Source organism: Camelus bactrianus, chromosome 1 (assembly GCF_048773025.1).
Source record: "Camelus bactrianus isolate YW-2024 breed Bactrian camel chromosome 1, ASM4877302v1, whole genome shotgun sequence".
Classification (NCBI taxonomy): Eukaryota; Metazoa; Chordata; class Mammalia; order Artiodactyla; family Camelidae; genus Camelus; species Camelus bactrianus.
Window position 1 is genome coordinate 92,874,937 of NC_133539.1, and position 122,298 is coordinate 92,997,234.

At 36.1% G+C, this 122,298-nt stretch overlaps 2 protein-coding genes across 5 annotated transcripts; one reads left to right on the forward strand and one right to left on the reverse strand.

Annotated features, from left to right (window-relative positions):
* Nucleotides 1-9,793: 9,793 nt before the first annotated feature.
* On the reverse strand, nt 9,794-72,148 carry GMPS (guanine monophosphate synthase). Of its 3 annotated transcripts, XM_074369095.1 has the most exons (17): nt 71,612-71,740; nt 59,119-59,198; nt 52,393-52,574; nt 49,174-49,288; nt 42,747-42,844; nt 40,307-40,410; nt 32,482-32,675; nt 32,066-32,231; nt 29,711-29,862; nt 29,046-29,219; nt 27,587-27,692; nt 26,119-26,234; nt 23,736-23,861; nt 20,944-21,059; nt 17,739-17,869; nt 16,616-16,788; nt 9,794-15,401 (listed from the first exon to the last, which is right to left on the reverse strand). In XM_074369095.1, exons 2-17 carry the CDS (start codon nt 59,137-59,139, stop codon nt 15,300-15,302), a joined length of 2,076 nt encoding a protein of 691 aa, XP_074225196.1. In that variant the 5' UTR covers nt 59,140-59,198; nt 71,612-71,740; the 3' UTR covers nt 9,794-15,299. The 3 variants fall into 3 exon arrangements, with proteins under 3 accessions (XP_074225196.1, XP_074225183.1, XP_074225191.1); XM_074369082.1 differs by lacking the exon at nt 59,119-59,198 and having other exon boundaries at nt 71,612-72,148; XM_074369090.1 differs by lacking the exons at nt 59,119-59,198; nt 71,612-71,740 and adding an exon at nt 71,415-71,597.
* Nucleotides 72,149-87,998: 15,850 nt separating this feature from the next.
* Nucleotides 87,999-111,569, forward strand: SLC33A1 (solute carrier family 33 member 1). 2 transcript variants are annotated; one of them, XM_010952020.3, is made up of 6 exons: nt 88,004-89,239; nt 100,726-100,916; nt 105,528-105,712; nt 105,993-106,110; nt 108,317-108,532; nt 109,724-111,569. In XM_010952020.3, exons 1-6 carry the CDS (start codon nt 88,465-88,467, stop codon nt 109,889-109,891), a joined length of 1,653 nt encoding a protein of 550 aa, XP_010950322.2. In that variant the 5' UTR covers nt 88,004-88,464; the 3' UTR covers nt 109,892-111,569. The 2 variants fall into 2 exon arrangements, with proteins under 2 accessions (XP_074225244.1, XP_010950322.2); XM_074369143.1 differs by lacking the exons at nt 100,726-100,916; nt 105,993-106,110 and having other exon boundaries at nt 87,999-89,239.
* The last annotated feature ends 10,729 nt before the right edge of the window (nt 111,570-122,298 follow it).

The window sequence follows — 122,298 nt, forward strand, 5'->3', positions numbered from 1 at the left end:
ATATCCTTACAATTTTTCCATATGAACATTTTTGCAGAAATGGGTTCACTTAGCACATTTTGTATACAAAAACTACTTTCTTACAACAATGATTTTCTGTAATATCAATGATCATGAATGTGCTTTAATTCATTTAACCAATATGCTATTGTCCTCAGGTTACCAGACCCTGAGGACTTGCACCTAGAAGAGAATGGACATCAACTAAAGCCCCTGAGAATGGAAGCCCCATGGTGTGATGGCAGTTGTCTTCTGATGCAGAGGGAGAGTCCATCTGTGGTTAAATGTGGTTAAAAGTCATGTCCGGTGGAGAATTCTTTAGCCAATTCCACTTATGCAACAAACAGTTCCATCCTGTGCCAAGAAGCCATAGTGTTTAAACACTAAACCTTTCTTGAGGTGTTTGCCCATCTCACTGTGTATTTCTTTAAAAGTTGATCTTACTTCAAAGTCATGTTTCGTGTTAGACACAGACACTGAAATAATTATAGACACATATATATGCATGGGCACATACATGCATTTCCTAGCTTGTCCACTGAGAGCACCCAGAAACAGCAGCACAACACGCAGAAGCAACAAGCACACCCAGCACCCAGACCTTCTAATATCATTATTTAATGAAAGAACCCAGGCTCCTTGGAGAAATGGATAATTCTAGGGCTGGGGCAAGGAATATACAAGATGAGCCAGAAATATCTTACAGTGACAGGTAAAAAGGCTTTAAAAAGGGCAGGAGTGGGTGCACATGTCAAAAAGACACAACCCAGGAGCCAACCTAAAAGGGCTTCCAGTGGCTAAAACTGCAACACTCTGCATAACAAAATAAACAGCATGGCCCCAAAGTATAAAATCAATATCCATGAAATATCTAAGACATGAGGTAAATATACTAGTATAAATAAATGACCGAATGGGAGCAAACCAAATCTCCCACACAGAACTCCAAATAATTTATGTAAATACTCCCACCTTCCACTCCCCACCCCCACCCCAATTGCCTCCTAAAAGTAGGGTATGGAAAGAAGGGGAAAAGCAACTTTACAGTGAAAAAGCCTGGCAAACACTACCCTGACCAGGTAATCAAGATTAGTATCACCAGTGATAAGTCACACAGATAGCACGTACCCCTTGTTAGGATGTCATGAGGGTGCTTCACCCATGTGCTCTTCCTCCAAAAAAAAACAAACAAAAACCAAAAACAAAACTATAACTCCATTCTAAGTAGAAGAAAAAAACATCAGAAAAATCCAAATTAAGGAAATACTATTTGGCCATAAAAAGGAATGAAGAACAGATGAACCTTGAAAATACTATGCCAAATCAAAGAAGTCAGTTGTAAAAAGACTTATCGTATAATTCCATTTATACGAAGTGTCCAGAATAGGCAAATCCATAGAGACAGAAAGTAGATTAGTGTTTGCCTAGGGCAGGGGTGTTGGGGTGGGGGAGGGAGCACTGGGAATGACTACTGTTGAGTATGGGGTGTCTTTTTGGAGTAATGAAAATGTACTAAAACTGATTGTGGAAGTTGTTGCACAACTTTGTGAATATACTTAAAACCACTGAATTGTACACTTTAAATGGGTGGATATTATAGTGTAATTTCTATCACAGTAAGGCCATTACTAAAAGAAGAAAGAAAAAACAAACTGAGGCATACTGAACAAAATACCTGACCAGTACATCTCAAAGCCATCAGGTAATCAAGAACAAAATGTCTTAAACACTGTTACAGACAAGAGTGGGCTGAAGCGACATGACAGCTAAAAGTAAGGTAGTATTCTGGATAGGATCCTGGAACAGAAAAAAGATATGAGGGACAAACTCGTGAAATATGAATAAAATGTGTTTAGTTAACAGTAATGCACCAGTGTTAGCTCCTTAGCTGTGATAAATGTAGCTCAAAAAATGCACTCCAGTCTGACTCAAGTTGGTGTTTAATCCTTGAACACCTTGCCTCTCTCTCTTGCAGCCCAACCTGTGGGAGTTGAGCCTTGTTCCTGCTCAGGTACTGCTTCAGTTTGGGGCCACCCCCCCACACTGACGCTGGGATTCGTGGACAGTGGGGGTTGGAGATAGGCCTAAACCATCATAGGTAGCCAGCCTGACCCCAGCCTTGTTGGAAGCTTACCCCTCTCATCCAGGCCTACCACTGAGATTCCAGGGGTCCTCATCAAAAAATCCTCACGAGTTAAAAAAGGAAACATCACTTCCTTAGCTCTATCTAGAAAGAGATTAAAATACAAAGTAGAATCAAAGTATCTGAGAATCATACCATGATTCTCTTCTGTTTGAGTGTCATGAGATGATTCAAGCATGGAGTGAGCATTCAAATGCTGAATTATTAAATTAGCTTTTGAAGGCATTAAATATCCTTTTTCCAAACATAAAAAGTTAAAATTTTACCTTCTAAAAAGACCTCTAAAAATTGAAAAATCAGTCTCTATAATCTGATAAAAGTTAGCTTGAAAGAGATCTTGAGGTAGTGGTTCTCTCTCCGCTAAAAGGACTCTGGTCCTTCTTTCAAGAAGCAAGCAGGATGAGTTTCTTAGTTTTAAACTACACTTGACAGGGAGGCCCCAAATGATATGTCAGTGACCCAAGACATAGACTAATGGGAACAGACACCTGTTCTCAAGTGGGGTGGTAGGTGGTGGGAGGTGGGAGTCTCTCCCTGACCACTAGGTTCTACAGGGCTGAGAATCTCATGCAGAGAGAAGTGTTCCCTAGAATGGAGTTCTATGTGCAGCTCCACCTTTAACCAGCTGTGCAGTCTTCCTATCGCTAGACATGAGAACTTCCTTTGGGATAAAATACAACTCTTTTTCCTTACCAATTCTCTTTTAGAAATCTGAATGAACTCAATAAGCCTCGAATAACCTTGAGGTCAACAGTATTTCCTCCCCCACTAAAGTTCTTTATAGGTTAAAGTTATCAAGAAGTAAAATTTAGTGTTCCTATGGCTTTTCCTCTTCTTTCCTTCCCAGTGACCAAGAAGGTAACAGGCAGTTCAATAGCTAAAGACAGGCAGTAAGAAGACAGGGAGCAGAGGACATAAATAATTAGGCTTGCATAGCTGAGGGATAGATAGATATCAAAAAGCATTTTAAACAACTTATAATTGGACCAGGTCACACTATATGAGCACCAACAGCTTGTACCCACCAATCAATACACACTATTTTTGCTTTTCCTAGAAGCCAAAGGCTCCAAAAGAATGATAAAAATCCAATTGTTTAAAACAAAGAAAAACTGACTTCACATCACTTTTTTTTCAGGCATCTGGTAGCAAATGTGTTTTAAATTGAGACAGTCTGACTTCTGATGTTAAAGGATGAAAGGAAAAGGAACCAATTAAAATAGAAACTCTTTTGTAGGCTGAATCAGAAACTAAGCTGGTAAAGAGTTCTGTGTCTCAATCTGGGTGTGGCAGGAAGGAGACGGGGAGAAGGAGATACGGGGAGTGCTTAACCCTTCTTGTACAAAGAGAACACTTAGATAAATCTTAGCGTTACTTCTGAACTATCAGACCAGGATAGGTGGATTTTATTAGCCGAGAGTTTCACTGCCTAAACTGCAAGACTGAACTAAGATTTTTTTTCCCTTTGTTGCTCAAATTTTCAGCATTTGCAGTATCATTTTGATCATTCAACTTCAGCTACAAATTGCATAATCTGTGTACCACTGCTCTCCGGGTTTGGTTCCTTTGGATTCTAATGCCAAGCTTCTATCCATCATAGGAGTTGTGACTGGGTTCTAGCTGCCTGGCACCCTATACCCTGGTGCCCCAAATGACCATATTTGAGCCTCCCAGGGAACCAAGACTGCTCCTGTCATGAACCTCCAGTGCTGTAAGGACTGGGTCCCAAAGGCAAATGGACCAGAAGATCACATGCAGAAAATTCCTCAAAAACCCCGTCTAGAGTAGCACACCAGGCAGCAACTAGTAGAGCACAGCCTGGATATATGAAAGGGGCAGAAAGATGCCTAAAGTTTTAAGAGATCCATTGGCTGGAGGATAGAGTCTCAGAAGATGAAGATGGAAAAATAATTGTGTGTCAGGTAAAGCAGTCTGGGCATTATTCCACAGACACATGAGGTTACTGATGTGTTTTAAGCAGATGAATATGATGATCAAAACTTTTTTTAAAAAATTTTTTTAACATTTTTTATTGATTTATAATCATTTTACAATGCTGTGGACCAAAACTTTTTATGAGTCCATCATCTGTGTTTTGAAATGGAGATACCAATTTGGAAAGGGAAGAAACCAGGAGCAAAGAAAACCCGTAGGCTGCACTGCAGTGAGGTAGATCTGAGACAACCAAGGGCCTGGACTAGGGTGGAGGCTGCGAATGGAAAGAAGATGACTGAAGAGACATCTTGGAAGGAGGAGCAGTCATTTAAAAACAAACTAGATACAATGTGGAGGGTTGGGTATGATGAGGGAATCAGAGGAATCAAACATGACAAGATCTCCTCCAGGCGTGAAGCCTTGTTCTCTGGAATCTAGTGCAGTGCCAGGCAGGTACAGAACAAGTGCTCAACCAGTAGTTACTGCCATGAATGAACTCATGCTTGCTTCTTGAAGGATAATAAATGTCAAGTCACGTACACCTTCTCTTTACTGAATAAATGCAAAATGTTTAAATTATTATGATAGATAATAAAATCTCTTTTACTCTTCTACCACTAAGCCACAACATAAATGCAGCCTATAGTTGCCTCACATTTGCCAGGCCACCCAGCAGCACCCACTTTTGTGAGTAATGAACTTAGTATCCCCCTGCTGCCACAGAAGCTGAAATACTCTCAACATTAACTGCTTAAACTTCTTTTCCAAAATTCTTTTATCTTCTGAAAAAAGAGTGCTTATAAAATGTCCAGAGAACTAAAGAGCAAAACATTTTCTAAAGGAAACCTGGCCTGCCAACTGGCGTGTCTAACCATAAGCACCACGGAAATTGTTCAGACCACCTGAAGTCAGGCCCACCATCCCACTTCTTTGAATTCTGTAGTTTTCTGCTTCCCAGACAGGGAAGCCCTTAACCACCCAATCTCACTGAACAAATACTCAATAACTGAATGCTATTCTCCAAGGACTCATATTTTAATTTGTAATTCAAACAGAATTTGCCACCAAAAACAGACTGCCTAGAGTTTTTTTAAAAAAGCAACAAAAAAGGGTGAAGCTACATATATAGGGAAAAAATATAAGTGGTTTCCCATTTGGTGGTATCGGTGTGGAAGCAAGGGTGCAGGGTAGGCTACCTAACAGCCTAGCTTCTTCACTTAGGTGTCTGTTATCTGGAATTCTACTATTAGACATTTATTCCTTTAAGTAAGCTTTGTCTTCTTCTTGAAGGTCTTTTTTTTTTTAATCATTTTTATGTTTTATGAACCAAGCTCTGAAAGTTCAAAGATGAGTAAATCACTAACCTGCCTTCAAAAGTTTGTATTTATTTTCTTCAGCCAGACTGTAAACAAGAGAGAAATAAGAAATAAAATATACACAAATAGTGATGGAATTCCTCAACAAGTAGTAGGAACTTGAGAAAGGATATTGCATCCTACAGATGTGAGGAGGGACTGTGAAGTTTCCACAGACGAGACCCCCATGAGTATTGGAAATTGTGGCTAAGTGCAGACATTAAGGGTCCTGGGGCTGCCACTCCAGGCAGAGGAGCAGTGGGGCAAAGGTGAGAAGTGGAACAAAAAGGGGCATGAAGGACCCACAAGTGGACCCACCTGGCTGCGGAAGGCAAAGTCAGGCCTGGCTGGTGGGCAAGAGTTAGGCTGCGGAGGGCCTTACAAGCCACACTAAGCACTTTTCTCAAAGATACAGCATGTCACTTGAACCACGTAAGTAGCATGGAAATAGTTCATGTGATTGACTAGACTGACTAGAGATTATCACAGACCACATTTACAGCAAAGGAAATGGGTCGATGCTACTTTCTTACAGAGTAGCTGGGCCATCAGTTCTCCACTCCTTCTGGCTTCTCCAGTACACACTCCCAAATGAACACAATTCAAACCCTTGACTCAATCACAGCCCTCCACAGTTTTACACCAGCTCTCCAGTTCTACCTCTTAAACAACACAGGCTGGTCAAAGTTTATTCACTTTTGGCTCCTTCTGGCCTCCACCCACGAGAATACTCAACACTTTCTACCTCTCCATAGCCTACCTCCGAGACTCAGCTCCAATCCAAAGGGTAACGTAAGGCACTTGAACATCATATGAGCTTCAGGTGTTCTCCCTCACCTCTCAACATCTTACGGAAATTATTGCTTGAATATTTTATTCTACAGCTACTCATATGCTGACTTACCACATCTATTATTGTCCCAAACTTCTCTCCCCAACCACAAGATTTATAGAGAGGACAAATGTTTCATTATTGCACACACCACTAGAATCAGAAGAGAAACTGGACATACAATTTTAGTACTTTTCAAGTACAAAATTGGAGATTAAAAGACGGACCTGTTCCCTTATGGCAGGGTTAATATCAGGTGGTATAAATTTCATAAAAATGAATATATAGCCCTTGTACAACTGAAAGCTATAACTCTCACCCCACCCTCAAAATCTGAAGACCTGGCATAGTGTAAATGTATCTGAATTGTCCCAGCTAATTGAGCACAATGGAATTATTAATCCATAGCATTTGTTTCATCTGCACTGCCATCTGTTTTAAATAACAGATCATGCTTATACTAGCATTTTACAGATAAAACATTTTCACACATAATGTATTCATTTTTTCATACTTAACCCAAACAGGTTTGAGTTAACAGGTATTTGAGTTAACTGTTGCCCAAGAGATTGGTGCCTTGCCCAAAGTAATATAGCTACATGGAGTTAGAGTCAGAAATAAATCAAGTTTATTAGATTTCAGGCTGATGTTGAATCAGCAGAGTTAGGAACAAGTATTATTTCTAAAATACATTCTCAAAATTATACCTAACAACTAAACTAGGAATCTTACTCTATGTCATCAATACTCTTAAGATTTCATGGTAGATTCTTATTCTCATGCCTCAGGAAATTTTTACATTTTCTACAAAGGTTCTCTTCTGAGATTTAAGGTTAAGAAAGCACACAAAGGTGAAACTATATACAAGAGAACTATGCTCCTTTAGTAAGTTTTAAGTTCAATCTATTCCCAAACTAATGTGAGCTGCGCTGATTCCCCGCTCTGCCTTTTCTTACAAAGAGAAATTAATGTAGTAACAAATGTGTAGATAGCACATTAGCACAGTCTAAATCCAGTAAATTAAAATATTCACTTCTGTAGCATACGATAGTTTTAAGCCTCTGTAGCAACAAGTTATCTGACAAAGCAAGCTCCAAGGTGAACAGCAGTATACATCCAACTTGGATCCAGGCACATTCTATACACGCATACTTTATGTAATATATGGCATGCCTGTTTCTACACTCCTAGGAAGATGCATTACGATTTTAAAGTATCTTTATTTTTGCAAAATACTTCAATTCTTAAATGTCAAAACCAAAGACAATTCTTTCAATATTAAAGACACAAGTATATTTTAGATGTACCCTTCGAAATTAAGGAAAAAAAAAAAAACATTAAAGCACTGAGACCCATGGTTCTCAACCTGTTCACTGAAGCACTCCAAGCCACTGCAAACTCAGACACAAGAACTACTAGCGTACGGTAGTTACGGGACCATGCTACATTCCTTTCGATGATGCCGTATCTTTGCAAAGCCGGGTTTTTAGTGGTTGTTGTGATAAAAAGTACTATTCAAAAGTCAGCATGGAATGGAAAATGAAGACCGCAGTATTCAACCTATTCCAAGGTTTAGTAAGTTGTCCAATACCCAAGAAATACATACACCCCAATAAAGATTAACTCTAGTTACTTATGAAGTTTTTTTTTTTCTTTCAATGTATATATAATATATTTTTTCAAACAGCTACTATGTTGTTAGGACCTAAATACTTTTTATGTTGTTTGAACATTACTATCACTTTAAGAAATTTAACTGTTAGATACTTATTTTGGCCTAGGGTCATTATGAAAAAAAATTACCAGTAGAACTGTGAAAGGAGAAAGTTTGAGAACCTCTAAATTCACATCAGGTACTTTTAAGAGCTGAACTAGAAAAGAAAGAAAGAAGTAAAAATGATCTTTCAAAATGTTTCCTATTCAATGGTAAAGCCTTAACTGTTTCTCTTTAAGCACAAATCTGACAGAAAATAGGCTAGGAACGCAGCATAAATATTGAATTACTTAAGGAAAAAATAATCCAAGATACCTCACCTATTTAAAAATCTCTGGGTACTTATTACCAGCTTTTGGGAAGTCTCAACTATGTGCTGTATGTTTTTTTTCAGTCATTAAAGTATTATTCTAATTCTTGAATCTGAGTATTAGAAATATGGAAAAATGCTAAATGTTCTACTCTACGTTTGTGTATGCTTGAAAAACTTTAAGATTGTTGAAAACACAACGGTCATTTTATATATAATTCTTGGTACTTTTCTTTCCCCACAAAATAAAATCAGCACTATAAATTAGAGTTCAATTCATTACATCCTTACCACCCACATTGTAACAGAAGTTGCTTTCCAAAGAATCAGAAGATAGAATTTTCTTGCATTTTGCTAAATACTAAAATTTAGTCCATTGAGACTTTTCTTATTTAAAGCAAATATCAGTATCCTAATGTAATTAGGGAAAGGCATCTTGACAAAAGGCTCTCATGTTCTCTACTATTTAATGTAGCCACATTAAGTGGAGATTTTAAAATAGTTTTATCTATGGTGTTCATTTTTTTAGAAAGTATGTGTTGGCAGGTTACATATTGTCTAAAATGGTAATATACAACTACATATGGAACAGCATCCTAAAATATTTAAAAAGCATTTAATTAGAATTCAACACTATATTTGGATATCAGTGAGGTTTAAGTGGGATTCCTAACTGCTTTTCCTAGTATCTAATTTAATATAACTCATAACTCACTAAAATAATTCACTAACACTCTACCAAAAAAAAAAAAAAAAAAACCTTAGCTATGGTGTGAAATATAGCTTTTGATAAAAGTAGAATTTTTTAAAAAGGCAAAATGACATATTTATGAGGATAAAAGATAAAACTCAGTAATATTTTTTGTTTTGAGTAATGTTAAAACAGTAAAAATTTACCAAATACAGTTGAATCAAGTACTGTCTTCCCAGACAGCAGAAGGCCAGACTAGGTCATTGATCTGAAAGGACTGAGCTACCAGAGGAATGTAGCTACCTGGAAGTAATTCCTGAATTCCGTTTCTGAACATTGCTATTTCCTCTAATCTTCATTAGTAACTCATTAATACAAACATCTATTTTGATGGGTTTGATCAACTCTGATAACATAGTTCCAAACAATGAAAAGGACCCAATTTTTGAATTAAATTAATAAGCAATTTATGTTTTAAGAAATTGAGAACAGTTTTGATCAAATATTAATGAATATTCAAGAAATCAAATAAGTATATGTGTACATACATATGACTTTAATTTTGGAAACACAAACATCTTTAGCTAGTCATTTAAGTATCTACCCAGTATTTTATATTCACTGTGTCCACTGTTAACACTCTGGGCAAAACACTGACACCCTCCTATATATCTAAGAGAAACAGGTTAATTTTATTACCCAGAACCCCCTGATAGCATATGCAATTTCTTATTTCCCACATCCTGATAGTGTCCACCCTATTTGCTCTTGCTTCTCTAATGAACACTGACATTTAATGACAAATTACAAAAGTCATCATTTCCTCCTTTATGAAGTTTAGTGAAGACAAAAAAAGCATTGAAGTCATTTGACATTAATTTAGCAAAGCTATTTTATGCCAACAATATTGCCACAACATACAATAGACATTTCAGTATACCATGAACAATTAGTGATTTCACAACTAGTTACTCCAATTAACAAAATATTTTATAAAAAATCTGTTCAAAAAGACATTACATTCACTTTTTCATTTAGTATAAGGTTGCAACAATGGTCATAGTAGATTCAAAACCAGAAAATTACTTACCTTGGACATTTGTATTCTCCAAAGGCATATACTCCACTTGAATTATTCAAGGTTCAGGTTTCCTGGAACACTCACTCAGAGGACTTTGGAGCTACTGAACTTAGCATACCCAAGAAATAGCCAAACTCCCCCCACAAAGTCTTGATTTTGCTAATCAATGGGCTTCTAGCAAGGTCAAAAGAAGCCACAGGATTCACCAGTGAACAAACACCCTAAATGAAAAAATTAAGATGGAGCTACTCAAAAGATTTTCATTCAGGAAACTCAGGTTACAGGTTGGTCATCTCTAGCTCTCTAGAGAATTATATCCAAATGGTACAGCTCCAGAAGCATTTCTAAGTAAGTGTAGTAATCGTTTCAGCTCCATAATCTGGCTTAAATCTGATCTGGAGACTTGGCTGCAGCCTAGGGGTCATTCCTCCTCTTTACAAAGGCAAAAAGCAGTAGGAAGAAAGAGATTCTCAAAGAAGCCTGTATAGTTGTTGCAGAGACTTCAAAGCAAGTACTATCTATGTCCACTGCACTATTACCAAACAAGCCCTTGGAGTGTCTCATCTACAACACAACACAGGTATTCCCTGGTTTGAAAGTTCACTTTACGCCACTTCACTTTTGCAAAGATCTACATTAATACCTGTTTTCACAAACCAAAAGAAATCCAGAAAGGATTTAAGCTTTTATGAAAAAGGACAAAATGTAAAAACAGCATTCAGCGTTTTGTTTTGCAGGTCAGTAGAGACAGCGTAAACCTCAAGCAGCAAGAGTGGAACAGCCAAGCTCCTTCCCCAGGGAACCACACTCAGCATCAAGCTGCCATAGCTTTGAACTATGTGTATAAACACCTGTTCTTTATCTAGATTTATTTTGTGCATCGTTAGCAAGATGTGTTCTAAAGTAATTGTTCCTTTGCTTTACATCATTTTGGCTTATGGAAGGGTTTCATAGGAATGCTCTACTTTCAGATATCAGGGAAAACCTGTATAGGTAGCATCATTCCAGAGTCTGGTCTGTAGCTTTAAACTAATTTAGCTACAAGATCTTTAGCAAATCAGTATCTTTGGCCACCTCTTTTCACCTATATGTTTGACTAAGATTTTAAGCTGTAACTAGAGAGGCCAGGTATGTCCCTCAGTAACAACTTATTCCAGCTGGGATATGGTTAACCATCAATGCTTGGGCCCCACCAAGATACTAGTTTAACTGACTTGATTGTAGGGTCTGAGCATTATACAGAATTAACCCAAGTGGTAATAACAGGTATTCCGGGTTGAGAACCGCTAGAAAAGTTAGAATTGGGTGGAATACCTGGGCCTCTTCAATATATAAGACTAGGATTGGGTGCTGGCATTTTGGTAATTTTGGGGAGATTCCAAATCTCTTCACTTGTCACTAAATGAAATATTTGGGAATATAAGAGCCAAGGATGCCACCATTACTGTTGTCAAAGCCCTACATTGGTAAAAAAGATTTCCTGGCTCCCAGTATCACCTGTGTGGCAGCTAAATTACCTAAGGACAAAAGGGGTGCTTTCCAAATGTAGAGACATCCACCTTGCATTCAGTTCCCTGTTAAAATCTAAACTGAGCCAATGAAAGGAACATCCACCATGGTAATGACTAAGATGTCTTCTCACCACATTCCAACGAGAATTCAGGAAATGGGGAGAGGGGGGTAAGAAAGCAGTAGGGGGAGTAGCAGAGGAGAGTTGTGTGGAAAGGTAGGAAGAAACAGAGGTGTAACATTGGGCATAAAATTATCAGAGGATTTCCGAGAGACAGTACTATCTCCAGAAACCACTCACTCACTTATTGTAACTAAGATGATTAATACTTTGGAAGCACATTTATCCCTGATGGTCAGTTACACACTGAGAACTTCTTGTTAAGCCTTGCCTTGAAGGGCTCTGGAGCATTGCCTCTTCAACACAGAGAGCACAAAGCCTGGATTCTGGCTCTGTCGACAGCTGTATATAACTGAGTATGGGAGAATTTTCATTAGTCTCAAAGTCAAAGCATATTCTCTGTCAACTTTTCCAAAAACACATAGTAAAGAGACTGCCACTGGGAACATGTTGACGAGTATCTTCCAAGTGTCATGGTCACAACAGAAGAAAGATTCTCAGGTGGTCAAACCTTGCTGATCCATGCCTCAGTTTCAAAAAAACGGGTAATTAATACCTGATTTTACAATGTATTTTGATGCTTACTGTTGACTGGGTCATATCTGATGCTAAAAGCACTTTAAGAAAGAAAACTATCCCATTTTTCAACTCATCTCCTGCCACGTTTTTTCTTGTTAATAAGAATTTAGGGCTGGATTTGGTGTAAATATAATTCAACTGCCTCATCTTACATGTAAAAAACAAAAAACAAAAGAAAACAAAAATTCTGAAATGACCAGTTTCATACAGCTGTTTAATGGCAAGACAAAGCACTAGAGATGAACAGCCCACCTACCTAACCTGAAAGCCCTCATTCTCTAGAGGTTTGATTCAAGTTACTCAATAAAACAGACTAACAGGAGATAAGCCCAAACACAGCAAGGAAATAAACTTTTATGACGCTTGTTTGGCTACATGCATGCAGCTACCTTAGGATAAAGGAGCGGCAAAAGATGGAAAAACTTGGATAACCCTATCTCCCAGATATATTTAAAGACCTGCTCTCAGAAATTATGCCAGGCTGTTACTTCTAACAGAGCTGACGATCATAGATGGGGCCATTAAGGTGAGACTAGGTATTTGGTTCTTGAAAACTTTTGCGCCTACCAATCTTAGGAATAGATGATGCTTTCACTAACCTGTCTCCCTTCTTCTATAGGTACAAAGAAACAAAATACGTCTCTTAGATGGAGAGGTAAGTAGGTGAGGGGAATGCAGTCAAGAGCTGCCAAGGATAATCAATGATAAATGTTATTGGTCAGGGAGTCACTGTCTTAGACTTGGTCAAAAATAACCATTCCGTAATTTTATATAATTTTAGGTGCCAGAATTTACTTAAACAAAGGATAACTGGGAATACGGAAACCCTACGTTTAATTCTGAAACTCATTAGGTGACCATTACTAAGTTGACCTTGTTTTCTTAACTGTAAAAGGGGACTGCAATCTTAACTTTTCTCAGGTCCTCAGATAAAATACTGTGACGGTACAGAGTAAATGTCATATGGCACAAAGCAAAAAGTGCTTTGTAAAAAAAGAAAAGACACTAAACATTAGGAAATTTGAGTTCTGGAATTTTTTTTTTTACTATATTATATAAAGATATGTTTTGGAGAAACCATTTTTCAGTATTAAGATTATATAAAAGGGGTTTAGTGGACAAGTATGAGGAAAACAATAGGTTTAAAAAGTTTAACCATTATTTCTAACTTTAAAATTTCTCAGAGCTCTGAATATAATGTATACCATAAATGTCCAAGACGGAAGAACAAGTGAGCAGCACTTTCCAAACTTATATGACCACCCTACCTTGTATCTCTGTGGAATACTATTACACAGAACATACTTGATGGGAAAAAAAAATTCTAACTATATATTCTTCCCAGATTCCTATTATTTGCTTGAATACAAAATCGTAAGACACTTTTGCTAGAAGAATTCTTTGCACATAAATGCAAATGTTTCTAAGCCTTTTATAGGTTGTCTGTTTCACCTCTAAAATAAATTGACTCCAAATCTGTTAAGGCCAGGCCACTAACAAACATATCCTCTTTGCAAAAGGATCCTCTCTGCATTATGAGTATCTCATCATCGGGACAGAAAATGAACCCTTCAAGTTTTGTAGAAGTCAAATACTCCTTTGTCTCAGATACAAATATCTGTTACAGTACACAGAAGCTTCTCCGTTGCTGGCCCATCAACACAATTTTCTTATCCTCTAGGCCAACCAGAATGAAAGGAAGACTTCTGCCATGTGTATTTTATTGTTCAGCTAACACTGAATCCCAAACAAAATTGTGTACCTGATCCAATGCCAAAGATCCAGAAAATCAGGTAAGAGGCAGCAACCTGAGATGAAACTGGTATGAGAAATATATGGTAATGTTTTTAAATAGTAACATGAGCTAAAATACTGAGAGAGAAATGGTTGTAGAATTTAAATCCAGTGCTGTCTATTTTTATAGTGCTTACATGAATGTTATAAAAGCGTCTGTTAGAAACTGGCAGCAATGGCAGAGCCCTACACCAGTTCTTGGATCTTCTCTTACAGCTGGTAGAGAAAAGTACAAAGTTTGGCAATACTCTGCATGGACCCAGACTGGTCACAATCTTCAGAGCAGTAGGTAATAAGCTCGTCTACCGATTACATGTAAGAGTTCATCTTACAGCTCTTTACTAGAGCATGCAAACTGCAGGCATGCATTTGTAAGCTGTGCGCATGCATGATGGTTTCTGTGATCTCAGAGATATCCTCTGACCAAACAACATTAAAATGCTCAAATTTATCTATGCTAGACCACAGTCTCTTCTGGAGAGAGAACAGGTAACTTCCTCTGCAAGGCTATGGAAGTTGGCAATATAAGGCTGGGAAGATAAAGCTCCTTTACTAATGAACAGGTTGACAGCAATATGGAGCATGATTTGAAAACATTTTAAACTAAGACTACTCAGTTCCTTCCTCCCATGGCTGTGATGACATAAAATTCAAATTAACTCAACAAATTCCTGGTCTTTTCCATCTTAAGGTAGCTTACCACTTCATAGCCCCAGTGTCATGCAAAAGTGGCTGCAACAGATACACGTTTATCTGATATGTTGATCCCTTCCCAGAACCTTTGGAGGAATAAGGTTACTTAAAAGGAAACTCAGATTCTCCAAAAGGTATACATACTAATTCACACTGGTAGATAATGGGTGTTTCTACCATCACTTGGAAACTGGCAAGAGGACAGAAATCTATTACTAGATCGCAAACTCACCCACATCCACACATTTTCGTTGACAGACATTTCAACAGCAATAGTGAGTTTATACATAAAAAACAAGTGAGGCAAAGGCAAAAGCAGTGTCAATCTGAGTGTAGGCAATGGTGCTTTGATTATACCCGTACAAACTCTTCAGTCCCTTTTAGTTATCCCCAACTCAGCTCTTAAGCCATAGGTTTTTGCTGTGGAGAACTCAGATGTGATGTAGTCGTTTCAGTAACTCTTTCGACAGTACTGCACTTCAATACTGGGAATGGTTTCTAATCAATTTAAACTCACACGGTACTTTAGTAGAACAAGTTTATTACTCCCACTCAGTAGTTCCTGGGGGCTTTGATGTTAAGTCGTACATAATTCGAGAAATGCCAGGAATCTTCTTAATCTCAGTGACCATCTTTAACACCACCTGTTATAAAACAAAGATTATAAATACAGAGCCAGGGTCCACTGCATGTCCAACAGACCTAGAAGGCTTGCGTTTGTAATCTGAAATTAAAATGTGATCTATTTTTACTATAATCCTCTATGTATAGGAGATAATCCCGGATTAATTCATGTAGTGACCCTTTATAGATTTAAGTGACTTAAACTCAACACTACTCAAAGTGTAGTCAGCAAACTGGTGTCAGTCTGCAAATTATGTTTATTACTGGTCCATAACAAGTGCTTAGAAACATTTATAGCAGTTTGACATTGCTGTGGCATCCAAGCATGTGATTTTATGGGCGTAAGCCAATGCTTCACAAATGACCTGTGGCCTACAACTCCAAGGCCAACAAGATGGCACATGATGCACTATAGTAATAACCACTGCTGTGTGGACATAAGAAGGCCTGGTCACTTGACTGTCCAGAGAGACTTGGCAAATGTGAGCCTAAGGGAAAACAGACTCTAAGACACATTCCCCTACCCAGCTATCTAGCTATAATCAGAGCCTTGGAGCAGTGGTCCAACTAATAAAGTCTGACTTTGATTTTTATTTGCTATCATGCAAATAGCTCCTTTGAAATACTCTGGTTGAAGAATAACAGGAGAGGGAGACGGTGATCAAAAGTGCAACTGACAGTAACAAGGGCATTAAGAAATTCAAGGGTGCTTGGCCATAATGCCGTCAAATCTCATCCTTGGGGGAAGGGTACAGCTCAGTGGTAGAGCGCATGCTGTCTGTACGAGGTCCTGGGTTCAATCCCCAGTACCTCTGTTAAATTAAAAAATAAATAAACAAACAAACCTAATTACCTTCCCTGCAAAAAACAAAAACAAAAAAATCTCATCCTTATTTCTGATAAACTCTTCTTCATTCCAAGGATTTTCTTTTTTACTTGGAGAATACTATTTATAAAGTAGAGGTTGGTAAGATTAGATAAAATGATAGATTAGAGTTGGTTACTCTCCACATAGTAATCAGAAATCTGGAGGGTTTTAATAAATGTAAGGCCTTTTCCTACTATAGTGCATTAAGTAATCAATTACGTGGAGATAAAGAAAAAAAAGAACCTGTCTTGTGAACAGAAGACCAACCTCAGAAACATCGACACTGTCACAGCCTATCCCATTCACCATTATTGTAAAATGTATAAGGTATTAAAAATGTACATTAAGAAAAAATACATAAATTACCTCCACAGGGATCTCATTGCCAGGGGTTGCAGGTATACCAGTCATGAAATCACTAGTAATAAAGGTTCTAATAACCACAGATCTCTGGCATGAAGGTTGCTTCTGAAGTGGGTCCCGATCAAAATGTAATGGTGTCAAAATCACCGGCATCTGGCTGATTTTCCCAGCATACCCTAGAGAAATGAAGGTAACATGCAGAACCAATCACTACATCATGGAAAAGCACTCTAACCTAGTTCAATTAAATCCTCCCGGACAATATCTAAAATTGCCTACATACACACACCACTTCTTCAGACTGTCATCATGTACTATTCTCAGTTACTCTCATAGCATTTTAAGTAAACTCAATCACAAATACAAGTAACAGAATCTGATAACAGCAGTGGTATGTGACAGTGATGTGAGATATATATATATATATACAGTCAATTCATTATTCATGGTAGTTATGTTCTGTACCGCAGACACTAAGTTAGGGAATACTGAACCACTACTCCTAGGGGAAACAGAGTTGGGTTCCTGCAGGCCTCTGGTCATAACATTTTCATCAACTGATCAATACACAACCTTGCTTAATGTGTGTTTCTGTTTAAAGACATCTTATTCAATATTTATTGTGGATTCATTAACATTGGACTCACAGCCAACAACACCATAACTCATGGCTGAATGAAGCTTATCTAACACACGTATTTTCTCAGTAAGGCACTGCACAGCCTTCCTGTGCTTATCCCAGACAGCACCTCAGCACTATGCTTGGGGAACATTTTAAAGTGAAATCACCAGCAAAAAGCACAAAAATGCAAAAAACATGACCTTAAATAGACTATAAAAAGGATACATGTTTATAGCAAGAGAGCTGAAACAAGAAGACAGAGGGTCGCCTTGTTCAGCCTCAGCTGGGAACATGCAAGTTGGGCAACTCAAATTTTCTGCCACTTTGTGCATGTCCACAAAAGACCACAAAGATGAATAAATTTTATATAGATAAGGCAGTATCAAAGAACTACCCAGAATTTAATAATAAAACTAAAAGCTGCATCTTCCTACTAGACATCATAATGCCATGCTTCCAAAACCTAGTTAGAACGTGCAGTGATAAACAAAATGGGCAACCTACCAGACTCCCTGAGAATGTTATGGGCCTCAAAATCAGCTTGGCGTAAAGTACTGAGCACCCCTGTTGTCAAGAAAGTGGGAGTAACGTCTGTAGGAGGTTCTTTAACTGGAGGGCCAAATATATAGACAACTCTAGAAGTGGGGGAGGTGAAAATTATACAGAAATTATGTTTTAGTATGAGAACCAAGACACATAAAGTAACATTCTTTCCATTTATTCTTAGGCCTCTCTCTTACCCACTTCAAATCCCCAAATGAGTAGGACAGGATCTAAGATTATAGAAGGTCTATATTCTATGCACCTTCTCAAAGTATATTCTCTGGTATACTCGTATCTCAGAATGTGCAAAGACTTTTGAGTATCACAATCATCTTTTCATATAATGTACTGGATTCAAGAGTATCCCCAGAACTTCATGTCCATCTGGAATCTGTGGATGGAAACAGGGTCTCTGCAAGGTCAAAAAAAGGTCATAATGGCTTGGGGGTAGGGAGGGTGTTAATCCAATGATTGGTGGGTGTCTTTCTAAGAAAAAGGAAATCTGGAAACACAGACACACAGAGAAAAGAGGGCCATGTGAAGACGGAGACAAAGACTGGACTTAAACTGTCACAAGTCAATGACTGCCAGCAAACACCAGAAACCAGGAAGAGGCAAGGAAGGATCCTTGCCTAGAGTTTTCAGAGAGAGCATAGCCCTGCTGACACCACCCTTGATTTCAGATTTCTGGCCTCCAGAAATGCCAGAGAATAAATTTCTGTTGTTTTAAGCTTCCCAGTTTGTTGTAATTTGTTACAGTAGCCCTGGGAAATTAATCCACATAAGGCTGGGGAAACAATGAATAAACAGGTTTTATGACAAAACTTCAGAAACTGCAATATGCTAGTATGCACTGGAAACCTCCAATATGAGGCTACAGTGAATTGCCCAAACTTAGTTGGCTGTCAACTCAACCTTCTTTATCATTTTGGGAAACACTAATCCAAGAAAGATTCTTATTTCCACTTTATTAAAAATGTCACCAAAGTAAGATCCTTCCAAAAGGAATGACTGACTACTGCTTTAAGCAAATGTCTGTTTGAAAGATATGAAGATACACTGCAGGTGTTAATAAAAGTACAATTTGAAAGACAGCTTGAGGAAATTAGACTCAAATAATTACAACTTAAGGGGACTCCTGCCACTAGTTAGGGCAATCCGTTTCACAACCTTCTCCCAGAAAACAAGAGGCAGCAGGGGTAGAACTGAGTGCCACCTAGCTCTTCCCAATCCAACTCTAGCCAGCAGGCAACTGTCCCTTTTCCTTAGCCCTGTCTTTAGCAGAGAAAATAAACCCCCCCTGCAACTACCACAGTTGAGGTTTAGTAATGTTTTTTCTTTTTTCTTAATATGTATTTAGAATAAAACGTAAGAAAACAGCATCAGGTCAAAACCACCACTACCACCAACTACTTCATTGCCTCCTTCCAAACATATTGCAGCAGGAAGGTTTTTGTGTCATGCACAGAAAGCCACAATTTTAAACAATACAGTTCCTAGAGCTCATAAAAAATCCTTAGAGGAAAAAGCTACTAGGCAAAAAAAAAAAAAAAAAAAAAAAAAAAAGCCATGAACTTATTCTTTTTATCTTATTTCTTTCAAACAAGAGTGACCAGATTGTACAGGGATAGGCAGTCTTCCACACTGTATAGAACAATAAAACTGCAACAGTTCTTCTCTGTACAAAGATTCAATCATACGAATTGGGGGGGGGGGGGGGACGGTGCTGGCAAAAATTGAAAACTTTTAAAAAAGTTCTTTAAATTCCAAAAGGACTCTGGCAAAGAAATAGAAAATTCACCAAGACTCTTTAATGGCCTGCTAGGTTCATATCTTAAAATCTAGTTTTTTGTTTATTGGTTATTAGACTGTATTTTTTTTTCTCTTTTGGGGAGGAAGGAAGGGTTAAGAAAGGAGGGAGAGACAAACAGAGAAAAAAGAAAAGATAGGCAGAGAAACCAGCATATAAAAGGACAAAGATAAAGTGTAAGCATGAGTGAGTACGTTTAGCAAAAGAAAAAGAGAGAGATGAAACTATAAGAATGTTGTGAAATGAAAAACATACTAATTATACAGTAAAAGCAGTGGAGCCAAACTTAAGGAAAAGGAACTTTCTGTATGACCTATAAAGTTTATTTAGGTAGTAACATTTTTCAAAAGATGAATGATGAACTATTACTTTAACCATGACAGTTACCTCCATTCAAAATAGGCAATTACAAATCTACCATTATTCATTAATAAGTCACTTTTTTCAGTATATTAAACATGCTTCTGTATCTGAGGGCTTTGGATTCATCTGAGTAAGTTTTTTAAAGGGCGTGTTCCTATCAGTAAAAATGTGATTTTTCTTTAACTCTCTGTCTTAAAGGTCACACCAGCAGACAGGTATAAAATATACACACCCTGTTAGGTGAACATCAATAGGTAGATTTATAATTTCTGTAGCTAATTTGAGTAAACTGAAGTTTCAAATAATACTTTTTGGCTGTTATCTGCCTGATACTCATTAAGAAAATAGAAAAGAGTAAACAACTGTGAAATAAGAACATTTAATTAGCATCCGGTACTAAACAAGTATGATTTTTTTAACTATACATGAAACAATGCAACCATTACACACAGATTATAAATCAGCTGTTGATATACCCAACAGAAGAAATTAATGTGCAAATTAAAGGAAAACTGGATCTGAAAAACTAAATTCAACGTCAGTTATATATTTAATGCAGTTATTTTAATGATATCTGGCATATGTTTTTCTTTTGATTTACTCTAGGATTATTATTAAATTGACCAAGTCTCTAATGGTAATTCTATAACCTGTATAATTTTTTCAGTCCTTCTGGAATAAAACATGTTACCATTAAACAAATAGGTAGTCTAAGCTCCTAATCAGGAAGACATGTTTTAAAGCTGTTTTTAATACTGTATACCAAAATGCAAGACTTTCGTATTTCTCCCTTAAACAACAAAAAATTTTAATAAGCAGATGACTGCACTGTAATGAGAAAACAAAATACAAGGTATTACCAAATACCTGCTGGATTGTGACCTCAGCACATACCTGTATCTACACTTGAGCCACTGGTCTCTCAACAGTGGGGAGACCTTAAAAAAACACATCCTTCCATTACATCTCTCCCCCACCCGCTGCAGAACACACCTGTTAATGTTGTGACACATGCGAGGTATAAGCCTAGCCAGAAAAATAAGGGATTCCCAGTCAGGCTCATCCTTACTGGAGATTCCACACACGTAACTGTAAGAACGACAGTCACCCTAAAAATAAAAATATAATTGATCACTTTTCATGGTTTTATAGAAGCCAAAAGGTGAATTGGAAAATACTTCATGCATGGTAACACCATTAATAGTAATTTAAAAAATCTTTTGAACAAAAACATACTTGAATAAAAGTATATATGGATAGTTTACTAATAATATAAATAAATCCTAAAATTAAATCCCCTAGTAAATCATACCTAAATCAGTTCAGACATAAAGAAAGTGTCAAAGTAATTTCAAGAATTTATTCAACATGCACCAGAGATCCATTGCGATTTCATTCCAAATACCTGCCCAACTGTAGGTGGCGAGCACACTTAATTTGGCAGACAAGATCTGCCCATGTTTATTAGGTGGATAAAGGATTTTCACGTCAGAGATAAAAATAATTTCATAAATATTTACTTATTAATTCCTTTAAAATGAGCAAAGAAAGTTAATTTTAAAGGAAGTGAATAAAACTGGTAATACTGATTCTCATTTCCTTTGTCCTGTTTAATCCAAATAATTTGCTTTAAAACAAAAAAAGCCAAAAAAATTAAACTGAAAAGCAACTGAAGAGTAAGAGTCATTAGATAACTACCTAATACCCAGTATACTGAGAATATGAGAATTCAGGCTATTTTAATGCTAATAGTATCTATCGAAGTTTAAAATGTATATGCTCTTTCATTAAGGAGATATTACTGAAACACATGAATAACTGCTTGAAGAAATAAGATATTTCTTATTTGTTACTTGCTGAAACACCTATAATAGTGAAAAAGTAAAAATTATTTACATGTCCGTTGGTAAAAAATGGTTAAACAAATTATGGTATAACCATACATGAAATGTAAGGCAGCAGTTAAGAATAAGAGTCTACTGGTAATGGCATGAAAAGATAAGAAGTTCATGATGCTCAGTTAAAAGAAAAAAGTGATGAACAATGTGTCCATAATTCCCTTTCATTTTCTTTCCAAAATGTTTCTAGAAAGAACATTTAACTGGTGAGCAGAAACAGAGAGAATCTTTTTAAATGTACTGCATTTTGAATTTTTTTCTTTACAAGTACAGTTTGATATTTAGAAAATAAACTTCACTGCTATCATAATCATGAATTATGATTTTTATCTGGGTTTATAAGGGTCTCAGCTTCAAGGGCCTAAGAGACTAGATAAAGTTAAATAACTAACAACAAAAGAAACTTTTATTTTGAAAGGAAAAGTAGTGGAAATTGAGTAAGTTTTATTTTTTAGAAAAAGAAATCCCTCATCCAACCAATTGTATTACCTCAAACATTTATTTATCTATGACATTATCTACGACACTTATCCAAAAAGGGGAGTGAAGAACTAGGTCAGTTCAACTCCCTGTCTAGCAGTATACAGAGCTGGAAGTTCTCTGTAATAGATCCATTTAGGACTGAGGAAAAAAAGAAAGAAAGAAAAAAAAAAAAATCAACCTATCTGCTCTTCTATTTTTAAATAGTAGAGTAATTTCTGCCTGTAAATCTCGTATCTTGAACTTTAAAATGAATTTGTTTATGATAAATGAGATAATCTATACACCATTGAAAGAAAATTATTTCTACAATTCCGGGAAGGGTTATTTCAACAGTGATTTAAAAACAACATATGTAGCTTACACACAGGGCCTTTAAAAAGGGGAAGAAAGAGGGGGAAAGAGTTCTGTAAACAAAATAGCTGGCCCTATCATTTCCCTAAACCAAAATATTTTAGTTTAATTTTAAAATAATGAATTTTTATTGTCTTATTTATAGACAGAGCTACATGAATTCAGGAGGAGGAATTTAAATGGATAGCTCAGATTCAGATATTTAAGAAAAAGTATATTTATCAAGTTTTAGATGAATCTCTAAAACAGATTTAACTTCTTTCCACACATAATTTTACTATAATAGAACATTATAATATAAACATATTAACCCACTAACTGGCACTCATGCCATTTTGAGTTGAATTATTGACACGATTTCTAGTTTTCAAATTCTAAATCACAGAAAAGAAACCTTCCTCTTCCTTCGTCTCCCAAGCATCTTCCCCCTCAGAAACTCACTTGAGGGTCACATAAATAAAGGAGAACTTAATATAATCTATTTATGAATAGCATTTCAATAGTGAGAACTATATTATCCTCACATGCTTTAACACCTGGAAAGACAACAATAAATACAGAAAATGTTAGCTGTACATTATCACAGCTAAGAGAGCAAGCAAGGACACAATGAAAAGGCAGAGGGCACTGGTTTCAGGAATACACAATCTGAGAACAAGACCTAAACGGTTTAACGTGTTCATCCAGGGACCTTCTTGCAGTTAAAGACTTCTAAAGCCACAGACCATTTCATATCAAGAAAGATAAAATGAGGACATGACCTCTCGGTACCTGTCCTTCAAGGCAGAAGCAAGCAAGCCAATCCTATAGCAAATCATTCTTTGAATCTTTTTAACTACAGATGACATGTTTCAAAACTACAAAATCTCAGTCTGTATGTTTCATTCCTATTACCTTACTCACTTCATAAACATTCTTTAAATTTTGCCTTTTTACATCTAAATTTGGTGTATACACTTTCATATTTCATTTGCCTAAGTCATTCCTATTTTAATATGAGCAGAAACAGCAGCAGAAAGTTATGTCACAGGTCAATGAATTCACACAACTCACCTGCACACCCACAGTTTTAATTGGTAGCAGAAAGGCATTCAGTGAATGCAGGCTTGTAATTTGCATCAGCTTCTCCTGATCCTCTTCGGTCGTGCAGGCTTTGACTCTTTGTAATAATGTATGTGGCTGGGAAAACCAAAGACACACTTCTTGGGGTTTCAGGAAATAAAGTACTCACTCTTTTGGTACCTATTACTATTTTATGTGTCTATAATTACTGGTTTATAGCAATAGATCCTATTTGGCATTTCTCTCTGACTTGTGTGTGCTATACATTGTATCAGGCAAGTCAAACTTTCTCCTTATCTCTAATAAAACTTTCTGCCATAAAGTCAACTTTGTCTGAAATTATTATCTTCATCTATTTCCTTGTTTTCCCTGGTGTAGGTTTTCCTTTTCTTTTTTTTTTTTTACCTTCACTCCTTCTATCCCTAGATAAACAAACTAGTTAGAGTTATTAGTCCTTTTTAATCGTGGGTTAATAATATAGTTGAATGCCATCCTACCATTTTATTCAGTAGCTTCTATTTGCCACACTTTTTGTTTCTTTCTCCTTTTTTATTTTCTTCTGAACTGATGATTTCTGACAGTTCATTTATTTCCCCTTTGCTAGTTTTGAAATTAAACTTTCTATTTTTATTCTTTAACAGTTCCCCTTCAATGTTATCAGGATTAAGTTATTAAGGATACTTAACAAAAGAGAATCAACCTCTCTGTCCACCTGGCGAACAATACAAAGCATCTTCGAATGCTTTAACTCCCATCAGCCCCCACTGTGACTTATACGTTACTTTAGCTATACAATGTTATACTGTTTTTAAAAATAAACATCAAAAATCAGACCATTATTTTATACAGTCCATGTCTGTTTAATTTTATCCACTTACCATTTTATTTGCTTACCACTCCATTTTGTATCTCAGACCTTTCAACCAGGATCCTTTTGATTCTCCTAAAGTCAGTTCTTTAAAACAGTGGTTCTTAACCCTAGCTGTACACAAATTACTTAGTATGCTCAGGTACCATCCCACATCAATTAAGTAAGAAATTCTAGAGAGAAGGGGCCCAAGCATGGATACTTCAAAAGCTCCCCCTGTTGAATCTAATACACAGCCAGGGTTGAGAACCACTGCCTTTATCCTTAAGTAACAGACTGCTCGTAATAAATTCTGTTTATCTGAAAATATCCTTATTTTGCCCTAGTTCTTTGAGACAGTTTATCTGTTCACTATTATTCATAATTATTTTCTCTTGGCACTTTGAAGTCTTTCTGCTTTTACTGTTGCTTTCAGTAATAGTCTTTCCTTTATGTGGAAATCAATCTTTTTTCTGCAGCTGTTTTGTCTTTCACATTCTGCAGTTTCCATAGGTAAGCCTACTGGATGCCAAATTCTTTTCCTTTATCCTGGTTGGGATGTTATTATGTTTCCTGAATCTGAGGCACGGTGCTTTCACCAATGTGGAAGAATTAAAATACTTTTGTCTATTATCTCCTTCTAGACACACATTAAAGTTGACATTCTCATTCTCTCTTAACCTCTTCTAACCATATTTTCTCTTTGATGCTTTGTTCCAATTTCCGGATAATTTAACATCTGTCTTCAAGTTCACTAATTCTCTCATTAGCTTTTTTTAATTCCAGTTATTTCTAGAACTTAATTTTTTTTCCAAAGCACCCTAGCCATTTTTTTATTCTCTTATCATACACTTTATTCTTATATCAATAGCTTCTTTTAATTCTATGTACTTTACACATTGTCAGTCTGCTAATTCCAATACCTGAAGTGCTTGAGGGTCTTCTGCTAGTTGTTCCCACTAGCTCTCATTCATGGTGCCTTACTTTTTATACATATTTTATAGTTTTTTATTGTAAGCTCATACTTGTTGGAACTCTATCTACAGGAATTCTTTGAGACCTAGTTGAAGATATTCCAAAGAGAATTTACACTGCTTCTTGCCTGACACCTGGAAGCACTACCAACCAAAGTTTAACACAGATAATAAATTTAGGCACCAAATATATAAAGAACTGGAGACTTTTCCATCATCCTCAATTTAGAACTAAAATGATTTCCCTTACTTTCTTGCAATACGTATGGAAAGGTGTTTTAAAATACTTTATATCTAGCATTTTTACCGATTGAAGGTATCTGTTAAAATATATGGAATGGCTGGAAAGAGAAGTCTGCATTTAAGAATCTCTGTAGAATACTTTCTTCATAGTCATTTCAAAGATTAAATTACTTAGAAATTTCAAATAATGAAACCCTAATCACTTCACTATAAAAACTGGAGTAAAACAAGAATCCATTCAATTCCTTGTACTGATTATCTGTGTCTGTTTAAAGCTCCTATAATATACATATTCAATGTAAATTACTACCTTTTTAACACTTGCAGAAAAATCAGCTACTATTTTCAAAATATTGTTGGTTTCAGGAAAATCCTTACAAATATAAGGTTCTTCAGCACATATTACTCTGATTGCCAGGCCAGGACCTATAGAGAACAGTTAACAGTGGTATTTAATTTAAAGGTTATGTTAAATATAAAAAACTGACTTAAAGTCACTATTCCCAAAATATATTTTTATATTGTATTTTTTACCAATCTTACTGAAATATAATTGACATATACAGTGTAGGTTTTTTCAAGTGTTTAATTTCAAATGTAGCTATTACTTTCCCATCCAACTCTTCATTTTTTAAGAATGCTTCAATTCTCTTTAAATCAATGATTTCTGTCTCCTATCCCGAAAGTTCATGTATTAAGTGTCACAGAATTCTCCAATAAATATTTTTAATTCACAATATGTATGTCAATCTGTTTAAAATTACTTATATACACAATCCTTTGCCAACATACATGTTAGGGACTGAGAAACTTAAATTACTAGAGTTTAAGTTAATAATGTAAACAAGTGCTAATATCCACATGGGTTATACCTTTGTGACATTGTTCATGGAGATAATACAGTAGCTAGGAGTAACAAGCTCTGAGGTGAGATTTTTGGGACTAGAATCCTATTTCCAAACCCAACCTGCATAACCCTTGGCAAACTATCCTCTGTCCCTAAATTTCCTCATCTGCAAAACAGATTCTATTGTGAGGATCAAATAAGACAATGTGTGTAAAATACTCAGCAGAATGCCTAGAACTTGTTAGTATGCAAGAAATGTTAACTATTATTATGTTTTTTAATTTAATTAGACCATTCTCTCAATTCATCACCTAATGACTATGTAGAGGCCTAGAAACTGAAGTGTAAGACTTGTCCAAGCTCAAGAACCATAACAAAAATATGTTTAAGACTCTCAATTCTAACTTTCAACAAATATTAACTCTAATTATCTATTTTTTTATACAGCAAAGTATTTTAAAAACTGACTATTTTTATTTGTTCATGAATTAGTTACATAAAGCACTGTTCAAAGAAATCGTTCCTCCATGTAGACAAGTCGGCCATGGGATAAGGGATTTCAGAGAACCAAGTTTTAACCCCATCTTCCATGGAATATGTCGTAGTATAGTAGAAGGAACATAAAAATCCCAGCTCTAACACTAAGAGCTGTGTAGCAGTGTTATTAAAATATCTCTATTTCTTGGTTTTCTCATCTGATGGCAACATTACATGCCAATCTATACAAAAATGGTTAGATGAGTATTTAATAAAAAATGAAATATATACAGTAGGCACTAAAAAGAATGTTTATTCCCTACCCATCCTTTCCTTTCTCTCAAGTTACATATGTCCTAAGATGATAAATTACTTCAAAAACTGTCTGAGTTGATTTTTCTTCAACATTAAGGCCTAATAACAAATCAAACAGAACTCAGTTCTGTTTTTTCACCTGGAAACGGATGCCTGGAAACTAACTCTTCTGGAAGTCCAAGTTCTCTGCCTAAAATTCTTACTTCATCTTTATGAAAATCTTTCAGAGGTTCTATTACTTTTCCCTACAAAGAAGAAAAAGGCCAATTAATACAAAGTAGTAACCAAAATGACATGGAAAACAAAAAGTAATTACTGGCTTTTCCTGTTGTCTTTTACCTTAAAAAATCATTTTTCAAAACTCGACCTTTTAAAGTATTTCCTCCTATATGCTTATAAAGAGTTAGATGAATATTTTAGTGATCTTCATATTTCTCTTTGAAACACATTTTAAACATAAACCTCTTAAATAGAAATAAATCAGAGCAAACATACCCACTCAACTCTGATCTAGTTCTCATCTGAAAACAAGGCAATTAGAAAATACCGTGCTAGTGCTTAAAAAACTCACCAAATGATACCATGAATAAGTGAAGACAATCCACAGAAGGCAAATCATATATCTAATAAAGGATGTGTAACCAGATTATACAAAAAACACGAATCAATAATAAAATGATAAATAAGCCAATCTAAAAATAGGCAAAAGATCTGAATAGGTATTTCTCCACAGAAGATATACAAATGACCAATAAGCACATAAAGATGACTGACATTACTAGCTACTAGGGAAATGTAAATCAAAACCACAACGAGATACCACTTCTCATCCACTAGGATGCCCAAAATAAAAAGGGACAGATAATCCTCAACCCTTAGAATGGCTACTCTCAAAACGAAAACAAAAACCAAGCAGAAAATAACAAGTGTTGGGCATGCTGTAGAGAAAGTGGAAGCTCTGTGCATTGTTTGGTGGGACTGTAATATGGTGTAACTGTTATGAAAACATTTAAGGAGGTTGCTCAAAAAATTAAAAATAGAACTACTGTAAGATTCAGAAATCCCACTTCTTGGTATATATCCAAGAAACTGAAAGCAGGGGCTCCAAGAGATATTTGCAAACCCATGTTCATAGCAGCACAATTCATAACAGCCAGAAAGTGGAAACAAACCAAATGTGCATTGACAGATAAATGAACAAAATATGTATATACATACAATAGAATATTATTCAATTAAAAAAGGAAGGAAATCCTGTCACAGGCTACAACATGGAAGAACCTTGAGGATCTATTATACTAAGTGAAATAAGCCAGTCACAAAAAGACAAACACTGATTTCACTTATATGAGGTATCCAAAGTAGTCAAATTCACTGAAACAAAGTAAAGTGGTAGGTTACTGGGGTTAAGGAGAAGGAGAAAAGGGTAGCTGTTGTTCAATAGGTATATAGTTTCAGTTTGGGAAGATGGAAAAGTTGTGGAGATCTGTTTCACAATACAAATATGCTTAACATTACTGAACTGTACACTTAAAAAATGATTAAGGGAGCGGGGAAGGGAGGGAGGATTTATGGCACAAGTTCTCATAAGCTCTTACCTCCTCTCTCAACTTTCTGATAAGCTCTGTGTCGTTGTGATGGGTTTTGATGAGTTCAGCTTTGCCACTTGCAACAAGGGATGCACTTTCAATTAGATCAGGCCGTAAAGTACCTTGGGCAAGGAAAACCTCCTCTGGTTTCAGGTTCATTTCTCCAATTACTTCATTGGCAATCTATAATCAACGGGAGTAAACAGCCTTTTAAGAAGTGAATTTTTTCTAAAAGACAACAGAAGTTTATACTTTCAGCTAAATTTTTCAACAGTCCTTTTGCAATACTGACCAGGAGATGAAATCCACCAGTCCCCAAAATAAACTCCTTTAGAACATATCCTTGACATGATTCAAAAAGTTATGCCAATATTCCCATCAAAAGCCTAAAAAAAAAACTAGCCACTGAAATACCCAAAGAACTAAAATATAATATCAAGTGAAAACACCTATCCTTAAACAATTAAACCAATAGCCTGACAAAATAAGTACACTTGTTTTTTAAAACATAAAACGCTTTCTACTGGTCAGTAGGATAGCAATACACAGTAAAACTCTTAGCTAACAAAGGAATTAACATTAGCCAGAAAATGTGGTTATCTGGTATAATGACAAGAAAAAAATACTAAAATTCACATCAAAAATAGTACACGTTGAGGATGTTAAAAAGGTACCTTAACAAAAGTATCCCCAATGATTTTTCTTTTCTCCTCAGGACTCGTAGTCATATTTAATGTTTTGCTTATTCTTTTTCGTGGAGTTCTGTCTTCATCTGATATTGGTAGAGTTGTTGTTCCATTATAAAAAGAATGAGCAGCATTTATCACTGGGGAAGAGGGGAAAAGCATGTTTTAAACTCATAGAAGATTGTTTTAAATCATAAATAATAGGTCAAACTACAAAAAGAAAACCTAGACAGATCCTCTGATCTCCCTTTAGTTTGCCTACATATTTCAGAACCACCAATAAACCATGAGTCCACACACAGGCACTCATTAAATTTTATTCTTTTGAGAATCCTGTCGCATTTAATGATCTTGGCCCATAATATCACAAATTATGCTAATTGCTTTCCCTCTATTCAGTGTTTCACCAGAGCAACAGCAAAAGCCCCAGCAAGAAGCAAAGCCCCAAAGGAATTAAAGCAGTAGCAGATATACAGGGATCAGAGTTCTCAGAATTTCATACTGACCAAGTCTCTTAAAAACTTGATGTCTATGAACATATATTCAGCGATCCTTGGCTGTCCTTTTATATTTAAGAGTGAAATATTTAAAAACAACTAACTAAAATCTCTATTTGGTAATAAAGCTGAACAACTGCTGGGCTTCGCTGTAAGATGCCAAGGCAGCTGGCTACTTCACTCGGGACCACCAGTGAATTTGCAGGTCTTTCTCTTAAGCTGGTCATTTATCCCAGAGAAGGTATCTCCAGTTTCCTGCCTATCAGCATTTTGGTAGTTGAACAGAGGAAGTTGTGGGAGGAGGGAGATACCAGGAAATTTTTACTTAATTTTACTGTTTTTAATGTAGAATATTACTTCCACCCTCAACTCTGCCTGGAATTAATATGCCCAAGTCCAGAGTTTCTCTTGTTTAGCCTCTCTTGATGAAAAGGGATAGCAGCAGTGTGTTCCTGTTTTAAGGAAAAAGATCTGCTCTCAGATTTTTAACAAATCAGTTTTAAAATGACTCAGTGAGCCAGGCCCAACAGGGAAGCCAATGTTCCAACTCCTGAGCTTCCCCAGAAGTGTTGCTTTTTGTTGGCTTCCTTCCCTTACTCCCCACACCAAGGTTGTGAAGTTTCTCCTATGTCAGTTAACAGGGACAGATGCAGGTTTTTGTGGGGCTGAAACATTTACAATTTGGAGGCTTCCTTCGAGAAAAAGAATTAACAAGAGACGCATTTTTTTAAATCACAAGTTAAGACTAGGATAGCTAACACAAACTATATACAGAAACAATTGCACATTGCATATATAGCACGAAACCCCAACTAAGTGTACCCCCAACTCAACTTTTCCTTAGCCTAATCTTAAAATGCCTACACCCCAAAACCACCCAAAAGAAAGCGAGTTAGATGGAAAGATTCAGTAAACTAAATTAATTACAAATTATTAAAATATCTTACTTGCGAATTTCATAAAATTTATGACCACGTGAAGGACACTACTAGGGTCTTTCCCCAGGTTTTAGAAAAGGCTTCGCTAATGAGGATCCTGAAATTTAAGTTTCATTAGCTTATCAGAGAAACTTTGCATTATCCGTCTACTTTCCACATTCCAACATTTTGTTGAAACCATTAGACTGCTATCACCTCCTCTCTATTCCTTATTATCCTTGTGGCATTACACTTGTTTTAATGCCTATACTGTTATTTTAGTGAAGTTTCAAAAGGGGAAAAGAAACAGATTCATCTTTACTTCATTTTTAACTCTGTCTTCATTTTATATTCGCATCTTTTAGCAACAATTCCAATTAAATCAATAATATGTAGTTTATATCATTAAACTATTGACTTAATTTCACTCTATTGATTATGTCTTGTCTTTAAAAAGTATACAAGATATCCACAAATGTAAATGCAGTTAAGGCTTAAAAAGTTTACTAGTGGCCCTAAAAAAAGTGACTTATAGACGCTTCACTCCTTTTCTCTATATAAGCTCTTTTATCTGTAAAATAATCTGTACATCTGTATCTGTAACAGGAAAGTTTGGATATTCTCATGCACAGATATTATGGGTGGGAAAACATAATTTAAAAAAGAATGAATAGAAAGAACAGAATGGTAGCTAGAAAATGGTAACTTGTTGATCCATATAAAACATTAGGAGTAATCAACAGTTTTAAAATTTACACTGGAACCCCTCTTGAACCAGAATTGTAATGTAAAATTAAGAAACATTTTCAACCATAAGCTTATTGGGAAAACTGTACTTGGTTAAGGTAATGCACTTACTTAAACCATAGGCTAGATTTGATTTAATAAGCCCTGACACGTAAACTAACTTTTCTGGAGTTCATCAATACCTTTCACTTGAATTCCAAGCTTTTTGAGGGCCTCTTCTACAGACTGACTTTCTCGTTTTCTCATAAATCCATTATCAATGTGCACAGCAATGACCTGATCTTGGTTCAAAGCACGATTCAACAAAGCTGTACAAACTGTTGAGTCTACTCCACCACTGAGTAAAACCTAAAAGGTGAAATGAAAAGAAAAACTGAGTAGAATAAGGAAAAAGATGACAAAAGCTATCATCTTAAATCACTACCTAAAAAACACTGTTATCAAAGGTAGGTACGGTAACTGGAAAAGCGCTCTGAAAGAGTGCAACTCACAAAGCACATGATCACGCAGCCAACATTTAAGGGCTATGTTGAGGAAGCCAATTCTGAGTTCCAACATTATTGACAAAAATTTAGACTTACAGGTGTAAATCGCTTACCAAAACTTTTGATGTGCCCACTCTCTCTTTGATCTCTCGAATGCACTCAAGTTCTCTGTTCTGCACAGTGAAGGTCCCACTGCACCCAGCTATATCATAGAGGAAATTCTTCAGTATTACTTTCCCATTTTCTGTAAGGCCAACTTCAGGGTGGAACTGTGCTCCATATAATTTTTTAGACTCATTTGCTATACCTTTATAGAGAAAAATAACAAATTAATTTTTTTTCGCATTGAAAGGACTCAGCCATCGCTTCTCGGCCTTTTGGCTAAGATCAAGTGTGAAAGGACTCAGCCAGTACCCACAGTAATTCCTCACAATTTCTTCCCCTATAAATGTGAAAACTGACACAAATTAGTCAACTTTTAGCTATAAGGGGAAAAAAACACAATACAAAGAAAGTCTACATTGTCATGATCTATCTTTATAAAAGTCTTTCTTTATGTAGTAATTAATGAACAGTATATATATGACAGTAAGAAAAGTTCTACAGAGATTATTTCATAGCACCCTCACTTCTCCACCCAGGTTACTGCAATTGTCTTGTCTATTTAATGCACTGATACTCAATTTTGGTTCTCAGTCCCATATGCTTCTCACATGCAATGTGCAGCTACCAATTTTCTATATTATAAGATCCTGAAACATTAAACCTATCAGAATAATCTAGTGTGTTTCTTCCTCAGATATTATTAACCACAAATATAACTTCAGGGACTTGATTAATGTTTCTGACAAATTATTATCTATAAAGCAGCAGATGTTAGGCTAGATGTTTTTACATACAGCCCCTGTTTATGGCTCTGAGATATCAAGAAACTTGCCTGAATTCCCAGCTAGTTAAGTAGTAAAATCAGGCCTGCCAGACTCCCAAACTTATACTCATCGTACTCTATCAGGGAACCTCACACTTTCTTTACTCAGCTTCTAGGACACCACTCTCTTGGTTCATTTCTTATCCCTTCTGAATCTTCTTTGCTAGCTCTTCATCTTATCCATCTCTACACATGAAAGTCACCAAGTACTCAGCCCTTACATCTCTTCTCAAAACACTTTGAGTGATCCCAAACTCTCATGACCTTAAATTCTGTCCATATGTTGGTATACCCCCCAATTTATTTCTCTAGCCCAGTTTTCTCTTCTACTGTCTTGACTCAAATATACAACTGCCTATTCATACCTTCATTTCAATGTTCAATAAGGCATCTAGAACCTCATAAGCTAGCTCAAACTCTTGCATTCCCTCCCATCAGATAAACAGAAATTCCATCCTTCTGATTGTTTAGGCTGAGAAATTTGGAAGTTAAAACTCAACTGTCTATCTCTCTTTCCCACACCACATGCAATCCAACAGCAGATCCTTTGCCTCTGCCTTCAAAGCATATCAGAATCAATAATCAAACACCTCCCCAAAACTGGCAGGACCAGATGGCTTCACCAGTGAATTCTACCAAACATTTAAAGAAATAATACCAACTCTTATCCAACTCTTCCAAAAAAATAAGAAAGACAAGAACACTTCCAAACTCATTCTATGAGGCAAGCAATACTCGGATATCAAAGCCAGACAAGAAAAGATGACAAGAAAAGAAAATCACAGGCCAATTATCTCTGATAAATATAGTTGTAAAAAGTCCTCAACAAAGTATTAGCAAACCAAATACAATATATTAAAAGGATCACATGACATAATCAAGTGGGATTTATTCCAGGGATGCAGAGATGGTTCAACATCTGCCAATCAAGTGATACACCACATTAACAAAATGAAGGATGAAAGTAATATGGTCATTTCAACAGATGCAGAAAGAGCAACAGATAAAATTCAACACCCATACATGACACAAACTCTCAACAAACTGGAGACAGAAGGAATGTACCTCAACATAACGAAGGCCATATACAACAAGCCCACAATTAACATCACACTCAATGGTGAAAAGCCTTTCCTCTAAGATCAGGAACAAGACAAGGATGCCCACTCTGGTCACTTTCATTCAACATAGTACTGGAAATCCTACCCAGACCAATCAGTTATGGAAAAGAAATAAAAGTGATCCAAACTGGAAATGAAGAAGTAAAACTGTCTATTTGTCTCTATTTGCAGATGATGTGACATTACATCTAGAAAACCCTAAAGACTCCACCAAAACACTATTATTACTAATAAATTATTTTAGCAAAGTTGCAGGATAGAAAAATCAACATATAGAAATCAACTGTGAATGCACCAACAACAAACTATCAGAAGGAGAAATAAGAAAACATTCCCATCAACAAAATTAAAAAGAATAAAACAGGAATAAATTTAACCAAAAAGGAGAAAAATCTGTACACGGAACACTCTAATACCTTGATGAAAGAAACTGGAGGCATAAATAAAAAGATATTTCATGTCCAAGGATTAGAATTAATATTGTTAAAATGTAAATTCTATCCAAAGTAATCTACAGATTCAATTCGATCTCTATCCAAATTCCAATAACTTTTTTCACAATATAAAAAACAATCCCAAAATGTGTATGGAATCGCAAAAGATCCCAAATAGCTAAATCAATCTTGAGAAAGAATAATAAATCTGGAAGCATCACATTTCAAAGTATACTACAAAGGTTGCGTCATCAAAACAGTATGGTATTGGGATAAAAACAGACCTATGGAACAGAATCAAAGGCCCAAAAATAAACCCACAGACATACAGTCAATTTATGACAAAGGAGCCAAGAATACATAATGAGCAAAGGATAGTCCCTTCAATAAATGGTGTTGGGAAAACTGGATAGCCACATGTAACAGAATGAAACTGGATCCCTGTCTTAAACCATACACAAAATTCAATTCAAAATGCATCACAGACTTTAATATGAAACCTGAAATCATAAAATTCCTAGAAAAAAACATAGGGGCAAAGTTCCTTGACAATGACCTTGGTAATGGTTTTTTGGATTTGACACCAAAAGAAAAGGCAACAAAAGCAAAAATAAACAAATCGGACCACCTCAAACTAAAAAGTCTTTGCACAGCAAAAACTATCAACAAAACAAAAAGACAACCTATGAAATGAGAGAAAATACTTGCAAACTATCCAGTAAGAAGTTAATACCTAAAACATACAAAGAATTCACACAATTCAATAGCAAAAAAAAAAAACCAAATAACCCAAATAAAAAGTGGGCAAAGGATCTGAATAGACATTTTTCCAAAGAAGGCCTACAAATGGCCAACAGGTACATAAAAAGGTCCTCAACACCACTAATCATTAAGGAAATGCAAATCAAGCCCACAATGACATATCACCTCACACCTGTTAGGATGTCTATTATAAAAAAGACAACATACCAAATGCTGGCAAAGATACGGAGGAAAGTGAATCCTTGTAGACTGTTGGTAGAAATGTATACTGTAAACTGGCAGAGCCACTATGAAAAACAATATGGAGATTCCACAAAAAATTAAAAATAGAACTACCATATGATCCAACAATCCCACTACTAGATATATATCCAAAGGAAATAAAGCAAAATCTCAAAGAAATATCTGTATGTTCACTGTAGCATTATTCACAATGGCCAAGGTGTAGAAACATACTAAGTGTTCACTGACAGATGAATGGATAAAGAAAATGTGATAGACAGACAGACAAACAGACAGAATACACACACACACTCTCTGGAATAGTACACAGCCTCAAAAAAGGAAATCCTGTCATTTGCAACAACATGGATGAACCTAGAGAGCTATAAACTAAGTAAGCCAGACAGAGAAAGACAAACAATGCATGATATCACTTAGTAGAATCTTTAAAAAAAAAAAAAAAAAGCTGAATTCTAAACAGAAAATGGAAAAGTGGCAGCCAGGGGTTGGGGGATGGAGTGAATACAAAGAGGTTGGTAAAAGGGTACAAACTCTCAGAAGATAAAGTCTGAGGATCTAATGTATAATATGGTGACTATAGCTGATAACACTGTATTAGATGATGGAAACTTGCTAAGCCAGTAGAACTTAAATGTTCTCACCAAAAAAAAAAAAGAAAGAAAGAAAAAGAAAAGGAAATACAATTGACCCTTGAAAAATGAAAAATGTGGGGCTTAGGGGTCCCTAACCTTAGTGCAAACAAAAACCTACATACAACTTTACTGTTGGCCTTCTGTACCCACAATTTCAACCAACCACAGATTACACAGTACTGTGATTTAGTGAAAAAAATCCACATATAAATTGACCCACACAGTTAAAGCCTGTGCTGTGTAAGGATCAGCCATATGTGATGTGATGGATGGGTTAGATTAACTCAGTGGGGGAAAATCCTTTCACAATGTATATGTACATCAAATCATCACACTGTACACTTTAAATATCTTATAATTTTGTCAATTATAATTCAATAAAGCAGGAAAAGTTAAATTTTTTTTAAATGTTAGGAGAAAAAAAACCACCAACCCAGAAGTCTGTGCCCTGAGACATTATCCTTCAAAAGTACTGGAAAAATAAAAGATTTTCTCAAACAAAAATTGAGGCAATTTGTTGCCAGTAGACTGTCTTGCAAGAAATGTTAAAAGAAGTTCTTTAGAGAGAAGAAAAATGATAAAGATCAAAAACTTGGATCTACCTAAAAAAAGGAACATCAAAAAAGGAATGTAGGCAAAATAAAACCTTTTCCTTCCTAATTGATTTAACAGATAAGTTCATTCGAAATAATAGCAACAATGTATAGTTATGTATGCTTATATATACAGATAATCTTATTCATGCTTACTTCTAAGTGACATGAATGACAGCAATGTAAAGGGAATAAGAGGGAAGAATTAGTTTTATTTTGTTATTATAAGGTACACTACCTGTGAAGTGGTGTAACATTATTTGAAAGTGAACCTGGGTTAGTTGTAAATGTATATTGTAAAATCTAGGGCAACTTTTTCTGAGAAAAGTAAAAAAAAAAAAAAAAAGAAGTATAACTTACATGTTATGAAAAAAGAAAATGGAATCATACAAAATGCTCAATTAAAACCATAAAAGGCAGAAAAAGAACAGAAAAACAAAATAGGAACAAAGAACAAAAACAACAAATATAAGACAGTAACAGATAAGAAAGATATTAATCCAATCTTATCAACAATCACTTTAAACACCAATGGTCTAAATGCACCAATAAAATACAGAGATTGTTACCGTGGATCAAGAAGCAAAACCTAAATATGTATTGTCTACGAGAAATGCACTTTAAATATAAGAACACATACAGATTAAAAGACAATAGACAGAAAAAAGTATTATCATGGTAACACTAATTATAAGACAGCATGAGTAGCTATATTAATATCAGAGCAGACTTCAGCCAAGAAAAGTTATCAAGAATAGAGGCATATATACATATATATGTAAATATAAAGGAGTCGTCCATTCTCAAAGAAGAGATGAATCCATTACTGTATTACAAAAAAAAAAACTAAACACCAATATCTTTCATAAACACAGATGTAAAAATCCTCCCCAAAAATGAAACTAACAATGTATAAAAAGAATTATACACCATGACCAAGCAGGATTTATCCCAGCAAGGCTAGTTCAACATTCAAAAATCAGTTAATGTAATCCATCACATCAGTAGGCTAAAAGAAACATTACATGATCATATCAACAGACGCAGAAAAAGCATCTGAAAAATATCCAAACACCCACTAATGATTAAAAACTCTCCACAGATTAGGAATAGAGGGGAACTTCTCCAACTAATGAAGAGTATCTTTTAAAAAACCTACAGCTAAACATCATACCTAACCATAGAAACTCAAAACTTTCCCACTAAGATCAAAAACGAAGCAAGCATGTTCCCTCTCACCACCGCTTTTCAACATACTAGAAGTCCTAGCTAATACAATAGGAGAAGAAAAGGAAATGAAAGATATACAGAATGGGAAAAAAGAAATAAAACAGACTTTGTTCACAGATGACATGATCGTCTACATATAAAATTTGAAAAAATCAACCAAAAACACTTGGAATCAGTAAGTGATTACAATTACATAAAAGTTCACTGCTTTCCCATGTACCAGCAATGAAAAAGTGGAATTTAAAATTAAAAATACAATTCAATTAATATTAGCACCTCCCCCCCAAAATGAAATACTTAGGTATCAGTCTAACAAAATATGTAAAATATCTGTATGAGAATTCAATCACCCCTGAGCACTTGCACCTCCACCACCCGGTTCCTTGCACATAGTCTCCTTTCCTGATTACTGTAATATATAATAGACTTCTAGCTGGTCTCTCTGCTTCTACATTTAACTCTGTCTCTTTTTTCCTCACTATAACCAGGGTAATCCTGAAATCAGATCATGTCTCTCCCTCCTTTGTTCAAAACTCCACCTTACTATGAGTAAAGCCAACATTTTCACAATGGCCTCAAAGGTCAAGTTCTAACTTTCAAAATCTCTCTGACCTCAACTACCACACTCCCCTATGCTTACTCTGCTCTAACCACACGGTTTCCCTGCTGCTCCTCAAACATGGTCCCATTCCAGGAGCTTTGTACTGCCATATACTCTTTCCCCAAATATCCAGAGAGATCAGCACTTACTTCCTCCATGTCCAATATCGTCTAATAGAAACACCTTCTCAGAATATCCTATATAAAAGAGTAACTCAACCCTAATCATACATTTCACAACACTCCTCTCTTCTGTTTTTTCAATGAACTTCAACATTGTCTAACATCTGACATTCTGCATTTATCTGTGTACTGTCAGACCCATCCATAACCCACCCCTGCCCTCACCAACTAGCACATTAAACAGAGATTTTTGTCCATTTTGTTCATTGGCACCCGGAACTTTGCCTGGCATATGTGGGTACGCAAATATTTGCTGAGTGAATAAAAATAAATAAACCTACCTACCACTTTTGATCTTTCATATGAAATTAAAACCTGACAACATGAAAACCATTCTTGATAATTCTGATGCTAATATATTAGTCTATCATTGAATTGCAGGCAAATTACTCAATTCAATTTATTCACAAATCTTTTTTCCAATTTTTCAGGTGTGGCATTTCAAACAAGAACTTCACTGATAAACTCACTTTTTTATTTTACTGATATCCAGGATTACTGGTGATTATTTATGTTACAATTATTCAAGCAAGCAAGGGAAAAATCAGAAACTGTCAGAAAATCAACTCCTTTTCCTCAAAAAAAAAAAAAAAAAAAAAGAGAGAGAGAGAACAAAAAATGGTTTAGAACGTGAGTTGGCAAACTTCCTACAAAGGGCCAGATAGTATAAATTTTAAGCTTGGTGGGACACATACATACAAGTCCCTGTCTTTTATTACTACCTTTTAATAAGGTAAAAATCATTCTTAGTTCCTGGAAATAAACAAAAACAGACTACAGATAGATCTGACTCACAGGTAACAGTCTGCCAACCCTGGTTCAGAGAAATGTCCTGAATGCTTAGTCTGGTATATACATGCCTATATATACCTAAGAAAGTCATTAAAGGTGGGGGGGGGGGGCAATTATGAATATAGCATGCTAGAAAGACAGTTCTCAAATTTTTCCTGAGTTGTAATAGCTGTATTTTATATCTGAAAAACATATCAGAATAAACATTTTTAAAAGTATTTTATAGCAAACTAGTGACTTCTAAATAATCCTTCTAATATTAAATAAATACCTTTCGTAAATTAATGGTTGACCTCATGACATTTACATTATCTTTACAAAATAAGAAACATCAAAAACTGTACCTCGTACAGAAACATAGCTTAGACTCTTCAGATAAACTTTTAAAAATTAAATTTGCAAAAGTTTTAGAATTTTCACCTGCCACAATGTTCCCAGAACGTGCCACAACCTTGAATCCATCAGCTACTTTGTCTACACTATCTCCATGGGTAAGCAAAACAATTTCTTCCTTCTGAAGGCCCCTAAACACATAAAAAATAAAACACAATACACAAATAGCTTAATTATAAGACAAGATTAATGGAATATTTTGCTTTGTTTCTAGCTTTATTGAGATATAAATGACATATAACATTATGTAAATATGCAATGTGATGATTTGATATACATAATGTAAAATGATTACCACAATAAAGGTTAGTTAACACATCCACCACCTCACATAGTTAGCATTTTTTGTGTGTGGTGGGAACATTTAAGATCTACTCTCTTAGCAACTTTCAAGTGTACAAATACAGTATTGTTAACTGCAGCCAACACATTGTACATTAGATTCCTAGAACTTATTCTTCTTATAATTAGAAGTTTTGGGCTTTAGAAATACTAGCTTGTTCTATGTATAAATCAAGAAAATAGAGAAAGTATGTAACAGTGCAACACTGATAGAATTTGTTTATTCTGTCCATTATAAAACCCATAATAATATGTAATCTCAAAAAAAGACAATCCATAAAAACTGAAAACTGAAACATATAAAGTTGGTGGTATAACCATACACATAGAAAAAGTTTCAAGAGGCCATAAAATTAATAATTTCAAAATTACATCTCTGTTGGGATTTATCTTAAGAACAGCCATCATTAATGGCATAGTTTAAAACGGATGTAAGTAACATCAAATGCAACTGTGTGAACTTTCTTTGGACTCAGATTCAAACCAATCAACCATAAAAAGGTATTTTCTACATTATGAAAAAGTCTGAACAAGAACTTGGTATCAAATAAGATTAAGAAATTAAAAATTAAAAATAAAACAAGAAGATAAAGTACATTAAAGACAAAAGGATATTTTGGGGTGGTTATTATCATTACCATTGTTAGGAAGGATTAGTGTAGGTTGTAACTGAGTACCAGAATTTTACAATTAGAAACACAGAAAAACTTTAAATCTTAGCCAGATCTTTACATTTAAAGCCTCTTGTAGTATCACATACCACCAGCAAGATTCCTGAAGCAGTTCTCACAAGCAGTCACTTGAAATACAGCTGAATGCAAGCAACACTTCTCCATTATGAAGTAGAAAAAGCATCGGATATCAAAATGTATTTTGGGAATGAGTAGCTTCAGTTCATAAAATTATTTTGAGCAACTTTTGCTTTTTTATTAATATTCCTTTGAAAAATGAGAATCTTTGAACACAGATACTTTTATCTTTGCTCCTTCTAATATTGAAGAAGAGCCAGCCACAGCCAATTTTGTGTAAAAACTGGGATCATATCTCCATTTCAAATAAAAACAAATTCTTAACTTGGACTTTAAAATTTCTGATATGTCTAATTTGGAGAAAACTATTCACTAAAAATTAACTTCGGCACAACTCAATAGAGCCTTAAGAATATCTGTAAATAAACAAATCTGTAACTAATAATAATTAGCACAGCTATAAGAAATGAAAATAAAAACTACATGTGCTCAGTCGTTGATATCAGCCTGCATTTTACAGATTTAATACAGTTAGGGGGAAATGTGATTTTTAAATAAAAATGAAATTTAGGTTAAAAAAAAAAAAAGTAACTCCACCAATACACCAGTACACCTAAATGGGCAATACTCAAAACATGGGAAAACCCAGAAAAGGAAAGCAAGTGACCAAAGCTTAAGTTTTCTAGTCTTTGAGAAAACTGAATGAAAACTCAGCCTTTTTATTTTTTTAAGTAAAGAAAATAAATGACTGTAAGAAGCTACTGAACAGCTCATTCACCAATTTTTAAATATATTAAAGCTACTGTACCTAATCGATTATCACCTAGCAATAAAAGCAATTAATGCACTTGCTGTATTTAAAAGAGAATATATCAGGTACAGTTATGCTCAGGTACAGTAGAGAAAGTGAAGAAGAGAGAAATAAAACACATGTTTAGTAATGAGTCCAGCAAATGGGTACCTTGCTAAGTACCGAGAGCAAGAACATGGAACAGAGGCAGAGGTACACAAGTGCAGGACAGTTTAACTTCCAGCTGCCACATGTGTCACTGTAATGTTTAGAACCACAATTCACAGGAGTGAAAAGGGAAAAACTACAAATGCTGGCATCACAATACGTAATCCCAAATGGGGGTCCAAGAAAGTAGTGCTTTTAAATTATATCATTAAGTGCTTTTCTTATTCCTTATTAGTATCACCATCCTCTGCCATCTTGACACTCAATTGGAAGACAAATATGACAATTAACACCTTTGGCCACTACTGTAGCCTTAATTTTGTCTCAGAACTACAGAATCTCCAATTTTGAAGAATAACATTCCCAGCTTTAAGTTAATCTACTAACATTCTTATTTATCTAAAAATATCTGTAATACCTGAATAACGAGCATGTGTTATCCACACTAACACTGAAGACTCCATCTTCTCTAACACTTTTTTTGTGCACAGTACCTCCAAATACCTTATTCATCATCTGTTCCAAAAGAAAATAAATTGATGTTAATATAAATCAAAAGAAAATTATCCAATTTATTTTGCTAATTTAATCATTTATATTTCTTGTTTTTAGAATAGCTGTTATTTTTGTGCCCAAAAAATAAAGGAAGTTTGTGAAATGTAGATAACTTGGAATTATTATATATAATTATACAGTTCTTAAAAGGCCTAGTTACAAAACAAAACTAGATTAGAAATTTGACCTGAGGTTAATTTCTATTAAACACTGGCAAATTTTCCACTTAATGTACTTTAAATTAATTCATCTGTTTAAAATAAAGATTTCTTTAATACTTACATCTGAGTTTAATTTAAAAGCATTTTAAAAGGTACTCTGAGCTTAGAAAGTACCTAAGTTGGTATTAAAACTAGGCAGATATAAATTCCTCCAAGCTTTGGCCCCAAAGGAATAGTCTGCAGAAAGCTGTGCTGTGGAGATAGGATATTAAAGCCAAAAGATGGGCAACAGAGAAAAGAGGTCAAGACAATTCACAAACAAATGAATCCATAATTACTATATTTATTTGGCTATTCTTATCATGGAAGAAAATTCTGAGTTGAAAAGAACTTGCTTCTGACACTAGAAAAAGCAAAATACTGTAACATGTCAATTAATAATAATACTATTTAACTCAGGGAATACTTTCCTAGCCAACTCAATTTCCAGATGATGTAGTTAAATAAGACACATTGTCAAAAATTATCTCAATTAGAAAATAATTTTGATTACAGGAACCAGGGATAACTTTTCTTAAATGTATTTATTTATATTGTCACCTCCTCAGTAAATAGATCTTACTGAATAAATCATTCTTTGATAAATGAGAAATCATCATGTTACTGGCTCAGTAAGATCTTTCTTACTCAATAATCACACTCATCTGATAAGCCTATAGTGCACTGTTTGAAAATGAAGGAAGCAGAAAAGGTATCAAAGTAGCCAAAACAGATTTCCAAACATTTAACTCATAGAAGACCGGCGTATATGAAGACTTCAATTAGTCTCTATTTAGTCTTGCTTTTGATACGACTCCAAGGAACATATACTTATTTTTTCCTTCCAGTTCTATTGAGATATTATAGAAGTTTAAGGTGTACAGCATAATGATTTGACCTTCATACGTCATGAAATGATTACCATGATAAGTTTAGTGAACATCCATCACCTCATATAGTTATGAAATTTTTAAAAAACAGAAAAAATATTTATCCTTCTGACAAGAACTCTTAGGATTTATTCTCTTAGCTTTTATATATAACATACAGCAGTGTTAACTGTATTTATACATGTTGTAGATTACATCTCTAGTACACATTTATCTTAAACCAGAAGTATGTACCTTTTGATTGCCTTCATCCAATTCCCCCTCTCCCTATACCCTGGGTCCAGGTAACCACAAATCTGATCTCTTTTCTGAGTTACTTTTTGAAGTATAATTGACCTACAAGACTGTATTAGTTCCTGTTACACAACACCCTGATTCAGTATTTCTAAACATTTCAAGGTCATCACCACAGTAAGTCTCATGACCATCCATCAGCATACTACCTAAGAATTGACTATTTTTCTCACTGTACACTTCATACTCATGACTTTTGCATCTGAAAGTTTGTACCTCTTAATTTACCTCACTTATTTCTCTCCTCTTCCCATCCTCTCCCCTCTGGCAAACACTTGCTTCTTCTCTGTAATAACTCTGTTTCTGCTTTGTTATGTTTGTTCATTTGTTTTGTTTTTTAGATTCCACATATCAATCTGATTCTGTCAGACTTATTAGCATAATACCCTCTAGGTCCATCCATGTTATGGCAAATGGCAAATGGCAGATTGCAATCTTTTTTATGACTGACTAACATTCCTCCGTGTGTTTGTGTGTGTGTGTGTGACATCTTATTTATCCACTCATCCGTTGATGGGCACTTAGGTTGCTTGGCTACTAATAATAATAGTAAATAATGCTACAATAAACATAAAGGTACACGTTTTCTAATTAGTATTTTTGTTTTCTTCAGATAAATATCCAGCAGCACACCCTGCTCTAGTCACCAGAGCTATATGTTCTAGGGGTGCCCCTGAAGTGGGTTGTACATGCTCTTCTGTTGTGCTCTTCTGCTGACTACTGTGTGCAGTCGGGCAGGCATGGCTCGTCCCCAGTCCTGTTGGTTGTTGCCAGGCCTTGCCCTGCATAGAGGCTGCTGGTGGGCAGGGACAGATATGAGGCAGCTGATTGCAGAGCCCCGGAGGTCCCAGGGCTAGTGCTGGTTGCAGAGCCAGGGGTACCAGATAGTGTCAGCCTGTTGGTGAGCCAGGCTGGCCCCTGACATGGCTGGCTATGGGGTTCAGGGTGTCCCAAAACTGATGTTGGCCTGCTAGTAAGTGGGGCTAGATCCCAGGGCAGCTGGTTAAGGGTCCCAAGTCGTCCCAGAGCTGTTTCAACCCCCTGGTAGGCGGGGCCAAGCCTTGGGCCCTCTGGTGGGTTGTCCAGATCCCAGGGTGCTGGGTGGTCAGGGGGTCCTAATCCCTGGCCCATTTGTGGGTGGAGCTGTGTTTCTGCCCAGCTAGCTGCTTGATCTGAGGCATTCTAGCACCGGTGCTCAGAGGCTGGTGGGTGGGGCCCATTCCCAGCACTAATAAGCTAGAGAGAGGATTCCAAAATGATCTTTGCCAACACCACTGTGCTCCTGGAAGAGTGAGCTCCTCAAAATGGCTTCCACCACCCCCACATTCCAGGAGTGTTCATCTACATGAGCTTTCCTGGAGGCTGACATCTTGATTGGATCATTAGCACCAAGACGCAGTCCCACCCAATAGCCTGTAGGGAAGCCTCAGGCCAAACAACACACAGGGTGGGAACACAGCCCCACCCATCAGCAGACTTCCTAAACCACAAAGGCCTCTAGACACAGCCCTATCCACCAGAGGTGCAGGACCAAGGTTCATCCAGCAGTGGCCAGGAAACCTATATAATCCTCTAGTTCAGCCTCATCCACCAGGAGCAGATACCAGAAATAAGAAAACAACAATCCCAAAGCCTGTGGAAGGAATCCACAAACACAGGCCAGACTCTAAACTGGGACTGGCTGGACCCTGGCCTGTGATAAGAGAGGAGTGTACTGCTGGGGGTATACCTCTCCAAGGTTAAGAAACGTAACTAATCTACCTAAAAATACAAATAGATAGACAATATGAGGTGGCAGAGGAATATTTCCCAGGCCAAGGCACAAGATAAAATCCCAGAAGAAGAAATAAGTGATGAGCAGATAGGCAATTTATCTGAGAAGTTTACAGTAATGATGGCAAAGATGTTCAGAGAACTCAGAAGGAGTACAGATGCACAGAGCGAAGTTTTTAGCAAAGAGTTGGAAAATATAAAGAATACCCAGAGCTGAAGAATAAAATCACTGAAATGAATAGCACACTAGAAGGAACCAAAAATAGACTAAATGAAGCAGAAGAAGACAGATTAGTGGAAATTTATACTGCAGAATAGAAAAAAGAAAGAATGAAAAGAAATGAGGCTAGTTTAAGAGAATTCTAGGACAACATGAAGTGCACTAATATTCACATTATAGGGGTCCCAGAAAGAAAAAAGAGAGAAAGAACCTGAGAACATATTTGGAGAGTTAACTGAAAACTTCCCCAACCTGGGAAAGGAAACAGTCACCCAAGTCCAGGAAGTGCAGAGAGTTCCACACAGGATCAACCCAAAGAGGAAAACACCAAGGCACATAGTCATCAAATTGACAAAAATTAAGGATAAGGAGAAAATATTAAAATTAGCAAGAGAAAAGCAACAAGTAACATACAAGGAAGCTCCCATAAGGTTATCAGCTGATTTTTCAGCAGAAACTCTAGACCAGAAAGTAGTGGCACAATATATTTAAAGTGATGAAAGGGGAAACCAACCAAGAACACTCTATCCAGCAAGTCTCTTGTTTAGATTTGATGGAGAAATCAAAAGCTTAACAGATAAACAAAAGCTAAAAGAATTCAGCACCACCAAACCAGCTTTTACAACAAATGCTAAAGGACCTTCTCTAGTCATCAAACCACAAGAAAAGATAACAAAAAGAAGAGGCAAAAAAAGACCTACAAAAGATTGCTTTGGCAGTTCAGGGTCTTTTATGGTAAATTTGGAATTGTTTGTTCTAGTTCTGTGAAGAATGCCAATAAGTATTTTGACAGGGGTTGCATTGGATCTGTAGATTGCTTTGGGTAAAATACGGCCATTTTGATAATGTTGATTCTTCCAAGAGCACAAGATATCTTTTCATTTCTCTGTATCATCTTCAATTTCCTTCATCAATGTTTTACAGTTTTCAGAGTATAGGTAACCTCCTCAGATAAGTTCACTTCTAGGTGTTTTGTTGTTTTTAATGCAATGGAAATGTTAATGCCAGTTATAAAATTCTGGTTTTTGAAGTAAAAAAAAGAAAGTGAATGAAGGGCTACAAATGGCAGAATATCCTTTTTTATGGGTGAGTCGTATTCCATTACATATATATGCTGCATCTTCTTTATCTATTCATCTATTGATGTGCACTTACGATGCTTCCATATCGTGGTAATTATAAATAATGCTGCTGTTAGTAGCGGGGTGTATGTATCTTTCTGAATTAACTCTTACTTTGTGGTTGGCTTAATTCTTTTGATAACTATGTAAGTTTAAAAAGATAAAGCTCTAAACATTCTTAGAAACAATGAACAGTACATATATATAAATTTTTTTAAATGTGCAGTATATTGTGTATATGTATTTACATGCAATATATTGTATATGTGCACTCAAATTATAACAATTCTACTTAAACTGAAAAATGAAAAAAATGGGGAAGAAAAAAAAAAAAAGGCCACCACCAGCGTCTGTGTCTCCATGGTGAGTTTCAGTTGCCTCCTGCCTCTCTGGGAAACTCTCTAAGATGTGCAGGTAGGTTTGACCCAGGCTCTTTTTAAATCACTGCTTCTGCCCTGGGTTTTGGATCTTTTAAAGATTGTGTTTGTACCCTTTAAGAGTGGAGTCTCCATTTCCCACAGCCCCCTGGCTCTCCTTAAAGTAAGCCCTATTGACCTTGAAAACCAAACATTGTGGGAGCTCATCTCCCCACTGCACGACCCAGGGCTGGGGAGTCCAATGTAGGGCTCCAAATTGTTGCTCCTTGGGGAGAATCTCTGCAGTGGTAATTAACCTCCCAGTCTGTGAGTTGCCCACCTAGGGGTATGTGTTTTGACTATACTGCAACTCTGCCCCTCCTACCCATCTTGTTGTGGTTCTTTCTTTATTTTATTTAGTTGTAGAAGATCTTTTCTGCTAGATTCTTGTCAACAGTTGCTCTATAAATAGTTGAAATTTTCATGTGCCCGTGAGAGGAGGTGGGCTTAGGGTTTTCCTACTTCACCATCTTGGCTACTCCCTAGATATAATTAATTAACTAACTTTACAGTGAAGACACCTGGCAAACACCATCTTAACCAAATGATGGAAATTAACATCACCTATCATGGTATTAATTGACATTTTGTGCCTCCTAAAGAGATGCTCTAACAGGAGCACAGCATCACTTCTGTGGCATTCCTGCCCCAAAATACATAACCTGAATCTAACAATAAGGAAACATCAAACAAACCAAAATTGAGAGCTATTCTACAAGGTCACTGAAATGTACTTCTTAAAAAACTGCCAAGGTCACAAAAGAGAAGGAAAGATTGAGGAATGATTCCAAACTAAAGGAATGCAAAGAGACATGACAACTAAAGACAATATACGTTCCTAGACTGAATTCATGACTTATAACAGACACTAATGAGACAACAGTAAAATGTGAATGGAGTCTGTGGATTAGACATTAACAATGAATCAATATTAAGTTCTTCATTCTGATAACTGTATTGTGGTTACATAGGAGAGAATCCTAGTGCTTAGATAATACAGGTAACAGAAATCATGTCTGCAATTTACTCTCAAAATGGTTAATAATGCCAACAATTGGGGAATTGAGTAAAAGTGTACAGGAGCTCTGTGTACTGTTTCTGCAACTTTTATGTATGTCTGAATGTCTAAATTTTGTTTGTTTGTTTTTTAATGGACAGTGTTTTGTTGTATGCAGTAATATAATTAGCTTCTTCTCTTAAAAATCCCCTCTCAGGTCAGTTCTGCCATACTAGTATTCATAAACAGTTGTAATATAAACAAATTACCTCATACAACTAAATATCCTAAATACTCTAAAGACAAAAAATACTAGTATGGTAGGAGTGATACAGAAAAAAATTAAGGCAACTCAAGGCAAATTCACAGATATATGTACCTGCATGCCATAGCAAATTCCAAGAACAGGCTTGCCAATGGTGAATATTGCTGGATCAAACCAAGGAGCATCTTCTGCATACACAGAATTAGGTCCTCCAGAAATGATAATGGCACTGTAGATTTAAGGAAGAGAATCAGTGAAGAATCTCTAGCTGCTCATTTTTATACAAAGTCTATGCCCTCTCCTGCATGTACCACTGAGAAAAAGACTCAATACAGGTTCTGAGATTTTGTTATGTTTCCAGTGTATTGTAGCAGATCCAGATTCAATCACAGCTAATTAACAGCCTCCTATACAGCTTAATTATGTTTACTTATTGCAATATGTGAAAGTTTATCAATTAAACAATCACCCGTTAATAAGCACAAACGTCCAAATATGTAACACCAATGTATCTATGAAGGTTAGCCTGAATTTGTTTTGTTTTCCTCATCAATGGAGAAAGTAAACAAGAATTCTCAAAGGAGACGGAGAAAACAGAGGTCTTCTGCAAGGTAAGGAGTAAAGTAGGTCACAGGAGGACAACTGACAGTATTATGAAGGCCCTGAAAGACTCAGAGCACAATACTTTACAATAAAGAATGGCAGAGAATGTGAAGAATTACCTAACTTTGCCTGTTTAAAACCTGTCCAACGTTCCCAACAGTTTTACCTGTGACCCAGGAATGGAAGCTAACATGATTTGCCTCACATGCCCTGCTCTCAGAGCCCAAGTCAAAATTATTACTTAGCTACATTATAATTTATGGAACATTCTATGGGTTAATTTGGGAATAGAACTATTATTATAAAGAAAGTTGAACACTGAGGCCTATATCTCTCAACCTCTGATACATCTAACTTTGGTCCTCAGCATTCAACCAAAAGAATTTTACAATACTTCAAATATTTTGAATTTTACATAAAAATTCAGATTTTGAGGTTTCCTTTAGGAAAAAGGAGGGGGGAAAACCTGTCAACACTGGACCTTCACCCTCACGTGGCTACAAATAACTGGAATCACAGGGAGACTTGCACCTTCAGACTACTCATGCTCTCCAGTTTGCCACACATGCCCAGTTACACAGTACAGGCATACTTATGCTCTTTACTCAATTTAAGGTATTTTCAAACTCTTTTTAAGTTTGAATTTGTAGAAATTCTAATTTATCTGTATTTCTAAAAGAAAATGCATTCCAAGATCTAACTAAAATCTACTTACAAATAAATTTGGACTACAATTCACTTTATAATCAGCAGTTGCTTGCCACATAAAAACATATAAACCAAAATGTTAGACTTATAATACATCCAGAAAAATAATGTAACTCAATTTCATAAAAATTACAAGCTAGCATATAGTTTTTTAATATATAACAATAATTTCAGGGAGCGCAAAAGCCCTAATCTTTGAACTTTGTACTGGTAACATGAATTATGGTACACATTACATCAGTTAGCTTATTTCCTGGCAAAAGAAACTGATAACAACCTACTCAGATGATAAATGGGACATCTTTAAGATAACAATTTTAAAGGGATGCGGGGTTAGCCCAAAGGGTAAATATATAACATAGCTCCTTAAAAATGCAGAAGATAGAATTCTATAAAACATGTTTAATAATCAAGATCTCTAGAATTTCAGTATGTTTTATTTAGTTTTATAAAGGATAAGCACCATGGGACTGCCCAGCATTCCTCATTAATCTGCTAAACAACTCAAGGCTGTAAGATTCTTAATACTATTAAAAAGAAAAGGCAATGGACTTAGTCAAGGATAAAACTCAAGCAGCACTTAAACCAATTATGAAAATTCTTATCTCAATAAGTCTTAAGATGAGCTAATTACCCATTCTGAGTTTTCTATTTCTATTGTGCTATTATTTTGAAATTAAATTGCAATTACCAGGCCCAGTAAGCCCCCCAAGGCATTCGATACCAATTTTATGTATTAGACAGATGAAGGTTCTGAAAACAGGTTAAGATGTCTCTCATGTCATAAACCTAAAACTTATTCTAGAAAAAGGGTGTCAAATAGCTATCTCAGCAAAAAGGATTATAGCAATGAAGGCCTCAGTACTATAGTTCCTACTCTTCTACACAGAGAAGAAGCTCTAGGCATGAGCAGGACCTAAGAACCATTTATGAACAGGTAATTAGGTGACAAGAAAAAAAAAAATTAGACTTCTATTACCACGAATTGGTTACCCTATTCTAAAACATCTGGTCTAGATTAGTTTGCTGGGGCTTTGTTTGTTTTGTTTGTTTGTGGTGGCGGGAATGAAGGAGCTTGGATTTAACATTCATATTTCTTGCAATTTTTTGATTCCCTTAAAACTGGTTCTCTCTGGCAAATCAAGACAGTTGAATTAGATGAACTCAAAGGATCCCTTCTTGCCCTAAAATTCTACAGTTTAAAAGGGATAGCTGTTTTAAATCTGCATCCTAAAACTAGAATAGGGTTAAATTTAAGCCTGCCTTTTCTGATTTCCAATTCACTCTATTTCAGAAATAAGAATCACAAGAAAATTTATACACGTCTATGGAGTTTTAAAGTTAACCATTTTTCTAATGGAAAAAAATGTGTTTTTAAAAAGAACACATTATATTTTGAAAGAAACATAGCATTAAGGTTTAAGAGCCATTTAAGGATATAAACTGCAGTTGCCTGCTTCTGAATAACGCTCTTTATAAAGAATGAACATTAATTCCATGAGAGAAGACACTGCATCAACCCGAAATAGTTGTTAAAGGAAAAAGCTATGTAAGTTAGATGTCGTTTTGACTAGATTTAAGAGTACATGCTGTGGAATTAGCCCTTATATTAGACTTAGGAAGTCTTCATACTAGAAACTAGTCTCTGGGGATAAGAAGCAGAGACATATTGTACACAGGATCTAATCCAGGTATTCTAGCTATTATATATGTTCCTTTGATCAAATGCACTGGGATCAATGAATGAGTGAATGACCATAATAGTAAATCTAAGCCTGACCGAGAAATCCTATAAAACATAAGATATTTAAAATATGATATGATAAATTCTTGTAACTGTGCATTTAAAATTAAGGCAATCTTTTCCTTTTTTTTTTTTTAAATCAGAGCCATGAGAAATTTCTTGTAAAACCATTCCATGTCTTATTTTCATTAAAAAATTCAGCACCCTGGCAAATTAATAATAAAATATCCCACAATCTAAGCTCAACCTTCTCAGAAAAACGTAAGTGAAAAGTCTACCGGAACCCTTGCTCCTTTATGGCAAACGCTGGTGTTTCCAAGGGGAAGATTTCAGACTGCACAAACAGTTCCCTCACTCTTCGGTCTATGACTTTCCCGTATTGAGCACCCGCATCCAGAATGACAACAGCTCCTTCATAGTGGTGGTGGCCATCCTTAAGGTCTCCTCCGGCATTCTCCAGCTGCAAATATTAACACAAATGTCTACTTAATTATAAAAATTAGAGCTACTTTCAAAAATTGTGATCACAGCAGCTCCAAAAACACACAGAAACAAAAATGGTTAATTTAGGATTTTGAGTTGCCAACTCAAAATACTTCTTTTAAAGGAAAGAGTTTTACATATATTCATCCACAGGAATAAATAAAAGCTACCATCTATTGACTACATGATATAGTCACTTCATGTTTAAAGAATCTTCTGCACATTATCCAGTAATAGGGTAAGCATACAACCCAGCTAAGTCAAAATATAGTACTGGTTTATGCCATGCCTGTTATACTGGCATTATCATTAATAGTGCCTCCTTCAAATTTCAAAAGCATCCCAGTTTGGACAATAAATTATATGACCGCCCTATCTAATAGTCACAGCATCCCTGTGAGGGACATACTGATGAGGAACTGAAAGTTCCCTGCCAGAGTATAAGCATGCCCAAATTCACTTTACTAGCATTTTTATATTACCTGAGAAAAATTATACATATGCATCTAACCCACAAGAGTAAAATTTTAAAAACATTTTTTAATCTTATCTCTGACAAGTGTGCATTGAGAACATTTTTTTGGGAGAGCAATTCAGAAAAACGTAAAACCTTAACTCTGTGTGCTGAAATATTTAGCCGGAGTGTGCTAAAATATTTACCTGGAACTGGTTTCAAAATAAAGCAAAAGTAGGTAGGTATGGATGAAACAAGATTGCCTACGTACTGAAATCATTGAAACTGGGTGATACATACATTGTGTTTACTTTAGTCTCTCTCCTGTTTTTATAAATTTTACATGAGAAAAAGCTTTAAAATGTTTATGTACCCTGGAAAGTCACTTGGAGAAAGCATATACAATATGATCCCATTTCAAAACATTTTGTGTAAAAGTGCAAGAGTGTATATGTATGAGAAGAAAATGTATAGACAGATTACACACTAAAAGATTAACAGAGGCTGTATCTGAGTAACGAAACTAGTAAGCTATTTAAAATTTGTCTTTTAGACTCTTCAGTATGTTCTAAATGTTTACAACAGATGTATTTTTGGAGTTTTCCCCCCTCCAGTTGTAAAATTTGTACATTAGAAAACCTTATAAACCAGTTCTTAAAGGCACTTACACAATCCTTTCACCCTTCTTGCGTCTCCATTTATGTGAGATGCAGACCTCACACCACCACTCACCCTTCTGCAGTAAGCGAAAAAGCAACAATCATAGCCACATCTACAGAGGAGGATTTGTGAGAGGGACCTAACCACAGTCCAGAAGGAATTACTCAGATCACAAAAATGAAGGTTTTAATCACATGAACACTGAACAATGTAGAAAAATCAGATCATGGAAAACAGAAGTTTATAGAATATATTAGTTCAAGAAATGCTAAAACTTTCTCCTTTCATACCATTACCTTTAGTCTTTCTGTATACACACCCTTTAAGATTAAGGAATTTATCTAAAAATTCTTAATCTATTTTTAGTAAAGATTAAAGTATTTTTAAAAGATTACTATGTTATTGTGTAAGTTTCTGATACGGTTCCATTATCACCTTCAAAATTTTCATCAAATACAAGGACAACCTATTTTTTTCATATTACAAGCAGAGTTCTCACTATGTATAATTTTGAAATGCATGAATTTCATGCTATGTTTTATATCAAGGTTTAGTTAACGAAAAACAGTCCCTAACATCATGGTTCAAATTTCAGTTAACATATATTAACTGTAATTACATACAGTACAAACCTTGCTCATCAATCCACAAGTTATCAAGTAAACAGCAGGTGAACATCATGATCAGTGACCAAGCCCGTTCTTTCTTTCAAAGTCTGTTGGTGACTAGTCACTGCACAACAAACAGCCAAGAGTGTGGTAGTGTTGCCTCCTTGTTGTCCGGCGGTAAGTCCACATCACATTTTACACATATGGATAAACCAAAGAAGTGGTCTGACAAGCAAAATCAAAGTGCAGCAAAGAAATGAAAAGTGATATGCTGGAAGTGAAATTCGAGTCCAGCGTGAATGGAGTTATAGAAGAAATAGCTGGCCGCGGCAATGTTGGCACTGCTGCTGTGTGAGCCCCTCTAGATGTGCAGTCAGACCCACTTAGTGAAGGAAAACTTATCAACATCAATGAGGGAAGCAGTTGTGATAAAAAGGATGACAATGTCCCAGAGGAAATGACTCCAGGGAATTATTCCCAATTAAAGAAACTCTGAGATATTTCATGACATGCAAAGGATAAAATATTGAAAACCATCAAAGCACAGAAAAGATCTGAAGGGAAACACTGTGTAAAAAACTTATCAAGAGTAGTTTAAAAAGAAAAGCAATTCTCAGTGTTTCTAATGTTTTAAGTCATACCAAATAGTAGTTTCACTATTTTCCCTATCCTTTTATAATTAATAGTAAGACTTAATATGTCAACAAAGTTTTGTAAAAGTCACAAAACCATCGTAATTTTTCCATTGATTTTAAGATTGCTTTGCATGGTTTCAGCTGGTAAGATCATTTTTATGATCATTTTACTATTGTGCAGCAAGGACTGTCTATTTGTTTAAATCAACAAATTTTTACTTAAATAAATTGATTTTAAAAGAAAAGTTTTGTTTCCTTAGTATGTTTTAAAATGTTCAATCAAATGACACCAGAGATCACTGAGGAAACACGGTATCCTTGGCCTCATATCTTTCTACCTCAGCTATCAACTTGCCTATCCAGCACAAAGCTTCAACAACTCAGGGAAAAGCAAAAAGGTCACCAGTAATAAAAGCAAAAGTTTCTTTCTCTTTCCCTAAAAACCTTGAATCTATTTACTCCTACTTCACATAAAGTTGAAAGTTTGATCATTAGACTTACAAAACTTCACCAGATTAGAAAAAGTAGCCTAATGAGAAAAATAGCTCAGTAGTCACATCAATAGTAGAGACAAATGAAATTCCACATCGCAAGACAGAAAAACCTATTTTATCTATTTATAGCATCTATTAAAAAGTAAAAACGAAAGTCTAAAGGTTTAAGGTTAACCCCCCTCTCAAGTGACCTAGGTAATCACAATAAAGTAAGTGATGTTCATAAAGATATCTTTTAAGACAGCAAAAAAAAAAAACATTAAGGAAAAACTAAACCATATTCAGAACCCTATTGAAGAATAAAGCAAAAGAATCTTGCAGATTCTGTAGAGATGGAAATGGCACTGGGGAAGGGTATATATAGCTCAAGTAACAGAATGCATGCTAAGCATACATGAGGTCCTGGGTGCAGTCTTCAGTTATCTCCATTAAAAAAAAAAAACCTAATTAATAAATAACTAGACCTAATGACCTCCCCACCTCCAAAAAAAAAAAAAAAAAAAAAAAAGATGGAAATGGCATCATTTGGGGATCTTCTTGAATTCCCAAATATCACTGAACAACCAGACAGCAAACCAAAACCCAAGACATACATAACTAAATGACAAGTTATTCCCCCAAGAATCCCAAAATGCAAGCTGGTGGGAACTAAACAGTCACAATCCCTAGTGTTAACAGCAGCTGTGTGCCTCATGTAACAACCAGGTCTCATAAAAGAATCTGAGGATAGAATTCCAAAATAGCCAACAGGTACTAGCTAGAAAGCACAGGGGCCAATGTAAGAACAGTAGCTGCACTGGGAAGTGTGCCCACTCTTAACGGTGCACAGGTGGCAACAAACAGGCCAGAGCTCCCTTCCAGGTCAGAGCTCACAGTAAGGAGCAACTGCTGGGAGCAGAATCAAAATTAAGTAGGATAAGGACAAGGCAAAAGGAAAACAGAAGGGCCAGACTTAAGGAGAATGAATCAGTGCCAGGAATGCTCAGAAAACAAACTGCCATGATTTAACATAAGAGGGAACTCTATCAAAAGTTGCAGACATTATCTGAATATTCGTTCTAAAAATTCAAGAGATTAAATTTACATAAAAGAGAAACAATAAGCAGAGAAGTTAAATCCCATACAAAGTTACTAAAAGTAAAAAAGGAAATAAGGAATAAAATAATATTTCTAAAGAGAGTAAGTCAGAAAGACATACTCAACAGATCAAAACTGGAATGTATTATTTCTAAGTGAGCTAAAGACATTAAGCAAATTATGCAAAGCATGAAAGAATATGAATCAAAATTTGACTATGAACACAGAATGACCAATCCCAAGACATCCTCTTAATAGTATTATGGGGCTTTAAAGAAAAAATTTTTTAAATATTTTGGGTAAAAAGCACACAACTTCTAATTCACTCAACTGAACACTCGTTACGTGTAGATTTCCTTATCTATGTTTCATTTTACAATAAAGAAAAAGAAGGGAATTAATATTTAGTTTGTACCTATTATTTAAGGTGTTTTACATATTTTCTTATTCATAAAGTATTTCTGTTTTACAGACAAAGAAAATGTTACTTCCCTGGTAACAGGACTAAAATGGTAGGTCTTTTCAAACTCCAAGACAATTAGCACTACAGAAGGTAGTAATATAAATATGCATCGTATTTTTGGAAGACTACCTTCAAAGTTACTTTTTTAATATCTTGGTGCCTTATTAAAAGGGGTAAAGCGTTATTATTTTTAAGTTTGCTTACATGAGTGAAATAATGTTCTGCTGATGTCTGAGAAAATATATAAATGATTTTGGAAACTGAATTTCATCAACACTAAACTTACTTGGGTAGATGCCTTTGAAAGGCCTTTCAAAATAGAAGACTTCAATTGTTGAAACAAAATTAAAAGTTTCAGGATTAAAAAAGATTTTAAAAACACCTACCCACACACATTTTAGTGATCTGGGATTCTCAACTGCCCAAAATAATCCTTTCATTACCAAAAGGCTACTGGAAGATTGACCACAATACTTAATCCAATCTCACCACACCTGTAACTAAAAAAAACAGTACATTCACACCCATAACTAAAAAAATAGTACATTTCTTCACAAAATTATCCAACACCTCAGGTACTTTAGATGAATCAACTTCACTGAAGGTTTTTCACAAGAGACCATCACCTCACATACAACGTTGAAGTTTGAGCTTACAACCAAAGGATTAAATCAAAGAGTCAGACTCTAGCTCTTGACCTTATACTATGCTTGCTCTACCCTCCTTTGATTTTGAAAAATTACAAACCTACAAGAAGTTGAAAATCAAAAGCATCCTCTACCTAAATTTAACAATCAGTAACATTTTAGGGGGGTGGAGACAGCTTAGTGGTAGAGCTGCATGCTTAGTGTGCACGAGGTCCTGAGTTCAATCGCCAGTACCTCTATTAAAAAAAAAAAAAAACTAACATTTTGCTTCATTTGTTTTATTTATATTTATGTATACTTCCCCGCTCCCTGAAAAACTGGAGACTAAACTGTAAATACTTAGCTCCCCAAAAAAACTTTCCATCATGTAGCTCCTACAAAGAGGGATATTCTCCTACACAATTACAATACCATTATCACACCCAACAAATTAAACACTAATATTATGTATTTCCCCAAATGTCACAAATACCCTTATGGCTTTTTTAAAAATTCCAGGACCCTACCAAAGACAACTTTGCACACACATTAATCTAGAACTACTCACCTCTTCACCTTTTTATGGTCCTTCACAACATGGACATTTTTAAAAGTTCAGAGCAAGCTTTTTGCAGAATGACCCACAACCAGGATCTATTTGTTGCCTCAAGATTATACTCTAGATAAATCTTTTTTTTTTTTTTTGTAAAATTGGCAACAATTTTACATTGATGATGATTTTACATTGACTTCTCCTGATGTGATACAACGGCAAGGACACAATGCCATTTTGTTCCGCTACCAGGGATATCTACTTTGATCACTTGATTCACATGACTGTGTGCTTGAAAGAAAAAAAGAAAATCTGATTTAAGCCCTCCCCCTGCTTAAAATCCTATAGCAACTCTCCCTTAGAATAAAGTTCAATAAAGGCGAAAATACTTTCGAAGCCCTATGATGCCTTGGCCTACTCTTTTGCCTAAATTGTCATTTTAAACTTTCCACAGCCCTTCAGAGTCGTATGCTGTCCTCTCTGGCTGAAAAATCCCAACATGGATGAATCAATCTCAGATACGTCAACTGAAAGGAATCAGACATCTCTGAAATCATGCTATAACTTAAATTTTCCATTAGCCCAATGACAAAACTGTCATTGCCAAGGTCATAGTTACATACAATTTGACATAAAACCCCTTAGGGGAGAGTGATTCCCAGAATCTCTCAGTTAATTTTCCTTAGAGCAGAAAGATGCCCCAATAGTTCAGGGAAAGAAACACAGGTGAGCTTGGCTGAAAGTCATCTAGAATAGACATGCTGGAGCTTTCTGTAATTCATCAAGTATGTCATTTCCCTATTCATTCTATGCACAGTTGAGAAAGATCCCTGGAAAGTACAGTGGCTTGTTATTCCTACTGGTATCACTGAACAAGTGCAATCCCTTAACATTTCAGTCAGCAAAGCTTTTTACAAACCATTTGAAGAAGGACTGAGTTCTGGTTATTACCTGAAAAACTTCCATTGACATCTTCTGGTAAGATTAAGGAAGCACTAGTGTCAAAAATTCCAGAATGAGTTGTCAATGGCCTGGAAAAAAAATCCCAGAAATAATTGAGCATCCTCAAGAAATACTGAATCATCAAAATTCTTGATGGAATAAAAGATCTGTGGAAAAACAGGACCTGGACAACTCAAGTCAAAAAGTAATTCAGAAGAGGCTAAATGTGAATAAGGTTTAGAAACACTAAAACTATTTCATATAAATATAGAGATCTTTTATCTACATCTAGTTGGTATGTGATTCTTTAAAAAAAAAAAAGTAAGTCTGCTACAATATATAAAAAAAATTCTAGGTGCAATTACTGAATACAGGTGACAGTGATTCAGTTGTTCATTTTATGTAACAAATGTATAAAATGCCTATAGTTATACACCTAAGAAAAATCTAGAAGTCATGCGACATCCCCTGATGCAATAATACACAACACTGAATATACATTTAGTCGTTTAAGCAATGCTTACTTATTACCGACCGTTTCACGTTACCTACATTATGATCACTGACTTTTGTTCCATTTGTCCTATAATTTCAACACATTTGTAGATATTAAATATTATAATTTTGATCACTCAATTTGTTTGAATTCATTCTCTCTCTCGTTTAATCCAAGTATGCAACCTACAGGCCTCAAATGGAATATCATCAATAAGTTACTATGTTTAAGTTTTCAGTGTTCAACAAGTTTGGGAAATACAAGTCCCTAGTGAAATATGGTGTTGACATAGCCGTTCAATGTTCTTGGTTAGTTAATGAGTTCATACATTGAGGAAACACTCTTCCCTAATGAGATTTCAAGCCTGTAGTTATTCATCACTCTTATTTTGTTTCTACATGTTATTTGGGGCCATGCTACTATCATTTCGGTATTATCTTTCTAATTTCTAATTAAATTATTTTTTCTCCTTTTCTGAACTAATCTGTAGTACTTCTGATTAGAACATCATCTTCTCTTGAGTAAACAACTGTAGCTTTTGATTCTTCAAAGTCATTATAAATCCTCTTCTCCCCTATCTACAAAGGTACGAACAGCTCCTTTCAAATTCAAATGGGCACCATTCCTGAACAGTCTGAACGTATTATCTAAATCAATGAATTAAAAAGCAGTTTAGCTCAGACTCAGATACTACTTTTAGCAGCCACTTAAAGACAGCCATAACCCATATACACAAACCCTAATCATGGAAGTGGTTGAGAAATTTCAGCTTCTCAGATAAAATATAGCATTAATGGGTTTAATTTATACATATGATCACTGGGTAATAAAATAAACACACAATTCTAAATTATCTTTCTTTTCTAACTTCAAGGGAAATAAAAAATTATTCCAGTGTCACAATTTCTAATTCTAATTTTTAAACCTTTTGAAATCAATGATCTATTTTCCCCTTTGATTTCAATGATCCTAAAAGAGGTCTTTTGAGAAAGTTATAGCAATGTTATTTGGTTGACAAACTATAACTAAGAAAACTTGGCACTGTTGATTAAAATTAAAGTACACTATTCTTTACCTCATTTTAAATCCTTAAAAAGTTTTATTATAGCTACTTTTCCCATTCAATGGTCAGCATTAGCCAACTGAGAAACAAGGTGATCTCTAGATAAATCAAAACTACTATTAATTAGCCCAAATCATTCTGGGTTTTTTTTTCTGAAAGTTGGCAATATACACACCCAAACAGCATTCAGTAACTGTTGTCATACCACTAAAATATCAGAAGGAAAAGTTCTGAATTATGTTCAACCTGATTTTCTTAGTTACACTCCTCACAGGTTTTTTTCTTTATGTTAACCTTTAGTTTTCCTGACTGACTCTGCATTCTAATTGTGGCTGAGGTCTATTATTTTAACAAAAAATACTGCCTTGGATTGAATGGGCTACACGACACTATAGAACCAAAGGTTCCTTGCAAAGAAGCAAACAAAGAAACAGAAATACAGTTTTAGCCTCCCTTCAGTTCATCACCTCATACTATCAGTATGACCTCAGATGACAACACTTTTCAAGCAGAGATGAAAGATAATCAAAGGGCTATCTCTTTAAATATACTGAGTTTGTGAAGAGCTTCAATTTTGCCTCTCTTATAAAATCACTATTCCTAAAACACGTTTAAGAATTAGTTTTAGCTTAGAAGAGATCTATACTTTTTTCCGTAAGAAAAACTATAGTTTAAGCAGTAGAATGTCAGTTTTACAGGTATTCAGCACACAGTCCGTTTTTCAAGATGCTACTATTATACTTCATAATCCCAATCTCCATTCTATATCTTGCCCTTTCAACTGTCACATGTGCCTGAACTATACTTTATTGAAAATAATGATGAGTTAATAGAACTTGAAAAAACTATGAACCAAATTTGTGAAAGTTATGGGAAGGAATCAAGTATACATTCTGCTTTTTTAGTATCAACTCTGCCACAAGTAACCATAGGGTTAATGAGAGAAAGTTCTTTATAACAGTTCCAGAAAAAACAGAATTAGAATATCACCACTTTGCAATCTCTTATAAAATAATGGATCTAAGTTACTGTGGTCCACAAAAGGACCAGTGCTGGTCTGCAAACTGTCACCAGTCCATAATAGGAAAATGTACATAAGTTTTATATAAGCATTTATAAACTTATAAAACAAGTTGAGAGAGTAATTTTATTTCCTTGAATCTGTAATAAAAATTTAGGGCTTTTATTCTCTGCATTAGATTTTTTAATTATAAATATCTAAAAAGGTATTTTACAAAAACAGTAGTTATGGTGGATTGGAATTTTTTAAAAACTGGTTATTTATTGCAGATCTGTGAGAAGCACTGAATTAGATATTAGCTATTAAAATCATTAGGTAAAAGACTGATGAGGCATTTGACAATGGATGGATAAGACAGCAATGCCCTGAATCAAATGACCAATCTTAACCTACAAAAATAGATCAGACACATTTAACTTACTAAGGCACTAAGTAAACATATATGAAGGAATATTAACCACATGTTTGTAACTGCTAAGCTGAATGATGAGGACATTATAGTCTTTGCTCTATTTGTAGGTATTTTTAATTTTCCATATATAAGAGACTACACTATTCTTCACTGTTTCCTATGTACATGCCTTTTGTCAAGTCACTTTGCAGTTTGTCCTATTATAAGCAGAATATATTTCCTCACTCTTGACACTGGGCTCAACCATGAGACCTGCTATGACCAATGTAACGCAGGCAGAAGTGATACTGTGCCAAGTCTTAAGCCATCTTAATGCTTCCACTTGTCTCCTGTACTTCTGCCATTATTATGAAAGCACCATGAGCCTACTTACTCATTGAAAACGATGAGAGCGGTGGAGCTCAGCTGAGTTCAACCACAAACTCCTGGGCATGAAATTAGCATCACGTCTTTCTGAAAATGTTTCTAATACTACCTAAGTGAAAGTTCAAAGAACCATCTAACACCAAAGTATCCATGGCAGGTTATGAATCAATAACAAATTGTAATTCTGCTTTCTCTGGCCATATATAACAAATACATAAGAATGTAGGGCAGTGGGGGAGGGTATAGTTCAAGTGGTAGAGTGCATGCTTAGCATGTATGAGGTCCTGCGTTCAATCACCAGTATTGCCTCTATAAATACACATACATACACACACACACACACACACACACACACACATACACACACAAATCTAATTACTTACCCCCCTCCAAAAAATAATGTAGGGCAAATTGTACAAAATGGTTATTATTATGCTTAGTTTTCTGTGACCTCCCTCAACTTCAAAATATACATTACACACAGGGGGAGGGTACAGCTCAAGTGCGAGAGCCCATGCCTGAGGTCCTGGTTTCAATTCCCAGTATCTCCTCTAAAAAATAAATAAATAAACCTAATTATCTCCTACCTCAAAAAATATATATATATATACATACACACAGTACACTGAATATTTAGCTTTAGTGATTAAAATATAATTGTATACTTACCTCTTTTTTTTAAGGAGGTAACTAATGAAGGAAAGACAACAGTGAAGAGAAACCACATAGGGGCACTACTAAATAAACTCTTGAAAAGCTAGGCCTGGTGAACTCAAGAGGCACCACAGGAGACAGGGTAATATGCCTCACAAACAAACTGATAGAAATTTTCTTACCAAATAACCTGAAAACAACTTTCATGTGAAGATACTGCACCAATGCTAAGGTTGTTCAAAACATCTAATGTTATTAAATCCAGAATGCTTCAAGTTCTATTTATTTTCATCAGTTTTATTGTCAAATTATTTTTTAATTTAAAATTCACAGATAAACAAGTTCATACCGCATAGCACAGGAAACTATATTCAATATCTCACAGTAATCTACAGTGAAAAAGGATATGAAAACAAACATATGTATGTATATGTATGACTGAAGCATCCTGTACATCAGAAACTGACACAACATTGTAAGCTGACTGTACTTCGATAAAAATATATATATACAAATTTAAAATTAAAATTGCTACTATCAAATAAAGTAGTGGTTCATTTCTCTTGGTTTTTATAAACCTATCTAAAAGGAGCTTATTTGTGTACAAACCATATACTATTTTCATTAAAATACAGCTGAGCAAGATACTTTTAAAAATATCCTTAAGCATAAAATATTATAATAGAACTTTTTATAAGTTTGTTCTACTACACCAAGGTTTATCTCTTCCAGGCATCAAGGAGCCTATTACTACAGTCTAAATATTCCAAGCTGGAGGAAATGGGAAATACCAAACCTATTAAGGATTATCCTCTGATCCAGCAATTTCACTCCTAGGTATTTATACAAGAGACATGAACACCTATGTCCACAAAAACTGAGAACAATCCAAATGGCCATCAACATGTGAATGCATAAATAAACTCTGGCATATCTATGTGGAACACTACATAACAATAAAAATGAACAACTGATACACACAACAACATGGATAAATCTCAAAAATACTGTGTTGAATAAAAGCCAAAATCATTGTGTGATTCTACTGATACATAATTCAAAAACAGACAAAACTGATGTATGGATATAGAAATCAGAACAGTGGTTGCTGCTGGAGAAGTGGAGGGGCCGACTGTCAAGGGGCATGATGGAAATTTGGGAGTGATGGAAATGTTCTATATCTTGATTGGGGTGGTGGTTACATGAGTTATATATATATATATATTTGTCACAAGTCAAATTGTACACTTAAAGATCTGTGCACTTCACTATATGTAGATTTTACCTCTATACAAATAAGTAAAAAAAAAAAAAATCACTTATTAGTGACTTTTTCAAACTACCATTTCTCTCCACAAACTAAAAGGCAATGCTACAATAAGTAACTGTTACCCTCAGCCTTCAGGAGCACTGGATGGTCATGGTCAGTAACACTGGATGGTCATGGTGTCAATAACAAAGCCAACACTCATTCAAACCTATGAGCCACTCTTGTTTCAAAACCAAAGTCCATCAAGTTAAATCCACTTAAATGGACTGATTAATCACCCATTAAAACTTTATTCCTAAAAATGTTCAGTCTAACTCAAGCTATATCCATTCAAAGTATAGCAACTACCTCCAAAAGAACTATCTTCTTCAGCCGAATGCTCTAAGTCTTGTGCAGCAATATGAAAATGGCCCACCAAAATGTAACCAAGGGTCCGACTCCAAAAACTGATCACATAAAGCAAATTTAGTAAAAAGTGAATGGTATCCCAATTCATTCTATGAGGTCAGAATTGTCCTGACACCAAAAACAAAGACATTATAAGAAAACTCCAAGCCATTATTGCCTATGAATGTAGACGTGAAAATCAACAAAATTAACAAGTCAAATTCAGCAACATATAAAAAAGGATTATACATCATTACCAAGAGAGATTTATCCCAGGAATGCAAATTTGACTTAATATCTAAAAATCAATTAATCTAATTTATCAATTAATACAATTAAGAACAAAAACCATATAATCATCTGAATATATGTAGAAAAAAGTATTTGTCAAAATCCAATATCTTTTCATAAAAGACAATCCACAAACTAAGAATGAAAGGAAACTCCCTCACTCTGATAAAGGGCATCTTTGAAAAACCCACAGCTAACATCACATTTAGTGATGAAAAACTAACTGCTTTTTCCCCACTAAGATCAGGAACAAGAATTTCTGCCTTTACCTAATTTCTATTCAGAAATGAAGTAGACATATTAGCCAGGGTAATTAAGCAAGAAAATGAAATTAGAAGTACCTAGAGTGGAAAGGAAAAAGTAAAACTATCTCTATTTGCAGATGACATGATCTTACATAAATAAAATCCTGTAAGTTCCATTAAAATACTACTAGAATAAATAAATTTAGTACGGTTGTAGGAAAACAACTTTGGAAAACAGTCTGACAATTCACCAAAGGTTAAACAAAGAATTAGAGCACATGACCCAGCAATTCTACTCCTAGCTATATACCCACAAGAAATGAAAATTTATCTCTATACAAACACCTATACAAGAAGGGAAGAGTATAGCTCAAGTGGTAGAGTGCATGCTTAACATGCACAAGATCCTGGGTTCAATCCTCAGTACCACCTCTAAAAATAAACAAGTAAATAAATAAATAACCATATCTCACCTCCCCCCAAAAAAACCTGTACAGGAATATTCATAGCAACATTATCCATAATAGCCAAAGAATGTAAACAATCCAATATCCATCAACTGATGAATGGATAAATAAAAGGTGCTATAGCCATACAATGGAATATTATTTGCCAATAAAAATGAGGTACTTATACATGCTACCGGTTTGATGAACTTTGAAAGCATTTATGCTAAGTAAAAAAAAGCTAGTCACAAGAGACCACATATTGTAAGATTATAGTTATATAAAATGTTCAAAATAGGCAAATCTAGAGAGACAGAAAAAGATTAGTATTGCCTAGGGCTGGGAGGGTGCAGCAGGTGGGGGACAATGAGGACTGATTGCTAAAGGGTACAGGATTTCTTCTAGGGGTAATGAGAATGCTCTAAAATTGACTGTGGTAATGGCTGTAGAAATCTGTGACTATACCAAGAACTGCTGAATTGTACCCTTTAAAAGGAGAATTTTATGGTATATGAATTACATCTCAATTAAGCTAATATAAAAATCTTTAGGAAAAGTGAATGGTAAAATCGAGGTGGTGAACACAGATGTTGACTAAAATTTCTTTTTAACTTGTCTGAAATTTTTCATAAAACGTTAAAGTGGGAAAAAAATCATAGCATAAAAAAAGTTTCACTATTATCAATAATGTATCAAAACAATGACCTACCTACAACTATTTTTATTCATCTAAAATCTCCCAAATTGATTAGGGATTGTTCACCCCAAATTTGTCCAAAGTGGATTTTAGAATTCTGGAGTCCTAGATTTACATTCACAATGAAACTCAGAAGATAAGGATTACTAATATTAGTTTTCCAAATTACAGACAAGGTGAAGTTAAATTTACATAATAAGTCTCCAAGAGTTTTGATAATAAAAAGGATTCTTTTTTTCCTGTTGACAAACAGGAGAAACAGAGAATTTTACACGTCCAGCCAGTTTTAAAGGTTTCAAAACATTCTCTGCAATTGTTATGGTAGACTAGGGCAGATTATATTACCTTTTGATCAATTTCAACACTGCTGGTTTTCAAACTTTGGAAAGCAACTAATTTGACACTCAACTTTTGAGAATTTTAAAATAACTCTCTTAGCACAGTTACTAATTTAAAAATAAAACTATTTTAATGTATACACATTAGGCTTGTATTTTAGCCAAATTTTAAATACACATCACTAGAGATGAAGATCGAAATGCAAAATAATACGTACTCTACAACTGGAGTGACCATATGGCCCAGTTGGCAAAGGACTGTCCTAATTTACAACTGTTATTCCCACATCCTACCCAACTTAACATCTGTCTCACGTTTTTCATTTTTTAACATATTATGAATAACTGCGTTAGAGTAAGATAAAATGGGCTTGTTACATTTCCACTTTATACTTTCACCTTCTACCATGGGTTTGCCTGGTACTCTGTGGAGTGCAGGTGTAGTGAAAGCCAACCAGAGAGAACCCATCTCTCTTTTGTGATCTTTTCCAGATAAAATGAAGTACACTTGGACACTGGCAATTAGGGTTAGCTACTCTATCCAGTCATGGGTGCTGACAGAAAAATGTTAGACGCTGCTGTCCAGGGCAGCCACTTGGTATACCAGCCAGTTGTGCCACAGCCATTCCTCAGCACAAAACCTCCAGGTCTTTATCTGCTGGGTTGGTGGGATATGTAAGGTGTTTGTGAAATACATACAGGAAAGAGATTGTGTGTTCCTGTGCATAATGTACGAAGAGAGTAATCTGAACACTCATGCTACATAAGTCCTGCCAAGTATTTGTTTGCTATATTGTATAAATCCAATTATGTATTTCGTTTGGTAGCATTTTACAGCAAATATAAATTTAAATTATTTTTAGCACCTCCTTTTATGCTTAAGTGCCCCAGTTTAGGCAAAGAGTACATGGTCACCGTACTATAACCAAACACCTTATTCCTATCAAGTTGTAGTGGACTATATTAAGGAGTGTATTGTCCTAACTACATAAAGCATCTCCTAGGTCCTCAAAACCATGAACCCAAAGGGATGGCAAGGGTTGGCCAACGAGAAAACCAACTAATATGAGACTATCATTATAGTAAAGCTATTTTTTGAACTGCTGTGACTCATAAACAAATACAAAAACTCTATTCCACAATAAGCATGGAAAAAAAAGAATATTCTACACAACCTAGAACTATATATGTGATACACAAAGATTCTAAATTCTCTGAAGCAATTACTTTTTTGTTGATTCACAAAGTACTTCAAAATCATGTATTAATCCTGAGGACTTCATTCATTTTGAGCATCTAAACAGAGTTTAAGTTAGAAAGAAGCATGAAAACAGCTCAAGTACCGTAACAGAGGAAAATTTCATCGTTGTGGATAGCAAATAATTATTCATTATTTCAAACAGCATCCTTTAAAATATAATTCATTAAATAGCTTTAGAAAAGTATCAAACACATATGAATGAGTATAGGACACATATGTACTTTTTTTAATTCTTAAAAGACAATTATTTTCCTTAAGTGACAAGTTGGACCATGCTAAAGACAAGGTCATCTGAGGCTCCCGGAAGAATTTCAAAACCTTTCAAGTCTAAGAACAGAAAACAATAAAAACCATTCCTTTTGTCTGTAACAGCTCTTCCATTCTAGATGAATATCTTAACAGATGGAACAAAATCTGGAGGGAAAAAAATTCATCTTTGACCTTTGGAAAAAAGGTACTATAGGGTTATCATAAAAGGACAGTTGTCAATTCTCAATGCATCCCTAAAAATCTCAGGTCATCTTTCCATTCAATTCAAAAATAAATTTTAAAATGGCAAATCTTGATTTTCAACATTAGATGTCATTAAAGATCCTATATCACATGTAATCAACAGGTATTTTTTTAAAAAACCTTTAATCCAAGTATGATATATCCTAGTCAACATCTCAGTGAAGGTGGTGGGGCAGGCAGGTCCTACCTCTACTCCAACCAAAAGCGTCTAAGGCTTAGATGGGGCCAAAGGTGGTAAACTTGACAAGTAGCCCAAAGAACATTACTCTCATAATCTTGCCTTAATAAAACTGAAAAAAGCCGGTATGTCTAATATTTGCTATATACATACAAAATACATCTAATAGTTGCTATATTCATACAAAATAATGAAAAGTTTCAAAATTTTTTTAAAGAAAACCTGTCTATGCTCTCTATATGAAGACTTTAACTAAATAACATCATTTCAGCTCTTTAAGGAAACAATAATCTCTACCTTAGATGGTTAACCAAAGTACTCCTGAAGAAAAAGAAAAGCCAGGTTCTAACACCAGCTGTTTTTCCAGCTTAGGAAGCAGAAACACATAAAGGTCCTTTCCAGATCTAAATGACACTCTGTGGATAAAACTAATGAAAACAACCCAAATGTTTTTACAGAATTTAGGTAGGTTTCTCCCTAATTTCTATCACACAGAAATGTCATTTCAGAAAATCCTGAAAAATACTGAAACATACGGAAATTCAAAATCAGCTCTTTCCTCACCTTAATTTATCAACTATAGGATTTACTACAACTGTCAGAGGCACAACAGATGTACAAAGTAATCTTGGGTCTGGTACTTGTATTTCACGCCAGAGGAAAAGGTGGCTCTGTGGTAAGGTATGGAAAACAGATGCCTACTCAGATTTCCAGGTGGACCTTTCATATCTTACTTCACCTACTTTACTCTGCATGTCCCATTTTAAACATCTCTTCACTTGGAATGCTTCTTGTAATTAATCATTGTTTAATCATAAGGTTTATTTTTCCTCCTTAGGAATACATGAAATATTCACAGATTTGACAAAATGTTATTTCCCTGTATTGCTTCTCTTGAAAATGCTTTCAGTTCGGTTTTCAATTATTAGTATGGTCAAAAAAAAGAGAGGCATGCTACAAAATAAAGGACCTTGAAATAAATATAAGTTAATCAGCAAATCACCTGAGGCTCAAATATATCAAACTGATGAAGATTCTCTTTAAAATTCAAGTCGAACAAACAAAAAAACTACCAACTATGGAAAACAGTATGTGTTCTATACGCCTGACTCATAAACTCAATCTGAGTTTTAAGATTCAGAAAACTGAATCTTTAACTTTCTGCTGTCATTTAATATGAAAACACTGTTTTCAAATCAGCACATATTTTTCAGTCTGTAAATTAGGTTTGAGCCCTCGTAATAACAAGGTCATTTCCTCTACCAGCACAAAGAGGAATCTTTTCAATGACTTTAAGGCTCCAAATTAAGGAAAGAAGAAAACAGCTTTGTAAGTTAACTAGTATACACGAAAGAGCTGTACACTGAGGTTTATGTAAGCTTCTGAGGTCAGAAACTAAAGGTTCAAGTATCTTCATTTACCTGTATAATCCCAAGAAAGAGCCCCAACTAGTCTTGAGCATCAGTTTCCTTGGTTTAAAAAGAGTTCATCTACTACCTTATAATCTTTACTCATTTGCTCAACAAATACTTTTTTAATGTTTACTAGAGACTGAGCCAATTACGCATGGAGAGGACCCACTAAGATGTGACTTAGGCACCACCTCTAAGACAATACTGTCTGAAAAGGCACTACTGCCTGACTCAGAACACCAGTTTCCACCTGACGTTTAAAAGTCCACACACCTGAATAAAACGTAATGCAGTAATTTCTTAAATCTAGGCCCAAACATCTCGCTTAAGTAGATCGCAATTCAAAACCGCGCAGTTTCCCGCTGACAAAACTGATTTTGCGCGGGTCTGAAAGAACTCCAGACCAACGAAAATTTTAACACAAGTGAAAGCGAAGGTGCTCAATACAGAAGCGAGACGAAGAAAAAGTGAGCTGGAGGTGAGGAGACGCGCAGCAGCGGCCCAAACGTGCTCTCCGCACTCGGCACACCAAGTTAACTTCTCCCGCACCCGGGACTCCAGACTTCCCCGGCCCTCGGGGCGCGGTGGCGGAGGCCAGCGGCCGGGACTGGGTCTCCCCGCGGCGGGGAGCGGGTCCCACCGCAAACCAAGGCGGAAAAGGAGAGAGCGGGATGGGGGCGGGGCTGGACACAAGCTTACCCCCTCGGAAAAGGATGGGGGGAGGGGAACGGAGTGAGCGACCCTCCGGCCACCGGCCCAGACTGGGGAGGGCGCCGACGGGGGCGGGAGTAGGGGGTGGGTGGTACAGTCAAGCGGCCTCCTCAAGGGCCGGCCTCGCCACCGCGGACCCAAAGGGCGCCATAGGGGAACCAGGAGAGCCTCGCCGAGGGCAGGCGGGAAACAGGGTGGCGGGAAGAGAGGAGGCCGGCGCAGCTCGAACGCCTCACGCGAGGCCCCGACCCTGCCCTGCCTTCGGCGGGCCCCGGCAGCTCCACAAAAGGCCCCAAGGATCCCGAAGGGACGGGGCGAGGGCTGAGGAAGCCCCCCCGCCCCGCCTCACTCTCTCTCACACTCACACACACACCCGCTCGCCTCCCTCCCCCCACCTCGGGCCGCGCTCCGCGGGCTCGGCGCCCCACAGCGGCGCGGGGGAGGCGGGGGCCAGGGCGCTGCGGCGGGAAGCTGACGCCCTCCCCGACGCCCGGAGCTCAGCGGGCGCAGGAACCCCGACACGCAGACAAAATCAACAAAGCACCTGCCGCTCCCGAGAAGAAAACATGCCACAGGCCCCGAGCCGGGGCTCTGCGACGCGCCGCTGCCCGGGCCGCAGGGCTGCGCTGGCGGGCTCGGGGGAGGAGGCGGGGAAGGGCCCCGCGCGGTGGCTCCCGGGCCACGGAGCCTCGCTTCCGCCCGGATGCGGTGAGGCAGGGACCCCCCACGCCAGAGACTGACCTTGGAGTCTCCGTTGCAAAGAGCCATCGGGGCTGGGGCCGCGGTGGCGGCAGCCAGAGATGAGACGGGGCGGGAAAGGGTCGGTGGGGTCGACGCCACGGGCCAGGACTGAGAAGGTGGCCTGGTCGAGTAGCTGGCGGGCGGGCGGGCGGCGCGGAGAAGAGCTGGCCGCCTGCGAAGCGCCGATTCGAGCAGCAGCCTCGGAGCGCGGGCCCCAGCGCCGCGGGAGAAGAGACCAGCAGCGCGCACGCTGCCCCCGCCTCCTGCTTCCGCCCCGGCCGGCCACTGGGAGGAGCCAGAGCCCGTTTGGCGAGGCTGCCGCGCCGCCGGCACTCCCCCAGCTGCCGCCGCCACCAAATAAGCCCGCCTCCGGAGGTGGGGACTTCGGCGACTGGCCCCGCCTCCAGGTCCGTCCCCACCGCCGCCGAGGCCTGCCCCCGGAGAAGAAACCCGCGCGTCCCCAGCCTGCCCGCCCCTGAGAGGAGGGTCCTGCGGCGTCTGGCCCCGCCCCACTCCTGTCATGCCGCCCCTGGCGGGGAGGAGACCGCACCGCCCAGCCTGGCTGCCCCTGTCCCGCCCCCGCACCCGGCAGCCCGGCGGGAGAGGAGGAGCCGGTGGCGCCCCGCCCCACCCTGGCCGCTAAAGTGGGCCTTGGCGAAAAACCGGAGCTGCGACCCGCGTGCCTTTGGCCCGCCGGCCCGCAGCCTTTGACTGCTGCGAGAGGCTGGTGACCCTGAGGAGGAGGCCTCCAGAGAGCTGGGTCACGGGGGGATCTCTTCGCCGGTGGTGCAGCCTCATCTCAGGTTGCGGGTCATGGGGGAGGCCAGGAGTGCTTTCAAGAGTTTCGTGGTGACATCGCCGTGGACTTAAAAGTGGTATCTGATCACTTAGGCCCCTCAAAAGTTCTACAGCGGATGCAGAATTTCCACGAGGAAGGGTTAGGGAGCGGCAGTCTGGTGGAAAACTAGACCGGAGGACTGCAGCTCTGTTTGCACAGCTATGTTTTTATTTGGATTGTTTGTGGGGAAGGAGCTGCAGTTTTTCCAGCTACTCCTTGGCACCCGTCAATGCAAAGTCTTTCAGTACCTTGAATTTGGTCACCTGGGGGGTCTAAATCACTGTTGGGAAATAAATAATAACACCTGAAATGGCCTTCCATTTACAAAGGCTTTTAACAAATGCTCAGTTGTTATAATACAGCCAACATTTGCTGAGTTCTTGCTATGTTTCAGGCTCTAGTCCTGGTATTAAGGAGCTAGAGAGACAACCCTAACTGCCAAAAACCCACTTTATTCTAACTAATCTCATGGAAGTGGTGTAGTAGGATTGATGGTCTTACCCACTTTTTACTAATGAGGGAATTGAGGCTCAGTGACATTATGTGCTTCTGCCTCTCTATATAGGAGGTGAGGGGCACCCGATCTGGGAAAGAATAGAAGTTGTTAGTAAACTATTTACAGGAACAAAAGGCCCAAGGCCCTCATGGGCCTCAGACTCAAATGAAGTATCTCACTTACCTTTCTCTGAAGTGAAAAATGGACACTTGAATCTTCTAAAGCCATGGAGACTGTGCTTTCTTGGTAGGTCTGGATGAACAATTGAGAGAACCATGTAGTAACCAATAGAATTGGTTCACCTGCAATGGAATGGAATGTGATGTGACGGCAATAAGGATTGGCTAAATTCTGTCTGTGTTAGATGATGCCCAGTTTAAATGTATTCTAGTGGTCACTTGTGTTTATGGCTAAGAATGTCAGCATTTACTGGCATCCTTCTAAGGCTTCTTCCTTTGACTCTATTCACCCCTTCCTCTTTCTTGAAACTGGATTCCCCTTACAGGGCCCCACAGGGGTGTCTTTTCACCTCCATGATTATTTTCCGCCACCTTTTCTTGTCCCTCTGCCTATGTCTGTCCTACAAGAGGAAACTTTGGTATTGGTTTTCTTCAGTATTTCCATTACTAGCCCTCTTCTTATCTTACTTTTCACCTTTGTTTCCCTGGGGCACTTATTTTAAAATATAGACTTGTTTAAAAACACCTTAATAGGTTCTATGTCATGACAGCTCTCTGGTCTGAGCTCTGGATCCATATTACAGCGTACATACCCAGTTAGACGTTCAATGTCATAGTGGGTCCCAAACTCAAGTCCAAAACACAACTTTGTTCAAGACTATTCTTGCTAATTTTCTGTTCATTTGTTCTATCAATTATTGAAAGAGAGGAGCTAAAATCTCCAACCATAATTGTGATTTTATCAATTTCTCCTTATAGTTCTGTCAGTTTTTGCTTTGTGTATTTTGAAGCTCTGTTTTTAGGGTCATAAATATTTAGAATCATTATTAATCCCTTTATAGTTATGAAATTATATTTTTTAGATTCCCAGTAATACTCTTCACTCTGACATTTACTTTGTCCAATATTATAATAGCATGCCTGCTTTTTCTGACTCATTCTTGAAGTAATATATCTTTTGCAACCCTTTATCCTGTTTGTGTCTTTATGTTTATAGTGTTTCTTGTAAACAGCACATAATTGGGTTTTACTTTTTATCCTATCTGCCAATTTCTGTCTTTTAATTGGAGTGTTTGGACCATTTACATTTAATGTGATTATTGATATGGTTAGGTTTATTTCTTTAATCTGAAGAATCTCAAGGCAATAAACTGGGACAATTGAAGGGTTCATCTCTTGTTTCCTGTCTCTCATGGATCACTGTCCTCTTTTGCTTGATATCCAGTATCTTGAAACCATTGTTGCACATATTTTGTCTTGAGTTTTTTGTTCTTATTGCAAGCAAGAGGGTACATCCAGTTCCTGTTACTCCATTTTTGACAGAAGTGGAAGTCTTTTAATGATTACTTGAGGCATCCTAAACCTATAAGGTCGTCCTTCTGTTACGTGTCCTATAATAGTTTTATATGCTTATAAAGATTAAGGGTGAAGATTGCCCTGACTTCAGAACAACTTAGGCAACATAGACTTGTGGTGCTGATTCTTATAAATGTAATTGTGTGGTTTCTGGGACCATTACATTTTAAAAGAAATATTTCATAAAATCACAGAGAGCAAATTTACATGACTTTTCAGATTTGGTGAGTAGTATGTCATGAAATATTTATTTCTGATATAATCCATGGTCATCTTAGTTCATCTTTCAAAACATTTAATATTTTAAATCTCCCACTAACAAAAAAATTAACTTTTAAACTTATGAAAAATATTAGGTGTTAACTTAAAACATAGAAGGAAGTACATAGTTTTTCAAAATCCTTTTAGGATGGTATGTGAGTTAAAAAAAAAATGAAGACAGCTGTTATAAATTTGATCATATATCCTTTGCTAAGAATCTTCTCAATGGCTCCCCTTTCCTCTCAGGATAAACTCCAAACTTCTAACATTGCTCACTTGGTACTTGGAGATTTGGCCAGCCCATTTTATATATTTACCTTGTAGCCTTCTCTTACCACTGCCCCACCTCACTCTACTCTCAAGCCATATTAAACTGCTTTCATTCCTTCAATATGGTATGTTCTCTCTTGACTTGGGCCTTTTGCACATGTCTTTTGCCTAGAATGATTCTGTTCCCCTCCCCACAACTCTGCAGTCTTGGGTTAGCTGCCTCTTCCTCTTTTGTGCGCCCATAACCCTTTCCCCTTCATTAGTACTCACCACCCTCTACAGTGTTTACCTGTTCACTTGTCTCTGTCTACAGAAAAGCTCTTGTAAAAGTATCATTCCAACAAGCAAATAAGGACCCAGATACTGGTTTCTAAATAAGTGATAGGAACCAGAACTTCTTGAAGAAATGACTGATTTCAGGACTGAGGCAGGGACAAGGTGACCAGGAACATCTTTTCGTGCCAAGAAGTAAGGAAGTGCTCAGAGAATGATGGGGACATTTCAAAGGGACACAGAAATCAGTATGAAAGGATTTTACTGGCCAAATCTAGGACAATATATCAAAACAGTGATGGTAAAGATTCTATCCTCTGATTAGGTTAGGGTTCCATCAGTCTATTATGATATAAATAAATGAGTAAATGGAAATAAAACCCTTCCTTATTATGATAGAATGTTAACTAATAAAGTTCAAAGGAATATTTGAGTTAGAAAATTATCATTAGGCAACCATCATAGAAATAATAAATTCAGACAAGAAACATCAGTGGATGGTAAAATTCATGGGTGAAAGTAGGATCAAGAACAGGATTTATTTACATTGTCTCAAAATATGTCTCTACAAAATAATTATTAATTATACAAGGAAAAAGAGTAACTTTACAGTGGAGAAACCTGAGGACACCTCCTAACTCAAGTGATGGAAGTTAGCATCAACAATAATGGAAAAAAAAAATGTGTTACCTGGTGGATGCAGTAAGCCGAGGATGGTATTACTTCAGCAGTGCTTGCCTAAAATGAATTACCTAAGGGTGAATAAACACCAGGCAAAGCCAAATGGAAGCACATTCCAAAGAATAACTGGAACAGTTACAGACCTGTTATCTATTGCTTTGCAACAAACACCCTAAAATCTAGTGGCTTAAAGCATTATTGATTTTGCTGCAATTTGGACAAGGTTCAGTAGGAGCAGCTCTTCCCTGCCCTAATGCGTCAGCTAGTGCAGCCCAGAGTGCAGCTCCACGAGACCTCACACAGGGGCTCAAAGGCTGGGAACCAGAATCACGAGAAGGCTTTCACACATCACACAAGCATATACACATCTCTAACACCTAAATGGGAGGATCCAAACAGCTGAGAGCTGGAACAGCCACAGCCCACCTGGCATGTCTACCTCTACCTCTATGTGGTCTCTCCATTACCACAGCTTCACAGTGATTGGATTTCCTAAGTGTCAGCTCAGGATTCCCAGAGAGTGTGAGTGTGTGTATGAGAGACCGACACAGAGAGAACTAGTGAGAGCCAGGTAAAAGCTGTGTGGCCTTTTCTACCTAGCCTTGGAAGTCACACAGTGTTTTTTCTCTGCATTCTCATCATGGAATGAGTTGCAAGTCCTGTCCAGATTCAAGGAGAGGGTTCTGGAAGAGCACGTGGAACTGCAAATGTGGTGCAATGCTTGGAAAATACAACTAGCTACAGTGAAGTGAAGGTTAAGGGAGGACTGAGGAACTGTTCCAGATTGAAGGAGAATAAAGAGACATGACAGCTGAGTGAAATACACACACCTAGATTGAAACCTTTTGCTATAAAGGCTACCATTGGGTCAGTTGGCAAACTTTGAATGTTCTGTCTAAATGAAGTTTTTATGGGGGGGGGGTTGTTATATTATTCCAACTTTGCAATAAGTTTGAAATAATAAATAATAATAAAAATGCACCATAAAAGCCTATTGTTTAAAAATCTTACAGTTAATCCTTTCATAAAGCAGCAGATAATTGTGTAATAAATTCACCACCTAAATATGATAAAATCATATTTACGTCACATTTTATTAAAGCAGATCATTGAATGTTATTATCATAATTATATTCTTGTTGATTACCCCTGCTATGCCCAACTTTGTCCCAACCGTTCTCTCAGATTTTGGTTACTTTCTCTTAAAGCCAAACTGACATCCTCCTGGTGAGGACTGATTCAGCCTTTGCCTTCTTCATCTCTAGGAAAAGCAGGAAAACAACTTTTGCTGTCTTGCCTTTGAAAAGTTTCTAAAACCGGTGATGAAGAAAGCCCTTAACAGTAATAGTAACAGTAGCAGCAGCACTTCCCGCGCCAAGGCACTGTTCTAAACTCCTTACGTACATCAGTCCATTTAATCCTCACAATAGTCCTATGGGGTGGGTACTATTATTATCTTCTTGTTTCCCCTTTATGATTGAGAAAAGTGAGAGTCAGACATTAATTAGTGGAAGGCTATACAGCCAGAAAACTACAGACCTGAGATTCAAACTAGCCTTTTACTGTTTATTAAACATTCAAAATATACATTGCCAAGCAATGTTTAAAGCCATAGGTATCACTAGGCACATTTTAAAGGAGAGCAATGTCCCTGTTACTACTGTTTCTTTCATCTGTTTGCAGTGCAATGATTTTGATGGATTTTTGAATTGGCTATCCTTAACAAAATTCATGGCACTGATTCACTGGGTATTTATATAACAGATTTAACTGTGGTTAAAAAAAATACATAATGTGAAATTTACCATCGTAACCATTTTTAAGTGTACAGTTCAGTAGTGCTAAGTATATTCACATTGTTGTGCAACAGACCTCCGTAACTTTTTCATTCTAGAAAACTGAAACTCTATACCCATGAACAACAGCATCTCATTTGCTCCTCCTCTCAGCCTCTGATTCTGTTTCTATGAATGTGACTACTTTAGATACCTCATAGAAGTGAAATCATACAATATCTGTCTTTTTGTGACTGGCTTACTTCACTTAGCATAATGTCCTCAAGTTTCATCCATGTTGTAGCATATGAAAGGATTTCCTTCCTTTTTAAGACTAAAAAAAAATTCTGTTATATATGAAATATATATGTATTGTTTATCCATTTAACTGTCCAAGGGCATTTAGTTTGCTTTCATATCTTGGCGACTGAAAAATGCTGCTGGTTTTGGAGTGTTCATAAATTAAAAACTGAAAATATAAGACTGAAACATGGTAATTCATAAAATAGCTTACAGTGAGGGTGAGGAAAATGAAGCTCTTTAGGTTTTTAATGTAGTTTGCTTTCTGTTCTTGTATAAGTAATGATAACACTTTTCAAGGAATTTTTTAACTTAGGACTTTAAGCTGTTTTCATATATCCAAATCACTTTTTGCATAATGTCCGTGAATTTAATATTCTGGCAGTCAGCACCATAATATTTATACATGTAAATGTTGGCAAACTGCGCTTGGGTCTAATTGCCCACAGCACAGCAAAGGCAATTTACTGACACCAGGTTGAAGTGAAGGAAAGTGAAGGAAAGTAGTATTTATTGCAGATGCAAAATGAGGAAAATGGGCAGCTTACACTCAAAAGACCTGAACTTCCCTATGGCTTTTAGGGAAGGTGTTTTTAAAGGCAATATTTGGGCAGAAGGCTGCAGGGTATGTGACTTTCTTCTGATTAGTTGGGGGTGAGGTAACAGGGTCATGTTTCAGGAATCTCAGTCATCAACCTTCTGGTTCCAACCAGTCTGAGGTCTAGTGCTCAGCATAAGCACCACCCTCCACCTGGTGGAGGGGGTTTAGTTCCTGCAGATCAACTCAAAGATACGTGTCAGATTTTATGCGTATCCCTTGAGGAGGAACTTGTTCTATAACTGAACAAACTGTTGTTTCTTGACTGTTTTTGTTACCTTCACTTCCTTAGATAGTAACTGCTAGAGTCTGCTCTTCAGAACTTGGAAAGACCTAGGAGACCAAAGCCTCTTGCTACAGAAGAAAAAAGCCTGGGAACTCAAGGATGTTTTGTGCCTGGGAGGGCCCCGTGGAGTCCTGCTCAGTTTCAGTCCCCTCTCTTCTTTGATATTTCTCAATCCTGAGGGGAACAGGGGCAGGACAAGAAAGGGAATCAAGTTTTGGGTAAAGTTAATCATAAATTGGGCAGGGAAAATTAGTTTTAGGGGGACTCAATTTCACACAGATTATGGGTCAATTTGAAACCACTAGCTTGATGTTTTTCAATTTCAACATCTTCTTAGTAATGAGCTCTACATTCAGAGCCTCAACCAAGATGCCACAAATGTGAGGTGGCTAAAAAAAAACAACATGGCCCAACTTTCCCTAAGCAGTGTTACAAGACTAGATATTTTTACCGAAAGGAGAAACTTCACAGTCTGCCTTTCCAAACCTACTCCCATTTTACCCAAGATTTCTTTCCCTAGTGGTAGTGTTAGTTGCCCAGAGTAAAATTCCTTCTCTAGGAACAACCTGTTGGAAAAGATAGGTAATCAGCATTTCAAAAGATTATTTAAAAATGTGAAAGTATATTGTAAAGATTCCCAAGGGAATGTTTACCCAATACTCATTGAATGGCCACTTCCCAGCCTCCCACTCACACATTTGTTACCTCTTTCTCCAACTGTCTCCATCCCTTAGTCATTCCACACATATTTGACTGTCCTTCTATTGCTTATTCTTACTACATTTCTCTCTGCTCTTTAACTGGCCACAATATATATGTAAAATGATTCTTTGGTTGTGGATGGTTGTGTTTCTTGTCTTTCAACTTTTTTTACACAGAACTAGAAATATATATGAAAACACTTTGTAAACGATAAAACACTATATGAAATATTAGTTATTTTCAGAATATATTCCAGTGCCTACCACATTGTGGGTACCCAATAGTTTAGTAAAGCGTTCTGTACTCTGTTCTAATTTTTAAAACTGTGTACCTTAGAACATGACAAGAGATGGGGAAATTTTAACAGCAAAAGAACAGATATGTTAATCTCTAAAATATATGGAACATCTTATAATAAATAAAAACAAAAATTACCAAGGCCCAAATCAGAAAGGGGTAGACAAAATTCACAAATTAGGCAGTACAAATAGTTAATTAACATGATATGCTATTTCAAATATTTTGGTGTCATTTCCCCAGCTTTCTGAAATCTCATAAAATGAGAGAAGAAAAAATTTAAAAGTAAAAGATGGCAATATTGGAAAGACAGGTAGGAGGTCATAAGCAGAGAAAAGTGTTTCTGGCAGGAGTGCAAAATGGCGTAACAGTTTAGAAAACATCTTGGCAGCTTCTTATAGAGTTAAATATACACATATCATACAACTGAGCAATCCTATCTTATAATTGCCCAAGAGAAATGAAACCTACGTTTACACAAAAACCTGCAGGCAAGTGTTTACAGTGACTTTATTCAGAATCACCAAAAACTAGAAATAATCCAAATGTTCCTGAACTCTTCAATGGATTAAAACATGCCGGTACATCCATACAAGGAAATGCTACGCAGCCAAAAAAAAGGAGGGGTTCATGGTGGAGGGGTGGGGTACTATCAATACAGGCGACAATATGGATGAATCTCAATGCATTATGCAGACTGAAAGAAGCCAGACTCAAAAACTACATATTGTATGATTCCATTTATATGACATTTTGGAAAAGACAAAACTATAGGGAAAGAAAATGTGTCAGTGGCTTCCAGGGGCTGGAGACTGAGTGGAGAGGCTGACTTCAAATAAGCCCAAGAGAATTTTTTGGAGTGATGAAACTATTCCATATCTTTGACTGTGGTGGTGGTTACACAACAATTTGTCAAAATGGTTGATATTTCTCAAAACTCATAGAACTCTACACTAAAATTTTACTATATGAAAATCATACCTCAATAAACCTACCCCCCAAGAAAGCAATTAAAAAATTCAGAGGAATATATAGATGATATCACTCAAATGATAGTGAACTGGAAAACCAGTCAAGAAATCTGCAACCACACGTAAGTTTAGAAAGCAGCCACTAGATGGCAGTATTAATCTTTGTAATAGAGCCCAGGAAAAGAAGCTCAGAGATCAAAGGCTTGGCAGTGGAGCATTTTTTTGAAAAATTTCCTATAAATCCATAGCTATAGCTATGACTCCTGCTGTCAAGTCTCAGGCTGCATTGGTTTCTGTGTTGTTGCTAAGCCAGGTCTCAGCCTTCCACTGATTCTGGGAGGCCATCAATATCCTTTCAATAAATTCTTTCTCCCTCTCTCTCTCTGCCTGCTTATGTTTTGTTTTTGTTTTCTAAAACAGACTGAATAGCAGAACCACTAATTGCTGTTAACCAATTTATTTTTTGTTTGTTTGTTTTGATTTTCTTCTTTTCATTACAGAGAATTTGGAACATGTACAAAATAAACAGAATGGTATAATGAATTCCAGTATCACCAAGCTTCAATAGTCATTGATAATCTGCCATTCTTAATTCATCAAACCTTCATCACCTCCAACCCCTGTGCAAATAGTTTTTTCTTTTACAGTCCTTTTTCTGAGATAAATTTACATTATTTTGAAATGCATAGATTTTTTTAAATAACATTTTTTTACAGCAAAATTGAGCCAAAGGTATAGCAAATTCCTATGTGCCCCTTGCCCCCAGATATAGCCTCCCCCCATAATCAGCATCCCCCACAAAGTGGTACATTTGTGATAACTGATGAACTCGCATTGACACATCATTATCACCCAATGCTCATAGTTTACATTGGTGTCATACATTCTACAGGTCTGAACAAATATATAACAACAGGTAACTACCATTACAGTATCATACAGAGTACTTTCACTTCCTTAAACATCACCTGTGTTCCCCTTATTCATTCCTCCCTCTCCCTAAGCCCTGGCAAAATGCACAAATTTTAGCTACATAATCCCAATTTGTTTTTGACAGACCTAGTTTGGAAGTCTCTAATAACACAAAGCAAAAAGAAAAGCAAAAGTTGTGAGAGAAGACTAAAGCAATACATCTAGTAAGTAAACAAACTAAAATTTACTAGGATTTCCAGGAGGAGTTAATGAAGAGAAAAGAAAGAAATGAAAAATCAAATACATTATAAAAGAAAATTTCCCTAAACTCACGAAAGATTTGGAATTTTGTTCAAAAAAGCCTAATAAATGTTGAATCAGATTAATAGAGAAACATACATGCACATACTTTCATACATTCTGGTGAAAATTCTGAACTCCAAAAAATAAAGGAAAATTCCACAAGTTTTCAAATGGAAAAACAGGATACCAGTAAAGGAACAAAAATTGATAGTGTCAACTGAAAACAAACACAATGTGAGAGCTGTGAGTTCAGTTGTATTGGGGAACTTACTGAGCACTATAGCCCAGGAGACAGCCTCTCAAAGAGCTCTGAGGAATTTCTCTGAGGGGGGGGGTGAAATCAGTATACATGTGATTTCAGCAAAGGGGGCACATGCAATCAAGCACACATCCCAGTAGAAGGCTGCTGCTAGTCTCGAAGAGCAGATGTCTCCAGTAATGATTCTAGTGCTTTTCTAGGCAAGAAATTGGGTTCAGAAAATTTTGTCCTGAAAATATCTATGACAAGGCCTGTTCTGCCAGTTTTCCCAGAGCATGGAGTGCCTCATCCCTGATCTCCACCCTGAACTTTGAGGGCGTGTTAAAAGTCAGCAACTACAGTGGCTAGTGACTTCATTCTTGTAGAGTCAGATGGCAAGTGACAGTTTTTTTTTGTCCATAGTAAATAACAACAATATAATATAAGTAACTTTCTCTGGTGTAATTCATATCTTGTTTGTTGTTGTTTGGGTTTTTTTTTTTTTTTTTTTTTTGTGGGGGAGGTAATTAGTTTTCATTTTTTTTCTGTTTTTTTGTTTTTAACAGGTAGTGGGGATTGAACCCAGAACCTCCCACATGCTAAGCATGCGCTCTACCACTGAGCTATACCCTCCCCTCCCATACGTTGTTTTTGAGACCTTCAGCCTCAAGTCATAGAAAAAGAGAAATAATTTTTTTTAATTTTTATATCATGAACATGAACATAAGCTTTTATCATTCATAGAATACAATTAAAATAATATCACATTTTTGTACTTTCATATTGGTGTAGATTGACAAGTTTGAAATACAGAGGGTTGATGAGGGGCAAGCAGATGCAATTAATCATAGTTAAACAGTATGCATTGGTATGAAACTTTTTGGAAAGTTATTTGGCAATATGTTACACTTTAAATATTTTCTTATCCAGAAATTTCACTTTTAAAATAAATATATGTGTATTTTATTTATATTTATATATAATAATATATATTTTATATATTATATATACATTTGTGGGGTATTAGGAAAAGACCATCAAACAAAAAAAAACCTAAATGGTCATCAGTATCATGAGACTGGTTGGTAAATTTTAGCAAATCCATGCAATGGACTCCTATAAGCCTAGTGCAGACCCTGTGTTCACTCTTACAGTCATTCGGATGTAGGCAATGGAGGATGGGGATGGGGCAACTGAAGGCAAAGCAGGATCATGGCTACCATCAGGAGAGTTTTGTGTTTGGAGGTTTCACTAGCTTTACCAGAACACTTCAATCAAGGAAGTCAGTTTTCCAAAGAAAAGGGAGAATGATATTAGCAGAAGTGAGCACAGAGTATGCAGAAAGAGCAGCTGCTCACAACAGTACTGGCTGAGAGTCCTATGATGTAGCAGTCTTGTTTTCATAGCATAGTGACAGTTGTTCCACATTTGCTGAGATACACCGAGCCTGGTGGGGTAGTGCTCCCAGATTTGTAGAGCAGTGTCTCAGTCTGTCCCACAAGATTACCATGAGGCCTTCTTGGGAGGAAATAGCAATTTGGCCATGACTTACCCATGAACACGTGCCTCTGCTCCACGTGATTTCAGCAAGGGTAGCTCAACTTGGGGCTGGAAGATTCACTTCCAAGATCGCTCACACACAGGGCTGGCGAGTTGGTGCTGTTAAAGGGGAAGTCAGCCAGCACTGAGAGCCACAGGCCTTACTTAGTTCCCTTCCATGTGGTCCTTCCTTTAGTGCATGAAACTCAGTTCCAAGAGTGACTATCTCAAGAGGTAGGATGTGAATACTATGGGTTTCATAAGACTAGAGCCTGGAAATTATTCCAGCATCACCTAAGCTGTATTCTGTTGGTCACAGAGCCTAGATTCAAGGAAAGGGACATAGATTCTGTCTTTCAAAGAGGGAAGTGATAAAGAATTTGGAAGCTATGTTTTAAAAGTGCCACATCAGGTTAAGGGGGAATAATTTCAGTTTTTAGGGTTAGGTGTGGAACCTTTAAAAAAACCTCAAGGGTTTAATCAATGTGGAGTATGCATTATGTATGACCAGCTGGCTTACTCTGCTTAATATCTGGGATTAGATTACATTGCTACCTTAAACACGTTAAAGGATTGCACCATATCCTACATGAGAATTTCCTAACCCATCCCTCACCCCAATGTGCTTTTGATCGAAATTCAGCTCCTAAATGAGAGGTACTGACAAAGAGAGACTTGGGCTCTTTTTGATGCAGTATTATCAGTTGAGTGTCAGTTTGGATATCTACATAGTAACATTTAAACTCTGGCAGATTGTGGAAAACCACATAGTGAGGACAATCATAAATATCATGAGACATCTGGAAACCATTTTGTATTTCACTTTTTAGTTAGCCAGTACCTAACATGGAAAATATAAATCAAGGATCAGTTTGATCAACCTTAGTTAACTAAGTAGCCTTTAAAAAGTGGCTTATCATTTCCTCTTTTTGTTTGATGAGTGTAAGATGTATTAGCTACTGTGTGCATTCTCTTGGCTGGCCTGAAAATTGTCAAGGGCAATTGTATTATTTCGGATGATTTTAGATGACAAATTTATATTAGCTTTTGAATTTCTTAACTTATTTTTTGTGTCATAGTCAGTATGATCGCATGTTTTAGATTAGAAACTTCTAGCCAGCATAGATGCCTGTGTCCTGTACTACTCCTGGTAAGTTAACTGGGCTTTTAAAAACCATGAGTTACTAAGAGGTTTGTTTTAATTCTTGGAAAGGCAGGATGACCTGTCCAAATCACAGGTCACAGTTGATACAGTAAGTACATGAAGGCCATCTGAATACACAAGAATAGTCCTGAGGAGTATTAAGGAGACACAAATTACTGTATGAATTTAGTTGGTTTAATGGACTTCAATATATTTTATTATGGCATCTAAATACCTTTCTCAGAAAATAACTGGACTATAGCATATCTCAGTAGTCTACATTCCTTTTTATCCTTGATGTCCCTGGAGTGTCTTTGAGGCTCTAGGAAACATCACCAACAGTGACAATATCACTATCAGGGAGGAGCTGCACTGGGTTAGTAATATTAACTACAATAATAGCTATAGTTAGAAATTAATATATAACTATATAATACATAACTATAGTTAATATTAACTCTAAAGGTAACCTATAGGATTTAGGGGCTAGATGACAAAAACAGCAGATTGCAGTTCCAATGATTTACAATACACCAAAGATCTTCCATTGGCACCTACATCTGAGTTGAGCCAAAACTGCACCTTTCCTTCAAGAAAATTTCTCAATTAAAAAAACCCTTAAAAACCTACTGATAAATTATTACATGTAATTTTAAAAAAATAATTGAAGAAAACTTTGCTGAACTGGGAAAAGATTTTTATCTTAAGATTGAAATGATCCACTGATTTCATTGTGATGGTGTAAAAATATGTCTACAAATCCTTTGATACTTTTCCCTTCAAGAGGTGGACCTTTATTCTCCTTGACTGAAGGCTGAACTTAGTGACTTGCTTCTGATGACTAGAGTATGGTGGAAGTTAAAACAAATAATAATAAAGTGACAGCATGTGACTTTGGAGCTTGTGTCTTAAAAGAACTGTAACTTCTGTGCTCTTTTAGATTACTTGCTCTAGAGGAAGCCAATTGCCATATCAGAAAGATACCTAAGCAGCTCTACAGAGAGACTCACATGGCAACAAACTGAGGCCTTCTGCCAACAGGCATGTGAGTGTGCCATCTTGGAAATGGATTCTCCAGCCCCAGTCAAGTGTTCAGATGACTGAAGCCCCAGGTGACATTTTTCACTGCAATCTTACGACAAATACCAAGCCAGAACCATCCAGCTATGCTATTCTTGAATTCCTAACCAACAGCAAATGTGAAATAAAATGTTTGTTGTTTTAAAGTGCTAAGTTTTGGAGTAATAGATAATGAATATAACCAGAAGGGCACATCTAGAAATTAAGAAAAAACTTACAAGCATCAGATGGAAAGAACAAGAAAAGAAAAAAAATCAGGTGAATACTTTTTCTTATCAGTAATAGTAGAAGCTGGACGTCAACAACTACAACTTCTGGACAAGCAAAAGATTCAGTTTACCTATACAATCTGTTTTTTAAAAATAATGGAAGAAATTCTCTAAAATTGAATAGAATTTAATCATGACTACATCAAGATTTTAGGGGCAAGGTAAAGAGCACATCACACAAAAAGCTATTTTGCAATATTTAAATCTAAATGGATGCTGAGAATATGAGTGGGAATTTGTAATGTTATAAAATCAGTCTTGAAACAGAAATAATTTCCACTTACATAGCTTAGTATTAAACTTTCTATTACACAATTCATTGTTCAGCAGGTATTTACATGTAACTTGCTATGCAAATGTACTTAAAATAATTCTCAGCAAGTGCACTGAACTTTGATGCCCACAAATGGAACTTCTCTTAAGAACTACAAAAAACTTTCCTGCAAAAACTTTCCTGAAACATTACATCGTTACTTTTCAGAAATGTACTAGTTTGTACAGTCTGGTGTCCTGTGTAAACTTTAGGTTATATTTAACAAGTGTGTAACCTTGTATTCAAATTTTAATGTCCATCTTCAGAAAACTAATCTTTTCTTCTGAATAATTTTCAGATGGACAGTTATTTTAACATTTGTATTTGGAGGAGGCCAGCAATAACATGCTTTCTCTCTTAAATGGTGTGAGGTTGAGTACATTTAACTTTAATTACAGGTTTTAAGTTTTTGGTTTTAGTATTCAATTAGTTATCCAATGGAAAACACTCTTATTATATATAAAACTTCTATAGGTAACGTATTTTCTGTATATTACAAATTACGCTTTGGTTCCCTAATGTTATTTTACCTGTGATCATTTCAATACCGTATACATGTTGAGTTAGCATGAAACAAAATTTTAATATTGGACTCTTACAAGATTTTTTACAGTGGCTCAAAAATAGAGGGATGTAGGGAGTCATAATTCCAATCCACCCAACGTAATTATTTACCCAGATTCCATTTCCCCTAAATTTCTTCCACCACATTGGAAAAACCGACTACAGAGAAAACCTAGTGCCTCGAGCAGTTTCATTCATTCTACAAATAAGTAGACACTGTAAGGTATACGCTTCACAATTTAGCCAGGACTTTTTTTTTTTTTTTTTCCCACCCTTTTGGGGGCACAAAGCGCCCCTGGCTGCTGATAAGGAAATTTCGTAAACTTCCGTCTTTCCTCTCTGTTTCTGCTCGGCCCCCAAAAACCACGGCATTTAAAAATTCCCAGCCTGGAGTTTGGGCACCGCCCACCCCCAGCCTAATGACGAGCCCTGGCACGGCCGCCGCGGCTTCAGAGGGTGCACGGTATTAACACTTGGCGGCAGGCTCACGCCAGCCTGAACTGCCCTCACGTGGCCGCAGGGGCCCAATGACCAAGGCCCACGCTTTCCAGACCGCCGCATGCGCTCACAGAGCCCGAGCTCGCGCCCCGCCCCGCCCCGGCCGCACGGTGTGCCTGCGTAAGTCCTCCCGTGAGGTCCCGGCCACTGAGGCTTCGGGTTCCTATCTAGCGTTGTTTCCGAACTCGGCCACGGGAACGGGTCCTGGTTGGCCGACTCTGGAGGTGTGGTCAGGACTCATTTGAGAGCAGGACCACTTCCTGAAGCTCGAGGCAGGAAGTTATCTGGTACCTCTGGAGTCCGGTGGAGAAAGTGCTGTCTGCCGCATTAGGGGCGGCGAGAGCAGGCGGTGGGCCGGTGGACTGGCCGTTTGGTGTCTCCGCAGCTAGGGGCCGGTCTCCACCGCAGCACCACGGCCCCCTCTTACAGCCTCGACCCCGGCGCGGCTGCCGGGGGGGCTCCTGCAAGCTCCTTGACGCCGCTCCAAGGGACACCTACCTGGGCATCGCCTGGGCCTCCAGCCAAAGGACTGGCTCCCGGCTTCGGCACTCCAGGTCACAGTAAGAAGCGCCCTTATCAACCCCAGCCCTGTCCCCCTCCCTGAGCCATCGAGACCCTGGTCCAGAGCGACAGCCTTGGACCTGGGACTGGACGGATCCAAGACGCTCAGCCCCGGCATCCCACAGACGGGGCTCTGCATCGTCCCTGATATGTCACCCACCGTCTCCCACAAGGACAACAGTCGGCAACGACGGCCAGGGACTTTCAACCATTCTCTGGATATGAGGAGCGGTCCTTTGCCGCCGGGCGCCTGGGATGATAATCATCCGGACTTGGTGGGCGGGGAAGGGGACAAAGAAGCTCTTCTGCCGGAAGTCGATGTTAGTGACCTCTCAAAACCCCCACAGAGCTGCCGGGCCGAATTAAGCAGCATTTTGCTGTTGCTCTTTCTTTACGTGCTTCAGGGCATTCCACTGGGCCTGGCGGGAAGCATCCCACTAATTTTGCAGAGCAAAAATGTTAGCTATACAGATCAAGCTTTCTTCAGTTTTGTCTTTTGGCCCTTCAGTCTCAAATTGCTCTGGGCCCCGTTGGTTGATGCGGTTTACTTTAGGAACTTCGGTCGTCGCAAATCTTGGCTTGTCCCTACGCAGTATATACTAGGACTCTTCATGATATATCTGTCCACTCAAGTGGACCATTTTCTCGGGAATACAGACGGCAGAACCCCCGATGTAGCTGCTCTCACTGTGACATTCTTTCTGTTTGAATTCCTGGCAGCCACTCAGGACATCGCTGTGGATGGTTGGGCGTTAACTATGTTATCCCGGGAAAACGTGGGTTATGCTTCTACTTGCAATTCAGTGGGCCAAACAGCGGGCTACTTTTTGGGCAATGTTTTGTTTCTGGCCCTTGAATCTGCTGACTTTTGTAACAAATATTTGAGGTTTCAGCCTCAACCCAGGGGAATCGTTACTCTTTCAGGTAGTGTATTTAAACTATTATGCTGTTAAATTTATTGTACATTTATGAATCCTTTTGAGACAGTGTGATGTTGAAAGGAACCATTATTTAATTTACTGGAAATCATTTTAAGGGAGATGACCCGAGGTAAGTTTTCTCTACTACTAAAATAAGCTTCAACCAGAATGACTACGTTAGAGCAATCATAATTGATCAGTATTCTGAAGTGAGCAGAGAAAGGCAGCCCATCCAATAAACATTGTTGTGTAATAGCAAACAAAACCCTGAGTCTAGGGATCCCTTGGTACTTGCCTCAGATGCACATTTTTTCTAAGTCTGGCTAGTGTGAAGGCATGAACCCAGCCTGACTCTAAAATTTTCCTTGTGTTTTGTTATTGAGATTTATAGCTCTTTGTTTTCTGGTCCATTTCTACCCCTGCTCTTATACCAGGAGCCCTCATCTAGCTTTCTGGTAAATGGAACATGGCTAATTCCTTCAAACATTAATGAGTAGGCCAAGTGACAGAGTTCAAAGAGCCTCCTGTGATTAAAGCAGAATCCAGCCCACAAGAAGAACTTGTGAGAGTCAGGCTTCGCATTGTGGGTATTTGCCCTTGTTGAATTATAAGGTTTCTTGAAGTGGGTACGTGGAATTCCAGAATGTGTAAAACACCAGATGAAAATGCATTGAAGCAGCAAAGTACAAAAATATCCAGGACAGTATATATAACGTTCAAAGTGCCTGAAGCAGTTGTTGTGGGGACTGGTTTTAGGAAATGGTGCTGAAAGAAAGGTGACCAAATTAGTAGGCTGTGACCGAATTAAAGGTTGTTGACCAATTTCTTTAGTTGCTTTAAGGGTTTGAAGTTTATCCAGTAGGAAATTGGGTGTAAGTTCTACAAATTTCCCCTTTTTCTGCATGAGTAAAATACATGGCCCTGTAAGGTTTTCTGGGTTATTTATTTTTTCAAAACTTCCCTAACAACTCAGAAACAGTAGTAAAGTTAGCAATGTCAAGAATAACCAACATCAGGAATATAGTAGAATTCTTCATTCTGGTAGTGATGATGAAATTAGGTGATTTTCTTTTGAAATTTAACCAGCTAAATGTCCTCTCATCTTCCCAGTACTAGGGGAGTCCCAATAGGGTAAATGTCAGGGGTAGGTGTGTGGTGAGGGAAGTTTAAGCATTATAATATTCAGGGAAGGGAAAGTGGGGAAGAGTAATACACAACTGTATTATCTCCTGAAATTGTATACACCCCTCCCCCAGCCTTACATCCTATAAAGGACCCCTTTCTACCTCTTGAAACTGCTAGTGAGCCACTACTACTGATGAAATAATAGTACTTTTCCTCAGTTGGTTTAAGGCCAAGAATATTTGAGAGATACTGCTTTGCACCTAGACAGGTTTATCTTTGAGAGTTCTGGGATCCCACTCCTGCTCTGTGGATAATTCTCTGCCTAGAAATACTTCGTGTATGCCTCAGATCAGCACCTTGTTGCTTTTTATGTGTTTTGCTTTTCGTTTTGTACTGGGACTGTTCATATCACCAAAAAAGGCTAATAAGATTATGTGTTACTTAGCATGGGAAAGTCTCAGTAGAGAAATCAAGGTTGAAGAGACTATGGAAACTAAGTTGCTAAGTAAATTAGAGCTTTCTCTTAAGTGTGATATAAGATTGATTAATAAATATCATTCCAGAGAATGCCATTATGCATTCAGGAGCCATTTTAACTATATTCTCCCTTAGCCAGAACTGTTTTCCCATAGGAAGGTCAAAATTGGATTTGGTGCCATTGAATTTTTATTTACACTGGTTTATTATTTTGAATAGCTATTTGTTCTGTGGAATTTGAACTTCGTTCTCCAGGAAATTGTAAAAATAGCTTACTTTTTTTTTTTTTAACCAGTCATCTTTTATTGGGTGTTAATTCTCTAGAAGGATATGAAAGGATTTGGGGGTGCCGGTCAAAGGTCATGGTCAGGAATGTACAGTGCACCCTCTTCAGTGGTACTTGCGTAGCCGCTATCCTCGTAACAAAGGGAGTAGCTGAAAAGCGAGTAAGCTGCCTGCACCATGGAAAGCCCAGCGACACTCCCTTTCTTCACGTTGACAGACTTGGAATACCAATAGTAACCTCTTTGAAAGGCTCCAGTAATGCCTGTGGGGTGAAATCCCACATCAGTATCCAGCTTGGCAGCTGCCCTAATTTGACATCCAGGAGCCTCTTCTCCTTCAGCAGTACAGTTGACACCATCTTGGAGTCCTGGCTGTCCACTCCTCCAGCCGTGCCAAAATAGCTTTTTGATTGAACTTTTCGTATCTGTAGTGTACTGCTGGTTTTGATTCAAACATTTTAATAAGTTAAGAGTTAAAGAGTTACTGCATTTTCATTTTTTTAAATGACTGCACACATCACATTTATAGCTTTGGGTCTTTTTGGAATCTAGTAATAGTATAACTAAGAAAAAACAATGGTTTTAAGGAACTTAGCACAGAAAGAATGACGAAGGGAATACAATTGCTTAGGTTATAAAAGAAGAGTCAAACATTGAGACAGATGTTTACAAAATGAGAAAATTAGAGAGGCATAATGTTTTTAAAATTCTGAAGTACGTTCTTTAATTAACACTTTTGTTTTGAGTTACAGATACATAGAGAATATATTGAGAAAGAACAGTTTTTACCATACAGAAAGCAGTAGTCTGAATAACACATGTAGAACAGGAAGGATGGGATGAGAATAGAATCCCTTAGAAGGAAAATCTTGACTATGCTAAGATTGGCTTTTTGGTACCTTAGGGATACAAAACAGTCCTCAACTCAGAGGTGGGCTATTTTTGGTCTTGCTCCCTTGGTTTTCAAGGATCTTTGGTAGCAAAAAGAGACAACCCTATAAACTTGGAGAAATATGAGCATAACCCAGAAGAACATAGAAATTAGAACATAAAGTTTTATGACTTTAAAAGATCATATATTTCACTTCCTTCATTCTTTAGATGAGGAAACTAACTGATCAGGAAACTAACTGGCTAGTTAGAGGTAGAGATATACCTACAGCTAAGGTTTCCTGACTATTTGGTGTTTTTCCTACACTTGGTAGGAAGCTAAGAAAAACCTCAAGGAAAGCCTTAAAACCTAAATATGTGCTGATTGGGCTTTTCTGCCAGAGAAAAGTAGCTCTCTGACTGCGATTGTCTAAAAAACATCAACACGCTCCTAGAATGCCTGATGCCCAGAAGTGACAGACTCAAGGTTTTTTGTTGTTTTTGTTTTTAAAGTGACCTGTGTCATTCATTTACTCAGCACTGAGTGCCTAGTTGGTGCTGGTCATGTGATAGGTATTGTAATTTGATGAATAAAACCTGGGAATTCTCTGCTCACATGGAATTTATAGTCTATAATGGAGGTTTGCAAACCAAAACGATGAATTGGTGTAAGACTGTAGGTATTGAAGGGGACAGTAATGACCTGAAAAACTCATACCCTTCTAAAGGCTCCAATAAATTGTTGTCTTGTGGCAATAGGATCCCAGGGTTGCTAGATCTTAGGAGTATTCAAGAGAAGCTGGAAATTCCATTTTTAGTTTCTAATTAAAAAAAAACACTGGAATCATAAAATATGTCCTTAGGCCAGAGTCAGCCTGAGAACCAGTAGTTGAGGCCTGCTCCTCTGTAAGCAGTGGTAACAGTAATGAACAGAAGAAGTGATTGGGATAGGGAGCAGGACATTTGGGTTTGGAGACAGGGAGCAGGATAGTCTGATAGCAGAGAAGGGAACCAAACATATTAGAAATTATGAATCAGTTTACTTATAGATAGGCATGTACATTTGTGGGGTAAGTCAGAAAAAGGAAATGATGCTTTGAAAAAAAACTAATGCTCTAAGTATGAAGGTAATCTGATTGGTTCAGATAATAGTAAAAACAGTATTTATAAGACAGTCATGCTCTGAGAGAGAGCGTGTGCTGATTTCTGACCACTAAACCACCAGGGAGTGTCATGATGCTCATGCTATGAATTAGGAAGAGAGCAGGACCATTAATTCTGATTTATTAACAAATTTATTTGCCTGAAGCAGTACTCATTAATATAATTTATGTGACTAGAAATGTTCTTTAATATTTGGGCAGAATTAACTGACCCATTCCTACATCAGTTTTTCTGACATAGGCTGTGATACATTCTTTAACATCTGTAGGTATGCTTCAAACCGTTATGTTCTCAAAAGATAAAACTATAGAGATAGAGAACAGATAAGTAGTTACTAGGGCTTGTGGGTGAGGGAGGAGGTTACTATAAATGAATACCATGAAGGAGTTTTGGACGGTGATGGAACTGTTCTGTATCTTGTTTATGGCTATGGTGATATGAACTTATATATGTGTTAAAATTCATAGAACTGTACACCAAAAAAAAAGACAAAAATTTTTAAATGAATCCATTACCTTAAAATTAATCCCTGAGTAATTCATACAAAGTATAATTTCTAAAATCCTTGAGTTTTGCTCTCTTTTTGCCTTATGAACAAGTTCATAAGTCTGGTGGATTTCACATTTCAATACAGACAAATGGAGCAAGTTAACTTCTCAAATGTTGGGGCCCTAGTAAAGTGAGACAAGCGGAAAATACTGGGGCTACTAGATGCAGGAGAGATTAGACATTAACACCTGGAGCCCACACCCCAGAAGGAAGGTCTTAAAGCCTTTTTTCTTTTTTAAAGCAAAGCAAAGGAGAAATGGTACTGTGTGCTTTCTTTGTCCAGTAAAGAACTGTGGAATTGCTTTTGTGGCTGGGGTACACAAAAGTCATTTTAAAAAATACACTGGAAGCTAAAAAATTGTTTGATTTTTCTTGGCATATGTCTTACTCTGAATTTCACTTCTAATTTTATTGAAATTTATTTGGAGGCCAATTGAATTAGCCTTTACTATGCAAATTTATCAGTGAAAGAATCATAGATCCTCACTATTATAAGAAGTCTCCTACTTTTATTTATAGTATTCCTGAAAACTATAATTTAATTGGAGAAAACAAAATAGACTTACCTAATACAAGGAGATGTTCTGTTCCTAGAAATTTAAAAGTGGAAAATAAAACTCCTGATTTCACCTGTTCTTCTAGGTGCAGTAATGGATAAATCTTGAATTTTATTCATGTTCTTTAATTTCATTATTTTTATTATTTCATATTTTTTAATATAGACTTTATATCTTATGGTGTATTTAATATCTTAGTATAGGAGGTCACAAATACATAATTTATATGTAAGTGTGCACATTGAAACATTTTTTAAGGATGGAGTGCATATTCAACAAATAGGATGATACTTTCCAGCATCTCTATTCCTTGATTTGGTGTTATCTAAGAAATTTTTTTTGAATTTCATTTTTTCCGTTCACTTTTGAAAACACAGTAGCTGAAGTCTAGTAGTCATCAAAGCTATAGTACAGGTGGTTTCAACATGCCTAAAGATTTCTATCTTTTTTGACCATTTTATATTATCTTGTATTTGAGACCTACATTTCTTATTCCTAGCACAGTCATAGAACTTTTGCATTCTTGTATTTCCCATTAATTTTGAAAAACTTTTTATTTGAAAATAATTATAGATTCACAGGAGGTTGCAAAGAAATATTTAGGGAAGTCCCATGCACCCTTCCCTTAGCCTTCGTTGTTAACCTCTAATGTAACTGTAGTACAATGTCAAAGCCAAGAAATTTACGTAACATTGTAAAGCAACAATACTTTTTTTTTAATTCTTTTTTTAAAAAACTTTATTTATTTTGCGGGGGGAGGTAATAAGGTTTATTTGTTTATGTTTAGAGGAGGTACTGGGAATTGAACCCAGTACCTTGTGAATGCTAAGCATGCACTCTACCACTTGAGCTGTACCCGCCCCTGTAAACCAACTATGCTTAAGGAAAAAAAAAACCCAAGAAATACGCATTGGTACAATCCATAGAGCTTATTTAGATTTCACCAGTTGTACGTGTTCTTATTTAAGTGTGTGGGTGTGTAGCTCTATGTAGTTTCATCACGTGTAGCCTTATATAACCTCCACCACCACAATCAAAATATTCAGCTGTACCACAAGACTCTTGTGTTGCCTCTTTATAGCTATACCCATTTCGTCCTGTCCACCCCTAATCCCTGGCAGCCACTAATCTGTTTTCCATCTTTATGTTATTTTAGAAATGTGACATAAATGAAATCATACAGTATGTATCCTTTGGAGATTGGCTTTTTTCACTCAGTAAGCTCTTTGAGGTTCATCCAAGTTGTTGCATGGATTAATGGTTTGTTCACTCTTACTGCTGAGAAGTATTCCATTTGCTGGACATAGCACACTGTATTTCCCCACTCATCCTCAGAAGGAGATTTGGGTAGTTTCCAGGTTTTGGCTATTGCTGTGTGAAAATATGCCTTCCTTTCTCTCAGATCAACACCCAAGAGTACAAATGCTGATTTATGGTAAGTGTGTTTTTAGTTTTGAAAAGAACTACCCAGTTTTTTTCCAGATTGGCTATGTCATTTTATCTCCCTACTAGCAATAAGTGAGTGATCCATTTTCTCTGCATCCTTACCAGCATTTCATGTTACCATTATTTTTCATTTTAGCTATTCTGATGTACCCTGCACCTTCATGTGTTTGTTTGAAATGTTTGCTATCAACTGTTTTGTAAAAATCTGAATGCAGCTTCCAGCTTACAAAAAGTGATTTAGGGGTGTCAGGATATAGGTTGTACAAAAGCTGAATGCAAGAACCTCCTATCATGGCATCAGAGTAGAGACATATTATCTGTGTTTAATTAAAATAGATTTTTGTGCCTGGCCAGAACGTATTTTGAAAAATGGAAAGAGTGATTCATTTCCATCTGTTCAGTGATATAGGCCCTAGAATTAGCATGAGATGGGAGCACTAAATGTATTGGCCTCTCAGCTTCAGTTTTGCATTCTGGGCTGAGTTTAAGCCTAGTGTTTTGAGACAGCATGGTTCTTGATAGTCGGACAGCTGCTTAATCTGGTGCTTGACTGAAGAAACAATCTCTTCCTCCCCGGTTGAAAACTTGACGTTGTTGGGGTTAATGAAAAAGTATCTCAAACGTGGCACCTTCCTACAGAAAACTAAAGGATTAAGAAGATTTCAGAATTAGCTTTGTATTTACTCAATCCCCAAATAAGATATGACTATATTGTATAATCAAAATAACATTTTCTGGGGATGCTCTTCAGTAGATATTTTGAGCAAATGCTTAAGGGAGAGATTTGTGACAGAGAAGAAAAATTTTGTTTCTTGCTAAGACTTAGCTGGTAACTGGGGGCCAGATACATAATATTTCTATTTCAGTATCTTTCGCTGTGGAAGAGCAGTGACCTGAATGATGGGTGTCTAAAGTCTCTTCATGCTCTAACTTGTAAAGTAGAGCTGTGCTGGAAGCTAGATGAAAGGAAGGCTGGATGGTTATTTAGAACAGAAACTGAAAGTTTGTTTTCCTGCCACTGATTTCTGAAGGACTAAAGTTAATTTCCATAGTATGACCGAGAACCTGGTTTGAGCCAAGGATGGTTGTATCACACAGTGCTGCTTTATTTTTCTACTTCTGATGGTGTTAGAGAATGAACCTACACCACAAAGAGTCTGGGGGCCTAGCCCAAAGCCTTGAAAGCTGAAATTTTTTTGAAATTAAATGTTTTGTCTTTTAAATTCTTGGAAATTTTGCCTTCTCTGTAATATATGTTTTTCGTGAAAATGTTATTGAGTAAAATGAACTTTAGGAAGATGTACCATGTTTGGTTTGCATACCCTTGACATTCCACCATATGGGAAATGGAGGTGGGAGGGGTAATACAAGGAGCCAGTAAAGAAGTAGGCTCAAGTATCTAATGTTCCAGACTTCATGATTTGAGCTAAAATAAGTACCTTTGTTCTCAGGCGTATCTGTTTGATAGGAAAGAGAGCCTACTTGCAGTAGGTGTATCAGAGCACCTGGGTAGTATAATGGAAAATATTCTTGTTTTAGAATCAGATCTGAGTTTGAATCCCACCTCTGGCATTTTCTGGTTTGTGATCCTCTTTCGCTGAGTATAAAGCAGGGGTAATAATGCTTGTCTTGGAGAGTGATTTTGGGATTTATTGCACTGTCCTGTGTTTTGCCTTGGCATCATAGGCACTCAGGTGCTACCTATTATATCCTTGATTACTAGTGAATTGTTACACGCTCTTAATTTTTGCATTTATGGGAGCACTAGGTAAGTTCTAGTAGCCACTTCAGAATATTTACTTTGTCTTATAGGTCTTTGTACAAAAATCATGTTTATGAAACTTGAACATCAGTTTTGATATCTTGATCATACATATATACATCATAATGCTTTTGCAGATAAAATACATAAATCAGAATTAACCAAAATGTTAATAATAAAATATTTAGATTATTCTTGGTAATAATGTCTTTACAGTGGTTGGTATATCAGACTATGGATGTTTTGTAGCATCAAAGCAATACTAAACAATAGTCCATAGTCTCATGGTCAGTATTTATGATAATTGCATTCATAAAACTTCTTAATATTTTTTCTGGCAGTGGCTAAGCCTCTCCTGAGCTATTGCTTCATTCTTTAATCCATGTGAGCAATGGAGAGCCTTTGAATGAAGGCTCTGAATGACTCACTGTCACTGCTTCCTTCTTTCTCACTGTTATCCTCAAAGCACAAAGAAATTAGAAATAATCTTATATGCAAACAATACTGAAACCTGTTTAACTTGTTCTTATTCTTTTCTCCCTTGCTACTGATATCAAGGAGTTTAAATTTAGATGAAGATTTTGTTCATTAAAATTGGGAGAATATACTAAGCAAATTAATTTTTTTTTTTTTTTTTGCTTAGAAAACTGGAACTCTTAAAGTAGTATATAATTGAAAACTTTTCATTTTCACTTAACATTTTTGTAGAGACCATTAAGTGAAATTTCTGGTGAAAGTTTTTTTTCAGAGTTTCTTAAGCCCTAACTTAAATCAAATAATGAACAAAAACTATCACTAAGAATAATATTATAGATGAAATTTTATAAACAAGTCATTATTTGCAACATTTCACAAATGAAATTAAGAATGCAAAAATAATGAACATTAGCCTCACTTAGACGAATAATCTTAAACTGTTGTTCATTCCTTTTGAACCAGATTTCCAAAACATTATATTAACATATACTAGAAATTATGTTATTGTGTTACTTTAATGAACTTTAATCTTAAGACATATATTAGCACGTTTTTAAATGGGTACTTTTGCATTTAGGAATGTTTCCTATTTTTCTTCTGATATCTAAAATTAAGTATGGGGGAAAAAGAGGGCATAGTTCAAGTGGTAGAGTGCATGCTTAGTATGCAAGAGGTCCTGGATTCAATCCCCAGTACCTCTAATTACCTACCCCCCCAAAAATAAATAAAATTAAGTACAGAGCCTCCTTGACTTATGATGGGATTATGTCCTGATAAACCTGTCGTAAATTGTAAATATCATAAGTCGAAAATGCATTTAATACACCTAACCTACCGAACGAACATCATAACTTAGCCTAGCCTACCTTAAATGTGCTTAGAACACTTCCATTAGCCTATAGCGAGGCAAAATCAGTTGAATATCTCGTGTAATTTATTGAATACTGTACCGAAAGTGAAAAACACAATGGTTGTATGGGTACAGAATGGTTGTGAATGTATTGATTATTTACCATCATGATTGTGTAGCTCACTGGGAGCTGTGGCAGGATCATACCGAATATTGTTAGCCTGGGAAAAGATCCCAATTCAAAATTCAAAGTGCAGTTTCTGTTGAATGAGTATTGCTTTCACACCATTGTAAAGTTGAAAAAAATCTCAAATCAGGCCATCATAATTTGGGGACTGTGTCTAAGTTTCCCATTATGGAGAAAAGAATTCACATCAGAATACAAATTTCCATACATGTTTGAAGCGGTTTAGCTTTAATTTGCATAATTTGAAAAACAGCCTTGTTTATGATTACCCTTATAGAGACTAAATAGTACTTTAACATTAATTTTTAAGAAATCTTTATGTAGGCAGTGTGAAATAGTGGAAAGAGTATGAAACCCAAATTCAGAAGATTTAGGTTCAAGTTCTGCTTCTTTATAATTTGACCTTTGGCAAAGATTTAAATATTCTGAACTTTTCCTTGTCACTGCATAGCAATGACACCTGCTTTGCCTGTCTCACGTTTACTGTGTAAAAAAGGAGCATTTAAATACTAATGCGAAATTGGTCTGTACTTGAATGAAGTTGATCTAAACAAATAATGTTGTCTGCCTCCATCAAAAGTTAGGTTTAAGCCATAGTGATCATCTTCACCCAACACAGCAGCAGGACAAGACTGAATACAAAGGAAAAACCCTGACTTTGGAAAAAGGTGACTCATGAACAGTTAGCTGTGCCACATGAGCAATAAAATAAAAGGCAAACACACAGAGAACTGAATACAACTCTAGACTATTAGGGCTAGAAACTATCTGGGATTTTCTAGCCAAGTCCTCTAATCTTATAGGTGAAGAAACCAAGACAGGGTTATCCAATAAGTTTTGTAGTGGCAAACAAACTAAGATGCGTTTCTCAGGGTGGTTAAGGAGACACAAGTTTTGAAATTAGTTATATAAGGTACTGACTTAGAATGTAGCTTCAGGCACCATAACCTTTCAGCCTGTTTCTTCATTTGAAAATTGGGGCTACTAATAACCACATTTGTTGTGTTGCTGTGGTGAAGGAAATGACATGTAAAAGACTTAGCACATTTATGGCACATGGTATGCAATTATAAATAGTGCCTCTATTATTACTACTGTTTTTAGCTGTTAGGCAGAATCTTCCAGAACATTATTCACTCCCTTTGCTTAATTTGTTCAAAATAATGGTTAATGGCCCAGCTGTCTTTCACTGAAACAACCCAAAGGGTACTCTTCACGTGTACCTTTCGTGCATCTGCAAATATGAGAAAACTGCTTATGTATTACAGTACTGAAAAGAGAGGGTATTCTTAAACAGATTAAAAGCAAAGTTTAAAAACAAAAGGCAGAAAATCTAATGCAAATGATCATGTTTATTGTCTTCGTTGTAATTTAGTAACTGAAATGGCTTAGGTGCTTAAGAAGTATGACCCAAAAGAGAAAATCATATCCCATTAAGCAGATTCCTTGAATAAAATGACACAGTAGACTTTTATTTCATTCAACCCACTAAGCCCTTTTCTTTTTCCTTTTTAAATATCACTGTCTGTTCTGGGTCTATATAATGTGTGTTTAACAGAGCCAGGACTGTCCTGTTTATCTGCCATGCCTGGCCTCTTGCCTTGAACGTGACAGTTACCTCTGTGTTGATTTTTTTTCTTTTAACAGATTTTAGTTTTGGAAAAGTTGTATACAGATTTAGTATAAATGAAGATATGTCATTTCAAAAGTTAATTATAGATTTAAAACATTTTTAATTTCAGATTTCCTTTTTTTCTGGGGAACTGTATTTTTGATAACAACAACTTTAGTTGCTCTTCTGAAAAAAGAAAACAAAGAAGTATCAGTAGGAAAAGAAGAAACCCAAGGGATCACAGATACTTACAAGCTGCTTTTTACAATTATAAAAATGCCTGCAGTTCTGACATTTTGTCTTCTGATTCTTACTGCAAAGGTAAGAGATTTATAAAGCAAATTTCCCATTCTGTTGCAGTGTCCAATATCATGGAATACCTCCCTTGCCTTTACATAAGTCCCTTTCCACTAATACTAGAATTTAACAATAAAACCTGATATTTTCTGTTTATTAATTGTATTTTAAAAGGTGTGGTGACACCAAATCAAATATAATTTCTTAAGGCACTGGGGATTGAACCCAGGACCTTGTGCATGCCAAGCACATACTCTGAGCTATACCCTCCACCCCCAAATACAATTTTAGTGTAAGCTACAAGATTTAGGATCCTGGAAAAAATTGTCGATTTGAAATACTTCTAATAAATGTGAGGTTTTTAATGAATGATATTAATGTTTGGAATGGAAATGAATGCCTTGGAAGATTAATAACTCTGTTACCAGGGGTTAAAGGAGGGTGGGAAGGGATAAATTGGGAATTCGAAAATTGTACCCCTTGGGGTGTGATGAAAATAGTTAGCTATCTTGATTGTGGTAGTGGTTTCATTGCTGCATACATCTATCAAAATTCATCAAAGTGTACATCTGAAATATATGTAGTTTACTGTTCAGGAACCATACCACAATAAAGGTGTGAAAAAAAAATAGCTCTCTACTGTTAGAATAAGTACATACTTAATGTCATAGGTAGTAAATTATTTACTTATAATGATTAACAAAGACATGAAAATGTATGGGTATTAGAAGTCTATTTAAAAATCGGTTGAATTATTTTTAAAATATTAGAAGGGAATTTGCTATCAAATAAATGGGAATTTTGGTGACTTTTTAAGAATTCTGTATGTTTTCTGTATTAAGATGTCCTAATTTTATAGTTTTAAACATTTTAAAGAGATTATGCTAGAAGAAAGGTAAGTGTATTTTGTTATAGTGACCTGTTGCTAGTGTTGGAATTAATATTCCTGAAATCTAAAATCAGTTACAGGATTTTCATATTATATATTTAAACCTATCTACATAAATACTTTTACAACTAGCTTTGGATAACCCTGAAGTAAAAATTGTAGCCTCATTGTTTTGAAATAGTTTTTCCTCCTCTCTAATGATAAGGAGGGTTAAATTTTAAGGAAATGTTAGGAAGGCTTAAACTTAACGTTCAACTTTAGGAAATGCTAAAAGTTTCAAGGGAGATAATAGCATGATCTGATTACATCATGTAGGGATAACCATTGGTAACATTTTTGGTATATTTCTCTCCAGCCTTCTTTTTCCCCCATGTACATACATGTGTGCATGTAGGTGTGGATATATATACTTTACATGCATAAATGTAATTCATCTATTATAATCAATAATAATGTATATTTATATACGTGCAAATACTTTAAAAGTGAAATTGGCTCATACTGTATACTTTTTTATCTTGTTATTGTCTTCTTATTCTATATTCATTAAATAATATTTGAAAACATGTTTTTAATAGCTATGTAATTGTCACAGTGTATGAATTTGTCATAATTTACTTAATCATTTTTCTATTGTATATTTAATTTGCATTTGTTTTTAATATAAAAACGTGCTAGTGAATATTTTTGTGTGTAACTCTTTCTTTGATGTTCTGAATATTTTCTTCTAATAGATTTTTTAAATTAGTTTAATTTTTAACATTTGTTTGGGGCAAGGTAATGAGGTTAATTAATTAATTTTTTAATGAAAGTGCTAAGGATTGAACCCAGGACCCTATGCATACTAAAGCATGCACTTTACCACTTGAGCTGTATCCTCCCCTCTTCCTTCTAATAGCTTCTTAAGTGGGTTAGTGAATATGATTGTTAAAGTATTTTTTAAAAGATTTTATAATTTATATTGTCGCCAGCAATATATAAGTAGTTGCTTCAATATCAGAAACCCATGTTCCCCCTTTAAATGTCATCAAAAGTAACATCTCTCCTAACTTTTAATACCATAGATTAGTTTTCCTTGCTTTTGAGTTTTATGTACATGGAATATCCAATATGTATTCTTACATCTGGCCCTTGCATTCTTTCACTCAACATCATATTTGTATAATTTATCTGTATTGTTATTTATAGCAATAATTTGTTCATCTCATTGCTTAATAATATTCCATTGATGAATATGCCACAATTTATCCATTCTATCAACAGATGTTTAGGTTATTTCTACTTTTGGACTATTATGAACAGTGCTTCTATGAACATTCGTGTGCATTACTTTTGGTGAACATAGGTGCGCATTTCTGGTGGATAAATACCTAGGAATAGAATTGGTGGGCCATAAGAAATGCATAGTATATGCTGGCAAACAGTTTTCCAAATTGGTTATTTCCAAATTAATTTATTTCAAACAGATAACTTATGGTTATCAGGGGAGAATGTGATGGGGAGGGATAAATTGGGAATTTGGAATTTGCAGATGCAAACTACTATATATAAAATAGATAAACAACAAGGGAGAGGGTATATAGTTCAAGTGGTAGAGCATATGTTTAGCATGCACGAGGTCCTGGGTTCAATCCACAGTACCTCCATTTAAATCAATAAATCAATAAATCTAATTACCTCCCCCATCAAAAACAAAACAAAACAAAATTTTTAAAAAATTGATAAACAATAAGATCCTACTGTATAGTGCAGGAAACTATGTTCAATCCCTTGTAATAGCCTATAATGAAGAAGAATATGAAAAGGAATATATATGTACAACTGAATCACTATGCTGTGCACCAGAAATGGATACAACATTGTAAATTAACTATACTTCAATTAAAAAATATATGTATGTATATATAAAGTGGTTGTTCCAATTTTCCCTACCACCAGCATTGTTAAGAGAGTTCCAATTACTACACAGTCTTGAAAACACATATACTGTCTTTTCAATTTTAGCCTTTCTGGTTGGTGTGTAGTGGCATCTCATGGCTTTAATTTGCATTTCCCTGATGACTAAAGAAGTTGAACATCTTTTCATATGGTTATTGGCCACTCAAATATCCAGAATTGCCCTTGCTTTAAATTTGTAGAATTTTGATTTTTTTATGTATCCTGGATATGAGTTTTCTTGTTAGATATGTGTATTACAGATGTCTCCTATACAACTTTCAAGGCAGAGTAAATGTTGCAGGTCACTTTGTAGATCTAATTTCTACAAAGAGAATGGGTGAAATATAAGTGAAATTCTTTTCTGAACTTAAGTGAAATATCTTTGACCTTTAATTTTTTTTATGTGAAATTTGCTCTTTGGCTCCATTGTAAGAAGTTAAAAGTATTTAATGTATTTATCATTCCTTTTTTTAAAAAAATTATTTGTATAATTTCATACTTAATGAGAATTTACTTGTATAGTTGAAAAAATTTCCATACATGTTTATCCAAATTCTCTAATTGTTAACATTTAGCTTCATTTCCTTTATTCTGTAAATTTGTGCTGTATTGCTTAGATTTTATGAAGTATTTGAGAGCAGTTTTTGCAGATATCATGCCCCTTTACCCATAAATACCTTAAGTATGTATCTCCTACGAACACAGTCTTTCTCTTACAAAGCCACAACTTAATCAAAAATCAGGAAATTTTAAGTTGATATAATACTACTTTCTAATCATAGTCCATATCCAAATTTCATCAGTTGTCCCCAAAGCAGCCTTTATAACTATTTTTTCTTGGTCAGGGATCCAATTCAATATCACATTATATTTTAGTTGGTATGAGCTTTTCTTTGTCCTTCATAACCTGGACATTTTAAGAGAATACAGGCCAATTATTCTATAGAATGGGCTTCTATTTATGTTTGTCTAATGTTTCCTCATGTTTAGGTTCAGGCTGTGCATATATGTCAGGAATATGACAAATAATATTGTGACATTTTCAGGGAATTATATCAGGAGCTATATCATGTCCTTTTATCCCATTAACTATTGTTGTTAATCTTGATTACCTGTTAACTCACTACAAAGTTACTATTTTTCCTTTTGTAACTAAAAACTTATTTATGAGGAAGTAACTTTAAGACTGTCTAAATATCTTACTTCACCTCTTTTACCCACTGCTTTTAGCATCCTTACTCTTCTTTCATTGTTTTTAAGAATTAATCTAACAGTACTTTTTCTTACATCTCATTTTATTCAACCTCTCAAATGTAACATTTTCTCAGAATTACTTTTGAAAAGCTAGATAACTTTTGGAAATTTTATTGTCAGTCATGAATCATCAAAAATGTGTATAATATGTGGCAATGATGCTTCATTTTAACCAGAGTTATTTGGCATCAAAGGCTTTTCTTTTAAACTTAAATTATATAAATCAGTACATCTGGAGTTGGATGCTGTTTAAGATACAGAACTTTTTTTTTAAGATACAGAACTTTTGCAATGGAAATTTAGTTGTAATTAAAATTACAGTTCCTAAAAGTACTGAATTTTCACTTGTTTTCACTTAATATTGTTAGTAGACTATAGGGTACAGCGTGCCTTCTGTAACTTAATTGTTGTACCAGATGTAATAATATGATACTTACTAGTAACTGGCATGGGTCAGGAATGAGATTGAGGTTCATAAATTACTTACATATGCTTGGAGGAAAATATTTCATAAGTTACAAATTAAAATGTTTTTTTTTGTTTTTATATTGCAGATTGGTTTTTCAGCAGCAGATGCAGTAACAGGACTGAAATTGGTAGAAGAGGGAGTACCCAAAGAACATTTAGCCTTATTGGCAGTTCCAATGGTTCCTTTGCAAATAATATTGCCTCTGATTATCAGCAAATATACTGCAGGTCCCCAGCCACTAAACATATTTTACAAAGCCATGCCCTACAGGTAAAAATGAGATAAAAATACTAAAAATACTTACTAAATAAGAAAGGTTAAATGAGGAACTGTCATCAGTATCACTAATATCTATGTGTAGAGTATATATGGAAAAAGGCTTGGAAAGCATCTTTAACTTCAGTATGATTTATATGCACTTTTTTCTCTTTTTAACCTCCTAACAGGTTTTGGATACAGGCTTCTTTCATATGATAGGCACAGAGATTTCTGTTCTTGTTGTTTTTTAACCTAAAATGGAAGTCAGCACCATCTCTTTCTTTTTCTTTAGATTATTGCTTGGATTAGAATATGCTCTACTGGTTTGGTGGACCCCTAAAGTAGAACACCAAGGGGGATTCCCTATATATTACTATATTATCGTGCTGCTGAGTTATGCGTTACATCAGGTAAGCTTGCTGTGGTTTTCTTTTTTTTTTTTCTTTTTTAAAATTAAAAAAAAACTTTTTTGGGGGGTCAAACCATTTTATTGAAGAGATTTGGAGGAGGGTCGAAGGGCTGGCAGGACAATTAGATCTGACGTCCTCGTCCGACTGGGATCTCTCTAACTTCACACTCACTGAAAAAAGCCTTAGTAAAATAAAGAAGACATTTTTCTACAGTTACGTTTAAATAATGATAATAAATTTAAAGTCTTAAATATGAATCTGACACTGAAGAAATTATCTGATGGTGAGCTTTAAACCTTGTGGATTTTGTTTTAATGAATTCTGTTCTTGGAGAGAGAGTTCCTTCATTCATTTCATTTTTTTGTTCATTCAGTAAAAGTTTATTACATTTGAGAATTTATTCCAAAGTTAGGAATTCTGCCCTTGCTAAGCATCCTTCAGTTCATCCTTAGATTTGAGTCCTTTCTTCTATTCCTGATTTTTTTTTTCCCGGAAAATATTGAGAAATAATGATGGCTTCCAGGTCCATCATTATTTCTTCCAGGTCCAAAAACCAGGTTTTTGGTTTAGATTCTGTATTAAAAACTTTGACTTACTCTTTGTGGTTTTGGAAGCTGTATGTTAATCTGCTTTTTCTTTGTTTATTAAATATGTTTGTAATACCTAAAAGATATGATCTTCACTTTGCCATAGCTTCACCCAAGCTGTTGCTGCAGAATGGGGTTTTTTTTGTTGTTGTTGTTGTTTTCTGGGAACAAGTGATTCAAGTAAATGGCAGACACCCAGCAGTAATTTGTGGGACTTAGGTGCAATTATTGCTAATGTGTGTTTCAGAGTAACTTTGGATTTTTCTATAGAACCTAGTTTAAACTCTTTGAAAATTATATTTATAAACTCCTTCCTTTGTTTTTAACTGAAGCCTAAAAAATATGGTACCAGGTAATCTCAATGTTTTGTATACAATTATATTATTTAGGAGAATTCTGTAGTGGATCATTTTTGGCTAACTATATATAAAATCTTGAGGCTGGGGTGTCAAATATAATTTTTTTCTGTTTTGCACATACTTAGTTAATGCTAGGTGCAAAATTGAAGTTAAAATAAGTGCTTTCCCTTAGTAATGCTTCACAATCTGTGTAAGTAAAGGAAAACTATGATGTAGTTATCCAAAAATCATTTGTTTGGCTTTGGAGTTCATGAGAGAATTCTCAAAGTATAGTCATTAAAACTCAGACAACCAGATGCTTTGTGGGAAAAAAGGTACAAGGTCAAACAAATTTGAGAAATGATACACACCATAACCCCTCTTTATGTAGCATCTTAATCATTCCTTCAGCAAATATTAAGTGGACAGTTACTCCTTGTTGCAACCATCCTAAGTACTAAAACAGTGAATAAATCACGCCAAAATCTCTGCCCTTAAGGAGTTAAGGAGTTTATATTCCAAAGGCTTCCAGAAGTCCTACAGTGAAAGGGGCCTATTTAATTTTGTGTAACTTAGTGTTTCTCAGTCATTTTTGACCTTGGAACTTCTTTTTCTACGAACATCCCATGAAACAGTATTCAGAGAAATTCTGTTTTGGAAACATGGTTTATTTTCATGTTCCTAAATAGAAAATTAATTTTTGCCTCTTAAGCACTTTTTGCCTCTCAAGATTTTTCTCTTTAGTCTGTCACATAAATTTTGAATTTTTTATATATATATATATATATATATATATATATATATATATATATATATAATTATATAGTCATATTCCTTTGAATGTTTGAGTTCTTATATATATAATACAAATATACATATAAACATATACATGCATGTGATATATTTAGGTATAGTACGGATACAGAGTTTTGCTTATTGCTGTGTCCATCCTTCAATGATGCTTCATCTGTCATTTTCTCAATTGAGTCTTCCTTGACTACTTGTGATAGAATTAATCTGCCAATTATTTAGGCCCCAGTAGCATGATGTGGACATTCTTTCCCTACTTCCTAGCTTAGAATAAATTTTTCAAAGACACAGAGGGACTACATCATCGATCATTGTATTGCCATGGTCTGGCTTAAAGCCTGGCCTGTGTTAGGTGCTCAATAAATATTTGTTGACTTGAGTTTAATAAGAGTCATGAAAATTAATACTTAATTCAGACCATAGCTTTACAAAATCTAATTGTACTGAAAGTGTTTTACATTTTCCCTGTAGGTTACGTTGTACAGCATGTATGTTTCCATAATGGCTTTCAATGCAAAAGTTAGTGATCCACTTATTGGAGGAACATATATGACCCTTTTAAATACTGTGTCCAACCTGGGAGGAAACTGGCCTTCTACAGTAGCTCTTTGGCTGGTAGATCCCCTCACAGTGAAAGAGTGTGTAGGAGCATCAAATCAGAATTGCCAGACACCTGATGCTGTTGAGGTAAGTATGTTGCAATTTTAGATAACATTAAGCTTATATTAAGATGTTCATTTCCTCATTTTGCCTCTAGAAGTACTATCTCTTTTTTAACCATTTTTAAATTTATTTATGTATTTATTTTATAATACCATATTTTTTAAGTTGAAGTATACTTGATGTACAATGTTATAATGTTACAGGTATACAATATATTAATTCACAATTTTAAAGGTTATACTCCATTTATAGTTATAAAATATTGTCTATATTCCCCATGTTGTACAATACATCCTTGTAGCTTATTTTATACCTGATAGTTTGTACTTAATCCTCCACCTCCATCTTTCCCCTCCCCCTCCCCTCTCCCCACTGGTAACCACAAGTTCCTTTTCTACATCTGTTAAGTTTGTTTCTTTTCTGTTCTGTTCACTAGTTTGTTGTATTTTTTAAAATTTCACATGTAACTGATATCTTACAGTATTTGTCTTTCTCTGTCTGATTTATTTCACATAGCATAATTCCCTCCAAGTCCATCCATGGTGTACACCAGAAACTAATACAACATTTTAAATAAACTGTATAGAAATACTACCACTTTTTTAAAAATTATATCTGCCCATAGTTTCTAATAGTTTTTTCTTTCCCATCATAACTGAGGGTGTAATGGACTAAAATCAGTAAGAGTAGGTCACTTCTTACTGATGCTTCTCAGCAAGGTGCTTCTCAGCAAGGAAGGGGCAATCTCTCCTCCACCTTGTGGACCATTGTCTTAGACAATAGACATTGAATAAATGAATGATTAGTAGCTAAGTTTTATAATGATAGAAGGGAAATTCCATTGGCTATTCATATAACAATTGGAGCTAAAACTGAATGGTTAGTAATTGGCTGATAAATTATTTTAAAGTAACTTTAGCCCACTTCTAGAGTAAATTCATTACGAATTTCTTTACATTACTAAATATGAAAAGCTGTATCTTGAAAGTGAGTGTTGTTTACAGCAGAAGCTGAAATTGTTTTTAATCCTGTTAGTTTTTAATCCATTAGGAGATTAAGATACATTATTTTGTCATTTGAAGTGAATGAAATGTTGAAATGTTTTAACAAAAAAATTTTTGATTAATCTTGTAAATCACAATATAGAAACATGTAAATTGCTGAATACTTCCATCTTGAAATTATGGAGTATTTATTATAATTTTATTTTTACAGCTTTGCAAAAAACTCGGTGGCTCATGTGTCACAGCATTGGATGGTTATTATGTGGAATCCATTATTTGTGTTTTTATTGGATTTGGTTGGTGGTTCTTTCTTGGTCCAAAACTTAAAAAGTTACAGGATGAAGGACCATCTTCATGGAAGTGCAAAAGAAGCAAGTAATAACATTCACTACTGGACATTCTAGAAAGGTAACTATAGTCTAGTTTTAACTCAGAGAGCTATGATAATCAGTGTACAGGAGTATAAAATATTACTTTAAACAGGAAATTATTAATATAAAATGCCAAATGGTTAAAAAATAGAGAACTCTGTATATTTGATTTTATTTTTTCCTTGCCTTGTCATTGTATTTCACGTTTACTTAAGGTCAGGAAATTGGTACTAAAACAACTTTTCTGGCTTTGTTATTTGATTTATACCTTTGTAATTTACTGACCAAAGCATGTTTTAAACTGCAATGCAGTAGTCATGGGCGGTAACCATGCTGTCAAGTATTGTTATCAGTACCTGTCATTGAGCTATATTTAAATGTTTGGAAAAAAATATATTAAATGGAACAGAGCTTGATATTCAGATAGTAACTACACCTAGTCTGGCCTTATTGGGCAGTTAAATCTTATTTTGAGTTGCAAATTGGTTAAATTGTATGTGGAATTTGCTGAGAAGAGAATGTAAACCACTGAAATGCCATTTTAGTTGTTATTTTTCTGATCATAACCACATTATACTAATGAATCTGTGTTAAAAAAAAAAAACCTTTTAAATGTATTTCCTGCTTTTGTGAGCAGTAAAGATTTATAAGATTATTCAAACTATTTTTTATAAAATGAAAACTATGATTTTTAATTTATTAACTCCCCTGCCCACCCTCTTTTTGGAAGATATTTTGATTCCTTGTTAACTTTTACCCTAAAGCTTACATATGTTTTTTTGTCATCAGTGCTTCATGGCAAATGGACAGCTCTTGAGGGGGTCAAATTTAATGTTGTATGTATGTTCATGGCAAAGTTTTGAAAATAAAAAACGTTTTTCTTCAAGTAGTTTTTTTTTATTACTGAAAGAGAAAAAACAGTAAAACTTTCTGATTAAGTAAAATTTAAATGAATAATACTATAATTTTAGAAACGAATACTTAGACAAAGACATTTTGAGCCTTTGACAAATTACATGGTGGAAAAGATTTTTTTAATTAAGCACTTTACTAATGTGAAAACATCTCACAATTACTTTATATCAAATCAGGTACTGTTTTCCCACTTATTAAAACATAACCTTCTGTTTGTAAACTATAATTTCTGGTGGAGAATTGCTATCCCAGGAGACTTAAGCTTTTGAGTAATTTAGCAATTTGCAACATATTATATGTACCTGATAATAAGGTTCTTGATGTATTTTGTGTTATATAATACTCTGACTCTTTAGAGGCTATATAAATCTTTCAAAAGGTAGAGAAAAAGGAAGATGACTCTTATTTAATAATTATTATCTTTGTGGGAACATACATACTAATGCCTGATTTTGTTAATTTTAATAACATAGGTTGAATTTTAGAGTGGGGTTTTTACAAATAATGGAGGATAAAATGGGTGGGAGAAAATGTTACTCAGCATCTGAAGAAAAGATAGAGGCAGTGGCTTCTAGAACTCATGTATTGTCATTGGAAAGCCTGTGTTGGGCATCGGTGTCACATCCTGAAGAATCACCTGGAAAAGCATCCCAGAGACAAGAAGGTCACACCAAACCATAGACTAGAGTGCTTTGTCACATGGGTTGTCCATTATCATGTATTATACTCAGAATGTTTACTTGAATAAAGAAAACCCACTTAACTCATATATGACATGTATTTTGATGTTTAATTTTTGGATTAAGAAGCTCACATTGCCATAATTAACTTTATTTTTCCCCACATTATTGCAAATTATACATACTTTCAAACATACTTAAGACAACAAATCATTAATGACCTGAAGCTTTAAAACATATTTTAAGCCTTAACTGTAAAGTGAAAGCCATGTATTGCTTTTGCCCTAGAAATGAATAATTATTTTGAATTATAGGCATTTGGTTACTTGGGTACATGCTTGTAATACATACCAAAAGTGATGTGTTAATATCAGTGTTGTGTATGCTGATCATTGATGGCGTCTTACAAATGATCTACCTGAATGTGAGGATCTGTTTGCTATAAATCTACTAGAGAATACTGCTATTTTTGTGTGTGAGTGTTTTTCCTTACTGATAGATCCTGATAAACTCTACCCTCAAGTATGAACATTAATTTTCCAGTTAATGTATCATATCATTACTGGCTAATATTGGATATAAACATATATCTCTTTATGTCAGTATTTCTGTCTGCACATTGGTTGCAACATATATAAATCTAAAATGAGTTTGAAAAGTTCTTGTAAGATTAGTTAAGACTAAAAACTCCCTCCTCTCTGAATATTTTAATTTTGCCTAATCAATCATAAAAAATTTGTTCAACATCTAAAATAGGTTTCTCTATTTTTAAAAAATATTAAACCTTTGAAATCTAAACCTACAATCTAAACCTGTTGATTTCATCCCTGTATGGCAAGGATTTTTATCCTAAACAGATGTCAGTGGGACCTTGAAACCCCTGAATTAATTGCAAAACTCTGGAGAATAATTTGTTTTTCTGGAGAGCGTTCTTATTAAAATATTAAACAGGCTGTGATCCAGAAAAATGTACAAGCCATGGCCTTATTGAATATGAGCTGTACTATGAATTTTAAACATATATTTGAGATAATAGTTGTGAAACTAATTGTTTAAAGCAAAACCCTTGTTAAAAGGAAAATCTATGATGAAAACTAGAGAATCTCTGCCTTTGTAGTACTGAACTTGAATCTTGAAGGGATTAGAGCGGATAAAACCTTACTGGTAGAAGAAGGATGTAAGGGCAAATGACACCCCACAAAAGACAGATCTTAGTCATTTAATCCTATTTTGCTTTGTTAACAGAAATCTAAAATGTACCTTTTATATTAAATGGTTGAGATCATTATTTAATATAATGTAAGACCAGATTTGTTTTTGTATTTGGGAGGGGATCATGTCTTTTCATGTATTTGAAAGGATGAGTAAAACTATATAACATAGACCCTGCTAAAAACAAAGAACCAATTTCTTGAGAACATTTCATGCAGATTTCCCAAATGTATTCTACTTAAATATTAAAGAAAGAGAATAAGCTTTAAAAAATAATTTCCTAGTAAATAAGATTAATATATTTGATAGCCATTTTAGTTACAGAAGAGAAGGTGATATAATGCATTGTAGTTACTGAGACTTTTTTTAACCAATGTCTTTGGTAGATAATAAGGTAGATTATTTGATTTTTCTCATAGAAGATTGAAAGTACCTATTATAGATCAAGTTCTTTTTTTTTGTATATACATATATATTTTTATTGAAGTATAGTCAGTTTACAATGTTGTGTCAAGACCATGTTCTTTTGCACTTCAGTTTAATCTCTGCCTGATTTGACAGTGTCAGTTTTTTAATGTAATCACTATTTAGTTTGAAACTGAGAGCCTTCCCATTTCCTACCTGTCACAACTACTATTAGAGTCTTCATTTTAGTCCTCTAAATTGTTAGCAAGGTAGAATGGGCCGGAAGAGCTAGTATTCCTTTCTGGGATTCTGTTTTGGTAGAAGCAAGTCCTGTATCAGGGCAAAATAGTTAATGTACAGGTCTCATGCTGTCTCCTTTAAGTGAAGAGAACCTCTTATTTGACTATTGGATTATAAAGGTTGCTTTTAAGGAGGTTTGTTTATTTTTTTAGTTGTTTTTTTTCTCACCATGGTGGGGGCAGACATTTTGCAGGAGAAAATAGTTTTAGGTAGCAGAATGAAAATTTTATGATTAATCTTAGTTCCTCTTTTTAAAGTGTAATTTAAAAGATCATCTTAAAATATCAGCAATGTTAATTGCGTACTTCATATGAAGTCATCGAGGATCATTGAGGTAAAGCATTACTACATTTTAATACTTTTCTGTTGTCAATTAGACATAACTTTTTATAACAATTTCTGTGGAGAATAATGATTAAATAGCATAACGGAAATGAATAAGATACTGGTAGAATTCTTAGGGAATTATCATAAGTTTCTAAACTTTAGCATGTTGGTTACAACTAAATCAGTTACTGTTAGAAGATATTAATATTAAAGCCTATTCTTTTCATCAAAATTACCTTTAATGTTGGGGAAAGCTTATTTTTTATAGCCTTATAGTTAATGAAATTGAAATTTTTTATTACATGCAACTATAAAATTAGGAAAATATGAAATTGGGACAAAAGTTTGATGTTTTAAAAAGTTAGTTTGGCATATTTGATAAATTGATAGATTACCATTGTCAGGTTATATCAGTGAGTATATCCATTGTTGCCCTCAGATAATACCTTTGCAAGGGTTAGTGTAAAATTGAAAAAACTACTCAATGTTGAAAGGTGTCATTGTTGAGGTTTTTATGAAGTCATTGCACCCATGTACAGTTTTGAATTAAAATTAGACAATCCAAAATAATCTATTAGCTCTTTTGGAAGATCTAGGATAGCTTTGATAGTTTATTATTTAAGTGTTTTAGTATATGTGAAATGTTCATTTGTTTATTAAAATATGTTAATTGAAGCTTGATATTTATGCAGTGTTTAAATATTTGGAGTATATTTGAAATAATTCCTTTAGATTTTTTTATATAAAGGATTATTTAAATGCATAAAATGATTATTTAACAATCAATCTCTAAAAAATAAAACATTAATGAAAGAGTCTTGTTTTCATTTTTATAAAGTAATAACGAAATTTACCTTTAAATAATTCATGTCAAAATTATATAAGCTTCATGTTATATAATTAAAAACTATAAATATGATGGGATTATATGAAACCATTGTGAAACTTGAAAATTGTAAACCACTATAGAATTTAAAGAATATTTCATTCAATTAAAAAAAACAAATACAGTAATTTCAAGACATGTACACTTAGCACTAAATCTTTTTTTTTTTCCCTTTTTTTATGAAGTCAGTTCATGGTTGTATTATTAGTAACCTCAGCAAATGGGAAAATAGGTGGAGGCACAACACTTTTCTTTCAGGAGAAGATGATGTATGGATAGTTTGGGATTACAAAGAATTTCACTTGAAACATTTGTGTTTGGATATTGGCTTCTTCAGCAGATATAATTTTGAAAATTTCTTTAAAGGACAGTTTGGGACTGTAGATAAAATATTTTTTTTCTGCACAGTTTGAGCTTTCTGAGCAAATTTTACTGAAACTGGGGACCTGGGCTGAAAGAGAATCCTTCAAAATTAAATTGTGGCTGAATAGATAGTGAGAAACCATCCAGAGTACATTAGTGTGCTTGGACTGCCACAACAAAATGCTGTAGACCTGGTGGCCTAAACAACGGAAACTGATTTTCTCAATTACAGAGCCTGGCAATCCAAGATCAAGGTGACAGCAAGTTTGGTTTCTCCTGAGGTCTCTCCTTGTTTTGGAAACTGCCACCTTCTTGCTGTCTTCACATGACCCTTCCTCTGTGCATACACATCCCAAGTATCTCTTCGTCTTACAAGGACCCCAGTGCCATTGGATAAGGGACCCACTCTTGTGACTTCACTTAACCTTAATTACCTCTGAAAAGGCCCTATCTCTAAATACAGTCATAGAAAATTAGAGCTTCAATATAAGTATTTTGGAGAGACACAGTTCAGTCTGTAACACGATTGTTTATATCTCCACTCTGCCCAGTTGGGGGTGGGGGCGGGGAGACAGGGTGAGACCTGAGACCATTGGAGGCATGCTCGGTTGTAAATTGACACACACACGTCTTATCTTCCTCCTAAAGACAAGTATTTACATTCCAAAGAGTAAGAACCCAGGATCTCTCCCAAGGAGAATTTATTTAAATTAAGGAGATAAGATTTATCTTCCTTTCTCTGGAAGAGAGGAGGGCTTCATACAGTTGTACTGTAGGTCCCCAGATTCATATTTTGAGGTTCCTCATCTATAGTACTAACCCTGGTATATGTAGGCTCTCATCTATCTGATAAGCTGTCATCAGCCTGGCTCTTACTGATTACTCCCCAGGTGAGGATTGAAAATTGAAGAGTATGGGAAATCAGTATGGTTATTAAAAGGAATTATTAAATCTGTCCCTGCTCCAGAAACTTTGTATGTACATTCAGTACAATGTGGATAAATAGAACTTAACAAACATGTTTTATCTGATATTTCTTGAATTTATATTCTGTTTAATTCATATTTTTTGGTTATATTATGGCCAGAGGCCTGGAATTATTAAAACCTGGGTTTTAGAAGCAAGAGTTTTATCTCAAGTGATTGTTTCCTTTTATATTTTCTCCTAGCCTAAATGGGGCAAATTATCCGAGTAATTCAGTTTAAGGTTGTCGACTGAAATAAATGTGCAGGCTTAAAGTTAGGATGAGTTATGTTTTATTTGGAGGGAGAACTCAAGCCGGGATGACAGCCTATCGATTTCTCTGAGGGACTGCTCTGAAGAGGTAGGGGAGGAGCTAGGGTATATAGGAGCTTTACAACAAAGACCAGATAATTGGAATAATAAAAGGTTACTTTTATCTAAAGAAAACCAGGCATCTCAAGTTAAAGAATTATGTATGGGAGGAAGCAAACATTTGGGCTCATTGAATTCATTCCTTTGACAAGCACCTAGCTATCTAGGGCCAGTATCCTGTCCTTTCTTATTCTGAGTCCCCTCTGAGTGCACCACTGTGAGTGGCTGCAGAGGCTGCGCTGCAGGCTTGTCTTCCCTGAGGGGTGGCGGCAGCCGCTGTTGACTTGATGGCTTCAGCGTTCTTTGTTTACTGATACAGTTTGCAGTATTTTTCCTTCACAAGGTGATAATAAAAAAGTCCACTTCTGTGGGTAGAGAAAATTATAAATAATAGTATTTCAGTAGTGAGATTAAGTTGGAGCAAAATTGGAAGGTTTATGTGAAGAAATCAGATCCTGTAAATCAGGGAATGAAAATTACTACAAAAGCATTAACAATAAACTCTGGGTTAAAAAAGGAAAAAAGAAATGGTGAAACCATTTCAAAATTGATGTTTTATGGTTTTAAAAACATTTTTGTTTTATTAGGTTAATAACTTCTGACAAAAGAGAAAGTAGAGGTTTTTAAAAAAATTTATTTCTTTCTGGTCTTCAAAAGATTTTAACTGCTGATCAGATACTGCCCACACTAAGAGAATGACATACATAGATCATAATGTATATATAGTCAGTGAATGCAAAAGATAAGATTTTGCAGATAATAAACATTGATTTATTAGTGACTGCTTTTTTTTTGCTAATGTCTAATAAAATGAAACTGAAGGAGAGATCAGTTAAAGGCCTTCAGAGTAAACAGGGTCTAAACTAGAATAGTAGCATTGAAAAAGGAAAAGAGGAAATGTATTCCAGACACTGTGAAGGTGAATTGAAAGGACAGTTGGATGCTATAGGAAGCAAAGACATGAACCTTTGAGTGCAGATGATGGAGAAAATGTGGTTGGTGGAACAGCTTTAAAAGAGAAGGCAGTTTTAATCAGAAGGTGGTGGTAGGAGTGTGAATAGGGACTTGCTTCAAACACTTTTTATCCTAAGCAGTTGAGACAGCATGCTTTTGAGTACAGTGAGTGAGCTGGGGAAATGAGCCCAGCGTGGGTGCAAAGGAGAAAGGGGGCAATTTGTAGGACAAAGTTCTGGAGAAGGCAAGATGAGGATAATAGTTTTCTTTATTAAAATTAACATTTACTGCTGTTGGGAAAAAAAAAAACTATTGGTACACTCTTCATTATTTCAGTCCTGATAAAAATAAGAACAAAAGTTAAGAGTTGGAATTTTGTTAACACTCATACTCCTTATGGTGAATATCAAAGTATTTTTGAGATTCTTAATTGTCTGTCAGTCTAGGATTGTGCAGTAGTCTTATGATGTTTCTTCCTTACTCTCAGTTCTTCTAACTCATGTCTATATTCCTCGCTACAAATATTATAGGGTTCTTCCAAAGTGCAATCAGAAATTTTGAACTCCTTTCTTTAGAATAAATTGCTTCCCCCAAGTGATAGAATCAATAATCTTCGTGATCTTATCACATATTCCAACACATTCCCTAATCTACATACCAGCCACAGTAAAATAATTCCAGATTTCAAGAACACTGTGTACTCACTCCAAATTCAAGGCAAGCCCCATGGGTATTCTTCTCTAAAATTAGCAGTGGGTTTTCATTCACTCTCATATCCCCAAGATCACAGCTTATTTAATCTTTATGAGAATCCATAATTTTAAAAGGTAGGCATTATTGTAATTCCTATTTTACACAAGAGCAAATAGAGATATGGAGAAGGTAAGTGATTTGTCCTAGTCAGACTGCTAGGAGGTAGCAGTCAGATTACAACTATGGTAATCCAGTTCAAGTTCATACTCTTAATCACTTAACTGCCAAAGCTGTAGCCCCAAAACCAACTCACCCAGCCCACCTCACAGCTCAGCATTATTCTATCCTGAATCTTTTGCATCATCTCTGTTGACTCTCAAGTGATGACAAAATTCCTCAAGAAATAGTTGGAGCTAATTCTTGAACCAATATTGCAATTTCCTATTTATGTCTCTTGGTTCATGCCATCTCCTATTCTTTAAATACTTTCCCCTTAAAAGTGACCTTTAATGAAGATAATTATTTGGCAGGGATAAGAGTTTTAGCCAGAAGAGACATACCCTCTGAAACTGGAGAAAAGAAGAATATGAGAGAAAATTAAGAGTCTGTTGATGGAGGAGAGGAGAGAAAAGTTGAAATTAATTTGCCACGTATTTTAATATGAGTAAATAAAAGGTCAAAAAGAAACTGAAGGGTGAGAAAATTGAACTGAAAAGACAGAAAAGGTTTGGGATACAGATAAATGGTAAGCATTCAAATGAATCAAGGCTAAGTTTAGAGTTTGTTACTGGTCAGGTTTCTTGCACTTCTTAATTAATAAGATATCAGAGGAGAAATTCAGGCCAAGTTTTATTGGAACTTGTGCTGCAGTACGAGGAAGCAAAAACAAGTAACAGGTTCCCTTGCTGGCTCCCTAAGTCCGGGAGAGGTGGTCCCGTAAATGGGGTGAAGGTAGGGGCAGATCCATGGATGGGGCCAGGCTGATGGCTTAGGTGGTAATCCCGCCTCCTTGGTGGTGCCCTGTGCAGGGATCATGCGCAGTGCCCTGCTTTTGCTCCCAACACCTCAGAAGTGGCAGTTGGGTTTTTGGTCTTTTTGTATCTTGTTCATAATTTGCAGCAACTGCTCTGTGTACCCAGTTATTTTTACTCCCTTATAGTTGCTTTGTATTCTGTTGCTCAAGATGTTTGCCCAGGTCAAGCACATCAACAAAGGGTACCAGGCCCCAGCCTGTCTCATTTAGATAGCATAACTTCTAAGTGGGGCTAGTCAGTCTAGTTTTCTGACTTTCCCAGCAGTTCTTTGACTCTGAAGTGAGAAGTCTTAGCAGTGGTAGAGGACTTCAGCCATGGCTACTTGGCCCTGCAGATGTGGGACAAAGTTATGGGACACAGAGATTCTAGGGCATTAGATCTCAAAGATATTTCTTCATTGATGAAACACAATGGGACATTCATTCCTAAGAGCATATGCAGTGTTATTTCTAATGCCAGAAGGAACAGCAGTTTTACTGTCTATTTTCCACTCAAGAAAACATAATAGGATGTAAGAATAATAGCTTACTTCAATCTGGAATAGTTTCCCAGTTGTTCTTTGTGTTTAATGCACTTCTCGCATGTACATACATTCACCCATGTGCACACACAGTATTTGAATGCGTGTAATTTTGGAGAACAAACTCTCATTGTAGTTTAATTTGTGTTTCCCTGGTGGCTACTGATGTTAAACATTCATTTTTCCTCCAAGTGAAAGTAGTATCCAGAAAATATATTCAGATAGTGATTTCTCTGGTTTTGAGTAGTAACCCCATTCTTGCATTCCAGTCCTTTTTTTTTTTTTTTTTAACAATCCAATCTTTAGTACTCTGCCAAGGCAGTCTAGCATCTCCCCTTGATTAATGTAGGCTGCCGTCGTGTCCTTGATTTAAGGAATCATCCCTCTTACGTAGTACAGTTGGCTCTAGGTGTCCTTCCCAGGATGCCCCACTGGCCTTGTATTCTGCTTCCCTAGTTCAACAAGATTCACTCTCACGAGTGTTTTCCCAGGTCCTGCTGGGAACCTGCTAAAGCATGGTTCTCTAATTTTCTCTGTGAATAAGATATTTCCTACCTTGGCAGGTTTGGTGTATTTCTGCTCATATTGTTCTGAGACTGGCCTTGTTACTGGCCTGGAGGCAGTGAGTGGAGACTGTCCACTCAGAAGCCCCAGGGATTTTTGCTGTACCGATTAAGCTGAAATTTCAAGGATGCAGAAACTATAGTTCGGCATAAACTATGACGTAGATAACAGTTACTGAATTTCCTGTGTTTCTACAACAATACAAGTTTATACTTGTGGTCCTAGCAAAATTATTACTAGCATTTTTTTTATACTGAAAACTGTCCTGGTTTTGATCTTAAATTGTATGGTCACCCCAGTGATAGAGAAGAGGGTCAGGAAGTCAATTTTGTAATGGGAAAGAAAGAAGGAAAGAAAGTGTAAATGGAAGAACAGAGAAGTAAGATTATGTTGATAGTGAAGCATTAGCCTGAAGGGTCGTAAATCCCCACCGATGTGATTCCTGAAGCTTCACTGGGGTCATTTTCCAGTGTCTGAGATTCCTACATTTCCAGTGTCCAAGATTCCAAAGGAATTTTGTGAGATTCCTTTCTCTCTTATTTCTACTCCAAGCATTTACACTAGGAGGACCTCTTTTATTTGAAATAGACAAAGCAAATCTCTATTCTTGGCCAACAAAAGAGCACACACGATAAGTATGGTCCTAACACAAAGGCTAAACTAAGGGATATATATTAATATAGTAAAGATTTTGTCTGTATATAATTTGCTATGATCTGCCAGAAATTCCTTACATAGATTTAACTGCCAGACTAACACCTTGAAGTAAAAGTAAACAGTGCATGTAAATTTAATAAGAGCTAAGTACTGCAGTGATAACCCCAGGAGGCAAACACTTGAGTTTCACTATCCAGTTTTCTAAATTAGGCTTACTACATGATAGAGTGGAATGGCAGAACAATGGATTATAAATAGGAAAATGCTGTAAGAATAGTTAAGTCTTGAATGTAATAATATAAAGATTACAGGTGACAACACAGAAATATATCCACACACTCCTTTTTATGTTGGTTATAGTCTTTGATTCTTACTTTGGTTTTTACTTTGATTCAACAAACTTATTGATTATCTTTTCTGCAAAAGGTACACTGTGGAAAGAATAAAAATTTCTTGACACGTCTTTCTCCTGTAGAAGTTCATAATTTACTGAGCAAAGAAAGGGCAATGAAAAAATTGAGGTGGCAGAGCAATTTTGTTGAGGAGAATGCTCTGGAGAGGAGGTTTTATCTCTTGTATGCTTCCCACATCCCCTTCTGAGGGCAAAAGCTTTACTTAGAGCCCCAGGCTTAACAAAGGAAATCAAGCTTTTCCCTTAAGTTTAAGTGGCTATGTTTTTGACCACTTGACCTTGTCATACAGACTCCAGCTGATTGTGCTAGAGACGGGAGCCTCTGACTGAAAGCTGACTTTATAGACCAGCTATCAGTCGGGAGGTAGGGTATAGCTTAGTGGTAGAGTTCAATCCTGGGTTCAATCCCTAGTACCTCTACTAACAAGAAAACAAAAAAAGGGGAAGTGTAGACCAGCCATCAGTCTGTCTCTTAGGTGTCTTGGCATGAAAAACTTTCGATAAGGATGATAACACTTGCACCAATTATGGTTTTTAGGAGGTTGTGTTGGGGAGATGTGTTGGTATTAAGTAGAGTAAATACACAATGAGACAGAAATTGAGTTGCTAGTGTTGCCAAAAAATCAGCCTCTGCACCCCAAAAAGTGAATTCAAACTCGGAGACAGAGTTCTGTGACCAAAGAAAAGAGCAGCTTTATTGCTTTGCCCGGCAAAGGGAGTCACTGCAGGCTAATGCCTGAAAGACTGTGAGCCCATCTTGGGGTTGGGGTCTTGAGGTTTTGTAGAAAAACTGGATGGAACAGAAAAGGCGATAACAATCAGGGCGTTTTAGAGGGTGCTACATTCCTCTTAACCTCAATCTTTAGGAGGGTCTGTCCATTCTTCTGAGATTATCAGCCTCCTTCCTGGGGCACAGCCTCTAGGTTCAAGTGAAAGAATGAAATAGCAAATTCATTAAAGAATGAATCAGCAAACAGTTTCACATCTGGGAAGTCAGTCTGTTAGTTTGCTTTATACTCCTTCACTAGAGATAGGTTAATAATAATACTCATAGGGATTAATGAACTTCTGATCCTATTACCAAACAAGAGTCCGTGTGCCCAATGCACAGTGAAGCCAAACAAACCGGAGCAGAGAAATGTTTATTGCAGGGCCAAG

Coding starts and splice junctions, on each gene's coding strand:
- GMPS (XM_074369082.1), bottom strand. CDS start 72,133: ATGACAGGAGTGGGGCGGGGCCAGACGCCGCAGGACCCTCCTCTCAGG. Junction 49,289..52,392: donor ATAAAGGAGCAAGGGTTCCG/GTAGACTTTTCA, acceptor TTAAATCTACAG/TGCCATTATCATTTCTGGAG. Junction 32,232..32,481: donor TGGGCACATCAAAAGTTTTG/GTAAGCGATTTA, acceptor TTCACCTTTTAG/GTTTTACTCAGTGGTGGAGT.
- SLC33A1 (XM_010952020.3), top strand. CDS start 88,465: ATGTCACCCACCGTCTCCCACAAGGACAACAGTCGGCAACGACGGCCA. Junction 100,917..105,527: donor TTCTGATTCTTACTGCAAAG/GTAAGAGATTTA, acceptor TTTATATTGCAG/ATTGGTTTTTCAGCAGCAGA. Junction 105,713..105,992: donor TACAAAGCCATGCCCTACAG/GTAAAAATGAGA, acceptor CTTTTTCTTTAG/ATTATTGCTTGGATTAGAAT.